At 42.5% G+C, this 144,179-nt stretch overlaps 1 protein-coding gene across 2 annotated transcripts; it reads right to left on the bottom strand.

The window, feature by feature from the left end:
- Positions 1-30,309: 30,309 nt before the first annotated feature.
- LOC107514066 (macrophage receptor MARCO-like) lies at positions 30,310-100,764 on the bottom strand. 2 transcript variants are annotated; one of them, XM_016151425.2, is made up of 15 exons: positions 100,505-100,764; positions 55,310-55,411; positions 54,209-54,430; positions 52,872-52,907; positions 46,940-46,984; positions 45,594-45,638; positions 45,205-45,312; positions 41,754-41,843; positions 41,614-41,649; positions 41,055-41,153; positions 40,899-40,961; positions 34,324-34,368; positions 32,715-32,759; positions 32,034-32,210; positions 30,310-30,582 (listed from the first exon to the last, which is right to left on the bottom strand). In XM_016151425.2, exons 1-15 carry the CDS (start codon positions 100,575-100,577, stop codon positions 30,452-30,454), a joined length of 1,317 nt encoding a protein of 438 aa, XP_016006911.2. In that variant the 5' UTR covers positions 100,578-100,764; the 3' UTR covers positions 30,310-30,451. The 2 variants fall into 2 exon arrangements, with proteins under 2 accessions (XP_016006911.2, XP_016006910.2); XM_016151424.2 differs by lacking the exon at positions 100,505-100,764 and adding an exon at positions 62,599-63,200.
- Positions 100,765-144,179: the final 43,415 nt, after the last annotated feature.

The raw sequence follows: 144,179 nt of genomic DNA, 5'->3' as shown, positions 1-144,179 counted from the left end.
AAATGTTCTTTAAGCAGTTATTGATAAGATTACATACATTTTTCTTTAGTGTATTGATACATTGGATTATGTTAATAAATTTCCAGACATTGAGCTATTCTGCATTCATTGAATAAGCCCTACTTGAGTATAGCATATTTTTCTTTTGAAACATCGTTAGAGTCTACTCACTAACAGTTTAGCTAGAATGTGCACATCTATAGACATATGCGAGATTGGCCCATACCTTTTTAAAATACTCTCATTTTCAGTTTTTGGCATTAGAGTTATACTGTCTTTATAAAATAAATCAAGAGACCTCTCCATCTCTTCATAGGGCCTAGAGTAGTTTATCTAACATTGGAATCATCTGGTCTTTAAATATTAGATAACCCCAACTGTAATCCCATAGGTCCCTAGTGGTTTACTAAATGGTAGCTCTCTAATCTCTTTCTTAATCCTTCCATAATAATTGCTGTTCAAGTAGCCTACTTCCTCTGGCGTCAATTTTGGTAATTTGTATTTGTGTTTGCTAGGAAATCATCCACTTCTTCTAAATTTAAAAATTATTGCCAAAAAGTTTGACATATTAATTTTTTATAAAAATTTTAATTTATTCTGTATTTTTTCTTTTTACATTACTAATTTATTTTTCTTTAATCAAGCTTATGAAGATATTTTTCATGTTATTGTTCTTTCCAAAATATCTGATTTTAAATTTATTGTTTCCTTTCTTTTATTTGAAATGTTTTCCTATTTCTTTAATTTCAATTTTTGTCTTTATGAGTTTCCTATTCCTAGATTTTTAAGTTATTATTTATTTATTTATCTTTGGTATTTTAATTTCTTTAAGTCTGAACCATCTTAATTTTAATTTTAAGTAATAAAGGCATAAGCCTGTTACTATTATTAGTCTGGATTTTTTTGACCCAAAGGTTATGTATAAAGTATTCTTTGCATTGATTTCTATAAAATTTGTAATGTCCCCCTCCCTGTTTTTTTTCTCAATGTAGACACCACTATCTGCATACATCTTTCCCCAAATGTTGTAGATGCTCCTTCTATGTACCTTTACAGCACCCTGAATCACCTTTATCTCAATGATTCATAATTGCTTGCTTGTTTCTGTCCCTTATGAAGTTAAAAGCTCTATGAGTCTAGATATCATGCCTTTAATGCCCATTATTATTTTTCTGGCATTAAGTATACTTCCCAGCACATAGTGCAGATGCTTCTTAAATATCTGTTGAATTAATTATATTAATATTTATAAGACACTTTCTACATGTCAGGCATTCTGCTAACATCTTTACATATTTTATCCTGTTTAATGATTATATGTGTATGTAAAGTTATTATCAATTATTTTATAGATGAAGAAATTGAGGACTAAAGTGGTCATACATCTCACCAATGTTAGAGCTGGAATATAAAGCCAAGAAGTCAGTCTCTATGGTTATAATGTCCCTTTTGATTTCTTTCTCAATTCTAGAATTTTCTAAGACTGTATATTTTAATTTTGATGTGGTTTAGATTTTGGTCATATTTTTATTATAAATTTCTAATTTTATTGGAATATGACCAGAGAATGTGGCCTTTATATCTATCTAATCTCTACTTTTCAGAATATTTAAAACATTTCTTTAGGGGAAAAAACATGATAATATTTTATATAGTTTTTGAAAATAGAATAATTATATATTTTATTCAAAGCAATTATAGATTTATATATAGTTAAGATAATTGATTTTTTAAATGTGTATATCCATATTGAATGTAATTTATTAGATATGAAATATTCTGATAGAAATATATGTAACCTTTATAATTTTAAAAATCAAGTTTTTCTTACTTTTCTAATAGCTTTAGCTTTGTATGTTTAGCTAATATGTTGTTTTGTGCATATAACTTATCAGTATTTTCTTCATAAATTATACCACTTGCATTATACAATCTCTCTTTTTTGTTCTTTTAGTGTTTAACCTTGAATTTTATTTTGTCTAATGTTAAATATTGCCATTCTTGCTTTTTATTTGTTTGCATTTGCCTGGTATTCCTCGTTTTGTCCCTTTAATTTGAATCTCTTATTATCAACTTCTTTTAACTGTATTTATTCGAAACTGTATGTAAATGTTTTTGGTTTTGAACCCTCTCTGACAACCTCTGTTTTCTAATGAGATAATTTAGTTTATTCACATTTGGTTTAATAACTGTAATATGCCTTTGTTTTCCCCCTCTCAAACTGCTTCATATTTATGATTTACCTTACATTATTATTATTTTCTTTTTTAAAATAAATTTATTTATTTAAATTAGTTTCAAGTATATAGTACATTGCTTAGACATCTATATTGTTCATAAAACAATTCCCCAATTGCTCCCTCTCTCCTCTGGCCCTCCGCTTAGCCATCATATTAATGCTAACTGCATTCCCTATGCTGTGTTCCCCATCCCCATGCCCAACTATCAACTACTACATTATTATTTTTGGCTTTTTCTTTATTTTCACTGATTTGATCAAATTGTTATTTATCTTTTTTTTCCTTTGTTAATTTGTATGTTCTAACAAAACTGTTGCATTATGTTAATGTTTTCCTTTACTTTTCTTGTACTCATAATCAAACACTTATTTCTCTATTATTGTTACTTGAGGCAAGATGTTAACCATTTCACCAAACAAGAGATTCTATTTTCACACCACCCCCCATTCTTACCATATAAGATGAAACCATTAGAATACCTTCATTTCTCCCTCCCTTGTTTCCCCTCTCCTTCATCCCTCCCCTCTCTCAGTCCTGCAAGAGATATTTGGAATGTCTCTCACTCCCCTCAACCCACTGCCCCTACTAACCTAGTGTTGTTGAAATAGTTCAGTAACTTTAGTTCTAGATTATTATTAGAATTTCCTCTGAAATGTCTCTCTTAAGTTTCCAGATTCTGTATTTAAAATTTATATTTCACATTTCCAGAGAATCCATTATTCTCCATTCAGAATTTTTCTCTGATTATATATTTATTACCTTTTTTTGCTATATAATCTATTTTTCCTTCTAGAATCCCACTACTCACATGTTAGGTTTCCTGGTTCCATCGTCCAACTCTCTTGTTTTTCTTTTTTTTTTCTTCACAATTTTAATCTTCTTATATTTTAACTCTGAAAACTATATGTGTTATTTCTATTAGACTTTGTAGGCCACTAAGTCAGATCTCAAGAGTAGCTTGTTATGCCCCAACTCGTATCTCCACGAACCACCAAGAAGCCGACACCGATGCAAGAGCAAGAGGGAGTTTATTTCAGACTCGAGTCCGGACCACAGTCCGCACACCGACGCAGCAGTGAGTAGGAGGCGGTCCCAAACATGGGGCTTCAGAGGTATTTGAAGAGAAAAATCGTAAGCATGGGGAGCGATGTCTTGGCATTACAGGATTGGTACAACGAGCTTGTCTCTTAGCAGGATTGGCTGGGTGATGGTGCCAAGGAACAAGGCGGGGAATTTGGAGAGTTACTTTCCATAGTTGCTCTGATTGGCTGAGTCTAGGGTTGGGTGATCGTCTTGCTATCTGCAGCTTTTCCGGGAACTGGCCTGTGCTTAAATGGAGTCTTATATTTAAGATGGAGTCACTTTGGTTATTCAGCTGTCTTTTCCTTTCCTTTATCTGCCATATTGTTTGGTTGGAAAATCCACATTTCAACTTTAGAAAGTCTTTGTGTGTGTGTTTGTTGCTTTTGATTATCAACATATGCTCTTTTCTATTTAGTGTCAAAGATAAGAAATTTGAAAGCAGACATAGCCACAATACAAGAGAAATGAAAATACTTATAAAAGAACAACTTTTGGGTAATAATTTAAAAATTTAGGAGAAATAGATTATTTTTTAGCAAATTAATTTTCAAAAATGACCCCAGAGAAGTGAAACACTTGAAAAGATCAATTATCATTGAAGAGAGAGGACATGATTAGAGATCTACAATTTAGTAAATAACTAGGGCCCAATGAGATATAGATGGATTTTATCTAACTTTGAAGTATTGAGAGAGAAGCTCTCCTTGACTAGGTATGCATTTTGTCTCACAGGTCATTTGTCTCTAGGCCCCTTGAATGGGCTTGCAGGTGGGGTTCCCCAGGAAGAAGAATAGTCTGGAGAAGGTTTATTAGAGATTTCTCCTGGGTCATCTCTGGTGGGGAGAGAAGGAAGTAGGACTGGGAAGAGGGAGAAGTTGGACTGTGAGAGGAGTCTCCATAAAACCTGACTATGAAGAGCTCTGAAGATGCTATGGTCTTTCAGGGGTATCCAAAGCCGAGGTAAGGGGGCTTGTCGGGGGCCATTTTGAGACATGGGAGCCATTATGAGACACTGAAGAAGTCATGTAGCTGATAGCCATGAAGTAGCTGCTGAGATTGCTTAAACAATGGTTCTAGGAAGCAGGGTGTGGAGTTAACGTTCCTGACCCTGGAAGGGAGGTTTGCCTCCTAAAGAAATCCTTTTAAAATAGTGAAATGTTTTACAGCCCAGAAAAGGATGTTTGTACCCTGAGGGAAAGATATTTAGGAACTTTATGTAAATGCCGGCATTCCTATGATATTGTACTCTGTGCTTTACTATTGTATCCAAAAACTTATATAAAGGCTATGTTAAATAAACTCAGGGCTGCAGCAGTGACTGTATGTATGCCCTCCTGAAGCGCTTTCCTGTCTTCTTTTTCTGAGGCTTCACCCCCCTCTTTTAGGTGCTGTTCAATCTCTGCGGGTGGGCTCCGGCAGGGGCTGGGCTTTTATACCCCTACACCAACCAGGTATTTGATGTTGTCACTCCTGGAAAGTATTTGATGTTGTCACTCCTGGAAAGTAGACATGACCATATATATGCAAAAGGCAATTCCCAAAAAGGGCTGGCTGGAAGGTGAGTGCTTTCTGCCAACTGTACCTCAGAGGCGTGGGGAAGGAGTAAGGGAGTAAGTCCTTTATTCCTGTAGGGAAGTCTGGGTGGCACATTACAGCACCCACTACAGATGGGCCATTATTTTCCTTCATGGCCCCTAAGTTTCTGGCTTGCTATGGAAATATTGCAAGAGGCAGCAGTTCCAAAATTGGAGAATGGCAGAGCAGGCCCTTCATCGTGGACTATTGCTGCAACAGCAGGGGGCGGTGGGGGGGGCATCTCTTAGAGATGTTGGAGAACATCTCCTTACCTCTCCTTTTCTCCCAGCCACCAGAGCACAGAGGACTCAGCTCACTTATTCAGTTATCTCTTGACCAGCCACATGGGAGCAGAGAAACAGGAGGATGGCATGTCCCCTGGGGTGAACACATTTCTGAGGCAAACCCCTTCCAGGACCTGCTGCTTTACCACGCTTGCCATCCTTGTTATCCTTCATCCTGGAGGAAAAGTCCTGCCTCAGTTTTCTTGACCTTGATCTTCAGGGCTTCACAAAAACCATCCACGGGCCCAGCGGCTATATGACTTGAGAGGGTCAAATTGTTTTGAGCTGATTGTAAAGAGGAAGGGAGCTGCCTTCTCACAATCCCTTCCTTGCTCACTTTCTCACCTTGCCCATGAGAACTATGTAAAAGTATCTTGTGAGTAGGGTGGCTGAAATCAACATGCTAATTTAGCAGTCAGTGGACCCAGTGGGAACTGGGCTAGAGGTAGAAAAGAGACAAATCTATTCCATTTGCAGGTGAGGAAGAAGTTTAATCAGTCACCAGACAGGACTTGGCTGTGATTGCAATCCCTGGGCTAGGACTAATGTAGAACTCTGAAAGGAACAAGCAATAGACTCCTGAAGACAGCATTCTCTGTGCGTGCTTCCATCCGAAAAGATCAATGTGTGTGTATTTAAGTAAAGTCTTATGTCGTATATATGAATGTGAGCAGATGAAAATGTTTACTCAGCCTGAATCCCTGGTTGTAGATCTTTCCCTATTTCCAGGTCCTTTAAAATTCAAATCCATTCATGAGGGCGAAACATAGAGGCTCTTGACTAAGGCAGAAGAGGCTGTCAAAAAAAAAAAAAAAAGGAAATAAAGCCCCTGTATATGTGCTTGGAAATAGACATGATAATTGAAATATCTCTATCATGGAGGAACAAGACATGGATGACCCCTGGAAGCGCTGCCCCAGCACATTCAACCAAGGGTCAAACCCCCTAGCAGTTCTGACTGACCCTAAGGAGGAAGAAACTGGAGAGGAGAAGCAGGGAAGGGAGGGCCGTGGGGTGCGCAGGGAGCTCTGTTTGAGTGCAGATGTTGGAAGGAGACATACAAAAGGCAGACTTGCAGCCAAGGACAAATGCTGAAGTACTACTGAAGAGTAGTGTCAGGGAAGATACGGTATTGAATGAGCTGAAGTTTGGAAGAAAAAGTCAAGGACAAGAGAAAATTAATTTCTTTTCCATCTTGTTTGGAGCAAGAAAACATGAATTTGGCCACTGTTTGGGGGATGCCGGAGTTCTTTGCTGCAGGTGACCAAGTACTTCTCTGGCCTACGGGGAGCCGGTGTTTAACAGGCTGCACTGTTCACAGGGTACAAAGGGAAACACAAGCATCCACACCTCTTTCATCGCTTTCCTCAGGAGTTTTCATACAACTAGGAAGGGTGAAGGGCTGATGTGGGAGGGGAAGCCCAAGAAAAGTCAGGACGTGGAGAGGACACACTCTATGAGGGAGGCACAGAAGGTCAAATGCTGGGCCCGCCACAAGCCAGCCCTGCCGGCAGCTTCACAGACATTTTTCTCATCTAAGTCCTGGGCTCACACAAATTGTGTTTCAAATATCAAAAGAACTCGATAATACGACCTCAAAGAACCCACTGTGTGGCATCTCTCAAGACTCAGAAAGGAAACGAAAGAGAGAATGCTTACACAAACAAATGCAGTGCTGACATTGAAAACTGAAAAACAAAGTCCATTTCCAAACAGGAAACTAAAGGCCGTTAACCTTAGCATTAATTCCTGGGAAAGCCTCCAAGTTCAACCGTTTTACAGTTTGTAAGGACGTAAGGAAGAAAGCATTTGGGCCAGTGAGGGCTTATGAAGAAAAGTATGCCACATGCAGGTGATTTTGATTTTAGTAGGGGGAACCTGGTTAATCATGATGGCTGTACTTCAGCAAAGCATTTCACAGTCTCTTAGCGTAGTCTGGTCCGCAAGACAGAAGCATGTGGGCACCATGCAGTAGGAGGCTTTGTGTGGGGTTGAAGAAGTGTCCCAGAAAAGTGCTGGTGAGTGGTGAGGTCTCTTGCAGTGAGCCAAAAGGATCTTTTTGTAGCTAGCTTCTGCTTTACTGAATAGGGAGACAGGGAAGCAAAGTGATTAAAAGCAATTTTTGATTTCAATGAACTTTCTACACAAATCTTGGCTCAGTCACTTAACAAATGTGGATCAAAAGAAAAAAAAGGAAAAAAACCCCACACTTTATTTCTGTGAGCCTTAGTTTCCTCATCTATAAAATGGAGATAATTTTAGTTCTATTCCTACTTATAAAATTATATACATACACAACACATGTGTGGATGTGTGTATGCATATGCATACATACATAAATATATATGTAAATATATATATATATATATATATATAGATATAGAGAGAGAGAGAGAGAGAGAGAGAGTACAAGACTAGCACAGGTGTGCAATGTTGTATATACCGAACCAGTTAGTGACAATTGGGTGGCAGTTGTTTATCTAAATGCGCTGTCACCTCTTCCTCCAAGAGGTAGGGGCAGGAGCTTATGTCCTCTGAAATGTGCCCTTTGGTGGCCCCCAGAGCATGAGTGTATGAGAACATCAAGGATTTCATGAAAGAGGAAAATTTAAGGTTGGAGTAAGTCTAAAAAGAAAACAATAAATTCTGAGCAGATTTGCTAAATGAGAATGGACTGTGGCACTTCGGCCAGAGGGAAATTTAGGAGTTAGTGCAGCAATTACAGCCCTCCCAGAGTTATAGGGCACACCAGAGAGTCTTTACCGGTGCCCTGCGGCTGGAAGAGTAATTCACCAGACTGGGTTATACTTTTAAAGAGAAGCACTGCTGGAGATCAAGTGGTTTTTTCTTCCAAATTAAAAAACAATTTACACCCCTAAATCACTAGCTGCCAAGTTCTCCCCCACACCACTATGCAAATCTTATTCTATAGGGAGATAGAGTGAGACAGCAGTAAAAAAAACAAACAACAGCAACAAAAAACCTCACTGCTGAACACATTTAAACCCCGTCTGCTGAGGACAGAGAGAGCATGTGCCCACCCCTACCCACATGACTTCCAGAGCCCAGCTGTATTTGCCTGTTCACTCAGTTCTTCATTTGTGAGCATCTACTGAGTGTGGGACAGAGCCCGGGCTCCCATCGGAACTGCCAGCTCAATACAGGAAGCAGAGACCTAACCAATTCCCAGGCGTCCAGCTGGATCTCATGGAAGAACCATGCAATATTAAAATCAAATGAAAGAAATTCATAGCTATCAAGTATCTAATGTGTATTATGGGTTAGTGGCAATTCTCATGGACAAAAACCCCAGTCAGCGTCATTATTCCCATTTTACCAGTGAAGATGCTGAGCATCGGTGAGATGAGAGTTCTTCCAGGTTCAAGTGACAGAAACCCAAAGGAAGGCGGGTTTAGAGGAATTGAGAAGGGAGGTTCACAAAGAGGCAGAAGAGCTGTGTGAGCCCTGGTGGCTTGAATGCCAGAGCTGGGCTGATGGAAGTGTGTTCCTTGGACACACCCTGCTCTCTTCCCACCCCTTCTGGCTTTCTCACTCCTTGGACACTTTCTTACTCTCCACCTTGCTGTTCTGGCTCTCTCTGCTCAGCTCTGATTCATCCAAGCTGGATTATGTGCTCACCCTCTGGGCCTCTAATGGTTGTGCCATAACTGGTAAGCTGATGGTACAACTGGAGTGAGGAAGAGCAGTTTTCCAGGGGGTGTATGCATTTGTGTGTGTGCACACGTGTGTGGTGGGGTTTGTCAGGAGAGAGAAGAGCTAGATCAATAGATAAAAGCCATGGACACCACTACATGTGTCTAAAGACACATGCAGTTGTCTAGAAAGACCCTGCCCCTCATATAGCAAAATGGGATCCCCGGGATTTGAGATGGGCTAATGCAATGTTTTTAATGTATGGTACACAGTGACCACTAATGTTGGAATAACGAGGGATGCTATATATCTCTTTGAACAAATCTATGCACAATTCTGATGGTCTCCTTAGGACAAAGTTCTATAAGGACAACTACACTGCCTAAAGATATTAAGGCTTTTATGACTCCTTACAAAACAGCTTTCAGAAAAGGCAGTGCCCAAGTACCTTGCTAAAACGCAGGTTCATGGCCTGACCTCAGGGTGTCAGGGCTCTGCCTGCTTAACAATCTCGGTAGGAGCAGCACAATTACTCGACAGTCCAAGCACAAAAGGCCTGAGACACATTTCACTCACATCTTTCTTATCATCCTAAGGGGTCTTTATGTGGATCAGAGACCTGTGGCTTTCAAACTGGACATCTTGAGGGTACCACAGGCCACTAAGAACATTCATTCTATACCTGTTGACCTCCTACTGCATTCCAGGCACTGTGCCAGGTGACACGAGATAAATGAAACATGGTTCTCGACTTCAGGGAGTTAGCAGAGGGCAAGAGTGATGTGCAAATATTTTTAATCTTCCCAGAGATCCTAATCACGTATTATTCACAGATCAAATGCTCAGTAATTGAGAATGAATGAAGTTTGTGGGACCACTAAGCTTTGAGTTACTACTCATAAAACACAAGTACACTATAAAGAATTTAAAGAGGAACCTAGAAAATTGTGGAAAACATTGGCACACTATAGGAATATGAGTAGAGTGACTTATCAGCTGTTTAAAGTTATTGTTTTGATTGCATGAGCATTTAGAGCTCATCTGAGGCAGCCAGATGCTGCTAAAAAATGGAGTCTGGCCAGCTGCTGAGCCTATAGGAGGACACAAAGAAGCACCCATTGTAGATGTTACTTTGGGGCTCTGGTCTATGTTATCAATAAAACCCATCTATTAGGTGCCCAATTGCCTGTTAAACAAGACATTTCATCCCTCTCTCTCTTGTTCACTTGCAACCTATAGCTCATCATGACATAGAAGAGAGGGCTTTAAAAACCCACACGTTTCATCACCCCCTTTATCTGTGAGCAAGCTGGGGCAGAGAAGGAGGGTAGTTGTCCCGTATCACCTGAGCAGGTATGAGGCCCCCTAGGAGTGGGACACAGTGCCTTCTTGTTCAGCTCTGCACACAGTACCCACTCCGTAGCAGGCGCTCCATAAATGTTGGTTGCAGGACATGGCTGTCAGTCCTGACAGCTGATCCCTGATGGGGCAGCCAACCTGCCCGGTCAGGCCAGACCTCCAGCTTGGAAACAGATCCCCTCCACCACGCCGCCCCCCCAACCCCACCATGTGGGTGCTCTGGTGCACCCAACACTGTGTGTCCCATCTGTCTTCCTGTCGCCCAGGTTCCCCCTGAGCTGCAGGAATTTGGCTGAGTCCTGGATAAGAAGGGTAAAGAGCCCTCAGCAGTGTCCTCTTCTCTGAGTCGAGCACCTCCTCTGAAGCATCCCAGCTTCGTGCCTGCTGCAGGGCCTTTGGCTATGCATCCCAGCCTCTGAGGTTCTCCCTGGCGGAAGTTGATTCTCACTAAATAGCCCAGTACCTGGTGGCCCACTCTTGCTAGTCCCTTTCCACATGATCACACAGTTCCTCAAGTAGTCTGGAAGGTGCTGCCCCCTCTAGGCTGCATTCAGGATCTTGTGCTTTCCCTCTGTGGCCTGAAGAACAGCCTTCACATGGGCCACCAGCTAGATGTCACCCATTTTCCTGAGTCCTGTTCTGTGCCAGGGGCGGCAGTTTCCAGAGAACAAGAAGACAGAAGTCCTCCCTTGAGGAGCTTGGAATCTTTTAGGGAGAAAATGTAGGCACGACCAAGCCATGGGAGCTCCGCAGATCAGTTTGGACTGCAAGGGGGCCCTCAGTTGGAGCACTCAGTCAGGGAAGACTCGTGGGAGGCTGGATGAGAGCTGGTGCCAACAGAAGAGAAAATTCCACAGGGAGGTGAGAGATGACGGAGCTTGGAGAAGGGGTGCTTGCAGGCTCAGGGAGGCCTGGGAAACATCACACTCCACAGCCTACACCTCTTCCTCAGACTGTGTATGGCCCCTAGTACTGCAGGGGTGGATTCCCATCCCCATGCCTTTACACATTTGTTTTCTCCTGTCCAAATCTCCTTTCCTCCCAGAATTTCTTCAGAACCCTGCGAGGCAGTCTTCTCACTGAGGCCCACAGACCAGGAGAGTGAATCACCCCGTCCTGTACCACCTCACTCTTTGCACCTCTGCCATTTGCTGCCTGAATTACATGGCCTCACTCAACCTGGTTCTCCCCTAGGGTAAGCAAACTCATCTCTGGCCCCCAGTGCCCAGCACAGGGCCTGGCAAACAGGAGGTGGGCAACGAATGCTGAGTGGATCCAACTGAGCTGCTGGTCACACTCTGCCCAACACCCTGTACCTGCAGTGCGTGTACTCATTCTGTCCCAGTGCTGGTCCTCTGCATCACTGCCCACATCTCTACTCCTCCCTTCCTCTCCTCAGACCCTGCCTGCTGGGATGCACTGGAAAAATGGGACACACCGGGCTTCAGAGTTGGGCCTGGCTCTGACACTTACACTCAGTGACACCTGGTTCACTTTCTTCAGCTTTGGGCCTCGGGTTCCCCCAGGTCGGTTGGTCACAATGAGATCTCACAGGATTGTTATGAAACTTACATAGCCCAATACCTGGCACCTTGGAGGCCCTCCAAAAGCATGCATTTCTCTCCCCAGTGTCTGGCTCCCTTCACTGGCCTCTGTCTCGCTCTTGCAGGCCCCATTCACCTCCTTCCGGCCTGTCTTCCCATCACTGACACATCTCCATGGCCCAGGTTAGCCTTCCAGGGCCTGGCTGGGTTGGCCTGGCCTGAACAGGCGAAGCTTCCTTAATAGGATGCTTCAGCCTGTTTGGTTAATCGGGGACAACAGAACCCCAGAAGTGAGAAGACTGGAATGTGCAAAATGAAGTCTCAGGAAGTTGTACCCCCAAAAAGGAAAAGACAAGCTCAGCAAGCTTCCACCATTTCAGGTGTGTTTGTTGTGACTGGAAGAAGAAGGTCCTGTCTTTTGGGGCCAGGGCAGGGGTGCTCAACCTGGTTGTGTATTGGGGCTACTTGATGATGCTCCCAGATCTATGCCAAACCAGTTAAATCAGAATCTCTGTGGGTTTCTGTGCTCAGGGAATGCATGAAGAGAAAAGATCAGAACAACAAGTGTTTGGGGGTCAGCAGGCCTTGAGTCCAATTCCTGATTCCTCCACCTATAAACTGTGTGACTTAGAACAGATTAACATCTCTGTGATTCAGTTTTATTTTCTTATTGGACTGTCGCAAGTTCAGTGATTGAGACTCAGAGGTCAGGCAGGTGGCTGTGTGAAATTGAGCAATTATCTAACCTCTCTTGAATCTTCGTTTCTTTGGTTTTTAAATAGGCATAATATTATTACCTCCCAGGACCGTGGAGGTAACAGCAGAAAGTATTCTAAATACCAAACTTAGTACCTTTAGTACCTAAAGGAGGGGATGATCCAAATCCCCATCCAGCTTTTGGCTGTCTCCACTGTGCCTTTCCTGTCCATCTCCTCCTCCCCACCCCGCCCCCACCTTGACAACACATCTCATCAATCTTTCTCTCCCCTAACTGCTCCAGTCATATTAATCTTCCTGTTCTTTCTTATCTCTGAGCCTTTGCTCCTGACAGGTGCAACCGAATGATCCCTACTAGCCTCTCTGCCAAACTGGATGAGCACCTCATTCATGCCTTTGTCAAATTAAAAATTTCTCCGTGGCAAAAAATACCAGGAACAAAGTAAAAGGGCAAACCAGGGAATATGTTTGCATAGTCATATTCATGCCCTGTGAAGAGCTCAAATTGGTGAAAAAGAATAATAACTCAATTGAAAAATATAAGAAATGAACAGATAGGCAGTTTATAAAAAAGGAAGTGCAAATGGTCAATAAACATATGAAAAGAAGCTCAGACTCACTCATTTAAAAAAAATGCACATCAAAACAAGGAAATGCCATTTTTCACAATTATATTGGCAAAATAATGATACACAGTCAGGCAAGGGGATGGAGAGGAAGAAGTGTATGTTGATGGGAGTGTTGGCTGGTGCCACATCTTTGGATGACAATTTCACAACTTTACCAATATTTTAAATGTTCATCCCCTTTGAGAGGGCAATGTCACTGCTAGGAATTATTTCACAGTTTGATCTCTGTTTATTCAATGAATCTGGAGTAAACTCCTACTGTATGCCCGTCAGTGTTCTTGGCGGTGGGATGCAACGAAGGGAGGGCAAAACGCAGCTATATGTGGATTAGTTTCCACATTGCAGCTGTAACAAATTACCATAAACAGAGTGTCTTAAAACAATACTGATTTATTATCTTACAGTTCTGGAGGTCAGAAGCCCCACAATAAAGTTGTCAGCAGGACCGAGTTCCTTCTGGAAGCTCTAGGGGAGGAGATATTTCCTTGTCTTTTCTAGTTTCTAGAGGCCACCTGTTTTCCTTGGTTCCTGCCCTCCCCTCCAATCCCCCTTCTCTGTCTCTGACCTTCCTGTCTTCCTCTTATAAAGACCTTGTGATTACGTTTAGGGCCCACCTAGATAATCCAGGATGATCTTCCCATCTCCAGGTTTTTCAATGAATCACATCTGCAAAGTCCCTTTGCCATCTAAGGTAAGTATTCACAGGTCCTGGGGATTAGGATGCAGACATCTTTGAGGATTGTTGTTTCGTCTACCACATAACCTCATGGAGTTAATGATATTCTAGTGCTGCTTATATGCAAAGATGCTCATCGCAACATTATTTGTAACAGCAAAGAACTCAAAAAGCCTAACTGTTTATTAATAGGAGATGAGTTAAATTGGTGGAATTCCAGGATGCAGAAGACCTGAACTCAGAGAACTGTGTGTAGCCTTAAGAATCCACCTCCCAGACACTCCAGTGAGTGGCAGATTGTCTGTAGAGTAGGATGAATAGTGAGCTGGCAATTGTGTGGGGGGAAAGCACATACTCCTCTGTTTGTATGGAATATATTTGGCACTATACTCAAGAAACTGTTTGACACTTGTTGTTTTATGAATTATTGATGATAGCCATTCTGACAGGTATGAGGTGATAGCTCATTGTGGTTTTAATTTGCATTTCTCTGATGGTTAGCATCTTTGAGCATCGTTTCATGTCTATAAGCCATCTGTATTTCCTCTTTAGAGAAGTATCTGTTCAGGTCTTCTGCCCTTTTTTAAAATAGGATTGCTTGTTTTTTTTTGTTGTTGAGTTGTATAAGTTCTTTATATATCAGATGTATCATTAGTGGATATCTTCTCTCAAACAGTTGGTCGTCTTTTTGTCTTGTTGATGGTTTCCTTTGCTGTACAAATATTACTCAGCCATTAAAAAAAATGAAATCCTACCATTTGCAATGACATGAATAGATGTAGAGGTTATTATGCTGAGTGAAATAAGTCAGAAAAAGATAAATACTATATGATTTCATTTATATGTGGAATTTAAGGAACAAAAAGAACTAATCAAAAATAGACTCACAAATATAGTGGACAATTTGGTGATGGACAGAGGTGGGGTGGGGGGGCTGGGAGAATGGGGTGAAGGGTTAAAGAAGTACAAATTAGTAGTTGATAGTTGGTCATGGGGATGGGGAGCACGGCGGAGGGAATGTAGTTAGCATATTTGAAACTAATTTAAATAATTTTTTTTTTTTTTTAAAAAGAAACTGTTCACAGAGATTGTGAAAGAAAACTAGGGTTTGAGTCATGGTGAGACTTACTCTTCATAATGCATCCTGTTGTATTGCTTTTATTTCTTACCATTTGCAAAAACAAAATTTCAATTTAAAAGATCTAGCCAAAAAAAAAGTAAAATGAGACTTTCAGTGTCTTAACTGCAAGCTCCTCACTCTGGATACTCATGGAGGATCCAGAGGATGGTGAAGCCGCAGTGATGAATGAGGTAGCCCAGGCAGCAGGGTTGACTCCCAGGAGGGACAGACCAGCAGCAGCAATGCTAGGAGGGCAGGGCCATGTGGGCGGGAGATGCATGTGTTCTTGTTTAGGTTACATCATTAGAAATAGCAGAGTCTTCTGAGACGTTTTCATTCAAGCTTTACTGAAAATTAAGAAAACACATACTTCACTTACTTTTTTCTCTCCTCTTCTTCGTCTGCTTTAGAGATGGCTTTGGGAGGAAGCAGATGGAGTTTGGGGGTAACCACCCCCTCAGACATCCCTTGGTGTCATCCCTGCTAGGAAACATGTGGATATAGAAGAAACAAGAGGGTGAATGTCAATTTCTAAGGTGTGGGTAGAGAGAAAGCAGCTGGGGAGGAAGGCTGAGGGCACATCAGGGGGACGAGTGGGGTAAGACTAAGAAAAGGTTGAGAAAATAAAGGGGAGAGAATGTTTCAAAAAGCACATAGTGAATTTTTAATTTAAGAAACAGTTTTTTGAAAGGAAGCTATGGTTAGCACTGTTAAATATTTCATCGACCTATCTATCATCTATCTATCAGCATCTATCAATATCTAATCAGTAAATACTTAAGACATTTCTGTCACCCAAGCACAAGGCATCATGTTAGAATCTGCAGGCGATGATGTTAATGCATCTTACACTCTAGTCAAGTAAAAACTGAAACTAGTTATAAAATATTTAAATAACAGCTTAACCCTGAAGCCAAAAGGAAAAGATTGATAAACCTGATTACACAAAAATTAAAAGCTTTAGTACAAAGGAAAAATATCTTCAGGACCACCTATGAAGGTATTTGTCATGCATATGACAGACAAAAGGACTAATTTCCTTAGTTAGCATTGAAAGAATCATTGAGAGAAAGACCCCAAATGAGCCAATGTGAACAGGAAGTTCTTAAAAATGAAAGCCAATATGAAAGATTCTCAACCTAACTCATAATTAAGAAAATGTAATTCAAAACAGCAATGAGACTTTAATAATCAGCTCAGATCAACATGAACAAACATCAGCAAAATGCTTGTTACTATCCAGTGCTGTCCAGGGTGGGGGGAAAGACACATCCTCTTATTCTTGGTGACAGTCCACTGGTGCAACCTATTTTAGGACTATGGTGGCATTTAAAATATATATTCCATTTGACCCAGCAACTAGGAATGAGCTCCACATGTGCATTGAAGAGGTCACCAAGTCGTACCAGAAGGGACACTCATGGCAGCACTGCTTGAAAGAACAAAGATTGCGAACTACGTAATAGCCGTCAATTAGGTAGTAATTATATGAGGTATACTGCATCTGTACTGAGGGATATCATTTGGAGGGATGAGGTATAAGTGGAACCAGCTCAGTAGAGAACAGTGTGTCCAGCATTATGTGTGTTGATAAAAAGCATGTATATGAATATGAATATATATATATATGAATTATACTGATTTTTTTGGAAGGATACATGTGAAACTAGGAAAAATGTCTATCTTGAGACATTATATGAGTGCTTGTTCCATTAAGTGAAATGGAAAATGCAGGAGCAGGTCTTTGGGTGGAGATTAAGAATCTGGCATTTGACTGTTGAGTTTAAAGTACATTTGGGAGGAAGACTGAGAGGGGCTCCCTGTAGAAAGGAAGGCTGCTATTTGTTTATTTCGTGTTTTCAAGTACAATTTGAATACGTGCATGTATTATTTTTATTTTATAATATATTTTAAAATAAAATTACATATTAAGACAATAACTGAGTAACCGGCCCAAGGCCACAAACAAGAAACACCAGTGACTTGTTCAGCCAGCAAGGGCCAGGACAGGAAGTGTCTCCGATCCCCCCTCTGCACCATGATGTTTCTCTGTCTTATGAAGTCCCTTTGTCACCGCATATTGTTCCTGGAGGTCTTTTGGAAAACGCCCTGCCAGGTGGCTGAGATGTACCCCACCCCGCCAGCCCCTTCTGTCTTGTCCCAAGATACAGCCGCAACAGGAGTTTTTTCTGAGCAATTTCCATTTCATTGTGATCCCCAAACACCAAAGTATTGCGATAGCCAAAGACAGAAAGAATCACTAATTTAGGCAAGTGTGTGTGTGTGTGCGTGTGTGTGTGTGTGTGTGTGTGTGTGTGTGTGTGTGTCCATCCCAGAGTGAGTGGCACAGCTTGATGAGTGGAAGGAACCCTGAATTAGGGACCAGGAGACCTAAGTTCTAATCTAGCTCAGCAGTCAACAACTGGGTTTCGGGGCCAGTCACATTGCCTCTCTGGATCTCCATCACTCATCTCAAAAATGAGGGAATCCAACGCAAGTCATGACTTCTAATGATTCTCACAGACCAGACATTCTGTTTTCTCTACATTTCTTTTTTAGACCCCAGCTCAAGCCTTAATTATATGTTCTTCTATTTCTCTGCTTTATCTGTAGAGCCTCTTTAGGGCTGAGTCTACAGAGAGCTGGAGTAAACGGCACTATGGGGTGGAGAGTCTAAGCCTTAGAGTCAAATACCCTTGGATTAAATCCCATTTTTGCTTCTCAGCAAGTGTGGCCTGGAATAAGCCAATTATCTTCTCTAAGCCTTGAATTCTCCCTTTATAGAGTACCTTCAAAGTGGTGGTAAAAATTAGAGATGTTTTATCTAAGGGTCCTGGCACATGGTAGGTATTCAATAAAAAGGGAAATTCTTATCATTGTGCCAGAAGGTAATCATAGAAGAGCACAGAATGCATACCCCCTCACCTCCTTCAGGTCTTCTCAAGGGCATTTATGTCACCACCCTTTTGCTTGTATGTGTCACACCCTATTGGAATTGTTTGTTGATGTCTCCATCTCTCCCATCATACTGTGAACTCTTTGGGGTCCTAGATCATGACTCCAATCATCCCCTAGTCTAGTCCCTGGTACCTGGCACAGTGCCTGGCACAGAGAAGTTGCTTGATATGCCTCTGTCAAGCATGTGTACCCATGTGGTTTTCTGCTATGGGTAGGCCTGAGAAACCTGCAGGCTTTGAAAAGTAATCCTGGCTCTGGCCCACACTATCTTCTGGCCCAGATGTCTTAGCTCTGACTGAGCTAACCCAGGAGGTTTCCCTATGAATGGGGGCAAGGATGTCTCTCTGGGAAAACTGATGTAAGCAGTGATGCCTCAGCCCTCTTGCCCAGTGGGGATTCAGCCATCATCAGCTGGGAGACTCTGGGAGAGGCAGCTCAATTCATCCAGGAGATAAATGTTACTTACCAGGGGAGGAGGCTCATTTTAAATTAATTGCAGCCTCTTTTATCAGTGACAGCAGGGGCCATGATATGTATCAGAGAATCACTTTAATTGCCATTGAGAACCCTTCACAATTTGGGTGCCATGGGGCAGCTGCCTCGGTAGACCCAGACATCCTCGATGGGTCCCTCCTAAACATGCCATTTAGACAGCTACTCCAGGGGTCCCACAGGTCAAATCCAAGCTCTTCTCTGCCCCAAAATGCCCTCCTCTTGGATTCTCTGTTTTGATGAATAGTGCAACTATGCTCCTAGGCACCCCAGCCAGGACTCGGCCTAGAGTCCACCCTGCTTTAGGGGTATTGAGGGCCCATCCCATGCCCCTTGCCCCTGTTCCAGCCTTGTCCTCTCTTAGCTGAGCTGTGTCTGTCTCTTCATTAGTGCTGGAGCCAGCCGGCCTAGGTCAAACAGCACCTGAGAAGGGGGAGTGAGGATTAACAAAAAGATCCAGACAAGAGATAGATTTGGGAAGGCTCACAGTCAATACTGCAGCAGCCCCAGAGTTTCTTTTGCACAGCATATTTATACCCTACTGAGTGCGTAAGAAGCAAAATACCTTTAAGTAACAAACAATCACTGAAATTTTGTAGCTATTTAAAGAACATTCAGTTTCCCTCCCCCATACCAGGTGCACCTCCACCTGAGTCAGCAGACTGCACAGCTGGCCAACTCTGCAAAAACATCCTGCTTAACAGTCTAGTTTTCCTCAGAATGGCTCCTGACACATTAGTCATGTTCCCTATATATCCAGCTCCCATACCCCATTCGTCCAGCTCCCTCTCTCTAGAGCATCTTCCCTTTGCCCTTACTTCCTTAGATGACTTAACTCATCCTCTCTGCTCAGATAGGACTCCCACAGGAAGCTGCCTATGACTTCCCTCACCCCCAGTGGGTTCGCCATTCTCCTCTGTGTCCCTAGACCCCGTATTAGGTCATCTAGTTGTCTGTTGATTATGTCTGTTTCCTCAACTGGACTAAGAGCTCTTGCAGCTCTTCACCAGGCCCAGCACCTGCTGCAGGGCCTGGCATGTAGAAATGCCTAGGTAGGGTTTGTTGGGATGGAATTAAATCCAAAATATTCATAAGGGAAAGAGTCCAAGGAGGGAGACATCTTCCAGCTAAGGAAGGGTGAGTTGTCAAATGCTGGGGAGCATCTCCTGATGCCAGAGGGCATGGGATATAACCAGGGAGGCCACTGAGACCATGAGTGAGCACCCACTGGTGAGGGCATTTGCTTCCCTGCTCCCCTGTCCTCTCAGACCAACTGGCCACCCTCTCAGGCAGGTCTGATGTAGGGGCACTTTTGGAGGCTCTGGTCCTCTGGTACCCAGTCCCCACTTCGCAGGTGGCATAGCCTTGAGACAGTTTGCATGAAAGTCCCTCTTGGGTCCCTTCTTCCTCACTGGTCAGCCCTTTGAGGAAGCCCCAGGTCAGGAGTCCTCAATGTCCAAACTTTTGGAGGTGCCGGGGAGCTTTGGAGTGACCTAGTTTCACCCCTTCTTATTCAAATGAGGAGTCAGGCTCTGGAGACTAAGTTCACAAGCCATATTTGACTGAGTAGGGCCTAGAACTCAGGTCCCCTGACTATGTTGGTGCTTGTCTGTTATAGAATTCTCTGTCTCGCTCTTCAAAAGTCCCTCCACCACATCTGCTGAAGTAGCCACCTCCTTCTGCCCAAGTTCTTTACCCTGGGATGTGAGCATAGGAAATGGGTGGTAGATATTGGGGAAGAGCATAAGCTTCTGGGTCAGCTTTGGATTTGGACAATTAGCTCTGGTGCATATCAGCTCACTGTGTGGCCCCAGGCAAATGACCTTACCTCTCTGAGCTATAACATCTCATGGGGTTGTCTGAGGAATCAATGTAAATAAGAACCTCACACAGTACCAGTTCACAGTCAAGGCTCAATAAATAGGAGTTTCCCTGCGTCTAAAGGGAACGTGCTTTTCCAAATGCGTTCTGTCCAGAGGCAGTAGTAAACGGGTTATTACCGGGATCAGAAGGCGAGTATGAGCAGGGCATTTAGTGGAGCCCTGCCTGGGCACCGTGGAGGGTAGGCTGGGTCTCAGCACCTGCCCTGGAGCCTTCTTGGATGTATAGCCTCTCCTGGTTGGGACATTGGCAGGGCCGGACAGAAACCAAGGCTGATGGCTGGCGGGCTGAGCAGGCCTGCAGCAGCCCCGTGTGACCAGAGACAGAAGGCAACCTTCCAAACCATGTCAGAGTCCACAGGTAGATGCAACCCCAGGACTTGTGTCCTGACGTTCCCTCCAGCAGTTAGGCTTGGAGAAGGAGGCATCTAGGGAATGTCTGTGGGCCGGGGAGCCCTGAAACCCACCCTCCCCCAGACCATTTCTCAATAGTAGCACTACCACCACCAGCAACAGTCAGTCACAGCCCAGTGTTTTCCAAGTTTTCTCTGTCTGCCAAGAGCTGCTATGTATCAAGCACCCACTATGCTCCATGGCACACCTGCTATGTTCTTTTCAGTCCCCACCAAATGGGGCAGAAGGCCAGAAAAGAGCTCTCCTCAGCTTATTATTGGAGGGCTGCACTTAGAATATCCAGAAAAATGCTGTTTTAACACACATTTTAAAAACATGCCAATTTCTTGTTTTATTTTTTGCATGATTTTGAGTTCACTCAATGTACTCATTAAGATTTTCCTGTATAAATTTGAGGAGCAGGGATGAGGAAAGGAATCTCAGTCTGGCCCTGAACTTGGTGGGGGTTCAGAGTGGAGACCCTGCTGGCCCCCGCATTCCTGGGCCAACCCAGCCCATCACTCTGTACTAAGACTGTGTTCGCTGTGGTTTTCCCACAGACCTTGAGCTCAGGGACCAGACTCTGGGTCTTTAATCTTTGCAGCAGTGAGGCACAGAGAAAGAACTAGACCAACAGGCGATCCATGGCATGAGGTGGTACCCAACTGGGCAGAATGGGAGCGGGGCGGGGGGGGGGTGGAGTGAAGGCTCAGCAAAGGCATCTTGAGTACAGCATATGGAGGGATGCTCCCCTCTGTCATCAGACACACCTAGCTTCAAATCTGGCCTCTGCCTCTTACTAGCTATGTGACCTTGAACACACAGCTCCTCATCTGTACAGTGGTCCATGAATTCCTACCTTGCAGATTGTTCTGACTACTCCTAACATTTTCAATAAAGGCGGTAGTGCAGACCTCCACACCCAGTGCTGGATCCTTTTTCCTTGACACCCCTTGTACCAGTTTCCCCTTCCCCCACTCAGCTGCTGACCTCAGCTCATGTCCTTTGAGAAAATACAGGCAATCAGATGAGAACTACCCCGTCCCTTATCTTCCCACCACCAAATCCACTGGTCTCTGCATCTTTATTCATATTTTCTCCTTTCTTCCTGCTATCAGGGAAGAACTGTTCCTGCTCTCACCAATTGCTCAGAATCCCTTGCCCTCTAGTTCTTGTAAGGACTTGGCTCCTGAAATTGTGCCCTCGCTCCTGAATTATTAATTTCTCCCTCTCTACTGGGTCATTCCCATCAGCATACAAACAGGTCTTATTATATCTTGTTATAAAATACAAAGTCCTTCCCTGAACCCCACCTGTCTCCCTCCAGAGGGGGCCTCATTTCTCTTTACAATCCATGTAGCAGAGGTGTTCTCAGAATCTATACTTTCTGTCCTCTGAGGTGCCTGCACATTAGCAACAAACAGGGGACTAGGACCGGAGGCCTGAGCTCAGGAGGGGGAAGATTCTGGGCTTTTTGATAAGGCATATTCTACTTTTATTGTTTACTTTAAATAACAATTTCTTTTCTGCTTATTAATATATACTCATGGTAGACAACCCTCAATCATGAAAAATATAAAATAATAAAATAAAAATCAATCATAATCTCCTGCCAAAGAGAGACATTTCGGTGTGTTTCCTTCAATTTTTTTCCCTAAACATATACATTTTCAAAAGTAACTTATTTATTAAAGATGTGTGTGTGTGTGTGTGTGTATTACATATGCTCAATAATGGGAGTGCAGCGAGACACAGTTCCTACCCTAAGAGCAGAGAGAGGCAATGAACAGTTCTCCTAAATTACACTAAGTACTGCCATGCTGGCTGAATTCAGGTGTGTGAAGCTCAGAGGAAATAAGTGGCAGGAAAGGTGTAGGAAAGGGGAAATGGATGAACACAACTGTTCTGAGGGACTGAATGAAATTCCTCAGGCTGGACAGTAAATTTGGGCTGGTGGCCAGTGGCAGTTCCAAAACTGAGAGGTTGGTAGGGGCTGGATGACCAAGGTTCCCTATACCATGGCTGGGAGTGGGGACCTTCTTGTAATGGCAGTAGGTGGTCTCGAAAGTGTTTGAAACAAGGAGAGAGACAAGATCTAAGACTACTCTGGCTGTTTTGGGTGAATGTCTAGGAAAAGGTAAGTCTGAAGAGGAGAGACCAGCTATGGGGCTGTTAACAATCATCTAGGCACTTACGGTGTGACGGGCCATGGTGGAGGTGGGGGCGGCAGGTGGAAAAATAGTGGATGCGCCCAAGAGGCATCTGAGGGGGAACTCACGCATCTTTAGCGCTCGATTGAATCTGGTGTGGGGTGGTGAGGAGAAGGAAGGAACCGTGTTTATTAAATTGTGGTCTTCTATTCATGCTGTTTTGTAACTTTTAAATATAACATGAACACTTTCCTAAATATTCTCTCTAATATGGTTTATAATGGTCGCATAGTCTGTAATTGCATGTTATGTACTGTCGTTTAGTTAACCAAAACTGTACCTTTGGATATTGGATATTTCCAATGTTTCTTTACAAGAGAAGAAAATCTCAGCTTGTAAGGTGAAAATCACATATAATTAAAATATCTTTGAAACCCTTTTAAATCAACCATGAAGTACAGTCTTCACTGTTTTATGTATGCAGCCATGTATAGTAATGTGTGTGTATAAATATATAATGTATAGCATCTAGTAAAGAAGATATGTGCAAATATAACTTTAGACCACTATTTAAATTGCCACTTTTCTTTTTACTTTTCTGAATTTACATACATTATCTGTGTGACTCCATACCGTTCTACATAATTCTTTGAAGAATGTCAATGAACTTCTGTGGGCTGGGAGATGCCTCACTGGTCCCAGTTCTGTACCCCTCCCTCACATGCCCTTTGCCCCTTTGCCATCCTCCCACTAGAGCTGTAGGGAACTTCCCTGCCCTATGACTTTGGGGCCAGCCATGTGACTTGCCTTGGCTAATGAAATGTGGGCAGAGGTGATGGTGTTATCTCTGAGCCTAGGCCTTGAGCGGCACTGGGTGTTCCTGCTCACCCGTTCAGGCTGCTGCCTTCACTGGGAGGCAAGTTCTAGAGATGACACAGGAGGAACAGCCTAAGCCTGACGCACAGCGAGGAACTGAACCCAATTGGAGCTGCAGTTTAAAGCAGAGCTGCCTAACTGAGCCCAGCAGATATCAGCCAGTTTCCAGCCGACCTGAAGATGCATCAACGAGCATAAATATTGTAACATACCAAGTCTTGGTCTGAATTGTTATGCAGCAGTAACCAATCAATGTGGTAGGCATTTCTGATTATAGTGGATCCTTGAATGGGAGTTAGGGGTGTTGACCCCCAACACATTTGCCAATCTCCATGTAATTTTTGACTCCCCCAAAACTTAACTACTAATAGCCTATTGTTGACTGGAAGCTTTACTGATAACATAAACCATCGAATAACCATATTTTGTATGTTATTTGTATTATATACTGCATTCTTACAGTGAAGTAAGCTAGAGAAAAGAAAATATTATTAAGAAAATCACAAGGAAAATACTTTTGAAAAAATTTGGATATAAGTGAGCCCATAAACTTCAAATTCATGTTGTTCAAGAGTCAACTATGGTTCCTTTTTCTGCTTCAAAAATCTCAGGTCAGATCTTGCCAAATCCCTACCACCCCCAGGAAATCTATCCATATTTCTATTCATAGTAAATTACAGAGCTTGATTCCCTCCCATATGACCAACATCGAGGATTTTTTTTTAATTGCCAATTTGACATGCAAATAAATTTTCTCGAGTTTTTGCAATTCTTTTGTTATAAGCGAGGATGAATATTTTTTAATATGTCTACTGGCCTATGATCTCCCTTTTGTGAATTGATTGTTTATATTCCTGGGACCTGATCTTACTCACCTCTGATTATCCTGCCACAGAGGAGTGTTTAAATGAATGAGTTCTGATCCCCTCTTCAGCCTCACAGACTTAGAACAGCCCTATCAGGTGAGTGCTGTTTGTGTACTATTTTAATAATGCAGATTCCTACGTTGCAACAATACATACTTTCTGAATGCTTCCTGAGTCCATCATGGTGCAAGTTAAAAAGTGTTGAGAACCAGAAGACCTGACGATGAGTCGTAATGACCAAAGGAAAGTCATTTTTTTTTTCTACCGGCCTCAGTTTTTTTCAGCTATGAAATGGGGATAATAATGGAACCTTTCATGCAATGTTGCTGTGGAGGACAAATAAGACTATGGCAAAGACTATAAAAAATATAATGTACCTAGCATTGTGCACACCACACAGTAAGCCCTTAAAAAATCTTGGATTCTGCAGTGAATTTTCTCTTCTTTACATGAATGGGCTATAGGGATTGAGGAAAAGGAAAGATTTCTCTGGAGCAAGAGCAGCCAAGAAAAGTTTTCTAAAAGAAGTACAATCTGAACTGTGCCTTGGTACGGAGACATGGTTAGAACAAGGCTTGGAGTCGGAAGCTGTTCTCATAGATGCTGCTGTTCTTCAGTCCCCAGTGTGTGCCAAGAGCACAGAAGTTAATCCTCATAAGCTAGTATTTTATCTTTATCATCATCCTCAACAGTATCATCCTCCTCATCATCACCATTATTTCTGCTTTACAGATGGGGAAGCAGAAACTTCTCCAAAGCCACACAAAAATTGGTCATTGGTGCTGGGATTTGAATCCCAAATCCCACCCTCTTTTCAGCAAACTATCTCTAGCAGACATGTAGGTGCTTCTGGGTCTCTGGCTTCAAGAGAGAACCTCCCATGTGGCTGTGGAAATGCAGGATCCACTTCCAATTGCAGGCCAAGGCCATGCATTTCCCAGGCAGCCCCCAGCCAGGGCACCAGTGGGAGGAAAGGGACTAGAGCTTGGCTATTCCTGCCCAACATGAGACTCTGCCGAGGGGCAATCTCTGCTCTGGATCTCCCTGTAGAGCTGGCTGAGACTTTGCCATGTCTGTGTGTTGGTCTGAGGCCCTCCTGCCCGATCCTGCTCCCTCAACCTTTTATTATTCACAGGCGTCACCCTCAATAAACCTCTCCCGGTCTCAATTTCCTCCATGTTGGCTTCTGGAGGACCCACAGACACACCTTCCTAGTCCGTCCTACCCCCAAGCCTGGTGCGGACGAAAGGGCCCTGAGAAGGCTTGTGCACTTGGTGCAGAGGGCTCAGTAGGGCAATGCTGGGGGGTGAGGAGTGGACTGTGAAGGGCCTTGAAGGATCACAATAACACACAGCATTTACCATGTGCCAGGCATTATTTTAAATATTTCCTTTTAACTTATCAGTTCAATTAATCCTCATAAGAACTCTAAGAGGGAAGAACTGTTACTATATTTTACAGACTAGGAAACCAGACCCAGATGGGTTCAATAACTTGGTTGTCAAGGTAAAGGCCTGGTACGTGGCAGTATTAGGATCCTAACCTGGGTAGTCTGGCTCCAGAACCTTCATTCTTACCTGTGTCTCTATAGTTGGATGCCAAAAGCTCTCTGAGCAGGGTAATGGGGGCTTGTGCACAGAGGGTTCTTTGAGGGCCCCACCCAGCCAGTCTGTTCGGTGCCGGTATCAGTCCTGCCCACCTCGTGCGGGTCACGGCGTTGCCAGGAAGGGGAAGGAGAAAAGAGAATTATTCCAAGTAGACAGCACAGCTAAGCTGTCAACAGCGGTGTCATGCAGAGGTAGGAGGCCATGCCCAACATTCAGCAGCCTCAGCCCCACCACAGCCTGCTTCCTGGTAATTGGGGCTGTTGTCATGTTAATTTTATTCAGTTCCTCTTCAGCCCCACATCAGTCACTGACCAGCCACAGAACAAGCCTACACTCTGGGGACATGTGCTGTGGCCTCCGTGGGTCTGAAAGGGGCGCTCCCTCAGCTTAGCGCTGCCTGAGAGCTTATCAGAGGAACTGACCAGCAGAGGTGAAGGTGGCAGCAACTCTTCTCTCTCCATTAATCTTACTGATATCAGACAGACCTGGGTTCGAATCCCTCTCTGCTGCTTACTAGCTCTGTGTCCTCAGTCAGATTAACTTTATCAGAACATCATTGCTGTATGACAAACCACCCACAACCATCTGTGACTATTCATTAGTTTATGGGTTGGTTGGGCAGGTAGTTCTCCTGATGTGGGCCCAGCTTGACTAGTCTCGGCTGTGTTGACTAATGCAACTGTGGTCAGCTGTAGGCCAGGTGCTCATATCCTCAGGGGCACCTGTGCTCTGCTCCACATGCTCACTCATTCTCCAGTGGGCCAGCCCAGGCTTGTTTCTATAATGTGGCAGAAATTCCAAGAGAGGGGGTGAAAAAATAAGAGACCTGGCTGGTGATGAGAAGAGCTGCAAAGTCACTCTGCAAAGGCCATAAATAGAAGGATGAGAATTGAAGCCAATGTTCCACATTACTTCTCCTCTTTGCAACTCAGTTTGCTCATTGATAAGATGGGAATAATCTCACTCGTATCATGTGCTGCTCTAGTGCTGTGTTCTTTTAGGGGATGGTCAGTCAGGTGCGGCCACAAGATGAGGCATGGGAGAGGCACAAGAAAACAAAATTGATTATATTTACAGGTCCTAGAGAGACTGGGTCACTGCAGGCCAAGAGGGGCCCATACAGAAAAAGTGCCAAGGGAGTGGGCTCAGCCACACAGACAGACCTGAGAGAGCAAGGTTTTGCGGAGAGGAACTTTACTGGGGCATGGCATCGGGTACACAAGCAAAGGGCACAAGGGGATTTCATTGGTGCCTTTGAATGTTGCTAGGTCACAGTCAAGGGAGGGTAGGAAGGGAAGCTGGTGGTAGGGGCCCACCTTCTCACCCTGGCATATCTGGTCACTTGGGCTGATGCTCATAGCCTGTTCATGGGGATGTTGAAGCAGTGGGAAAATATAAACTCAAAAAATACATATTTTCAAGAATATACCTAGTAAAACATGGCCCCAATGATTTTGTTTTAAAAACTAATGTTATAAAATGTAAAAAGCTGAGCATTAAATTTGCCTTCGAGAAAACCATTCCTTCGTATCTGGGGAACTATTTGAGTGGGGGTCTTTAGTCACAGTGGAGTATGATAGACGGCAAGAATGCGAATCCCGTCCGAGGAAAGCCTACGAAGCGATCCCAGTAAAGAGAAGCTAAGGGCTCTGCTTAGCGTTCCTTCATTCGTTCACTTATTTAAGGAGTCAGTCAGAAAATATTTATCAAGACCTGTCGTGTGAGAGACATCACATAGGAGAAACAATATAAACAGAACTAGAAATGAGAGAGAGGAACCGAAACACAAGGTTGCTGGAGTGCTGTGTGAGGTCAATTGTCAGGGTCACTTCCTCGTGAGCCACAGTGACGAATCTGGCTCACTGCCTAAGGAACTGGGGAGCCACTGAAAGCTTTAGGCAGGGAGTAGCATGCTTAGATCTGTCATTTCTAAAGAGCTCTCAGACTGCCATGTGGTGTATTAGTGGGTGACAGGTGGAGTGTGGTGGAGGGCAGCAGGCATCCAGGACAGCAGTGCTTTGGCCTGAGCCACTGTGGTAGCCAAGATGGCGAGAGCTGATGGACTGGAGAGATATCGAGGAGGTAGAATTAGTGGGACTTGGTGCCTGATGAATGAGGAGGTATTGGAGGGGAGGCATGGTGTCTGACACTCAGTTTTTCTCTTGGGCACTGGACAGAGGGAGCCACTGGCTGAGATGAGGAACACAGGAAGAGCAGAAGATGAGTCAGGCTTTAGCTTCCTGACTTTTGGGGTACCTGTGTGGAGGCAGTTGGTAGACCTATATATAAACGGAGCTCAGGAGACAGTTCTCCACCTTGTCAACAGCTCAGAGATGAAAACCAAAACTATGGAAAAGAAATGTTGGGTGTGGCTGAGCCACAGCCATGTCTCTGAGCTTCGTTGCTGTGATGGCATGGGTGGTCCATTCCCTGCAAGGATTTGACTATTCTGTACTATGAACTGTTGCCTCTTCCTATGGAAAGGTGTGTTTGTGTATGTGTGCATATGTAGGTATGTGTGTGTGTATGAGACAGAGAGAGAGAGAGAGAGAGAGAGAGAGAGAGACAGAGAAAGAGAGAGAGACAGAGACAGAGACAGAGACAGAGAGAGACAGCACACAAGTACCAATAGATCCCTAATATGGCAGAAGGGCAGAAGGGGTTCCCCAGGCAGGAACCAGTCCCATAGTCCATCATTTTTGGAAGAGGCAGATCTTAGTATAGAAAAGGAATATGGGGGAACTGGGGCTGAGACTGCCAGGAAGACCCCCACCCCTCTATTTCTATCTTCTCATTTTCTTTCCTTGCTATCTACTGGGCAAGGGGGTAGGTGGCTTTTACCTCATGCCCTTATTGTTTGCTCAGGTTAGAACTCTTTATTTAAAATGCTGTGATCGAGTCAGCCAGGCTTGGCTTTTGATAACCTAAATGGAAAAAACCAGAAAAGTACTTCTGCTTTCAGCTCTATTTTCAAGATGCTCATGTTTCTAAAGAGGCTCATGAAGCCAGCTTTGAGAGTCAGATGGCAGAAATGACATCTTTGTTTCAGTGAACAAGTGTGAGAAATAAGAAGTGCTGATAAGATCCTTTAGTTACACATTTGGAAAATATTATATCCCAGAACCCCCGATATGGCTTAAAATGTCTTCTTTCCTCCCTGACCCACCACTCCCCCATCCCAATATGCCAGAGAAAGGTGCATCATTCTAGAAGTTTCTGTCAAATTGAAACAGCCAGCTTTCAAGACCCCTTCCTATTGAGCCCCTGAAGCTCTGATGCTTGTTCTGGGATGGTGCAGCTGCAGCCTCTGAAAGTGCATTGGATTCTGGGTGGCTGGTTGAGAGCTCCGGAGGGAGACCCAAGGTGTCCCGCGGAGGCTGCTCTCGCACTGTGCCAGGGCTCGGCGGCGGCAGCAGAGCTTTGGCCACTCTGTCCCCCAGTCCTTCCATTGCTCCTCCTTAGGTGCCAACCTCGGCTTCACCATTTACAAATGAGTCAAATGTGAATGATGATACATCACAGTCATGTACACATGCATCTCACTCTCCCAAATTTAATATTCACTGAACTATTTACATTTACAACTGGGGGGGGGGGAGAGAGAGAGAGAGAGAGAGGGAGAGAGAGAGAGAGAGAGAGAGAGAGAGAATGTGATTGCACTCAGAAAGTATATATCCCAGGGAAAGACTGAAAAGGGAGAGAGAAGCAAATTCCTCAGAGAAGGTGAGCTGCTCTACCTTCTTAGTTTAATTCACTTTTTCATTCAGTAAATATTTACTGAGCCCTTTTAGGGATGAATGAAACAGACAAAAGTCCCTGCACTGATGGAGCTCACATTCCGAAGAGAACTAATTTTCATGCTTGAAGGTACAATTCCTATTCATCATGCAATATGGTGCCAACTACATGCCAACCTCTTCATTTGCTGGTGAGCAGCTCTGGTGCTGGAGGGAGAACTCATAAGAGAGGCCGCATCTCAGTGATCGAAGGGATGGTCATGACTAATTTTGACTATAGGTGATATTCACTTTCGGTGTTGCATTTAGATCCCCCTGTACCTTCACCCTCCCCCTGGCTATGAGTTGAGACTCTACTGTCCCTGTGCGCAGGGGAATGTGAGAACTCAGAGAAATTCTGTGTGCGCTGAGTGGGCACACCAAGAAGAGATGGTGGGTATGAACTAGTGACTTCAGCCATGGCCAGTGATTTTGCCAGGTTACAGCATTTTGAGCTTTATTAATGACCCCACCCCAGAGGCTGCTCAGCCACTTCCTGGAACCCCTCAGAGAGCTGAGTGTCTCTGCCTGCAGGCACCTTGGGGACAGAGCAGTACAAAGGCTGGGGAGGGTCAGCTGCAGTCTACGCCAGCATCCTCGTCGTGGTTGCAGTTGTGGGCGCCCCAGTTACTCCTGTTGCAGTTCCACAGTGTCGTCTCTGTCCCTCGACATGCAACATTATCCAGCCAGATGTTTCCAGTGCCTAGATTCAGAAAAAGAAAAGAGGGAAAGGAGAGTGGGATTAGGGTCCAAGCACAGCGGCCCATTTGTGCTCAGGGGCTCTCATGTGGGCTAGATGACATTTCTCTCACATCCACTCAAGCCCAAGGTGCTGACCACCTCTGTTCTGCTTTCTACCCTTTGAAAAAAGTCTCATCCAAGTATTTCATATTTAATCCATGTATGATTTGAAGTCTCCTCCTCGGGTTCTAGCATTCCTCTCCTCCCTGTGAATCCACTACAGCTGTATCCGTCTTCCTCAAATGCCTTTTTAGCCCAGTCATCCCCTGGCTCTAAAGCATTCACATTTTCCTCAAACCCCCTTCCTTCTGATACAATTGACTTCAGATGAAGAGTTCAGAGGAAAACAGTTGAATTATTTGATTACAGTGTTTGCACTATAGTGTGATAAGCTATATAGCCTTAATCTATAGAGGAAAATGTATATTTTAAAGGAGTTTGACAATACAACTGGACTCAGATTAAAACATAGGTGTGCACTTTGTGTAGAGTAGAGCAGAGAGTATATAGGGGTGGAAGCAGGAGAAAGTGGCCTAATGCAGGGGTCCCCAACACCTGAGCTGTGGACCAGCACTGGTCCGTGGCCTGTTAGGAACCGGGCTGCACAGCAGGAAGTGAGTGGTGGGCAAACAAGTGAAGCTTCATCTGTATTTGCAGCCACTCCCCAGCGCTAGAGCATCACCGCCTCAGCTCCACCTCAGATCATCAGGTATTAGATTCTCACAGGAGCACCGGTCCCTGGTGCCAAAAAGGTTGGGGACTGCTGGCCTAGTCTCCCTGTCAGGTCAGCTCCTGTAGCCAAGGAAATGGTCCCAGCCTTGGAACTTAACTCTTTTGTTGGAAGTTTGCACTTTATGCTGAAAGACACGGGCTGAGTCGCTAGCACCCGAGGACATCATTCCAAAACTGATTTTAAAAAGTCCCCTCTCTGATTTGCTTCCTCTTCCCTTCACATCTTCTTCTTAAAGGTGATTACGATGTGGGCAGGATCCAGGCTTCCAGGGTCCAGACAGTTGGAATGAACACCAATGTTTGCCTGCCCTGAGTCTCTGTTCTTCTGGCACTAGCACCTCAGCTGTCACCCGGAGAGCCATGCCTCATAAACACCCTCAGATGGGTGGTATTTTGGCTCCAGGGCTGGCTGGACATTGACCCAAGCCATGCCAGCCAGAACCCCAACCTCTCGCTGTCACTCTTGGGAAGAAAGGTCATTCTTTTCTTGGGGTTGCCGAGCTAGAAGGATGTAAGCCTCAGGCTCTGAGCTGCAGAACTTTTCAGTTGTTTGAACCATTTTTCTTTTAAGCCAAATCACACTGAGTCACTTGAAACCAAAGAAAGGGTGTCAACACCCCACCAGGGAGAGAAAGCCCACACTGGCCCCTCAAGAAAAGAGGGCGCTGACTGAGAACTCACCAGCTCCCACACGGTAAAGGGCTATTCCTTTAGAGTAGCCCAGCATGCGGCAGAAGACAGTGGCATCTGTATTGTCCCAGTCGTCATCGCAAATTGTCCCCCAGGCACCATTAAAGTAAACTTCAGCCCGGCCTCGGTTCACAGAGCCTGCAATCCTGGCAGGTGCTAGGGGTTCACCTGGGTGAAAAAAACATATGTAGGAGAGGCAAGGAAGGTAGCCTAGGACTTCGTGTGAATGCAGGCTCTGCCTTTTAACTTTTGTAAGTTCTATAGCTAGGTAAAAGATATCACTCTACTTAACTGTGGCCAGAGCTGGGAAGATCCCACATTATGGCACTAACACGCCTGACAAGCAGCCTCTGTGTCCCTGGACCTGCGGGCATGATGCCATAGGAGCAGGTTTCTCTATGGCTGGTCTTCCAGATCTGGATGACTGTATTTTGCCTTAGGTTGTAGAGAGGAAAAAAAGAAAGATCGAGACGAAAGGGAGGAAGGAAGGAAAGCTGTTGCACTGTGGCTACACATCGCGAGCAGGCTTATCTAAGGGAAGAGCCCATTAGCTTGTCCCTAAAATCGGTAACTTTTCTGAGCAGCAAGTCCTCTCTCCCTACCACACATACAATTTTCAAGAACAGAATTGACTCTAAAGCACAAATTAAAAAGAATAAAATTAATAATTACCTTTTTGACCTTTTTCTCCCTTTATTCCTTGTGACCCAGAAGATCCTGCCATGAAGAGGAAAAACACATGATTTCAAGAAAACCAGGCCAAGACCCCCTGGCCCTCCTTTGCCAGCAGTGGGGAGATGGGAGGTGGGGTGAGGAAGAGGTTGGGTTCTCTCCCCAGCTGTGCTGGTGACCTGGGCACCGACAATTGAGCATAAAGAAATGGGCCTAAGCCACAGCAGGAAGGATTTAAACTAGCTCAGCAAGAGACATTTAACAGGTAAGAGACATGGAGTGGGGAGCTTCTCCTTCATGGAAAGAATCAGTCATGGAAACTGTTTGGAGTGGCTGGGGCATGGCTGGGTGTGCTGCAAGCACATGCTCACATGTCTGCCTCTCTGAGCACCCATTTGTGCCTTATTCACATCTGTATGCTCAATGATGAGGCCCATCCCAGCTCAGAACTTATCCACTGGACCAACAGACCTCGACTCTTCTGATTCTGAAAACTCGCCAAACTCTTTACAACAGGGCCACTCCTTCAAACCCACAAAGGAGAAACAGGCCTTCCTTTCAGTCCTGGGTCTCCCTTTTGGACACCTGGTCCAGGGGTAACCTTAGGGCCTGCCAGGCCTGGGCTTCCCTCTTCACCCTTCACACCTGCAGAGCCTGAGGAGAGCATCTGTCAGATGCTCTGCTCGGCTTTCCAAGGGGCACTGAGGGCCTTGGTGTTTCATGAATGAGTTGTTCCTAACCAGCAGGTTCCAAGCCGTGGATGGGCTTTTTGGATGTTCAGCTGGTATCTTTAGTTCAATTGGGAAGGAGGGGTGCTGCTCTGATCTTCCAGCTCCCCTGTAAAGGCTGGTTGAGGATGCACAGATGAAAATTGCTGACAGGATTCCAGAGGTTGTTGGTCCTCATCAGAATACATAATTGCATAGAAGTTCTAGGCATTCTGGAGGAATTTGCTAGAATATTTCTAGGACTCAATTTCTCCTTGTTGAAGTTAAAATAGGAACAAAATATCCAGTTAATGAGGAAGAAAGACTGCTCAAGCTGTTTGTCTGAGAAGTGTTGCCTTAGCACTCATTAGGGTTGGGCTGTTAAGAAGACTAGGAACGGTGTGTGGAAAGTGCCAAGCTCGGGAACCAACTACAAACAAGGGCCCACTGAATGAGGGTGATGATAATAGTCTAGTGAGAAGAATGAGGAGGGGGGAGGGGCTTGAGGCGCCAACGGAAGATGGTGCTGGACCAGAACAGATATGGGGAAGCAGACAGAGACCTGGCAACCAACCTGGGACTAGAAAGGAAGGCCACACAGCCCCGTGGTGGCTGCACACCTGAAGCCACCACCTCACCCCTGGCTCTCCTGACATTTTTAACCTTCACCACCCAAAGCCCCGGCCCCTCTTCCTATAACCCTTGGTCACTGAGTTCCTGTCATTCCCCGGGTTTTCCAGGGGAAGAATCTGAGGCTTGATTGAGAGAGCCTAGAGATCTTAGGCCCAGGCCACTTTGAGAGAAGGTCACAGCAGTGTGTTCAAAGTCAACCAGACCAGTCATCTGAGCATGAGCCTTTCCAGGCATCATGGTGAGGAATTAAAATGAAGCCAGCCCTTTACCTGGAACTCCTGAATCTCCTTTTGTTCCTTTCTGTCCTTGAAGTCCTAAGGTCAAAATATGAAAAAGGGGAGAAGATAATAAAACTTGGATATTAAACACATTTAATCTTAGACAACCTCTACCTTTTGTCTGATTAATGTGGATGGAAAGATACATTGGTTCTTCATGATTATTTAAAGCCTCTCCAGCACAGCATAAAAGGATACAGACTGGAGATAAATGAAGACCTGTGTGTTGGAGTGAAATAGAAACATATTGCATGAAAGAAAGTCTGAGTTAGACAGACAGACCCTGGACTTACTGGCTGGCCTTCTTTGCCATTGATAGCCTGACTTGGTGTCTAAGTCTAATTCCATTCCTCCTTGCTGCATTTTATTGGAAAAGAATTTAGAGATATTTTGAAAAGAAAGTTATGGTTATTTCCAAAAGACTTGAGGGAACTCATTGGCCACCAGGAACTTTGGGGGTCCTCACCCACAGTAGATGTTTAATAACTTTGTTGGTTTATTTCATTGTGCCCCCCAGTGTGGCTAAAGATTCATGTGGCTAAAGGGTCTCATGTCCACAAAATAAAAAAATAATCACTGCAGTTATTGGTGATGATACTATTTGTAGTTCTAATGTGAAAGGCCCTTCCTTCCTTCCTTCCTTCCTTCCTTCCTTCCTTCCTTCCTTCCTTCCTTCCTTTCTTCCTCCCATTCATCCTTTCATTCACTAACTTCCATGAAAAGTCTACTGTTCCCAGAACCAGGCTTGGTCACTGAGGGACAATAATTTATTTGTTTAGCAACATCATGGTCTGTCGATTTTAAGTGCCAATATTGGTTTTAATTCAGAGAAACAGGACTCTCCAAGACTGTTACACAAACCTGAGGAAATAAAAGCTCATTATTAATGTGAAGTAACAGTTACTAGAAGGTAACATTAGGAATGCAAACAGTTATCTATGAGTGGCTGTGCTTATCACCATGCCCTTGACCGGTGTCCCTCCCATGGTGAAAGCCCAGCCTTAACCAAAGGCCTACCCCTTTGATGATCACTGGAAACCACAGTTATCCTCATCGCCAATTGCCTAGGGAAATTTCCTACCTGAAGAAGTTCCTGCTGCCCAGTTCCTGATTTTCCTGACTACCTACTGTGTGCTGGTCAATGGAGAACAGGTGAGAGGCCTGGCAGGTCTCTTTAGAATACTTTCTTGGAATAACGAGCAAGGGGAGTCCTGGCTCCTGGTAGCTTTCAGATGTCTTACCTGAGGCTGGGAGCTGCCTGGGGAGTAAAGAAAGAGGGCCAAGGAGCCATGAGCTGCCACTACACACCTCAGCACCAAGAGATGCAGGAAGCTCTGGAAGGATCTGAGAGGTCAACTGCTTTATTTTAGGGATGGGGACAGGATTAAGCCTCAGAGAGCTTTCTTCTAAGAGCTGTAGGTACCTGAGAAGCTAGACCCCGAAAGATAGTCCTCAGCTCACCCAGGGCCATTTTTTTGTGCTCTGGTCTCTCCGTCTAGAATGTCTCACCCCTTTGGTCCCCTGGAGACCTGCTAAAATATCAAATGTTACAGACTGTGAAGCCTTCTTAGGCCTCACTCACAGAAGGCATACTTTCTCCCAAGGCAGTAAAGTGCCCAGAGTCAGACACCCTGGGCTTGTGTCCATCTCTGTGAACTTTAGCAAGACGACCCCTTCTCTGAGCCTTCCTTTCCTCATCTGGGTCTCCTGGCTGCCCCAAGGGGCAGCTGTGAGACTTGAATAAAGTCCTCTCTGTCAACTGCTGAGCCTCGTGTCTGGCAAGTGCTCAATAAATGGTGCCCTGTGGAGCCTGTTTGAATGTGTCTGTCTCCCCTCCAGACAGGGAGCACCTCGGACGTGGGGTCCATAGCCTCCTCCTGAGCTCCGGACTTGCTGCCTCCTTGCAAGACCTCCTAACTGCCGTTGACTGGAGGCCAACCAGCAGAGGCGGCAGATGTCTCCTGTGCTTAGCTGCATCTGAATCACATGTGTCTAGGTTAGGGGGGTGGAACTACATTCGGAAACACATCTTTGGTTGTTATTAAATAGAAAAATTCTCCACAGCTAGATCCTTGGCCCTCTCTGTCTGTATCCTACAGGGTGCCTTATTTGCAGAAATCTCTCCTTTAAGAGCTTTTCCCTAGAAGCAAGTTTCAGGGACCCCAGGCACTGCGACCTTCCTTTATTGTCCCCCTCGCCTTCCTCCCAAAGAAGCACCCCTCTCCAGCTGTCTCCAAAGCATTGAATGACAAGCACTTTGTACAGACGGGAACCATAGGGAAGCCCCTATTCACTACGTCCATGGTCTTTGTGATCTTACCCTCCGCACTTCATTTCTTACACCTTACCTCCCAACCTCTCACCTCCTGGGGACTCAGCATCCGCTGATGCCTGCACTGTGCCAGGCACCATGCCAGGGGCTTTACCTACACTGCCTTTTTCCCATCTCTCAGTTGCCCTACAAGACAGGACAATTTCTTTTTTTATAGAGGAGGAAGCCAACACTCAAGAGATGTGAGAGGACTATCCAAGGTCACACAGAGAGTGGTGAAGATAGAGTTGAAACCCAGGTTTGGCCTCCACTGGGCCTCTCGCTGCCAGCTCCACTGCCAGCTCACTGCTTTCTTCCTGGAGTGTCACGCAGGCTGTCCACCTGATCCCAAAGACAGTTCCAGCCAGCCTTGGGCCACCCCCTTTTCCCAAACAAGTAATCAAACTGGAGTTTGCCTCAGAATAACCTGCATTGGGTTTGCGACAAAAACAACTTGCTAGACTCAACCCAGAGTAGAAGATTCAGTGCATCTGGGGTGGGGACTTGAGATTGCATTTCTAACAGGTTCTCAGGTGATGCTGATGCTGTTGGTCCAGAGACTACAAACATATCTCCTTCGGTCTTCAGGGAACAGTTCACAGCCAGCCTCCTGTGAGCTGCCTTCTGGTCTCTGAGAAACTCCCAGCCCCTCCCATGTCTAAGTGTTCCCAGAACCTTCTGGCCCTTGAGGAAATGCCCTCTGATATGTGTATAATGGATGACAGTTTTGTCTCCAAAACTCCCCTCTTCAAGTAGAGGAAAATGAAATTGAGTTTTGTGTGATTTCCCTCCAAGTCTCACTGGTCTCTAGAGGATGTTCTCTGAGTGGCTGTGCATTGACTATATTCAATCAAAGGGCTAATAATTGCACTATAAATCAAGGCAGTGTTCTGATTGGAGAGAGAGAATGGCTGAAAAATAGAATCTAGATGGGGATGTTGTAAAACTAAAAAGCAAACAAATGCTGAGTTTTCCTCTTAAAAACAAACAAACTGTTTATCTGGGTATCACAAACTTATCAAGCTGAGGGAGCCCAGAATATTTGCTTGCAAAGTGTTTACTTAGAGAAGAGATTTCTCCCACAAAAGCAGTTCATTTAGAGAGCACATGCCTTCCTATTGTTTAATGTTGAGCTAGTGTACTTCCTAAAATCTTAGCAGATTCCTGCTCTGACTAAAAATTGCCTATTACAAACTCAGAGTGTTAACAAGCTGGCAGGATCCCAGATATCATTCTAGATTATTCCTCTCACCCCACGGAGGAGGAAACTGAGGCTCAGGGAGGTCATGTACTGACCCACTAAGATCATTGGACTAACGTCCCAAGCACAGGGTCTGGCCCAGAGGCGTCATTAACAATAAACAGGCTTCTTCCTTTTTGTAATTAATGCATAATAGTGAGATCTTGCTGTTATCCAGGTCAAGCCAAGGCACTTTATCCAGTGTGGCTAGATAGTCTCTTGAGAGATTAATGATTTTATTTACAAAATGGGAAATAGATCAGTGTGAAAAACTGGCTTGATATAATCAAAACTGGAAAACACCGTAAAACCTCTAGTTTGGGGAATACCAATGTCCTGACGTTGGAGAGTATGCATTATCTCCCATGGCAAGATCTGGCTGCCACTCCGATCATCCTTCTTTCTCCCACTTCAAAAATCTAACCTCTCCCAAAGTTCATTAACCTTTGACTTAAGGATGATCTATAGACCTGCTTATGATGAGCCGGATTATAGTTCTATGCTAAATCCCTTCTGAGACGTTCATATGGACCATCGACTACTTGATCAAACCCAGAGTGTTAACAAGCTGGCAGGATCCCAGATATCATTCTAGATTACTCCTCTCACCCCACAGAGGAGGAAACTGAGGCTCAGCACAAGCATTTGGGTTTTTGTGGGGAATCTATGCAAGTTGTATTAAGTTGTAATTATCACATACCCCAAACTGAAAATGCAGTTCCCCGCCAGGTTTACTTGGGCAGCTAGAGTTAAGGAATCATCCTTATAATTTTCTTGGTTGCTATTTGCCACTAGGCCTGACTCGTGGAGATCCCCTTAAAGGTGCTCAACAGATAGACAGGGACTTGACGATGGGGTAAAAATGATGCCCAGACTGTGTGCTATAATGGCGGCGGGGTCTTGGATAAATGAGGAAAAGTCATAACAGGGCCTAAGAGCTCTGCGTTTCCTTTTAAGAGTGGAAGAAACAGCTTCAGTTTCTGTTCTCATCCTTCCTGCACTGGGATGGAGGGAGGGGTGTTGCTCATCAGTGCTCTGATGGGAACAGGGGAACTTTCAGGCTGCCTGGGGAGGAAGGTGGCCTGATGGGGTACAATGTATAAGGCCCAAGCTTTGGATTGCTCAGGCCTGGATCCGCACCTGGGCTCCATCTCTTACTGTGAGATAGCACTAACAAGAGTGCTTACTTAGCCCATTGGGTTGTCATGAAAATGCTCATTGTCAGGAGCTGCTCCTATTATAAAACCTTCCCAAGATGCAGCGTGGAGGGCAAGATTCCCTAACCTCAGACAGTGGGAGATACAAGCTGGGGACTGGGGAGTCAGCACAGTGCTCCTTTGGGTAAAATCATGTTTCACCCCTAATATTCTAGCTTAGTCTAGCAATGGTGGGGGGAGGGAATAGAGAAGAAGGGAACGTCACTGTTTATAACTGAGGGGGGAAAGTTGTCGTCTCCATGAAGCTAAGCAGGAAACTCAGGAGCAAGACAGCTTCAGGCCCCTAAATCAGACACCATAAGAATGGGGCCCAGGGAAAAAGGAGGTATAAGATGAGAAGAGGCAGCTGATAAGTTGGGGCCACCTGACCACAACACACAGGTGGAGTCTTTGTGGAAGGTGAGACCTTGCTGGTGGCCTTCAGGTGGTACCTATATGGCATCAGGTAGCAAAGTCCTTGCCTACACTGACACACAAGTTGTGAAAAAGAAATCAGCTCCAAGCCTGGACAAAACGGAAGAACAGTGGCTATAGGAGGTACCTGCACTACAGCTCCTGAAAACCTTCAGAAAAACCCGAAGGTCAAAGGTCCAGATTCCAAAGCTGGCTAGGAGGTGCCCCCACCCACTCCTCTGACCAGAGCTCCTGACTTCCCCACATCCCAACCCTAGACACCAACCAGGTGCCAGGAACACCAGCCTACAGAGTCCTCCCTCACTCCTCCGTGACTTCACCTGCTCTGTTCCCTCTTTCTAGACTTTCCTTTCCCTCTTGCATGTGGCCAAGCACTACTCATCCTCCAAGACGCAGCTCAAGCCCTTACATCACCCCTGCACTGGTCTGCCTTTTACTACCCCAAGTAGACCCAGGCCACTGCAAACCTGAAGTATTTAACAGGGTTAAGTCACATTTGTTTAAGAAATCAATCAGTCAACCACTTGTTCAATGACAACTGGGAGGACCTGCCTCTGGTGTGTGTCTGTAACACAGCTCTCAGGTGAGGGCATACAGGTTGGCTAACACCAGTATGACCTCTCCTCTGATAGTGGAAGAGGCTGTGGCACATTGCCCACTGACATCCCAGGCAGATACACAACCCTTTTCTCACAGTCCTGCATTGTCACAAGACCTTCTGGCCTGCACCTTGCTTTCTAAATGGCATGTGGCTATAAATGCCCACATCAGAGTGTGCCTGACAGTCTGGCAAAAGTCTACCTGCTTGTTTACTGCACCAACCTGTATGTCTGAGGGCAGAAACCAGATCTAGTGCATCATGAGGGCCCAGCACCCGCCATGGTAGCCCGGACTTTCTAGGCCACTACAGGTGCCCACACTTACGTAGTGACTAGATAAAATTGGTGTAGTCATTTATAAAGTATATCAAATCGAAATGACAGTTTATAATCTAGGCTGAGTTTGCACAGTGGTCTAGAAACTAGTCTCTGTGAGTTCAGTTGCTGCAGGTCACTCCTCCCAGGCTGAGCATCCTTGGAAAGCATGCAAGAAGGGGTTTCTCAACCCCTCTTCCCGAACCCAGAGCCCGGTCCTTTGAGGCCCCGCTGTAGGCCAGAAGAGTGTGGCCGAGGTGCCCTGCTCTTTTTGATGTTGGAGGTTTGGTCATGGTATTTGAAGCTTTTCAGGGACTCTGGGCAGAGGAAGAACAGCCCTAGGTCCTTAAGGGTCAGAGCACAGGAGACCCTCTGCCTTCTTCTGGTGGGGCCTCGGGGAGCCAGCCCTCTCCCTGTCCATCCTGGATGCCCAGCAACCCTGCCCACCACCTTCCAACACCCTCTGTTACCTGTGTCTCCCTTGCTTCCTTTCATGCCTGCAGCTCCTGGATCCCCGGGTCTCCCTGGTAGTCCTAGACAACAGGTACCATGGTGGGCATAAAGGCTGAACTAGTTGGATCTTCACGCATCACTCCCTCCACCCACCAAAGGATCAAGGACCTCACCTGTTGGTCCAGTGGCTCCAGTGCTTCCAGGCTCACCCTTGGCACCTGGGGATCCTGCCACTCCTGGAGGGCCTTGAAGACCCCTTTCTCCAGCTTGTCCTAAAAGTTAAGTTATGTCTGCAGGGCTGGGTGGTTGGCAGAGGGCCTGGCTGCCCCTCCCTCAGCACAGCTATGTTTTCAACATCTTAACATCTAAAGCTGCCTTGGGCAGCTTTAGAAACCATGAAGTAACCCTAATAGCAGGAAGAAAATGACAGTCTCAGCAATCTATCAGTCTTTTCTATTCACTGCTGCAGTTTGGGGCTTGTGAACTCAGGAAGAACTCTGGGTTGCAAATGTCCAGCTCCACCCCTGGGTGGCAGAGTGGGATAAAACTCTACAGAGAACTATCAGTTAAGCATCCTTCTCTGTTCCTCTTAGGAGGGGCCAAATTTTAGAGACCCCCAGATGTTCTAGATTAATCCTATAATGGAATGAGATAGTGGAGTCAGGTCCTGGACTTGACTTTGCTCAGGGGCAGTGGGAACTTGAATGATGTCCAGATTCCCACAGTTCTTACCTTGATTTCCTTTAATTCCAGGAATTCCAGCCATACCTAAAATGAAGAAGGACGTTTATAGATTTTTTGCCCCTCTAGCTCTGCCTGACAGAAGAGAAAGAATACCATAGGCCAGGAGACCTGACCATGCAGCCTCTTACCTGGGGGTCCTTGTATCCCCGAGTCACCTTTCCTCCCCTGGGCTCCAGGGGGTCCCATGAATCCCATTTCTCCTTTTACTCCCATGCTTCCTGAAAAACCAAGGAGTCACAGTCAGCCATGGGAGGGGGGAAAACTTGAGCACCAGGTCCCACTCTGACACTTCCCATTTCACCCGAATTCCAAACTCAAACTCCCTGAGTTCCTCCTTGGAGCCCAGAAATAGGAGATATGGTGGCTACCCTCAAGGAGCATACCACCCTGCCCCAGAGACAAGACAGAGACTCATGAAATGTGGATGAGGTGACCTGGCCTGGCCAATGGACAGTGTAAGACCTGGAAGCCAGACTCTCAGGGCCCAGGTTAGTGTCCTAGTCCCCTTGGGAGGGACCACAGCCCAGGCTTAATCAGTACTGGATCATTTTAGTGTCTGCATTTGGGGAATTATTTTTTAAGCATCCCAAATTGAAATCTGAATATTCCAGACAGCAGATCTCAAATACTGAGGAGAAGCTTTAAGGCATTGCTGAAGAGAAAAACACTGCAGCAGCTCATTTTCCTGCCAGCATTTCAGCCACAGGCTTTCTTGGTGCCCAAGGTTTCAAATTTTCCACTTGTCATCAGCATTCAAGGCTCATCCTGGCCTATCCACTCCTCAGTCGTCCTTTGGTTTCTCCTCTTTTCTGCCCCTGCTCAGTGCATATCTATTGAGGGCAGCTCCTCACAGGACAGGACTCACCAACCCCTTCACATATGGCTTTGGTTTGGTTTGGGAGTAAGTTGCATGGCCCTTCCCGGCTATACCATGTGGGGCCTTCTCACTGGCAGCCCACTGGCTACCTGATATTCAGGAAGCTGCTTAAGTCCCACCATCAGTAAAGACCCACCCTGAGCAACTTCCTTAGGCCCTGGGGCTGGCTCATTGGGGTGGAATTGGTTCAAAGTCTCCATTCTATTAATTTCCTGATAAAAGGCTGGGATGGATTCAGAAGGCCACCAACCTCTTCTTCAGTGAATGAGGAAAGGACCAAAAAATGGTCTGAAGAGGAGGGAGAGAAGTAACTGTCGTGCAAACCTATCCATGTCTAAGCTTTGAGGCAAAGCTTGGGAATTAGGTTCTTGGAGATGGTTTGGACACTCAGAGGATGATTATTCCTTGATGGAAAACAAAGCTACCATAAAGAACTTGGATACAGTTGAGATCTCTTACAATAGGTACAAACAGTATAGACAGCAGTCCTTAGTCATTCAGAGTGTTCATTTCAGCGGAAGAACCAAATGGCACTTGAAAGGACTAGGAATTATTGCCTGGAGGAATTCGTTGGTGCCTTACTGCTCTGGACCAGCCAGGGCCATCATGCTACAGCAGCTATGTGGCCATATGAGGTTTCTTGAACATGGCCTGGGCCTGAGTCTATGTTGTTATGACTTCTGTGTCTCCCTCAGGAGGGACAACCTTGGAAGCAGAGCAGTATCAGCGAAAAGATCAGAGTCTAGCACTAACCGAGGAATCATAGCTGTGTCTGACTTCAGAACTTTCCAATCAAAACTAAAGGTGGACTGTGTCCCTGGAAATTTCATTGCTGTGGCATTACCCACCTGCTGGGACAAAGAGCAGAAAACCTCAGTACTACAGGGGCGAGTTGCACTTGGTCAGTCAGCCAGCCCTGTCCGCCGGGTTGGGCAAGCAGTGGCTAAGACAGATTTTATGATTTGAGAGATCTTGGGAGAGAAAATTTGAGAAGAAGAGGGGGAAGGTTGGAGTCCTCATTTCTAAAGAATTGAAACTACTACATTTCCCCTCACTAACCACAGTGTTTCCGGGCCTGAGTCTGGGTGTGGATTCGACAACCTCCTATGTGGCAATGGGTGAGTGTGGGATAGAAAACAGCATGGCTCAGACTCCATGGGAAAGGACTAGAGGGCAAAGGCCTGGCCGTCGTTCCCTTCTCTGGGGCTGGCAGGGCCACCCTGAGAAAGTTTGGGCCTCCCTTTTCCATTGCAAAGAGAATCAGTGTTCCACTTTGGCAGTCGTCCTCAGAGGCCAACTGTCTGCCTGCTGCAAGGATGCCCCTTCAGTCCTACCTGGGAGGATTCTGCACCTTCTCTTCCCCTCCTCAGTAGTGAGCTGCTCCCTAAGATCTTCATCTGCCCATTTCACCATGGAGCAGTCTTAACTCGTTCTTCCTCCCTTACCACGGCACAATTGGTTCTCCTGAAATCGTTGTCTATTGGTCCTCATTCTTCTGCTGGGCACTACTAGAGCAAGTCTATTTTCTCTTCCACAAGTGCCTTTCTAATATCTGAGGATGGCTGACACTTCCCTGCTAAGGGCTGTCTTCCTAAAGGCAAGTGTACCTAGTTTCTTATAATGTAAATAATTTCAAATTGTAGGTACGGTATCATGCTGTTGTCTTATATTCCCATTACGGTTAACTCTCATTAAAGGTTGCTATTATTATCTTTCATCTATAGGTGAGTAAATTGAGGATCAGAGAGGTTAAGTCATTTGTCCAAGGCCACACAGTTAGTGAGCCACATTAGAACCCAATTCTGTCTGATCCAGGAACTGGAGTCCTTCACTTCCTACCTTACAGGATCACTAATACTACTATTAATAATGGTTGTCATTTATTTAGTGTCAACCAAGTGGCAGAGTTTGAAAACATGATCTCTAACTCTTATACTCTTATACATAATTTACTATTTTAGTTACTATTTTTTTCTGAAATGAAGAGCCCGAATCTTATCAAGCTAACTCATGTGCTAGTCACACAGGTGAACAGGTGCAGGGCAGGGATGGCAACCAAGCTTGCTAGCTCTGCAGCCCTCATTCCCCCTCTTGCACCCCAGAGCTACCCCAAGGGGCCACAACAGAGGCCAAGTGACAAAAAGCATGAACACACTCAGTCACAGCCAGAGATCTTAGGACAGTGTTCCTCAGAACAAGCTCCCTGGACTTCCAGCATCAGAATCACCAGGGTCTCTAAAACACAAACGTGCTTACTTTCATTTTGAACAAGCATCCCAAATAGCTTTTACCCATGGCCCCCAGCTTGAGAAGCACTGCTTTAGAGAGAGCATCTGCCATCGAGAGGGAGGTTCTGAAGCTCCCCTTCTGGAACCAACCCCTTCGCCTTCACTGCCAGTCAAGCTCCCCTTCTTCCTCAAGCCCACCTCAGACCCCTGCTTCAGCGCCTCACTTTCCTCTCCTCCGGTTGCCACCAGTTGTGCCTGGCATAACACTGTTGCCCCTCTTGCATTGCTCTTAGCTTTTGTATTCCTGCCCTTTTCTCGTCTGAACAGAAGGGATCACATCTATACTCCTGGGATGCCAGTCAGCAGAGCACATCCCAACTCCTCAGTGGGTATTGAACAGACACAGTTGCCCAGAGTGGAGGCCCAGCCCTGCAGGCCTCCCAGCAAACACTGACACCCCAAAACAGTCCTTACCTGGGAGGCCCAAGTCTCCTTTGTCTCCCTTCGCACCAGTTTCCCCTTTGGGGCCAATGAGACCCCCATCGCCTTTGCTGCCCTTCTCTCCTTGAGGTCCTGGGGTGCCTGAGAAGGGGATGGCTGGTGAGGTGGGCTCCCACCATCTTCTTGGAGACAAGCTCCTAGATAATGGGGGCACTCTGGGGAGAAAGGAAAGGGGTCCCCAGAGGAAGTCTTGGGGTGTGTTTCCTCATTTCTTGGTTGATCTGACAAGGTACAGTAAGACTCAAGAGAAGAGGACCGTATGAGGACATTAATCCTCTGGGATGGGGTGGGGGACACGGGACAGCTGGCACGGTGCCTGGGCCATTGCATCACCGATCCCAAGCAGAGGAAACGCAAACTACCAGTGGCTCCTTGTTTCCCTGGAGCACCCTTGGGTCCCTGGAGGCCTGAAAAAAAGGAAAGAAGAGCTCAGTCACTCCATGGCCTCAGCTTCAATCATCTGACATTCTAGAGCTCCTTCTGTGGGAAAGGCATCCTGCAAGAGATTTCTTCTCCTCTCTCTCTCTCTCTCTCTCTCTCTCTCTCTCTCTCTCTCTCTCTCTCACACACACACACACACACACACACACACACACATGCACACACGCACAAACAAGGGGAGTATGAGTGTAGGTGTGTATGTGCACATGTGAGCATGAGCACGAGTGTGATAATGTGTGGGAGAGTGTTGCATAATGTGTGTGTACACATGCACATGTATGAGCACGTGGGTGTGCAAGTGTCTGTGGAGGTCCTGCTCTGCACTATAAACTCTCTTCCTATTGTTTTCCCAGCCTCCTCATTGAAAATCCCCCTGGAAAAACCCCTGCTGAAGACTTAGAACAAGACACTCTTTGGGATCCCTTCTATTAAATTCCTCCCCAAAGTAGTTCCTCCAAAAAGATTTTCCCTGCTACCAAGATTCCCTTTCATAACTGCTGGTGTTTTCTTTCTGCCTCAGTGGCCCAGAGGCTTAGAGACTGTTGGTTTGTTTATTTGCTCCTTTCTCATAAATCCTCTCATTCTGCTCTTTCTCTAGGATCACCTTGTCCTTACATTGTTACATCTCAGTAGCTTCAGCCCCAACAGGGATCTGGAGGCTGGAGTATCTAAGTGGAGAGTGGACTGGACTTAACAGTCATGGGCTCTGACATTTGGGTCTCCCCACTCCCCTGGGGGTTGCAGCTGAGCCTGCACATTCTCTGCCATAGCCATGCTGTAGCCATTTGTAAGATGGCTGGGCAGGTTTAGGCTACAGCCTGAAAGAAACAATCACGGGCTTTCCATCATTATTGCTAATTCCCCGGTGACCCTCTGCAGCATTCTTATTCCCATTTTGTAGACAAAGAAACTAAGGTTCAGAAAGGTAAAGGAATGTTACCAAGGTCAAGGGCCATGATGAAGGCAGATGGGTCAAACCCTAAAGTCCCTGCTGTACCCATGAGCTTGACTCTCCTAAGTGATGCTCACAGGCTTGGACTCCTGAACCCAAAAGAGTAGATTAAAGCATCCAAACCCTTCTGGTGATGCAGGGTGCCTCCCTGAATTCCCAGCCCATCTAAAGCTTCACACCAAGCTGACCTCCCTCATACCCAGACCTCACTGGGTATTTAGACACTGAAGTGGGTCGTCTGTGTCTACAGCCCTCTGAAGCCTCTCTGAGAAAGCCTGCTATGCATGTCAGTCCACATACCCGGCCCCCACTTACCTGCTTCTCCCTTGATTCCTGGCAGCCCTTGGCGTCCTGGGGGGCCTAGAAAGGAAAGAGAATTCAGAACATAACCCTTACAAGGAAGAGAAAGAGGATTGCACGGCAAGTAGACGAGTAGGAGGTATTATGGCTCCACTGTGTCCATTGGCCTCCTTCTCAGCAGGGATATCAGGCCCCTTTTGACCTGGAAGACCTGAGGAAGAGGAGCAGACACACCAATGAGCCAACCGACAAGGAGGGGTGACAATGCCTCTCACTCACACCGCTGTTCATTTAACAAACCGTCACTGACTATCAAGGACCATCCAAACTGTGTGGAAGGACAGAAGAAAAAAGAAGGAAAAGGAAAAAAAGAAAGACAGAGCTCCTTCCTACAAGAAGATCATGGCCTAGCAGGCAAGACACACTATATAGATGATGTCTTCTGAGATAGACTGAGTCAGACAGACCTACCCCTTTAGTTGCAAGTCAATTCATTTTGAGCCTCAGCTTCCTCGTCAGTAAAGTGAGATTGATACACCAGTTATTCAGGGCAATCCTGAGGTGGCCACGTGGAAAACATGTGGCAGTCTCTAAATAAATGGCACCTATTATTGCTGCCACTCGCATGCATTGCTCTGCTTTTCCACGGGCTGCTCTGCTATGCAGACTCGAGTCTCACAATGGCTTGGGTGGGCAGGAAAGGACTCCTTGCCCTGTCTCAGTATGCGCTGGCTGCTGTAACAAACACTATACACTGGGTGCCTTATAAACAACAGAAATTTATTTCTCACAGTTCTGGAGTTTGGAAGTCCAAGATCAGGGTGTCAGCATGGTCAGGTTCTGGTGGCAGCCCTCTTCAGGGTTGTAGATGGCTGACTTCCTGCTGCGCCCTCACATAGGAGAAGGAATTAGGGAGCTCTGTGGGGTCTCTCTCACTCTTTTTTTAGATTTATTTTTAATTAATTTTTTTTTTTGGTGACTTTGGTTAACAAAATGCAGTAAGTTTCAGGTGTATAATTTTACAGTAAAGCATATATATTGCATTTCGTGTTCCCTTCCCATAGTTAGATTTCTTTCTGTCACCACATATTTGACCCCTTTTAACCCACCTATCCTCCCTCCTCCCCTTCCCTCTGCTAACCACGTCTATTCTCCATATCCATGAGTCTCCATTTGTTTGTCCTGTTCATTTGTTGCTTTTAGGTTTATATCCCATATATAAATGATATCATGTGGTTTTCAACTTTTTCTGCCTGGCTTATTTCACTTAGCATGATTATCTCGAGGTCCATCCATGTTGTCACAAATGGCAGTATTTCATCTCTTCTTAAGGCTGGATAATATTCCACTGTATCTATATACCACAGTCTCTTTATCTAGTCATCTATTGTAGCACACTTTGGTTGCGTCCATGTCCTGGCCACCGTGAATAATGCTGCTATGAACATCGGTGTGTAAATATCTTTTTGGATATGTGTTTTCAAGTCTTTGGGGATAAATACCCAGCAGAGAGATTGCTAGATCATATGACAGATCAATTATCAGTTTTCTGAGGAACCTCCACACTGTTTTCCATAGAGGCTGTACCACTTTGCAGTCCCACCAGCAGTATCTGAGGGTTTCTTTTTCTCTGCATCCTCTCCAACCTTGTTATTACTTGTTATTACTTGTCCTGTTGATAGTAAGTGTGAGATGATATCTCATTGTGGTTTTGATTTGCATTACCCTAACAGCTAGCAATGTCGAGTATCTTTTCATCTTTGTTGGCCATTTGTATATCTACTCATTTTTTTGATTGGATCATTTTTGCTGCTGTTGTTCTTAGTGAGTTGTATGAATTCTTTGTATATTTTGGATATTAGGCCCTTTTTGGAGGCATTGCTTGCAAATATATTCTACCATTTGGATGGTTGTCTCATTACCTTGTTGATGGTTTCTTTTGCTGAGCAGAAGCTTTTTATTTTGATGTAGTCCCATTCATCTAGTTTTGCTTTTACTTCCCTTGCTTTTGAGGTCAAATTCATAAAATCTTCTTTGAGTCCAAGGTTCATGAGTTTAGTTCCTATGTTTTCTTCTATGCAATTTATTATTTCAAGTCTTATGTTTAAGTCCTTAATTCATTTTGAGTTAATTTTGGTGTGTGGTGATAGATAACAGTCAAGAGTTATTCTTTTGCAGGCGACTTTCCAGTTTTCCCAGCACCATTTATTGAAGAGGTTTTCCTTTCTCCACTGTACATTTTCGGCTTTTTTTTTTGTCGAAAATTGTTTGCCCACATAAATATGGGTTTATTTCTGGACTCTTGATTCTGTTCCACTGGTCTGTGTGTCTGTTTTTCTGCCAATACAATGAAGTTTTGATTACTGTTGCTTTGTAGTATAATTTGAAGTCTGGCAAAGTGATGCCTCCAGCCTCGTTCTTTTTTCTCAGGATGGCTTTGGCAATTCAGGGTCTTTTGTGCTTCCATACAAATCTGGTGATTTTTTGTTCTATTTCTTTAAAAAAATATCAACAGGAGTTTGAAGGGATTGCATTAAATCTGTATAATGCTTAAGGTAATAAGGTCATTTTAACTATGTTGATTCTTCCAATCCAAGAACACAGAATATCTTTCCATTTATTTGTATCTTCTTCAATTTCTTTTAATATGGTCTTGTTGTTTTCATTATATAGGTCTTTCACATGTTTTGTTAGATTTATTCATAGGTATTTTATTCTTTCTGTAATTACAGAAAGAATTATTTTTCCATTTCTTCTTCTGATACTTCATTATTAGAGTATAGGAACACTATGGATTTTTGAACATTGATTTTTTTTTATTCAGAGACTTTCTTGTATTTGCTTATTGTTTCTAGTAGTGTTCTTGTGAAGTCTTTAGGGTTTTCTATATAGAGAATCATGTCATCTGCAAATAGTGACAGTTTGACTTCTTCTTTTCCTATTTGGATGCCATTTATATCTTTCTCTTGCCTGATTGCATTCACTAGGACCTCCAATGTTATATTGAATAACAGTGATAATAGTGGACAGCCTTGCTTTGTTCCTGATCTTAGAGGGAAGGATTTTAGTTTTTCTCTAGTAAGCATAATGTTGGTTGAGGGTTTGTCATAGATGGCCTTTATTATGTTAAGGTACTTTCCTTCTATACCGATTTTATTAAGCATTTTGATCATAAATGGATGCTGTATCTTGTTGAAGGCTTTTTCTGCATCTATTGATAGGATCATGATTCTTATTTTTTAATTTGTTTATGTGATACATCACATTATTTGATTTACATATGTTGAACCATTCCTGTGCCTCTGGGATAAAGCCCACTTGATCATGGTGTATAATCTTTTTAAAATGTTGCTGTATTCAGTTTGCTAGTATTATTTAGGATTTTTGCATCTGTGTTTATGAGAGGTATTGGTCTGTAGTTTTCTTTTTTTGTGTTATCTTTACCAAGTTTTGATTTCAGAGTAGTATTGGCCTTATAAAATGTGTTGGGAAGTACTGCATTCTCTTCAATTTTTTGGAAGAATTTGAGGAGAATAGGTATTAAATCTTCTTTGAATATTTGGTAGAATTCACTATTAAAGACATCTGGTCCTGGACTTTTACTTTTGGGGAGGTTTTTGATGATTGTTTCACTTTTCATACTGCTGATTGGTCTATTTAGATTTTCCAGTTCTTCCTGATTCAGTCTAGGAAGGTTGTATTTTTCTAAATACTGGTCCATTTCTTCTAGGTTATTAAATGTGGCGTTATAGAATTTTTCATAGTATTCTTGCATGATCCTTTGTATTTCTGTAATGTCAGTTGTAATTTCCCCTCTTTCATCCCTGATTTTGTTTATTTGTGTTCTTTCTCTTTATTCTTTAGTGAGTCAGTCTAGCCAGAGGTTTGTCAATTTTATTAACTTTCTCAAAGAACCAGCTCTTTGTTGCATTTATTTTTTCTATCTTTTTTTTCTTCAATTTTATTTATTTCTGCTCTAATTTTGATTATTTTTTTCCTTCTGTCGATGTTAGGCCTTATTTGTTTTTCCTTTTCTAGTTTTTTAAGATGAAGTGTTAGATCGTTGATTTGGGCTCATTCTTGTTTTTGGATATAGGCCTGTAATGATATGAACTTCCCTCTTATGGCCACTTTTGTCATGTCCCAAAAGTTTTGATATGTTGTACTATCATTATCATTCGTATCTACGTATCTCTTGATCTCTCTTTTTATTTCCATGTGACCCAGTTATTCTTCAGTAGTATGTTGTTTAATCTCCGTGTATTTGTGATTCTTCCCGCTTTCATTTTGCAGTGATTTCTAGTTTCAAAGTATTATGATCAGAGAATATGGTTGGTATGATTTCAACCCTCTTATATTTGTTGAAGCTATCTCGTGTGGTCAATCCTTGAGAATGTTCCATGTGCACTAGAGAAGAATGTATAAGCAGCTGTTTGGGGATGGAAGGCTCTGTAAATGTCAGTTATGTCTAGATGGTCAGATGTGTCATTTAAAGATGTTATTTCCTTATTGATTTTCTGTTTGGATGATCTGTCCATACCTGACAGTGGGGTATTTAGGTCTGTTTTTTGTCTGTTTCTCCCTTTAGTTCTGTTAGTAATTGCTTTACATATTTCAGGGCTCCCTGATTGGGAGCATAGATATTAATTAATAAGTGTAATGTCTTCTTGGTGCATGATTCTTTTTACCATTATGAAGTGTCTCTCAGTATCTTTACCTTTTTTATTTTGAAGTCTATTTTGTCCTATATTGATTCCTCCTTTCTCTGAATGCCATTTGCTTGAAATATCATTTTCCACCTTTTCATTTTGAGTCTATATTTGTCTTTGGAACTGAGATGTGTCTCCTGGAGGCAGCATATGGTTGGCTTTTGGTTTTTGATCAATCTGCAGTCTTATGCCTTTCTATTGGTGAGTTCAGTCCATTTACATTTAGAGTGATTATTGAAATATGGGGTTTTCCTATAACCATTTTATCTTTTGCTTTCTGGTAGCTCTGTGTTTCCATTGATTCTTTTTCCGTGTGTGTGTGTGGTGTGTGTGTGTGTGTGTGTGTGTGTGTGTGTGTGTATGTGTGTGTTTCTATTTTGGTTGGGTTTTGTGAGCATGGGGTCTCTTGTATAGGAGAACAAATCCCATTAATTAGGGCTGCACTCTGAAGACCTACTCACGTTCCACAGGCCCTACCTCCTAATACCATAACCTTGGAAGTTAGGAATTCAACACATGAATTTGGGTTAGTGGGGGTGGGGTCACAGACATTCAGATCATAGCATCTCCTCACATCAGCATGGAGAAAAGTGACTTTCTGGGAGGCATAGGCCTTGCCTGAGGTGACACATTTGGAGAGAGGTCAACAGATTCTGGATCTCCCATTGGCAAAGCCTGCACCTGTGCCAGGGTATCAGGTGGAGAAGTTTTCTATGGTCATTCCTCAGTGTCTGATGAGGATTGGTTCCAAGACTCCATGGATACCAAAATCCAAGGATGCTTAAGTCCCTTATATAAAATGGCATAGCACTTTGAATATAGCCTACACACATCCTCCAGTATATTTTAAATCATCTCTAGACTACCTGTAATACCTAACAGAATGTAAATGCTATGTAGATAGTTGTTATACTGTATTGTTTAGTAATCAACTTTTTGAAATCTTTGATCCACAGTTGGTTGGATCTGTGGATGAAGAACTGTGGACACGGAGGGCTAACTATATTTCAGAGTAGAAATGAAGTCTTTATATACACAAGAATGGGGACCAGACTGATGGAAATAGAACTGGGTATTGGAACCCCATACTTCAGCACGAGGTCTCAGAAAAGGTCACTGTTGAGACTCAGTTCAGGATTTGATAGCTGGGTGTCCCTGATCCCTGTGTGACCTGAATAAGGGCCCATGGGAGAAGACTGTGGGAAGGACAGCATGAGTCATCATGGAAATGAACCCACCTGGAGCACCACGTTCGCCTCTGATCCGGAACAGCTCTGCAAGGGAAGGAGAGAGGGTTTGCAGGCTGAGCTGTGGTCAGACACACCCAGAGCCCAGCTTGGCCCAGAGAGGCAGCAACTCCAGGATGAAATTGGACAATGGGAGCCAAACACCTGGGCACATTTTAGGAACGAGCCAGATGTTTAGTTGTAACTAGTCATCTATATCCATGAGTGGTAGATCCCTGGGAGCCCCAGAAGTGTGAAAAGGGGATTGAGACCCTGGATAGCACTTCACGATGTCAGAAGACTATGAAACCAAATCAGCTGGGCAAGCACCTCAGATTAAAGGAAGGGCTCTCGTGTTGATCAAAACCAGCTCCCTCACCTCTCAGAGGAATGAGTAACACTCCTACTGTCTAACTGTCTGAGCCTGGACTCTGCCTATCTGCCACACTCTCCCCTCTCTCTGAATCCAGACTCGGCCTTCATCTGTGCTCATTGGGGAGGTGTCAGCCTCTGGTGGGACCTGCCCTCTTGGAGCCTGTGTCCAGCATATGCTTCCCTGGGCACAGCACCCTGGCTATAACCTCATCCTCCTAAGCCTCAGTTCACCCCAGACACAGGGGTCAGAGCTAGAACCCCAGGCTCCATATAACAGTGTGAACCCTGCAAAAGTCAGGCCACACCTAGGAGCTGGTATTACCCAAATTATCATTCTTGTCTGGGACAGCCTGAGAGTGGTGGGCACAAGACCCAGAGGGGACCGAGAGAAGGAAGAACCCTGGTATCTTCGCCTTTGGCTCCTTTTCTTCTGCTTGCAGCCGTATCATCTAAGCCACCACGTTTCCCCATCAGGCCCAGCTGTCCTCTCCTCTCACAGTTCCCACATCTTCTGAACTAGCTTGGTGCTCATCATGAATCTCTCCTAGTCATGGACCAATGTTATTTGGCTGCATGGTTGTGGTCCTCAGAATTGCCCCAGGTTCTGCATCTTATCCACTCTCCTAAACGTTCTGGATCAGTCTGAGAGCTTTGTGTCTCAGACCTGGCCTTGGGCTCATTGCTCCAGTTCCTGGCTCTTGAGGTCACACACACATGCATGCAACCCACACTTCCCTCTCCTCTTCCTCTGCTGCTTGGACAGAGCTCTGTCTGTAGGCACCCATGGAACATGTAACCTCATGCCCACCCCACATGGCTCATGTCCTGTGTCTTGGCCCCAGGGTCCCATACTGCGCCAGGGTTTTGGAAGCCCCCCTTGCCCAAGACCCGAAGACCCCATTGCCCCTAAAAAAGCAGCTCTTCCTCTCCCATCCTCCTCTGAGGAGCCCCAATCCGAGGTGAGGGGGCCAAACCTTGATTCTTAGTGAAGTTGTCCACCTGTTGCAGCAAGTGCTCCTGCCTATTGTGGACCTGGGTCAGCTGGGCCTGCAGGACTTTCAGCCTTGGTGCACCTGCAGCCAAGTGAGGGCGGTACTCTGACTGGAGTAAGGAGTAGGATGGATGGTCCTCAGCGGCCAGTGTCTCATCATTGAAGTTAATCTCTAGGGTCCAGAGCCGCTTCTGCAGATTCAGAACTGGACACCCCAGCCCACCCAAAACATCCTTTTAGGGAGCTCATTAAAGCCCAAGACATTTGAGCACCTCCTTGACTTTTTTTGTGTCAAATGTTCATAACTTCTGTGGGTCCTGAATATATAAACACAGCTCAGGTGCTGTGAGGACCTATTGTGAGTACAGAGCTCTTCCTATATCTTGCAAATGTGTACTTCACACTCAAGCATAACATTACATGTCCACAGAATATTCCTGCGTGGCCTAGAGATATGCTCACTGTGTCACAACCAAACACCAACTTTCATACAGTTAAGACTGTGCATGCTTTGGGCGTGAATGCATGACAACTAATGTGCTGGTCTGACTTATTCACGTGTGACCTTAATAAGCACATGACATATGTTTATGACAGCTGGGCACATGTTCTTGAGTGACTTCAGTGTCTGCTGATGGAATTGCTTCATGACCTTCACATTTGGACTGGGAACACTTTGAAAAGTAAAGTCATGTTAAAATGAACACTGATCAAAAATGCCCTTTCCCATTCAGAGGCTGATGTAAGTAAGATGCTCATGGCATACTCATGTGAAATAATGCTTTATATACACATAGGCTCAAATATGCATTCTCTCTCTCTCTCTCTCTCTCTCTCTCTCTCTCTCTCTCTCTCTCTCTCTCACACACACACACACACACACACACACACACACACACAAACATGCATGCAATCCACACTTCCCTCTCCACGCGCATCACTGTGGCCACCAAGGGACTGAGAACTCCCTCTCAGCAGGTAGGCATCAGGGGCCCCAGGGCTCTCCACTCAGTCTGAGCCCTATGCCATTCAGGGCCATGTTCAGACACCTCAGAGGGACCAGACAGGCCCAAGACTGCTTTACCTTCCATCACCAGCAACCCAGCGCCTATGGAGAGCAGAATCAGGTAGATGATCACCATGGCCATGAAGCTCTTCACCCCATTTCTATTCTTGGGCTCTGTACCTGAAATATGACCCAGGTAGAAGGTGGTTACTGTCAAAAGTGGGGAGCAAGGGGCCCCAACCTGGGCAGGAATCCCCTCTGTGTGAGCAAAGGATGCCCTGTGAAGTCAAGCAGAGAAGATACCAAAAGCTCAGTACCACTAAATCTTCCTCCAATGATCTATCTTATCACAGAGCAAGAAGTGTCATTGTGGCTCATTCTTTTGTGTGGCCAGGCAAACAAACAATTCTGCCACATATCATAGTTGGGAGGATGTGGTTCTTAAGGCAGGTGTCAAGGCCAAAGCCACAGCACAGTGCTTCACCATGGAGGCCTCTCAGTAGATGGTTAGTTAATTGATGTGTTTGTTTCAAAACTCTAAGAGGAGGATGAGTGTTCCCATTTTATAAACAAGGACAAGGGTTTGGAGAAGTTAAAAAACCTATTAAGTTATAAGACACAGATCTGGAATTCACGTCCAAGTCTTTGTTTACTTTGTCTTCAGATTTTTAAATTATAATAGTAAAAGATGCTTAATATAATTAAACAATATAGAGAACATTGCAAGAGTTAATGATCTTCCCTCAACCCCCTGAGGTCCTAACCCAGGAGGAACATTTGCTCATCCCCCTTGCTCTCAGAAACTTAGTACTCATGTAGTACTGGGTTGACTTGTTTTGCCTTTTAATTTTGCATAAATAATGTCATATTACATATAATACATCACCTTTATTTCACAATGAATGATTTTCCATGGACATTTCTTTAGTTTTCTTTGTGGAAAAAGATTTAATGATTCTTTTCAATAGTAGTCTAACAGTCCTTAAAGACAAAAGCCACGATTCACACAAATATTTCCCTGTTGATGAGCTGTTTCCAGTATGGAGTGTTACGAAATGGCTGCAACAGTTCCACTCCAGTCTGTCCCCCACACCAGCTGTTTCCCTGTTTGGAGACATCCAAAGGCAGGGACCTGGCCTGCAGAAGGTCCTGCAGTTCCCACCACTCTCATTATTGAGCGCCTACCCTGCTCCAGGCATTGACCAACGTTATCTCTAATGCTTCCAGCAATCCTGCAAGGTAGGTGTGATCACCCCCTTTTATAAAGGACAGGCCTGGGGTTCAAAAAGGTGATACAGTGGGCCTAAGGCCATCTAACTCCCAGGCCTGAGCTCACCTCACTAGTCTACACTGACTGCTGCCCCTGGGAAAATACATTTGAAATAAGCTCCAGGGCAGCCCTGAGGGGAAAAGAGATCAGAAGTGAACAACCCAGGGGACAGGGGATGCATCGTGAGCACTATTTTGGTTAGGGGTAAGTGAGGGTGGGTTTTCAGTTGACTATTGCAATAGAGGTTTATGATCTTAGGTCTTTTTCCATCACCTGTGGGACCTGTGCTATCCCACTGACATTCTTTCCAGAACGGATTCCCTGCTCGTGCATCTAATACACGGTGGTTCAGAGATGGCTCTGGCAGCACCAAAAAGAGTAGGGTTTTTTATTGGGTAGATTATTAGTTAGTAGCACTTGTTTATGCTCAACTTAGCACAGAGTGTTCCTCCACCATACCACCTGAATGAGCTTTCTAATGCACAACCTGGTTGAGTCACTCCCCTACCTCAGCCCTTCAAGGCTATTCACTGCCCTCAGGACAAACAGCTCCTTAGCTAGTATTAGAAGTCCTCCTGCCCCCCAGCTCTCCTATGGCTGCACCTCCTGTCACACCTTCACATAGACCCTGACCCACACTGAAGCCAACCAGGTCAGACCACTTGTGTTTACCTCCTTCATGCTTTAGGCAATGTACCTCTTCTGAATACAGATCCCTCCCTCCTCCTTTTGGCATGACTCATCCTAGTCATCTTTTGGGAGCACCATGGAGCTTCTCCTACTCCAAGATACATTCTCCGGCTCCCCCGGGCTGTAGAGGACCCTGCTCTGCTGTCTCACTTCACTCTGTATTTCTACCTGTCATGGCACTGATCAACCTGAACTGTGTCTCTTTATGTCTCAGTTTTCCCAAATGGCCTGGAAGGTTCTTGGCCTATATTCCAGTACCAGCATGTGTTGGAAAAATGGAAGCTGAATAGATGAAGGGGTGAATAAGTGGCTGCAGATGTTTGGGTGCTGAGCATGTGTGAAGTTGGACTCTGCCAGTGTAGAAGTGTTGGAAAAACATTGAGAATGAAAGTTAGGACCTCAGGTATCCATACAACCAAAGTGACGAGGATGAGCAACATACAAGAGAAACCTTACATTTTAGAGAAGATGGTGGACAGTGAATACAATCTCACAGACAGCATTAAACTTCATAAAAACATAGCATGGGATGGGAATGAAAGACAAACTGTGCTTCAGAGACACATGTATTATAGAGGTCAGAGGTAGGGATGAGGGCCAACATGGAAGATATAAATATGTTCAAACTAGATGGTAGGGGCATGGTGGAAGGCATTTGAGTAAAAATAATGAGAGGAAAACAGACATGGTAGTCTTATAGGAGTAGTTAGTTCATGGATGTCCACTGAAGCCCAGAATGCTTTTTTTAAGTCCAAGCAATCACCGGGCATACAGGCAAGATAGTTTAGAATCTGGGAGTTTTAAATCTGTGGGCATTATTTAACTCACTCTGTATAAAATAGAGAATCTGATAAACTCTTTGCTCTCTATTCTGATCATCTAGATGGTAGAAGAAACTGTAAAAAAATATCTGCTCTGGATTGAATTTGACCATTAAGAATTATTGCTTGAGACGAGAGAATGAAGATGAACAAAAATGTGCTTCCCTGAAGTAAACTATGATGAATCTCAGTGAAGATTTTCAGGAAGTGGTTTTCAGAAATTTGACAGTTCTGTGGTTTGACTTGCAATGAAAATTATGTCTCCAGAGGAAAATAAAATTTCAGTTAAACAGAGGGGAGGGGGAGGGAGAAGAAAGGCAAATAGTGGGAAAATTAAAAACATTTCTTCAATTAAAATAATTAATTAATTAATTAATTAATTAAAAAAATTTATTTCAATTAAAAAGATCTCAGTGAAAAAAAAGGCTGCACACAAACTCTAGATTCCCAGGCCTGCTATCTCAACAGAATTAAATAATTTTGCCTTGCAAAAGACTCTGTTTAAGAGAATAAAAAAACAAATTACAGACAGAGAGAATATTTGCAAACCACATATCCAGTAAAGGACTTGTATTTTGAATATATAAAGGACTTCCAAAAATACAGTAAAAAAACCCAAACAAACAAAAAACAACAACCAAAAAAAAAAAAAACAAACCCCAAGCAATCCAATTAAAACGTTGGCAAAAGACAGGAAGAGACAATTCACTGAAGAGAATGTACAAATGGCAAATAAGCACATAAACAGGTATTCAACATTATTAACCTTAGGAAAATACAAATTAAAATTACAGTGAGATATCACTATTATATACCTATCGGGTTGGCTAAAATAAAAATAGTAATAATACTAATTACTGATAAGGATACAAAAAAACCTGGACAGTTGTCCACTGCAGGTGAGAATGAAAAATGATACATTCACACTGGAAAAATAGATCAGCTGCTTCTTATAACACCAAACATATACTTAGAATCCAGCAATTGTACTTGTGGGCATTTATCCCAGAGAACTGAAAACTTATGCTTACACAAAAGCTTTTATATAAACGGTCATAGCACCTTTATTTGCAATGTCCCCAAGCTGGAAACAACCCAAATATCTTTCAGTGGGTGAATGGTTAAATGAACTGTGCTACATTCATGACATGGAATAATATTAATAAAAAGAACCAACTACTGATATACACAACAGCTTGGATGGATCTCAAGGAAATTATGCTATGTGGAGAAAAAGACAATCCTACAAAGTTGCATAGCATGTAATTCTATCTACATAACATTCTTTAAATAACAAAATTATAGAAATGGGGAACCAATTAGTAGTTATCAGGGCATAGTGATTGCTGGTGGAGGAGTGAGGAGTATGTGTGGCTATAAAGGAATAGCATGAAAGAAATTTTCGTGGCGATGGAACACACATTCTGTATCTCGATTTTGGTGGCGGTCACACAAATATATACGTATGATAAAATTGTAGAGAACTATGTTCACGCACACAAGGGAATGAATGTAAAACTAATGAAATCTAAATGATAAGCTTTGTGGGTTGTACCCACATCAATCAATTTCCTGGTTGTAATATTGTACCATACCTATGTAAGATGTCATTACTGGGGGAAACTGGGTATGGGTAACAGAGACTTCCCTGTACATTTTTTTTTTGCAACTTTCTGTGAATCTATAATTATTACAAAATAAAAAGAAAAAAAAAACCTTCTAGGGTAAAGCCAGATATCTAAAAGATGTCGAGAAATAGTGATGTGACAAAGAACAAAGTCAGAAATGTGACATGAAATGATAGTAGTCATGTCGGCAAAGCTGACCTTGAATGGACTCCAGGGTTAAAGTCTGTTGTGAAATGTTTAAAATTATCTTTAGATCAGGAAAAAAGAGACAGTTAAGCTCACTACTGGGAGACAATGTTTAATGTTAATTAAAACAACTAAACTCATAACTTCGCCATCTATATCTTTGGGATTTTTCTTTGTCAAGAAGAATGTTTTCAGACTAAAATTAATGAGAAGAAATGTCGTGAAGAAAGATATGAAGCCTAAAATAGTTGAGGGCATAGAGTGAGAGAACAGACAGATGATATTCCACAAATCTTCAAGAATTTGCTGATGTGGAAGCAGAACTACTTCTCGAGAAACCAAATATATCAGGGGAGTGACAGGAAGACTTGAGGTAGACAAATGTTCAAATTTTTCAAAAAAGTTAGAAGAGGGTATCCCAGAAAGCTATTGTCAACAAGAACAAATGTAGTCTCTTGTTCAAATTCAAATGCTCCATCATTGATGTGGGAGATGGAGCTGATAGCAGTTCATGAGGAAAGACCTGGGGTTTTGTTGGACCTTAAAGGCTCAAATGTCTTCAGAAAACTAAAGCAAATCTTCCCAGACATAAATCAATACATAAAGATGCCTGGAACTATTTAATGTTGAAGAAAGTAGTTTCATTCCTCTCAGCAAACTCTAAGGGGATCATTATATCATAGAGACTTACAGGGTTTACTGTCTATAATGGCACTCATCTAGAAAGTTTCATTTGTTCCATGATCTTTGTATGAGAAGAGTGGAAGTTATAAGTGCATTTAGGGAGATACTCCTTCCATTCAAACTGGAGTGATTTTGTTTCGTGGTTAGATATTTAGAGGCATCCATAACCCAAATCAGAAATCTGAAATTCACTCTCGATGCTTGCATCTCCACTTGCCAAGTCTCACCATTATAGTCTTACTGATTTGACTTTTATTCCTTCTAATTCCCTGCCCCCTACTCCTTCCACCCCTGACCTAAGGATGTTGCCATCTCTCTTTTTTTGAGAAATGGATCTCTGAAGGTGGGGTGTCTCTTCCCACACACTTGCCACACTCCCCCAGGGCCTGGCACACTTGGGTATGGTCCGTGGCTCCACTTGAGGCTTGAACCCAGGAAGTTCTGAGTGTAAAGCAGATGTGCTAACCACTACTCTATGGAGCCACCCCCCTGATTTGATTTTCACTATTTCTCCAAACCGTTCTCCTTTTTCTTCTTTATAACCACTGCCTCTCTTCATCTCTGCCATGCTCCTCTCTGTCCCAGCATTACTCTTTCCAGCTTGTCCTCCATCTATGGTAGTGAGTAATCTTAAATGCAAACCCATGCCTCCCAGTCCAACTATGATGCCTTTAAAGCTCCCTATCACTCTCGGGATAAAATTAATTGGTCATAGTTTCAACTCTATTGAGCTAACCCAACCAATTTTGGCCCAATAATGTGGAGATGTTTATAGTTCTCTGAATATTCTTTGTGAATATATCGTAAACATATTGTCTCCTACCCTACACCAGCCACTGTTTCCTTTCTCTAACTAATCCCTTTTATCCATTAAATTTTAGAAGAGGTCTCAGCTCCGACCTTCCGGGCCCCACGCCAGATTCGTCTATAATGTCCTGTGCAAATATCAGTCATAGCCGATGATGAATTATACAGAAATAGTCAGGTGATGGGTGGGCTCAGTCTGTCATTCTTCTGCCACCACCTGACTGTAGGCTCTCTGAGGCTAGAGGCCATGTTTATTTTTATTTGTTTCCTCTGTGCATGTAGCAGGTGCTGAATATGTTTGATCGGGTAATTTCGCTTGAACATTTTGGTATCTTAAAAAGTCACATATCCAGAATGCTACATTCCCTAAAGTTCCAAATAGCCAACAATTATTAAAGTCATTTGTGTGCATGCCTTCTCTGTTACCACACTATAAATGTCTGAAGGAACCACACTGGTCCCTTCATTTTCATACCCCCATAAATTTCAACCAGTGATCTGTACAAACAGATGCTGAATGAGAAGAGGGGAACTCAGGCCAGCATACAGAGCTGTAGTAATTCCTGAACATACATCTTCTAGAAAAGACTGGGAGTGGGAATGACTAATCAACTTTGGAAGACAATTCCCAGAGGGTATTCTAGAATGGGAAATCAAAGCACTCACTGGTGATGTTAAATGCTACAAATTCTAGATTTTAAAAATGCATCACTTGTATAATGCTAAGTGAAAAAAATAAAGACAACAGAGTTGACTGAATTTTAAAAACCTGAGTTTAACCTAAAAAAATTAATAATGAAGCTATGAATATATCTTAGCCAACGGGAAGTAGGAAAAGCATCCCCTGATCAACGCATCAGTTTTAACAGAAGTCACCTTAAAGAATTTTAAAGGAATTACATTATTAAACAAATATGTGGCATTTGGCTTCACTTTTGTAGAACTTTTTCATTCCTCTTGTTTTGCATTGCTATTTCATTACACAATTTGTATGTCAGAATAAGACTCTAATAAAAAGGAGGGGCATATAATAAGCATTAGCATTAATCTAAGGGAAAATATTTAAATACAATTGAAATTGTGAAGCTAAAAAAAAAAGATATACTAAAGATACATTATCTAGAAAGAGCACTACACAAATTCCACATTGAAGCATTCCAGAAATGTATTAGCAAGAACCTATGTTGCAAACCTAGACTTTCTATTGAGTTTTCCAGTTTTCTGTTGCCAACAGAAAGGCTACTTCACCAAGCAATGGCATTATTGGGGGTAATACTTTACCACTGATTTCAAAGGTCTCCATTGTAGAAAACATGGTTTGGTCAAGAGTGGCTCTTTCTCCAGTGCTAGATAAGAATTCTTCCTCCTCAAGAATTTCCTTATTTCTCATCGCTAAGCTTTATAGATGGCCAAAGCCCTGAAGCCAGCAGAAATGCTTCCCTTACAAGGAACCAGTCAGGGAAAGATTGTTCCCATTTAACTACTGTAGTTAGTTGTATACCACAAAGCACTTCCCTTTGGCTCTGATTTCTGAATTTCCAAAATTTTCCTGCCATGATCAGGACTAGACATTTCTCAAAAATGAGCTATTCACGTGTGGAGCTCTTGCTTAGTGCAGCTGCTTGTTAAGGGTGATTGAGGCGGATTTGAGTACAAGTCCTTGAAACCACCCCTGTTCCCAGGCCCCTGAGAGCAGAAAGCTGGAATACCCGTGGAAGGATGTTTCTGTCTATCACCTCTGCTACCCAAACCCTGCCATCGCCCCAGACCCAGCTCACTGCCCCAGGACATCTCCAGCCCACATGGAAATCTCCATCCTCTGACCTTCGTCTGTTTGTGGGGTTCATCCTTGCTACTCAAAGTGTGGACCATAGATCAGTAGCATGAGCATTACCTGTGAATTTACTAAATAGAATCTCAGGTCACGCTCCACACAGACTGAACCCAAACGAATGGTTTAACAAGATCCCCAGGTGATATATGTACACATTACTATTGGAGAAGCCTGCTCTATACCACCCATTTTAGCAATTAATTATATTTCCCCTTATAGTTTTCTCATGTTCCGTGTGTGCTGTGTGTGTGCTCTGGCCTCAGTAAGATCTCAGTAACTTGAAGTGAGAAACCTTTTCTCTATGTCTTCCAGGCTGGTGCACCCTACCAGGGAGGTTGTATGGCACAGTGGTTAAGACATGGAGCTCAAACACCTGGATTCAAAGTTTACCTCTTCCACATAGCAGCTATGTAACTGTGGGTAAGTGACTTAAGCTTTAAGTGCCTTACTCTACTCATTTGTAAAATAGGAGAGAAGTTAATAATTGTTAGGTGTATTAAATGAATTAAATTATGCACGGTGGCACCCTAGTGGGCAATGAGCACTATCATTAGCTAATGTTTTCACTGGGGATATTGTAAATCTGCTGAGTGCCTGGAGGCTGGGGGCGGGGATGGCAATACCACAGGGATGGGAATACTACCATCAGATCCGAATTTAAAGAGATGAGCACAGGTTTATCGGGAGAGTAAGACAAGGCAAGGGCCTCCATGTAAGAAAATATGGCAAATGTAGCCTCACAGACGCGGGATGGATTGGGAGCAGGGAACCAAAGACTTCTGGGCCATTCGGAATGTAAGAGGTGAAGAAAGGTGGCAGGCAATGATGCTAAGCTGGCTAAGTCACTTTATTTACCCTGCGGCATAGCAGAAAGAAAAAGGGAAAAGAAACTCAGGAAAGTGAGTTACTGGCAGTGTCCCATGAGACAGAGGTCTCCAAGGGCACCCACAATTTCAACATTCAGGAAGTCTCTGGTTTTGGCTAAGGACTACGAGAAGAAGCCAGGACAGAAAAGGTTAAAAGAAAAGAACTAGAAGTAAGAAAATAGAGGCAGCTGGTAGCTCTGGTGGACCACGTAAGATAATGGGAGGTTTCAGCGGGCTTCTCCCGCAGGAGGAAAATCCCTCAAACAAAGGAACACACTCACTTAGGCAACACGCTGTCTCTTCTCTCTGCCTGGTCAGCTCTGACTGGGGGTATTCTCATTTGTAGGGGTGGGGAAGGGGCTGAATGGAAAATACTGTGCGCTAATTACCTAGTGCCACCATCCTTGGAGAAAACATTTAGTGGATGTCAAGTGTAATTGTTTTGGTTCTGGCTGTGGGGCCAGACAGACCTGGGACCCAACCCCAGATCTTTTATTAGCTTTCTGTGTGACCCTGGGTAACTTACTTAACTTCTCTGAACCTCAATATACAGTAATAGTTCATAGAACCATTAACTGTTATCCAGGGTTTATTAGGTGCCAGACACTGTACTAGACATTTCTATACATTACTCAACACTCACAGCAACTTGTGACTTGCCTTAGATCTTGTGGTTAGAAAGTGCCAGAATTCAAATCCAGAATCCCCTGCCCCTACCCCCAGTTAAATCCAGGAGCTATAATCCAGAGGTTCACACCAGTGGAGCTTTTTGAAAACACACATGCCAGTCCCTGCCTCCAACCTGAGGCTCTGGGTTTAATAGCAGCCCCATGGCTGGTTCTGATGCACAGCCAGGCTGAGGACTCCTGTGCAGAATAATGAAGTGGTCACAAGTAGCACGGAGACCCATGTGGGCGCTCAGGACTCCATCCTGGGAGGATCCATTAGGTTGAAGCATAGGAAATTATTGACATTCATCCCTTTCGACCTGTGATAAATGACACTTCATAGGAGTCAAGCTAATAATTCAGCCTATAGGCCATGACTAGAAAAAAAGCAATTAAGGCACTAGCCTGAGGTGCATAAGATTCAGTAAACAAGATAAATAACATTTTAACACAATATTTAAAAATTGAAAGTTAATGCAAAAAGTCCATCATGAATAAACCATCAACATTTTAAGTAAAGACAGGATCCCACACTATACTTGCAATGACTGGTCATTTGCTCACCCTGGTCCCAGCCCTGCTCATTCCTCTGTGTTTTAGTATCCCTGTTTGCAAAATGGGATAACAATAGTTGCCTCATCTGCTCATAAGGTGGATGTAAAGATCAAATGAAATAAGAAAAGGCTAAGGGTGTTTGTAAATGAAAGGGCTCTTTGTAGAATAGCATCTTCTATCAAGCCAGCATGTTATATCATGTGAAACTCCTGCATTGTCAATATTACCCTTAAAAACCCCTTAAATCTTCCTTAAAGTACAAAACACACAATTTGGGAAAATTGTGGTCTCTTCCTAAGGCCCAGTCAGACACTTTTATCTTTGAGAACACAGATCTGGCTGTTACTTCCCTCGAGCCTCAGATGAAGTGGTCAACTCTCATTTGGGAGATCATGTTGTTCAAAAAATGCAGGGCTTAGCTTTATTTTTCTAACAGGCTGCATATAATTGGGATGGAGAATTTAAGGTGTGTTCAGCGTGGCTCTGATGAAGCATATCAAGTTCTGATGTTCTTCAAAGTGACAGTAAGTGATCGCTGTACATTATTAGACAGGGGTAATGGGGCTGGAGTCCTAGACAAATGTGACCCCACTCTGGTAGCCTCTGCAAAGCTTGCCTCTATGAATTAGTGAGCCCCAAACTAGTTTAGTTCATCTGCCATCTGACAGATCACCAAGAACTCCTGAGTAACCCCATTCCAGCTTAAAATTGGGGCAACCACATTAATACTGATATAAAAACCACTGACACAAACTCAAATGTTCAAAATAAACAGAATCCCACAGCAAGCAGGCAAGTCAAGTTTCTGTGGCTATCCCATCGCACTTCACTGGCTGTCTAGCCATTTGTCCTGCCATCTACCTGAGCTTGCCCACAGAGATGATGCAAAGAATCTGGGCTAAATACAATATATGGGGGATAAATGTTCAGAATTCTATCTATCAACTCTATGTTTCCTGCCAGTTGTGAATGACAATGGTGGTCAGTATCTCCAGGCCTAACTCAGTGCCTGGTACTAAATGAAGCTTAACTACTGGTTTATTTTTAAAATTGAAAAAAAAAAGCCAACAACACAAATGGCCATTAACAAGTGAGCAGAGGTAAATAAATTGTGGTATGTCCCTATAATGGGATACTAATCAGCATAAAAAAAGCAATAATATGGATGAATCTCGAAAGCCATTGTATTGAATGAAAGAAGCTAGACCCTAAAGAGGACATATTGTATGATTCCATTCATATAATATTTCAGAATAAGCAAACCTTATCTCTAGTATCAGAAGATAGGGCCATGGTTTTCTGTGGTGGGGGTAGGGGAGAATTGAGTACAGGGAAATTTCTGGAGCGATAGCAATGTTCTATACCTTGATTGGGGTGTTGAAAACTTATTGAACTTGAAATGTGTATATGGTGTATACAGCTTGTAGATTATACTTCAATAAAACTAATTAAATATAGTGCATTAATTATACTTTGATAAAGTTAAAACAGAAATTAAAGGGGAAAAATGACAGAATCATTACTGTTGGACCTTGGCCCAACTCACAGGCATCCATCCTTTTAGAGCCATTGGAGAGTGATGGTGCCAGCCTCCCAGAAATAAGTATAGATGGGGAGGTGTTCCCCCAGGTGCAGGGCATGTGAGGCATCTCTCACCCTCTCCTCTCTGTACTGGGGTCCTTACTCACTTTGGGATTTCCCTGTCAGAACTGCAGCCTGTGTTCTCATAACAGAGGAAGAAAGGGAAGCAGACTGGTCTTTGGCAAGACTTTCCCGCTGACCCAATAACCCCACCCATGCCTATCCAGGGCAAAGACTGGCAAGGCAGCTGTGCCTTACTGGTCTGATTTCGCGAATAGAAATTCTGACCCTAGACACCATTTTCTGCCTTCCTGAAATTGGTCATGTTTCCACAGGGCCCAAACCTTTTATTCCTCTAAATAAAATGTATCCTTTCTTTAGAGAGAAAACAGTGAGTTATTTACTCTAAAGTAAAATGAACAATATTATTCCTTTCCCAGAGCAGGTTTGGGGTGTTGGAGGAGATGCAGGAAACAGTGGGACCACCTGGGACCCTAGATGTCTCAGCATATGAAGGTGTTAAATATGCACTGAAAGAAAAGCAAGAGCCACTATTAGAAATTTTGTAGGTTCGCAGTTGTGCCAAGGATCACCTAAGCTAATTCTCTTTAATCTAAAACAATTTTGCCTGAGCAATCCTGAGATAAGAGAAAATGGGATGGAACAGAGAAGACAGGAAACTAATCAAATTTACTAAGAAGGTAGTTGTCAATTATTCCCGCATATTCAATAGATGTTTATTGAATGCCTACTGTGTCTCAAGCTCTGAGTTGGCAAGAGAAGTAAACAAACCATTATTCTGTGAATGAGCTTGTTATTCACCCTCCCTTAGTCATGTGTTCTCAGGGTCATTCCCTACCTTGTTATTTTTAGTAATCGTAAACTCTTCATAATCGCTCATCCACTCTCTGGATAGACCTCCTATCTTTCCAGATCAATTCTTTATTGTAACACCTCCAGCAATCCTTTGCATCTAAGACTTCTGATCTATTTTTCTGCTATTCTTCAAATTTCCATTACTCATTTCATGTCCTCTCCTATTTAATCATCTTTAACTTATGGTTATTCATTAGAATCACCTCTTTGCTCACATCCTCAACTTTCTTGCCTCTCTTTTGCTTCATTATACTCACCTGACAAAAACTGCAATACGAGGTAGATCCAACCCTCAATGCAACTGAACATAACTGGAGAAAAACAATTCAGATGGGAACCAGCTGTCCCCCAATTTCTCTCCCTCTCTTCAGGCCTCCCTATTCCCTGAGACAGAAAAATTGAAAGTTATTTTAATTAATAACCTTAGTATAGTCTCTAAGTCTTCAAGTGAAAGAACAAGTCACTAACCTCTCACTTTAAATCAAAAGCTAGAAATGATTAGGTTAGTGAGGAAGACATGTGAAAAACCAAGACAGGCTACAAACTAGGCCTCTTGCACCAGTTAACTAAATGGTGAATGCTAAGGCAAAGTTTTTAAAAGAAATTGAAAGTGCTACTCTAGTGAACATGCAAATAATAAAGCAAACCGCTTTATTGTTGATATGGAGAAAGTTTTAGTGGTCTGAATAGACCATCAAACTGGCTACAGTATTTCCTTAAGCCAAAGCCTAATCTAGAGCAAGGCCCTAACTCTCTTCAATTCTATAAAGGCTGAGAGAGGTGAGAAAGCTGTAGAAGAAAAGTTTGAAGGTAGCAGGGGTTGGTTCATAAGGTTTAATAAAAGAAGGCATCTTCATAACATAAAAGTACAAGGTGAAGCAGCAAGTGCTGATGTAGAATTTGCAGCAAGTTACACACAAGATCTAGCTAAGATAAAAATTAATGAAGGTGGCTACACTAACGAACACATTTTCAATGTGTACAGAACAACCTTATAATGGAAGAAGATGTCATCTAGGACTTTCACAGGTAGAGAGGAGAATGTCTTCAAAGTTTCAAAGGCCAGGCTAACTCCCTTATTAGGGGCTAATACAGCTCATAACTTTAAGTTAAATCCAATGCTCATTTACAATTGCAGAAATGCTAGGGTCCTCTGCCTGTGCTCTATAAGTGACAACAAAAATGGGATGACAGCATATCTACTTACATCATAGTTTACTAAATATTTTAAGCCCAATTTTATGATCTACTACTCAGGAAAAAAAAATTCTTTAAAAATATTGCCGATATTGACAACATACTGGGTTACCCCAGAGCTCTGATGGGTCCGTATACTGAGATTAATGTTGTTTTCCTACCTGATAACCCACATCCATCCTGCAGCCCAAAGACCAAGGAGTTATTTCAACTTTCAAGTCTTATTATTGAAGAAATACATTTTGTAAGGGTATAGCTGCCACAGGTAGCGATTCCTCTGACGGATATGGACAAAATAAATTAAAAATCTTCTGAAAAGGATTCACCATACTAAATGCCATTTGAAATATTTGTGATTCACGAGAAGAGGTCAAAATATCAACATTAACAGGAGTTTAAAAGAAGTTGATTCTAATCCAATTAGATGACTTTGAGAGGTTCAAGACTTTAGTGGACAAAGCAATTGCAAATGTGGTGGAAATAGGAAGAAAACTAGAATTAGAAGTAGCATCTGAAGATGTGACTGAATTACTGCAATCTTATGATAAAACTTTAATAGGTAAGGAGTTGCTTCTTATGGATAAACAAAGAAAGTGTTTTTTTTTTTGAGATGGAAGCTGCTCCTGGTGAGGATACTATGAAGATTGTTGAAATGACAACAAAGGATTTAGAATGTTACATAAACTTAGTTGACAAAGAAGCAACAGACAGGGCTTAGAGGATTGACTCCAATTTTAAAAGCTCTCCTGTGGGTAATATGCTATCACACAGCATCACGTGCTAGAGAGTCATTCATGAGAAAAAGAGTCAATTGATGTGGCAAAGTTCATTGTCATCTTAAGAAATTGTCACAGTCACTCCAACCTTCAGCAGCCATCATACTGTAGCAAGACCTTCCACCAGCAAAAAAATTACAACTCACCGAAGACTCAGATGATGGTTAGCAATTTTTAGCAATAAAATGTTTTTAATTAAGGTATGCTGTTTCTTAGACATGATGCTACTGCACATTTAATAGGCTGCCATACAGTGTAAACATAACTTAAATGCACTAGGAAACAAAAAAATTCATGCGACTTGCTTTATTGTGATATTTGCTTTATTGCAGTGGCCTGGAACCGAACATGTAATATCTTCAAGGTGTGCCTGTAGACATCTAAGGCTCTGTGCTAAAACTGAACTCCTGACATTTCCTCCATCTTAGTTGATGGTAACTTCATCCGTCCAGTTATATCAATCAAAGATCGTGACATTAACCTTGACTCCTTTATCTCTTTCGTTCTCTTTATCTCCCCATGTTCAATCTATTAGGAAATCCTTTGGCTTTACTTTCTAAATTTATACAGAATTTGAAAGTTATCATCATCTCCCTGTTACAATTCTGATGCAAGTCACCACGCAAGTCTCCCACCTGCATTCATAACTTTCTAATTGGTGTTCATACTTCCATTCTATCTACCATATACTCCACATTCAATATAGCAACCAGAGCTATTCTTTTAAAGTATAAGTCAGGAGTGATGTCAAGGAAGACGGTAGAGTAAGAAGCAACAGGAATCTATCTCTCCAGTTAGACAATAATTATACTGGCAGAAACGGTCTAAAGTGACTACTGTTTTTTGTAATGCTGGAGTTTATTTGAACATTTGCAGCTCCCAGGAAACAGCTTTGACAGGGTCAGTAGATAGGTAGATATGGGCCAGAGGGAAAAGGATAATGAATGATGAACAAGGCCTAGAGACCAGCTCAGCAAAAGAAAATATACAACCAGGGGTCTGGCAGGCTTGTGCGGCCTCCCTCAGTCCCCCAGGGTCAGAAGCCAGACAGGCAGGCAAGAGACCTCACAGTGCCTGGTGCCTTCCTCACTCCCCTTTTCCCACACACCCGTTTCTCTTCTCCTGGTCCCCGTTAGTTAACTGCAAATGGCCATTATATGACCTTCTCTGGGAGCACTCAACTAATATGGGGAAAATTAGGTAACTGGGAATAGGCCTACCCTCAGAATTCCCTCCTCACAGGTGTTATGACTTCCCATCTGCAGGCACACACTTTGTATGTCCCAGCTCAGAGTAGGAGCGTCTGAAGGAGGAGCAAGGAATTCACACCATTTGAGATGGGAGGGACAGAAGGAGAACAAAAAACCCTATGGCCCATATAAACCCTGACCTTCAACTTCTTGGGGCCCTCAATCCTCTACTGAGGTTTGAGGTAATTTGTCATGTGGGCCCTCTTCTCTACTGAGATCCTGACTTCCACAACACAGACACTTCATTGCCCATAACAGCTTGGCTGATAAATTACAGTTAATTTCTAACAATTACAACCATCAGCTTAGTTGCAGCTACCCATCCTCTACCTGTCATGAGCCCCATAGCAGGCATTTGTGGGGACAGCAAACCACACACTTCTGACATGACTTTCTAGAGCCAGAGTGGGTAATATGGACATTGTTCTCTAAATGTTAGGGTTCTGTGTTTGACTATGGATTTCTGCTTCATATTACTGAAGGAAAGGCAGGAAGGCTGAATGTCATTGTTTCAACCCTAACCAGAAAAATTAGTTACAAGAGATTTAAAAGAGCAGTATCTGTTGTTTTGGACATTCAAAAACAATCTGATATATGGTGGCATTTAGAAAGCATATGCCCAGGGAGAGGGGAAAAAAATGGCGTAGATGATAGAAGCTCTGTTCATTCCTCTGGCGACCAAATCAATGATGGAAACAAGGAGCAGCAGCAAGGAAAAATCACCCGGGATCTAGAGGAACAAGCCATACAACTAGGGAGAAATGTAAGAAATCACCCTGCAACAGCAGAAGGTAGAAGGTAAGGATGCAAGGGCTGCCGGGTCTCTAGAGGCTGAGTGGGATGGAGGCTACAGCAGTGGCAGAGGCCTCTTAAAGGGGCCACATCCCCAAGTGGATTTTCGAGATGATGGACTTGCTTGCTCTGAGCACCAATGCCGATTCGGCTGTGTGCAGGGGGCACCAGGGACTTACAGGGAGACATTGTCGGAATGAGGGCCGAGGCGAGACTTGCTCTGTATAAAAGTGCCAGCACTATCCATTGTTCCCCGTTGAGCCCTCCCCTCTCCCAGCGCAGGGACACAGCTCCGCCAAAGCCCTGACTTCATCAAACTGGATAACAGAGGTCGCTCCGTCCAGAGGATTCCCTGAAACCCTGCCTCCTCCAACTTGTGGCCCCACCCAAGCCATATCCAGGTGTGTCCTCAGGTGCTCCTTTCTAAATAGCGCCTAGACTCAACACTGGAGGCAGCTGGCCTCGGTTTCTGGTGTGGCCTTTTGAGGCAACCATAAGCACAGCATCTGTGGATTGCTTGCTGACTCTTAACAGGTGACCCCAGAGGGGCACAGGCTGGGGCTAAATTTGACCTGCAGTTAGTTGAACCCCTCTCAGGACTGTGCCACTGGATACCTACTTCACAAATCCACACTAATAAGATCTGGAGACTTAGGAGTTTTGCTTAGTACATAGAAAGAGACATGAAAAGTCAGCCAAAATGGGAAGACAAAGAAGCAGAAGCCATATGAGAGAACAGAACAGAGATCCAGATATAATGGAGTCAAGTAACCTAACAGATGCAGAGTTCAAAATACTGGTTATAAAGATGCTCAATGAGAACCCTCATACACTGCTGGTGGGACTTCAAATTGGTACTATTACACTATGGAAAACAGGGTGGAGGTTCCTCAAAAAACTAAGAATTGATCTACTATATGATCCAGCAATCCCTTTACTGGGTATTTACCCAAAAGATTTAAAAACCCATATCCAAAAAGATATTTGCACATCGATGTTCATAGCAACATTATTCACAGTGGCCAGGACATGGAAGCAACCGAAGTGTGTCCTACGATAGATGATTGGCTAAAGAAGCTGTGGTACATATATACAATGGAATATTAGCCATAAGAAGAGATGAAAGCACTCTTGGCAGGACTGTGAGCATCTTGGGTCTGTGACTATTGGGTCACAGCATAGCATCAAGCATGTTGCATGGTGGGAAAGACTTGGGCTTGATGGAAAGATACTTCTCTAAGGATCAGCCAAGCCTCTCTTAGTGAGATGTGGAGGTCCAGAAGGACTGCTTGACCTGGAGATGCGCTAGCGGTGCTTTCCTCAGTACTGAGTTCAGGGTGGGGAAAAGCATGGGGACCAAGGACCTGATTTCTCTAGATAGAACAGAGGCCAATGTTATAAGGCCTCTCCCTGAGGGGGCTCTGAACATCTGGCTGCCTCTGAAGCTTTATACGAAGAGAATGTCACCTCTCCCAGACTCCCCTGAAAGCAGGACCCTGCCCTCTAAGTTGTCTGCATGGCCTTTGTTTGCTCTCCCATTCATACCCTGAGGACTGGGCCACCCCTCTGGCCTCCACTTCCCAGTGACCCCTACTGCCTGAGGTGCTCTCTTCCCACTGAAACTCTCCTTTCCTGGCGTGGATAATGATGTAATGCCACCATTTGGGGGCTCACTTTACAATTGCATGTATATTTTCAATTTTCCTCACAAGAATCATTGAGATGGGTGTTGGAAAATCCTTTTGCTTTATAGTTGAGGAAACTGAGGCCCAAATAGGTTGGGTAACTTGCCCGAGGTCACACAGTGGTTATGGGTGGGATTTGAATGGGATCTGATTCCAAAACTCATTCCAGAATTATCCATTCAATAAAAGTTTACCAAGGGCCTATTGTGTTCCCATTTTAGAGCCTTAAGATCTAACAGTGGACAATGCAAAGCCCTGCCCTCACAGGCTTCTATTTTAGAGAAAAAAGTGGGTGACAGTGAGTAAAAAATGTGGATCCATGAAGTAAGGCCAAATGGTGATAAACACTATGAAGATATTAAGAAAAGGAAAGGGGAGAGAGGGCACGCCTTTTCAGAGAGGGTGGTCCAGGAGGCCTCTCAGAGGAGCTCTCATCTGGACTGTATTATAGACTGTATTCTCCCAAGTCTCACATGTTGAAACTTAACCTCCAATGTGATGGAGTTAGGAGGCTATTGAGAGGTGATTAGGCTGAGGGTGGAGTCCTCACGAACAGATTGCTGACCTTAGAAAAGAGACTTTAGAGAGCTTCCTCAGCTCTTCCACCACATTAGGATATAATGAGAAGATGGCCATCTACGCATCAGGAAGAGGCCCCTCACCAGGTACTGAATCTGCTGATGCTTTGATTTGGGACTTCCTAGTCTCCAGAGCTATAAGAAATAAATGTCTGTCATTTAAGCCACCCAGACTACAGTATTCTGTTGCAGTAGCAACAAAAGACTAATAGTGTCTGAGATAAGGGAGGGAATGAGCCCTGCAGATATCTGAAAGAAGAGTGTTCCGGAAAGACATAAGCCAGTAGGAAGGCCAGACTGGGGCAGGCTGGTGTTCCTGGTGAGTCAGATGACCATGTAGCCATAGCAGAGCAAACAAAGAGCAAAGTGCTAAGAGGTGCATATGAGCACGACAGACTGGACGGTGTGGGCCTCCAGCCACAGTGAGAAGCAAGGTCTTCCTCTGAGAGGGATGAGGGGTCAGGGATAATCTCCAGCAGGGGCTGTATAAACTGTGTAAGTTTGAGGAGCTTCACTCTGGCTGCTCCGGGTAAAGATGGGAGAGGCGATGGCCATGGTCCAGCAGAGTGCTTGAACTAAGACTGTGGTGATGCCAGTGATGAGAATGGTAAGATTGAAGATGAACCTGAAATGTGAGGCCAGCAGAATTTGCTGATGGATTAGATGTGAAATGTGCAACAAAAGTGTCAGGTTTAGACCTGATCGAGATGGATGAGGTTGCTTGGGGGAAAAGGTCTGATGGGGGTGAGGATCACTGTTGGGTACAGGACATGTCATGCTCAGGAGGAGCCTATTAGAGGGGAAGCACAGGTGCAGTGTAAGCCACTGGACATAGGGCCTTGAGCTCAGGGGAGAAGTAGGGGCTGGAGACCTGGCTGAGGGGTCTCCAGCATCTTGATGGCTTTCACAGCCATAGGTGGGGACAAAATCCCAGCAAGTGTGAATGGAGAAGAAGAGGAGCAAGAGTTGAGCCCTGGGCCTTAGACAAGTGGGGCCTGGAGAGTTGGAGGGCTGGGCATCTGAGACTGAGAAGAAATAGTGAGCCAGAAGGACACCAGAGAGAGCGGTGTCTGGGGGCCTGTGCTGTGCATCAGGGAGCACTGGGTGGCCCAGTCACAGACTTTCCACTATCCATGGCTGCCCTGTGCCCCTCAAGACCTCCGTGTGTGCCCTAGACTCCACCTCCTCTCACAGACTCATAAAGCTCACCACTGAGATCTCCCCTCTCTCCTGTACCAACAAATTGTCTCCCTCTGGAGGATCACCTAAACTTAAAGAAAAACTTCTCCTGACACTGTCTCCCTCAACCTCCCATTCCTTTTCTCTACCCCCCTTTAGAGAAAAACTCCTTTAAAAATGTCCATACTTGCTATTGTTTCAAATACTTCTCTTTCAGTGAAATAAGCTGAATTGAAGCCTTCCTTGGAATACCAGTGCCTGGAGAGAAGGAAGTGGGAGAAGGAATTGAGTAGAGAGATAGTGTGTTTGCTGGATAGTGTGTTTGCTGGATAGTGTGTTTGGGTTTGTGATCATGGCACCAAGGTGGGACCAGTCAGGATGAGTGTGTGTGAGTGTGTGCGTGTGTGAGTGGGGTGCATTTCCAGCTATGGTCAGCTGTTTGACTTCAGGTATACAGGAGGGAAGAGAGCTGTATTTATTTATCCATGCCCGGGCCATTAGGGGAGAAGGAGAAATGGTTAGAGAGGTCATCTATTCACTCAACTAAAAAAACAGCTGGAGATACAGCAAAAACAAAAGAGCTGAAAGTTTTGGTCCCCCTAGAATTTACAATCTGAGGAAGGAATACAGACAATAAAAATGAGAAGTAAATAAGCTATGTAGTATGCTAGACAGTGCTAAGACAAATTAAAGGCAAAGAACAAAGGACAGGGACTGTGGGTAGGAGTTGTAGAGTCACAAAGAAGAGAGCATTTAATAGGACCTGAGGAAGGCAACGGAGGGAAGTATGTAGATGTCTGGGGAAGAACATTCCAGACAGAGAGAAGAGCAAATGCGAAGGCCCTGGGGTGGGAGTAACCCAGTATATTTACAGAGCAAACAGAGACCAGTATGGCAGAGTGAAGTGAGCATGGCGAGCTGTAGAAGACACAGAGAATTAACAGAGACCATATCATGAGGGTCTTGAATGCACTGTCCACGCTCAGCACTTACTCTGAGCTGCAAATGTGCCATAGGAAGGATTCTGAGCACATGTTGACAGGATTATCCTGGCTGCTGTGCAGAGGAAGAAGACGAGCTGGGGGCTCATGGTAAAGTCCAGAGGAAAGTGAATGGACTTCAGTGGAAGAGATGGGAAATGGTGGGATTTGAATATATTTTCTAGGGATTGCTGACAGGTGTTGGGGACATATGAGGGACCGTAACACTGGACTCTGGAATCTAAGATGTACAGGGGAGGAAGTGAGGAAATGCAGGGTGGGAGACAGTGGGAAGTGGTCAGGTCACTGAATCTGAGGTACCCCTGAGGAACTGCCAGAGTGGAGATGTGAAGTCAGTGCGGGCGTGTCCTAGAAATGGTGGAGGTGGTCAGAGAGCAGGATGATCGAAATGAAGACCGTGGAAGTCACGGGTAACATCCTGTTCTAGTGTATGACTGCAGGAATTGGTGGTTGGTGGCAAACGGAAGAACTGAGATAAGTTCACTGTATGTCTTGACAGCACAGGATGATGATGGAGAGAGATGGTACAGACGATGTCTCAAGAAGAACAACACAATGTGTGCTTTCGGAAGGAAGGTACTTTTAGGTGAAAGGAGTAACAAACACTGTCTTAGAAGTGGCCACCATCTCCACTTTGTGCTCCTGACAGGTCCCAACTAACCCTTTTAGCAACATTTTTTTCTAGACACCTGCATCTCACATGTTAAATAAATAACCTCCCTAAGACTGAAGTCATCTATTAAACAGTCACTCCACAGGGGCACCCTGAGCTTCCAATGATATTAATGGCTGTCATTTATTAAGTCCCTGGTATGCAGCAGGCCTTTGTAGAGTCCCAGGGACACAGAGGTAAAGCCGGCATCCTATGTGTGTGTTGCATGTATGCGTGTGTGCATGCATCTGTGCGTGTGTGTGTATGTATGTGTGTACATTCCTGCCTGTGCATGCATGCATGTGCATGTGTGCTCACATCTGTGGTTCAAGCATACACCACTTGACACCTGTGAAGCCAGGGTCACAATGATATGCCCTCCGTGGGCCCTGCTCTTCAGCTGGATCATGTACATTAATCCCTACCACCTCTCTGGAGGACTTAATTCACTTAAACAATCATATAATTGCATTTTCAGCATAATTAGGTACCTAATTACATGACTAAATGTCCTCGATCAGGCTGCATGTGTAAATAATGATGATTTAGTTAGCCATGCTTTGTTATTAGGTTTCCAGAAGGCTCATCAGTTGGCAAACAGGAGGCAGAAAATGTTTTTCTCCTTCCTTCATTGGGTTTGACAGGCAGAAACTGCAGAGTCCCATGTCCTGTTGGGAAAGCCAGCAGGATGGTGAGGACAGCAGGAGGTGGCAGGGGACTTGTGTAGCCTCAGATACCAGTTCAAAGCCTCAGGTAGAGCTTGTCAGGTAAGGACATTTAGTGCTTGCATTCTAAAGACAGACAGAAGTACTTCCCCACAGGACATACTAAGGGGAGGCCAGAGTGACCCAGAGACAACAAAACCTCCAGTTTAGGGATGGAAAAGGCAAAGATGCCGTGAAGGATTCTTGCAGGACGGAGCACCACAGGAGCAGGAAGCACGTGTCCTTCCTCCTCTTCCCAGCCAGTGCGGAGCCACACCAGGTGCTGTCTTCTCCCGCCCTGGGTGGAGAGTGCTGAGCCTCACTATTCCTATGTGTGCAATGGGACCATGAGAGAACCCACCTCACAGGGCGATTGTGAGGATGACATGAGATGATACGTATAGTCTGTGTGGTGTGAGTTCATACACAACACACGTTAGATGATATTGTGAGGGATACCACTGTAATTTTGTTTTCTGCTGGAGCTGTGGTCGAAAAGCGTGCTAGGAAAAAGAGGGGTCATTTTGATTTACGTATTGGGAGAAAACTGCTGAGGCAGTAGTGACAGTAGGGCAGAAGTACATCAATAAACTGCTCTTTACAGAAATCGTCTTAAAGTGCTTCCAGAGGAATCCTGATACACCACGTGGGAAGTCTGGGTTGTGATGCCAGAAATGCAGTGTAAGCCTCGACTCCCTGAGACCCTCTCTAACCCTCAGTTCACTCATCTGTAGAGAGGATGCACCTGTATGGCTCCCAGGGGGCAGTGCCTAATGCACAGAAGCTCCTCCTATCATTCTCATTTATTTAAGAATAGCTCCTACACACACACACACACCACCCCCTTACCCCACACACAGAGCACCTCTGGATGCAAGGTCCCTGGTGGGAAGGCTCAGAGGACCAGTTTCTGTGACTTGGGGAGAGAAAGTGCTTGTTTATCTTCTGGAACAGTTGGGCTTCCTAAGCACTTCCCTCTGTGCTGTTAACCCTCCTTTCTCCTCGGGGTTTCAGGGCAGGAAAGGGGCTTCAGGAAGTCATCAATTCACCTCATTTTGCAGCAGGCAACAGAGCCAGGAAGTTGCTCACTCCTGGTTCAAGCCCTTGTGCTGTCTTTGTGCTTGGAGAGGAAAGCCATTTTCTTCACTAGTTCCCCGCACCCTCAACCCCTTCACTCCACCCTCCCCTGTTTTTGTGGTTGATGGAGATACTCTATATAAGTCCCAATACATCATCTTAGCGCACTGCTGCTCCATCTCCCGAGCCCCCGACCAGTTTAGGTTTTGTGATTGATATTTCCTCAATGTTAATATTTCAAAAGCAAAGAAGCCATAAACACATGCATAACTCTTCAGTCAGTTGAAATCCCATGACACAAATCAACTGTTATCTAAATTAAATGTTACTTTCGTAGAAAGTGATAAATGGCCTGAAGACTAATTAAAGAAAGCCAACAAACTTAGCAACTTGTTTCACTTTAGAATTTTGTAGGTTGCCTGGTTAAAGTCTGACAACTGGTTAGTGTTTAATGACCAACAGGAATGGTGAAATGGCACATTCCTGCCCAAACGGGATGCTTTGCCTGTCTTCCTTATCAGTGATCTTAGCACTTCAAAAGCGGATTTGAAATCTAACATATGATTTTAGGGGAAGAAGAGTAAGTACAAACACAACTTTTTATTCTGTTAGACTGGTATACTAAGTTCTTAAGCAAACTAAGTAACAGAATGAAAACAGAGTTAACAAAAAAGACATTCACCAGCTGTAAGGTTGCATCCATTTGAGTGATCAGGATGAAGGACTCTCAGATAAGCCAGATGGTCTAACAAATTTCAAATAATTTTATTCTTTTCAGTATGGATAATTTTATATTGAAACAAATGAAGTTTTTTTTAAAAAAATTACACCTTTAAAATAACTATTTCGAATTGTGTTTAGGAACATATAAAAGCTATGGTTTTAGAAGAAAGAAAAAATGAGTAACTAAATTCAGTACATACCTCGAATATGTACTGAATTTGTTTTTTGAGTTTGTTTATTCTCCTCTCTTTATTTTCCTTGTTTTATTACTTCTTTTACCATCTCTATCACATTTAATATCACTTTATTATTCATCCACTTGGTGAGTAACGGGCAATTAAGTGTCTTAAAGATTAGGTTAGAGAAGATGAGTTTTGTCTTGTGAGCATTGAGCAGGTAAGAGATTACAGAAAAAGAGATTCTCCAGAAACTCTGAAATAATACAGGGATGAAGAGAAGGCGAGGCTTCTCTCTTCCAAGTTTAGGAGAGCATTTGGGAGGTACCGAGAAAGGATCAACATGACACAATGAGAGACCCATCGGGCTGAGAGTATTGGACATGCAGAAGGAGGTATGTGTGTGAGGTGGGAGCCCCAGGAACTCAACAGACAAGGCTAGGAGTCTTGAGGGTTAGAGAATTTGAGTTTCTGGCAAGAGTGTAATCAGAAGTTGATGAAGGAGACATCAGTGTGATGGGAGTGACAGGAGAGTTATGAATGATGATTTATTATTTTGTATTGAAATATACCCAATTATCGAATCACTTCCACAATTACATTATTTAAGGTAATTTTAAAACTTTAAACATTAAGATGTGTTTCAGCTTTTAAAATGTACATAGAAAAATAGGTTTTCCACCATTGTGGAAGGCATCCATGCAATGGGTGGAAAGGATGAGTGAGAAGGAAATCTTGAAAGCTTTTCTGAAGATTTTTAAGGCTAGGAATGCTCCATCTGTTCAGAAGTCTTTGCAGTTGGGGACCTGGCCTGGGACTTGAGTGGGTGGGCTCACTCATGGCAGCAGCAGGAGCCTCTTGCTCATGGTTCTCAGCACTGGCTGTACATTAGAATCACTTGATACCCAGATTCCATCCTTCTAGGGTTGCCAGATAAAATGTAGGACACCAGTTATAGCTGAATTTTAGATTAAAAACTTTTTTTTTTAAGTATGCTGGCTCCACAGACTGTTCAGTTTTTTGTCAGCTCACCAGACAGACTGAGAGTTTCCTCTCCGTCTATGCGGGGACATTTCCAGAGGACAGCACTGGGGTTTCCCAGACCTAGGCCAAAGCCACAGGCACAGACAGCCTGAATTCCACATTTCATCTCACATGTTCATTCCACATTTCATCTCAACATGTTCATAACCTTCTGTCCCATGGGAGCCCCTAGTAGGTCATGTGGACTCCAACTCTATTTCACATTCTCCAGTTCTGGCTCATGCTGTTCTTTTTGCCTGAAATATTCACTCCTGGCCTGTCTGGTGAATGTCTACACATCAGTCCACATTGGCCTAACTCTACCCACAAGGGATGTCTGTTCTAACCTCCCAGGAGGAGTGACCTCCTGTCACTGCAGACAGACTCATAAAACATGTCAGAATGGCTCTGGGGTGCAGGAGAGGTGGTATCATCTTCCTCCTGGCGTTCCAGCATTTTGCAAGGTGGCCAGCACACAGTAGGTGATGTGGGCCTCTTTGGGTTCATCTTTTTAGGGGCTCTCTGAGCTTCCTGGGGTTATATGTCTATTTCCTTCACTAGATGAGAGAAACGTTCCAACATTATTTCTTCAACTAGCTTTTCAATGTCTTGTTTTCCTATATTTACCCCCACGACATGGATATTATTTTTACATTTAATAGTGTCCCATAAGCTCCTTAATTTATTATTATGGTCTTGGCTTCTTTTTTCCTGCTATTCTGATTGAGGGTCCTTGGCTTCCCCATTCTCTATATCAGTGGTTCAATTCTCTTCTTTATCCACTCCATTTATCCCATCTAATATATTCTTCAGCTCAGATAATGTGTTCTTCATTTCTGACTGGTTTCCTTTAATAATTTCCACTTCCATTTTTGTGTTTTTTATCTCTGTGTTGAAGTTCTCATTGAATGCATCTACACTTCCCCTGGGAAATAGACATACAACCCCAGGAAGCTTAGAGAATCCCAAAAAAGATGAACCTGAAGAAGCCCACACCAAGACACATCATAATTTAAATGCCAAAGATTAAATACAAAGAGAGAATCTTAAAAACAGCAAGAGAAAGCAGTTAGTTACCTACAAGGGAGCACCCATAAGACTGACAGCTGATTTCTCAAAAGAAACTATGCACAACAGAAGGGCTTGGCACAAAATATTCAATGTGATGAAGACCCAGGACCTACTACCAAGAATAATTTATCTAGCAAAGCTATCATTTAGAGTTGAAGGACAGATAAAGAGCTTCCCAGACAAAAATAAGCTCAAGGAATTTATCACCACCAAGCCAGTATTACAGGAAATGTTGGAGGGACTCCTTTAAGAAGAAAAAACATGTATCAAAAACAGGAATAAAGAATGGTAATAACTACATTCCTATCAATAAATACCTCAAATTGAAAAGAATTAAGTGCTCCAACCAAAAGCTAGGGAGGCTGAATAGATAAGAAAACAAGACCCTTACATATGCTGTCTATAAGAGACTCACTTTAGATAAAAAGATGCTCAGACTAAAAGGAAGGGGATGGAAAAAGATATTGCCTTGGTGGACCTAGAGGGTATTGCTCTGAATGAAATGGTCAGACAGAGAAAAACAAATATCACATGCTTTCACATATATATGGAAACTAAAGAACAAAATAAACAATAACAAAAAAAAAGTGGAAATTAACTCAAAGATACAGAGAATATTTTGAGGGCTACTAGATAGGAGGGAGTTTGGGGGATGGCAAAAAAGACAAAGGGATTAAGAGGTACAAATGGATAGTTGCAGAATAGACATAGAGATGTAGAGTGTAGCATGGGGAAGGTGGTTAATAGTGTAATAAATATGTAAGGGGGAAGAGGGGTACTAGATTTAGTGGGGTTATCACTTTGTGAGTTACGTGGATCTCTTTTCACTATGTTGTAAAACTGAAACTGGTAGTTATTGTACGTCAACTATATTTGACAAAAAAAAAAAAACTCATTGAATTGTTCAATGGCCAGTAAAATACAGCAGAAAAAATCAGATGAGTAGTTACGAAAGCAGGCATTTCTAGTCATTGCTAAACCAACTGACTTGAGCACTTACAAAGTGCTAGGTAATAAAACCCACCTCCTTCATTTATCTCCCCACACTGCTGAGAATTGTCACATATATAAGTCTTGTGACTCTAATGATGACCGTGATGCTGACTGATTCCAGGCAAGGGATATGAGAAGCCTCCCTCGTGCCTTCCCCAGACACCAATTCACCTGAGCAGTCACCCTGGCTGGCCCTCCTGCCCTTCCCTTCGGTCTGCCCTTTCTCTGGCTTCAGCGTTTATCTGCCTTGGTGTCTGAAAGAGGCTCCTTTCTCGATATTTCAGGATATTCCAGTTGTAATCCGAGGCCTGGAGCTCATTCCCCATCTCAGGGCAGACCATCTGCACCACCCTACTTGGGTATTTGAGTCAGGAGCTGCTCTCTCTGTCCTTGTCACCAGGCTTAGCATAATGTCTGCTCTGAGAAGCTACTTTGGCCCTCCTGCAGGTCCTTTGAAGGTGGGCCTCACTCCTCAGCACCCTTCTTGCAGGCCATCTCATGGTGGCAGCATCTCTGGGGAGGCTCCTGTCACTGAGCCAGGGTGCCCCACGGCACTGCCTGACCCACCCGATGGGGACGCTGCTGTCTCGGCCTCGTCTGGAGGGCCCTTGCCCTCTATGAATCTGAGTGCCTAAGTCCTTGGGTGGAGGGCAGTCAGGAAGTCACCAGGCTCATGCTGGCTGGTTTTTACAGGTCTGCTCCATGTTGGGGCTTTCCCTGCATCTTTTCACACTGATGATGCTTCTCATCAAAACTAGTTCTCATGGGACAGCCACACATCTGTCATACCTCTCACTAGTTTAAATCCCCAAACAACCCTTCCAGCAGGACTTCCCTCCCTGCTTTTATATAGGAAAAAATTCAGCCTCAGAGATATCATTACTTGCTAAGGACATAGTCAGGATTCACATCCAGACCTGGATCCAAAGGCCCACTGATGTCTCACTGCTGCCCCTGGCCCTAACCTGCCTCTTAGGGTGGGGCTGAGCTGGTGACAGAGTCCTGGTGGCCAGCAGCGGTGATGTGCTCTCCACATGTGGAGTCCTGTGGTTCCTTGGGGGCACTGGGCACAGCAGCTCTGTGAGGCAGAGACGACCAGCCCATTTTACAGACTGGATAACTAAGGGAAGAGAGGCAAGGTCACTTGCTCAAAAACAGAGACTGTTAACCTGGTCTGTCCTACCCTAAAGATAGAAAGTTTAACAGTGACCTAAGCTGAAAATAAAAGGAGTTAACTTTTGAAGGCAGAATTTCTGTCTTTAAATGGGGTGTGCGTGTGCGTGTGCATGTGCGTGTGTGGTGTTATGAATGTGTGTGTGCACGTGTGTGTGCATGTGTGTGTGCATGCATGCGCATGTGCGTGTGCGTGTGCGTGTGCGTGTGTGTGTGTGTGTGTGTGTGTGTGAGCTTTTTGATCTTCCAGTCAGAGCTCTCAGGAGGGAGGAAGGCAGCTGTGCTTTGGCGGCCGGCAAACTTGGCTTCAAACCTGATTACACATTAGACAAAACCCCTTAACACCTTCCCTTTCCGAGTCTCAGTGTCCTACTCATAAAATGGGATCAGTACTGCAAGCCTCACAGGGAATTTTGGGCAGGCTCAAATGACACACATAGTCCTGATACATCCGTGGGAAGCACAGTTTCCACTGCCATGTCCAGAGTCCTACGGCTTCTCTAGAGTCCTCTTCTCCATCAACTATCCTTGTCAAATCTTTGTTCCCAGGTCCAATTGCTGGTAGCCACCAGAAACCCACTTTGGTGTGTATGAAAGAAAAGAAGCTCCTTGTATCTCATTGCCCCTATTCTGGAGGTTGGGCCCTGGGGACAGGTCTGAGAAAGCAGCTGGTGAGCGGCTGGGCCCAGGCCCATTTTATCAGCACAAAGCCCACCCAGGATGAGCACCAGGTCTGCCTGCAACTGCCTGATAAGGGGCTCAGCAATTCTTGGGAGACTGATCAGAAGCAAGCCTGGGTGAAGGAGCCATTTCCATCAGTGTGAATGAGGGGGAGGTTAAAAGGGTTTCTGGGAGAAGTATAATGCCCTTGCACTCAGACACAGCCAAGCTGGCCACCTGCCTGTGAGGCAAATATCTGCACACAGCTGGTGCAGACAGGGCTCAGGACAAGGCACCTATGCATCCCCCTCAGGAGCAAATGGAGACCCCCAGATATGAGTCTGAAGCTCACAAAGGCCTGAGCTGAAATCAGGCCAGTTCTCTAAGGGCACTGACATTCCAGTCTCTTCGACATGTGCATGTGGTGTTGGTGGGGGTGGGGGTGGGTGGGGCAGGCAGTGTTTAAGCATGAAGCCATTTGTCTCCTTAAAACTGTAGCACATAAAGCACATGGCATCAAGAGGAGGGCACTAGCTGTCTGTAGGTGAGCCTGTGGGGCACAGAGGCTGTGGAATCAAAAGACGCCTGAATTGCAGTGCTGACTCTGCTATTTGCTATTGGTGTGGCCTTGGGACAGTTACCTATACCTTTCCCAGGAACACTCAGGACACCCAGCTGTAGGAGGGCCCAGACCCTCTTCTCAACAGGTGTACAATAGCACGCTCCTCCTGGTGGGCTGCACGGAGGACCAAGTGAGATCAGAAGTGTAAATGTGAGTGAGGCACTCCAAGTACAAACAGATGCCCGGGCAGCTAGACTTCCAGCAGGGCCTTCGAGTGGAGGTGACAAGTCATTCACTTAAGTAGCAACTGGAATCCCACACTGGGATCATGTTATCTGCAGGGAGGAGACACTCAGGATGAGCTGCTGTGCTGTGTTTAAGTGGCTTTGGATTTCCTCAGACTAAGCATAATGGTATGCAAATATGAAACAGGTGAAAACACCTTCCTGACACCCTTTTGTCTGATGAACTTATCAATTGTCACCTCTGATACGGGCGGGTTGGGGAGAGACTGAAGTGATAGCATCCTGGGTTCTAACCTGATCTGTAGGAGCCTGGGCTGGTCTCATCACCCTCTGATTTTGGGAGATGCCTATATTTCTAGGCTGTGCTTTCATTCTGCGAGGGAAGCCTGGGTGAAGCTGAGCATGGTGCAGAGACTTCCCTCTCTTGGCAGATGGCAGCTTGGATCTCAGAAGCAGCAGCAGCTCAAGACCACCTACGTCCACACCCTTTCCAGGTTCTCTTCTCCATGCCTGCTGGGCCAGCCCCTGCACTCAGGGGGAGAAGGCCTCTGCTCTGGGCTCTCTGCTGGGCTAGCACCCCCACCTTACATGGGTCCAGAATATGGGTGAAGGACCAATGCACATTCCTCCAGCCCTTGTGGGCTTGCTCATGTGTCCTCATCACACTCCTAGCTGCTCCCCGAGGGTCCTGAGTGTCCTGAAGACTACAGGTTCTGGGGGCCAGGGGCACTGCATGCACACTCATTCCCTGTAGAGCCAAGCACTGTCCTGCAGAAAAGCTTCACTCAGAGGTACAATTAGCAATATGAGAGAGGCTTCTGAAAGCCAGCCTGAGTGTGTGTGTGTGTGCACAAAACTAAAGCATCTTTCAGGAGCATCGAGAATAAACTGGGCCATTGGCGAAGTCCTTCCTGCCCCTCTCCTGTGTTTCAGGCACTCCTCAGGAGCTTCCACCATCTCCTTCCTTCCCTCTCAGCTCCCACCACAAGCCACACTGTCCCAGGGCCCTCCTCTCAGCCCCTTGCTAGAGATGCTGAGATGCTGAAAAATTCTCCTCTCAGGGTCATGAGCATCCTAGCAGGGGGCTTGGAGGCCCCAGGACTCAGGAGAATGGTGGAATTCCAGCATCTAAAACAGGTGCTGAGAGATAGTCTCGTTGTCTTCTGGAACTTCATCTCCTAGTTTACCTTTCCAACACTTCTCTCCCAGCCACACTGGCCTCCTGGCTATTCCTGATCAGCTGAGTCTCCTCCTGCTTCAGAGCCTTTGAACTTGCTATGTGCTCTGTCTTCTACATATTCTCTTAGATATTCCTGTGTTTCCTTTAGGTCTTTGGGTTTCCTTTAGGTCTTTCTCCAACATCATCTCCCCCAGTGGAGACTTCTCTGGCCATGCTCTTTAAATGGCACCCCTTCTTACCCCTTGACCTTCTCTATTTCTCATCCTGGCTTGAATGTCTACCATAGCATTTAGCACTGTCTGACAATTGAGCATTTTACTCATGTGTCTCATGTTCATTTGTCCATCCCCATTGGAATGTAAGCTCTCCTTTCAGATTTTGCTGTTGGTTTGTCTACTGTCACATCCTCAGGGCCTCTGCCAGGGCCTGACACACAGTAGGTGTTCAATACCTGTACATGGAATGTGACTCCCAGACTACAAGCTTGCTAAATCCACCATTTTATAACTAGCCAAATGGAACACACTTCTTCTCCAGAATCTTCATTTCCAAACCTGAGAAGAGAGGAGAGGCCTCAACAGGTCAGGTGCAGTACACCTGGCCTGACGCTGCGTGTGGAGTGGTGTGTCCCTTGGCTTGGGCTCTGAGTGAGAAGCGCTGTTCTTTGAAGGCAGGGGTGAACTGGCTGGCCTTCCAGCTGTAGGTTCAAGGAGAATCTGTCTAAGGTGTAGCTGTTCTTTCTACCCCTGTCCTGTTGAGGTAAGGACTGTCTGCTGGGAAGCAGCAGGACCCCGAGAGTGTATATTTACAGAGGGAGTGATGAGAGGACAAGAGAAGGAAAAGACTACAAAGGGGACCCTCCCTTTGTAGCCTGGGAAGTTCAGGTCACAAGAATCAAGGCACTTCATGTGTGCTCCAGTTAGCCAGGTCTGGTCCGAGCGGGTCTCACTGGCTGCTGCATAGTCCCTCATCTTGGCTACAGGTCTTTCTTCCATGGCTTCTTGTCCATCCATGAAACTGTGGTGTCCCCAGAGAGAGGTGCAATGGAGGCCTGGTGGACCCTAAGCCTAGATGTTAAGCCATGAGAGATTTACCTGTTGATTTAAGTCAGAAGTTGGCAAACTTTTTTGATAAAGGGCCACATAGTAAATAGTTCAGGCTTTGTGGGCCATGTGGTCTTTGCTACAACTCTGCCACTGCTGCACAAAAGCAGCCATGGACACATGCAAACAAATGGGTGCAGCTGTATCGCAACAAAACTTTATTCATGAAAGCAAGCTGCAGGTTAAATTGGGCCTGTAGGCCTTAGTTTGCAGGTCTTGGTTTAAGTCTCTGTGTCACTTAGTCTCTCTCTTCCCTTTCAGACTAATATTTGCTGAGTGCCTGCCCCATGCTTGGCCTGGGACTTCATCTACACGTCTCTCACTCAAGGTGCCTGTGGGGTCAGAGCCACTGAGTGACCTATCTGCACCTTGAACATAGCTGTCACACCTGAAACCTGTACTTTCAATCCATGTGATGCTCAGCTGTTGGAACACAGACACACTGTCCATGGCCGTGACCTCCTCTACGGATTATAGAACCTGGCTGTACCCAAGCCCACTGCATCCTGAACGCCTTGTGAGGTTGTGAGGACATAGGCACCAGGGTCATGGAGGTCAACATGGCTGAAATCACTATCCTGAGGTCACCCTCACTGGTTAGCAGTGGAGTCAACACAGCAGGTGGTGAGGTGGCCTGGGTGAGTCCTGCCTCTGATTTAAACCTTATGCGGGGTTGAGGCCATCTCTGTCAGTGAAGGCTGTGACCTGGACCTCTTTTACTTTTCTGGCTGTTCAAACTGATGAGTGAGGACCTGTCACAGAGGGATTCTCCAGGAAATCCTGAGCTCTGGGATGTCAGGTCCATGAACAGAACAAGTGGCCTACCCAAGTGTCCATAGCCCGGTTATCCTGAAGGCTTGGTTCAGGAAGGCTGGGGGAGATCTGAGCAGCATCCTGAGGCAGTGCGAGGGTCGCTGAGTGATGATTGTTGGCTCAGAAAAGACATCCTGAGTTGAGGCTGAGGAGAATGCTACCCTATGCTCATTTCTTTTGGGGACGGCCCCAATCACAGGAACTCAAAGAACCACCAGGACCCAAGGGACATGGAGGGCAAGACATGGCCAGGAACTCAGATAATTGTGCCTCTGGGCAGTGCAACCTCAGAGGCTTTTACCAAAGGCACCACCCTGGAAACAGAGGGAGAGAAGGACAGTGAAAAATTGGGTGGCAGAGATCAAAGCATCAGGAAATGAATGGCCCAGAAGTATTCCTGAGTGGGAAACACAGCCTCATAGGGCATCTGAACTTTGAAGGAAACCACGGATTTCATCTGCCTTTGACTACAATGTCCTCAAAGATATATTTCGATTTTCTCCAGCATTGTTTGTTTTCTAGAGGAGTGACAAACATTATTTCACTCAAATGAGTTGTTTTAAAATAGCATGTTCCAGATGTCTTTTCAGAAACTCCATGATTCTTAAATAGGAAATGACCTAGGGCTAATTACCAAAGCCTGTGATAATAAATACAGTTAAAAAGCCTATTGGAACCAATTTTCTTTCACTGCTCTTGTGAAAGAAAACTTCGTTTTCCTTTGAAACTCCCCATTTCCTGTGCGTATGAAAAGTGAGGATGTGAGAGGTTAAAAGATGGCCAAAGGGTTGGACCACTTGGGTTCAAATCACAGCCCTGCAACTCACAACCAAATCCTGTGTGCTAAAGGTGGAGGTGCAACCTGAAGACTTACCTCACAGTGACAGAGGACAGCTAGTGTGAATGACTGCTGCTGGCTAGCTAACATTTCCTTGGCACATGTGACAGGCCAAACCATCCCTGTACATAGTGGGTCCCTGTACAGGTATGCTACTCTGTTTTTATACCCTTCCTTGCAACTTGTCCCTTCTTAAGTCATTCCCAGATTCTCGAAAATTGGCATTGATCACTGACAACTTCATCACAAAATCTTAGTTCAGCAAGATAAAACTACAGTTAAGCAGAAATTTACCATAAATTTAATATTAGCTATCAATATTAGCTAATTTATACTTGGGGGTTATACCTGAAGTTATTCTTTAAAGATTTGGATATTGATTTAGCTATTACAGTGAATACTCACAAGACACAACAATTTGATCTGAAACCTTAAATCTTTTGACAAGAAATTTCTCACTACGAGGACTGAGTACTTTTTTTTTCCTGTCATGGTGTGTATTCTGCTGTCTCAAGAGCCCACCAATGCTTTGAGGGTGGGAATCTTGTATATGTTGCTTGTCTCCTCTTCAATTCCTAGAGCAGAGGACAGGATATGGACATTTCTATTGATGAACCAGGGATGGGATGTATATGATGGTTAGTAAACATTTGTGGATAAACTGGTTTCGGAATTTTCCATCCAGTTTCCTTTCCAATATTTCAGATTTTTTTCATGGAATCTGAATGTTCCAAAGTTTGATAAGAACTTTTCTCATGGAATTAACTGGTAAAGTGATTGACACCTGGGTGTACATCGCAGTCCGGCTATAGGCAAACATTTAACAGCACTGAGAGCATTTGATGGCTTCATGTGATGTAAATGTCTGGTATGGAAAGATCTTCTGAGATCTAAGCCCTAGTGTGCATCAGTGGCAACAAAACAAAATATGATTGGGCATCAGTTAACCATTCCAGAAGGTGCCAAATAGAAGTTTGCAAACTTGGTTACATGAAGCCTTCAGCATCCAGAGATGTCTTGAGAGTGAATCATCAAACGGGTACCTTAGAGTGTGGTCACCAGGCCTCTTATCTCTAGCACAACTGCAGCCGATGGGCTCTATCTCTTACATATTCAGACTTCATCTAAGAATTTATTTTGTAGAAATGTCATTTCTGATAAAAATAATAGCAGTGAAAATTTGTAGCTGTGAGATTTTTGTGTATGCCTTCCAGGGTGGGAACCCTAGGTGGGAAGCCACTTCTTATGGAGGTTCATGGATACATGGCCTTCATTCTAGAGGGGACCAGAACCATTTCCTGTATCTAAGCCAAGTGTAGCTGTTGGCCTGGGGGGCCCAATGGCTCTGAATGGTGTTTTAACTATTTTCGCCCTCTCGGGTGTTACCCCACTCCCCAATAAGCCTGAAGACCCATTGAAGACAAGGTCTCTGTCCCCTGTCTACTGTGCAGCCCTTGCACAAAGGAGGGGCTCTCTGGATTAAAATCAAAGTGCATAACTTGTTCATGGTAATCCAAATGTGGCACTCTGAACAGAAAGCTGAAGGCTTGTGGCTTGTGTCACATGCTACCCAAAGGGTCGCTGAAGACATGACACTTATTAAAGGACCTCAGTTCATGTAACAGGCTGGGAGTGAAGAGGGGTGCATATAGATTTGAATCTGGGAACTGGCCCAGATTTGATTCCTGGTACATGATTGTGCGGCTCAGATAACCTACCTGAGGGAAGATTTCCTTTATTAATAGATTCATTAAAAGATTCCTGTCTTTGTTAATAGACTTGGACTTAGTTCAAGAAGAGAAAGCATGGGAGAAGCAGTGCTGAACTCAACCCCAAAAAACCCTAAACCACCTTGCTGAATTCTCCAAAACTGTGCCTCTGTTTGCCATGTGGGATTTAAAGGGTCTGGCCTGAACACCATGCTGACCTCAGGGGAGATCATCGACAGAGGGGCTTTGAGAAGCAGAACACAGTGCGATAGCTGGGTGCACTGCAGCCATTCCAGACTGAGGCACAGAGATGGGAAAGGTGTTTGAAAAATGATGGTGTAAAAAACAGTTTTAAAAGCACACCCAAGGCCAAAGATGCTGTAGGCAACAGTTTTTCCATATGTTTTCAGTTATCTCTGGGGAGTCAGAAGAACCCATGGATCTGTTTGCCCTGCCCCAGATTGAACCAGCCCCCTGAGAGTGCCCCTCTGCCTTGAACCTGGGGGGAGACACCAGTCTGTTGCTGAGAAATGCAAGGAAGTAGTGTGGGGGGGGGGCAGAGAGGGGAGAGCAAGCTACAGGGTAAGGTAGGGTCAGCATCGACAGTTTCTTCCTTTTGGTAACGATGCAGTCTCAGCATCCTCAACATCACACACATCCTCACCACCACCCCTCCTTAAGAACATGGTGAATGAGTTTCTGTAGTGCAAACAGTGAGCTTTACGAGGTTGACACATGTACTAGTCTTGTTCCATCTCCTACACCTGGCTGTGTGAAATCTCTCAAGTCACTTAACTTCTCTGAGCTTCACTTTATTTCCCTGTCAAAGAGGAGGAGTAGTATCTCTTGAAGAAGAAAGGATACAGATTCGAAAGTGCCTAGCAAAGTATAACATACATTGCAGTAATAGTCCCACGGCTTGTGATATTTCAACAAAAGACAAAGCCTCCAGCCGAGGGGTGGCTCTGTGATGGAGGCATTCTAGGAATTGGTGGGGGCATTATTCTCTCCTAGTGCCCTTGTAGTGACCTTGAAAGGCAGCTGCCCACTGCTTCCCAGGGAGAGTGGGATCTATACGTGGGTTGGGCTCAGCTGGCAAGACTCTCACAGTCACAACCGGGTCCTTGTGTGCCACTATGAGTGTTTCATTAGCAGCTGCTGGGCTACCAGGTGGGGGCTGGCAGAAGAGGGCTGAGCCAAGACAAGTGGCCTGGGGTAAGGGTGGATAAAGAAAAGCCTTCTCTCCTGAGGCAGGGTGAGTGACCTCAGGGCTACATGGAGCTGGGCACACAGGCAAGGCGGCATGGGCAAGCCTCTCCCAATATGGTGGCTGCTGGAAACAAACATTTTTATGGGTCTCTAAAAGCACTGCGGACCCTAAGCACTGCGTCTAATGTGCAAGTTGAGCCTGGCTGAGCCCTTCCTAGAAAAACCTGCTGTATGCGAGTATGGGCATGAGGGGTTGACCATGGCTCTCAGCAAGTCGCATTACCTCTCAAGCTTTGGAATCAGCACATGCGAAATGGAGATAAAAAGGCCTCCCACAGGGCTGCTGGGGGTGAAATGAAATAACTTATTCCAGGTGAAGCTTTGAGTCAGTGAGAGAGTCACCATAAGAGGAGAATGGGTCAGGATAATTTATAGAATTTGTAGAAAAGGAAAAAAAGAGATCGTGAAATTAACAACAACAACAACAGAAGGACCATTCCATATTTCCAGCCATAGATGAGAACTTAAGGAGGGCAATTCAGTGACAAGTTAGTCTCAGGACACGATCACAAAAAGCATGGCCCAGATTCCCCAAAGGAGCTTGGGCATGCAGTGCAGGCTGGGAATGGGGGAAAGGTACCCCTTCCAGGAGGGGGTGACTGCATTAAAGAGCTGCTGAGAGTATCCCTGCTATAAACTCTGTCAATGGCAACACCAAGGAAAAGAAAGACGTAACTGTGAGAGAAGACGTTGAAAGGTAGAGCATGTGAGGAGCCAGGTGAGAAGGGAATGGGGCTTCATATGGGCACAGGTTAGGGTGCACAAGGAGTGCTGGGCAGGGACTGGTCAGTGGGATAAGCCAAGGGGAATCCAGACCACTGCAGGCCACTGAGGGGTGAGTCTTTCACTGGACTGGGAAGGGATGCTGGTGAATTTGGGACCCACAGTGCTCTGTGTAGATCGGGATTTGTCTACACTGGTTAGAACTTCAAATTCATTGCTTCTTCCTTCCTTCCTTCCTTCCTTCCTTCCTTCCTTCCTTCCTTCCTTCCTTCCTCTCTCTCTCTCTCTCTCTCTCTCTCTCTCTCTCTCTCCCTCCCTCCCTTCCTTCTCTTCCTTCACTTAATGTTTTTAAAGAGCCTTCTCTTCTCCATGGAGAACGAGGCAGTGAGATCCCTTTTGCTAAGGGGCTGGTATTCAGGTGAGGCTGGAGAGCAAGGAAGGCCCTCCCATGATACCACATAATAAAACTGAGCTGCTGGGCCCTCACGTGTTTTCTGGGCTGCTCTCCACAACCTGATAGAAGCACAAAGGAGCAGACATGTTTGAGGCAGCTCTCACAGCTAAGGAGGGAGCAGCTTCCCACAGCTAATGAGGGGCAGCTGCCCCCTGGGTCAGAGGGCCTTTCTTGGGCTCTAGGACCTGGATAGACTGTGCCATCCTGTCTGTGGGTATTATTTTCCGTGGTAAATGGACAAACAGATAAGACCTGGGAACAAGGAGGAGCTAGACAGTGGGCGGGAGCCAGCATTCATTTTAGACACATTCAAGACTAATTGAGTAGCAGTAATGAATGTATACCAGACACTATGCTAGGAACTTTATCTATAACACATTTAATTTTGAGATCAAATCCTGAGGTAGAAATAATCACCATCTCCATTTACCTGATCAAGACCAGCTTTAGAATTTGTGTGGGCCAGTGCAAAATGAAAATGTAGGGTCCTGTATTCAAAATTAAGAATTTCAAGATGGCAGCAGTGGAGCATTGAACATAGTGAACATGGGCCGTCTCAGGGCAGGGCCCTGTGTACCTGCACATGTTGCATGCCCAGGAAACCAGCCTTGCCCTGGATGTGAACTGAGACACACAGAGGCTGGGCAGCATGTGTTCAAGGCCATAGCCAGGTCTGAGCTGGTCCATGCTTAAACTCAAATCTTTGAACTCCAAAGCTGGTGTTCGAACCTCCTCATCACTAGCAAATCAATGCAAAATGTATTTGGGTTAAATGGTTAAAAAAAAAAGTACAGAAGAGGGACCTAAACTTGAAGCCTCTACTTGTTAGAGGCTGTGTGTAAAGTTCTAGAGAGAGTGTTTGCTGAGCACCACAAGAGAAAGTGTCATTCGACAGCCAGTGGACTTTGTTGTCCAGTGAACACAGAAGCCACAGACTGGGGCTTAATACAAAAGGCAGGCATGAATGCTTTATCTGGTTTTAATATGGCAAATCATACTTTCCTTCTTTTTAAGACTCTGCTGAGAATGCGTGTGCCTACAGCTGTTAAAATGTGAAGAGTCTCCTTTCCAGAGTCCAAGGGGGAAAACATGGGTCAGCAGGTAGTTGCACAATTGAAGCCCCCATAAAATGTGCATTGCATGCAAAAGTGGGGCAAGACAGCTATGCTCTCTACAAGTGATGCGCCAGGCAGTAGACCACATTTAAAATTGAGATAAAATGCCTACATCAGAATGTGACAGGTGCAGTGAGATAACAGGGCAGCCTTGCCCAGGGCTCGCCCCACACAAGTGCCCGGAAATTCCAGCTCCCTTCAGCCCTACATAGTATGTTGGCCACAATGTTTTGGCAATAAGAGAAGGGAGGTGTGGCCTTAATTACAGAAGGATTTTGCTAAAGAAACAAGAGAGAATGTAACAAAGTGTCATAAGGAGAATAGTTGTTTTAAATTCTGTCCAATAATTCCAACATTCCCGCCATGTCTGCTTCTGAGCCTTGTTCTGTCTCTTCAAGTTATGTTTTTTTTTCGCCTTTGGTATGCCTTGAAAATTTTATTGACAGCCAGAGATGATGTACTGGGTAAAAGGAACTGTTGTGATGTGGTGGAGAGGTGGGGAAGGGAACGTACTCAACAGTCCTGTGATCAGGTCTCTCTCTGTCACAGTGTTTCTCAGTTTTTGTCTCTCCCTTTATGTGGGGCAGATGGCTAGAGGGGGCTGGAGTTGGGTGTTTCTCTTCCCCAGGTCTGTTAGGCTCTGATAACACCACACCCTAGCAGGTTAGGCTCTGGCAACTAGTTTTCCTGAGGGCAGGATTTGTTAAGAACAGCTGTCCTGGTGTAATTCCAAATGGTTCCTTTCCCCATCCACTGCTGGTAACTGCAGGGTGTGGAGAGGAGAGCTTTCTGTGATATTTACCATGGGGACCTGGTTGGGTTCCAGGAGGTAAATCTCACAATATTGTGGAGCCCCCATGACGGGGTCCCCTGGAGTTTTAACTCTCAGAGTCGTCTACACTGAGCATCCTGCAATGTATCAATCTTAAAAGAGTCATTAATGAGAACTACTGAAGATGTCTGTCCAGAGGAAGGGCAGGGCTTCAGAGCTAGGCAGGTGGCAGTGAGTCCTGCTCAGCTGCTGTCCCCAGGCAGGGCAGACCCATCTGTCGGGGCCCAGTGGCTCATCTGTGAGGTGGTGATAACCACATAGGCTCTCTGTGGCTGCAAGCGCGGGTGAGCGGAGCTGTGTACAGGCCTTGCTGAACCCGCCTGGCCTGTGACGGACCCAGTGTCCTGGGCAGGAGAGGAAACTGGCTTCTGTCAGCATCTGCTATGCTAAGATTTTGCACATTGACATTTCTTCAGGAAGAATTTATGGAAGTTAAAATTTATAGTAACTAAGGGCGAAAGCCAGCATTCCCTCAGAAGTTCAGATTACGCAAAGATCTGAAGAAAACCTTAGGCAAAGAGGGGGCTGGTGGGGAGGCAGGGAGAGGAAGGGGAGGGAGGGAGAATATAAAATGGGACTCAATGCTGAGTGGGAAGGAAAACTAGGTGCTGACTGCTGGAGCCCATCAGTTGTGTTCCCAGAATCTGTTTTGGTATGACTTTCTGTCTGTTTTAATTTATTATTTACTGCCATCCATGTATACGCCAAGTTCTGAATGAGGAGCTATTGAGCATACGACTTTTTAAAAGGCACTTTTGGCCTTTGTAATGGACATAAGCTTGGGAACACTGGCCTTTGGGTCATGTGTGCAGTCATCCATTCATTTCTGAGTCACTTCCTGGGCACCTCTCTGTGCCAGGCCCCAGGAGCGGACTAGGTAGGGTCATGGAGACCTTCGGGGGGTCAGAAGTCCATAAGGGAAGCAAATGCAGTAATCTGTTGGGGCTGAGAAGTGTCCCCAGGGCCATGGTGGGTGTTTTTCTAGTGTCAGGAGGATCCTGGGAGGTGGCAGTGCATAAACTAGGCCTAAACTGACAAGCAGGTGTGAGCCAGTCAGACAGTGCATGTGTGCATCTGCGTGCACACGCGCACGTGTTTGTGTGTGTGTGTGTGTGTGTGTGTGTGTGTGTGTGTGTCTTTGGAGGGGAGGGTGTTATCCAGAGAGTCCAGAGGGTGAAGCTGGATAGGCAGAGTGGTCTGGACATGAGGAGGGGCCGTGAGAGGAGGCTCTAGGGCAGCCTGAGATGGCTGTGGAAGGCAGCATGGGCAGAAGCAGCTGGCCCAGTGTGGGTTAGGTCTGACCACAGAAAAGGGAGTGATGGCAGGCAGTGGTGGACCGAAGTTGGACCTCAGGCCTGGCTTAAAAGCCATGGGTTTGGGGGCAGGTTCTAAGTGTCTATGCCACACGCAGTCCCTCTATGTGCAAAACCACAGCACCGACTTCCCAGTCAGCTCCCACGGTGGGAGGGCAACAGAGCTCAGCAATAGCAGGCCCGCACGCACCCTAACGTCTCCCTCAGGGTGGCCTTTGTAGCTCTGGGGTCTGCAGCCTGTGTCCACAGCCTGGTTGTGGCCTCAGTCCTTGGTAGCTCTGGGGTAGGTCATCGCCCTGAGCCTCCAGCATTTCATCTCTGTAACGGGTAAGAAACAGCCTGTGAGCGCAGGCTGCGAAGGGTGGCCTGTGCGAGGCCCACCACAGCGCTGGGCATACAGGTGCTGCTATTGGTGCCGTTACATTATCTGAAGCCAAACTGCAGCTGTCTGCAAGGGAAACTTGGGAGATTACCAGCACCTGCAGGCCAGGTTTGCGCTGATACAGCTACAGCAGCCATAGATACCGCTACTGCTGGGCATGGTGCCAAACCTTTATTCTCTTGTTCATCATGTGATTCCCATGAAGTAGCTGTTATCACTCCTATGTACAGATGAGAAAACTGAGGCTCATAGGTATTACCTCTCCAAAGCCAGTAAACGTTGGAGGTGGCATCAACCCCAGGGCTGACTCCACAGCATGTGTGGGACTCCGGTTCCCGCTCTGCCTCTAGCTTGCCACGAAAGGGAGGGATGCCGGACTTGGATCCCACGCGACCAAGGTGCACCAAGATGTGGGACTGTGCTGGTGTCCTGGCCTGAGCCCGGCATACCCCGGTCCACAGAGGTAGGGTACGGCCAGAGCCCGGTAGCCTGGGGTAAGGGTGAATAAAGAAAGGCCTTTTCTATTGAGGCAGGGTGAGTGATCTCAGGGCTTCATGGAGCTGGGCACACAGGCAAGGGGGCATGACCAAGCCTCTCCTAGCACGGTGGGTCCCAGAGATGGAGGGACACACCTGGCTCAAGGCTGAACAGTGCCAGTGATACACAGTGAGGCTCTGGGGAAACAACCCCTTTGAACCTCAGTTTCCATATTTCTAAACTGGCATTAATCATATCACATCCATGTGACATCTTCAGGATTAAATGAGGTACCATGTATATCCCTACTGTGTGTGGAGTAGCACAGAGTGAGTGCTCGCCAAGTGCTATTCACCACCCTGCCCCTTCGTGCCTGTGCTAAGATCCACATCATGGCCTCTGTGCCCCAATCCAGAGTGATCAGTGCAACTCCAGCAGGCTCTTCACAGCTCCTTGTGGGTCCATTCAAGGAGGAAAAAAAATAACCAATTCATTTGTATATTCATAAATCCAAACTATGCCCTGAGAAGAAGTTACTCTACATATGGTGGTAAGGTATAATCTTTAAGATATATTCTTAAGAAAAAAGTAGGATGGAGTAGAAGACATAAAAGTTTCATTTTGTAAAATAAAAAGAATTGTGTATACCAACAATACTTGTAGAAAGATTCTCATAAATCAATAAAGTACTTGCCCTTGAGGTAGGTGGAAGGTGTCTTCCTCTTTCCTATTATTAATTCTTCAATCAGTGTTCAAATTTATTTATTTTGTTTTAAGCTTGTGTTTGTTGGGCCCATTGAGTTTGCTCAGTCTCTAGAAGATGTTTTGGTTGAGGCTCGAGAATGGCATTTGCCATCCAAAGAGGCAAAACAGACTTTACTTGCCAACCTCCTCCCGCTGGTGACGGCCTCTCCCTACTTATTGCAGATGGACTGATGTGCTCCCACTGAAAATACAAGATGCCTCTTACCCCACAGGACTCTTTCACAGGGTGTTCTACAAGTCCCCAGAAATAAATGCCCAGCCATAGCACCTTAAACAGGCCCAGTCACTGACTAGAACTCCCTTCTCGACCGATATCTGGAGAGGTTTAGCAATGGCTCAGATGTAATTTCTTTTGGCACTGGATGCAATTCTTTCTGCTCTGCCAGAGGTGATGAATTCTATACAAAGCTGCCAGACCTGGCCATCTCCTCACTGAGTGTTGACCTCTTCCATCCAAGGGCAAGGCAATGGATTTCTGCACATGATTCATTCGAAATAACTGGCATTAGGGCTTATGGGAGTTGGCTGAGCCCAGCTGGGTAGGGCAGGCCTGGCAGGGAGTGTAATAGCAGTTCCTCTCCATTCTAACCTCTGGTTCTGAGGAATAGTGATGTAAACTGAGAGACATCCTGCCTGAGTTAGCAGCAAGAAATAGGGCCCCATGGTTCTCCCATAGCAGAGATCCTGCCATAAATCAAGTCCTAAGGGTAATCTCGAATGGTATGTAAGTAATGGCTGCATCTTGTCAGTTCCAGAGAGCTGTGTTTGCAGTCATTGGTCAAGATCTGAAACTTGAACCCAGAGAACTGTGGTGTGGCTGGAAAGGAAGGGGCAGGGACAAGGCTCTGAGGCTGACAAGCCTGGCCTCTCCAGAATGAGAATGGCTACAGGCCTGTACTTTCTAAGTACCTGAACTGCAATGATTACAGTGGATCTGTCCTTTCAACCTTGGCCCTATACACAAACACATACCCCACCCCACCCCTACACACACATGAGCTCACTAGTGTCTTGATTCACACATACAGATGCACACATGTAAACACACCAACCATATAAGCTAACAGAGCCACAGTCTCACGTAAAATGAACAAAGATGCCTGACATTTATCTAGTACTTAGTATGTGTCGATCTCTGTGCTGAGCCATTTACACACACTTAGTTCTCACAACCCAAGGAGGAATATCCTACTATTACCTTTTGCTGATGATGAAACTGCAGTTAATAGAGGTTGGCTTGCCTCAGGGCCTTGGCTAAGAAGAGGTATACATGATCCCAGTGTGGGCAGCGTGGCCCTCACTCTGACTCCTGTCTGTGCACACTCAGATCCGGCTGAGCCATGTGCACACAGGCACACAATATACTGATCCAGACCTGGCCACACTCACTCGATTTCACCCCTAAGGCCTCACAACCACCTGGATTTTAAAGACTAATATAAAATGACCGGGTGTCTCCATACCCATATCATTACCATATTAATTGTTTAACATGATTAGATTACAGGCTCAGAATGTCTCCTCTCTCACGGTTTCTAACGACTTAGCCAGTGTGGGGATAAGAGGAATAAACATTCATTTTTTAAAAAATAAATTTTAGTTTTTGATTGCAAAGCCCAACAAGGGCGAAGGGGTGGGGGCAGGGCAGCAATGTTTCTGAACATCCTCCCAACGAATCTCAGGGTTGTATGTTTTTAAAGAGCCTTCTCTTCTCCATGGAGAACGAGGCAGTGAGATCCCTTTTGCTAAGGGGCTGGTATTCAGGTGAGGCTGGAGAGCAAGGAAGGCCCTCCCATGGTACCACGTAATAAAACTGAGCTGCTGGGCCCTCACGTGTTTTCTGGGCTGCTCTCCACAACCTGATAGAAGCACAAAGGGGCAGACATGTTTGAGGCAGCTCTCACAGCTAAGGAGGGAGCAGCTTCCCACAGCTAATGAGGGGCAGCTGCCCCCTGGGTCAGAGGGCCTTTCTTGGGCTCTAGGACCTGGATAGACTGTGCCATCCTGTCTGTGGGTATTATTTTCCGTGGCAAATGGGCAAACGGATAAGACCTGGGAACAAGGAGGAGCTAGACAGTGGGCGAGCAGCGCGGGGTCCTTCCAAAGCCAGAGTGGCATCCCGCGCGACCGAGGTGCACCAAGATGTGGGACAGTGTTGGTGTACCGTTCTGAGCCCGGCATACCCCGGTTCACAGAGCCAGGGCACGGCCAGAGCTCGGCGGCTCGGCTAGGCGGTGGCTCAGCACCTGTGCCCCTGTTCGGCCCCGTCTAGAGTTGGTCCCCCAACCCCGCGGACTCCTCCCCAGCGAGTACTCACGGTGGGGGGTTGGCGACCTTGCGGAGAGGTTGCGCATTGCCGACGGTCCCGGGTTCTGCCAAGCAGTGGGCATCGCACGGGCCTGCTCCTGACCCTCACCAGCTGGAGGAAGAGGTCCCTGGGTCACACTCCTCTGCGCGGGGCGAAGGGAGGTGCTCTAGCACCAGATAGGCAGACTTCATTTATCTTTTTTTCTGCAGACTTGACTGGTGGGGTTTCCACCCCTTTTCCTTCTTTTTTTTTAAAAAAATATGTCCACCCACTTCTAAACTCTTTTATGCTCCAACTTCCCTGCACAAGAATCACATTTTTCTAACTGTGTTTTTGTGTCCGTCTGCGGCTACCAGATACAGAGGGTGTGCCTGAGAATTCCCCTGTGTGTGGACTGAGAAACTGCCAGATATGACATGACGGCCTGCCAAGGCAGTGTCCGGGACTGTGACCAAGTAGGGACAGACCTGCGTTTGAATCTTGTCTGGCTGCTCTGCCACTCAAGTGGTGTGGCCTCTCACAACCAAGGGCATTCGTGGCCCCCGAAGGCGCTCCTGCCTTGCTGGTCCCTTGGTGAGGGGAAGTGGGGGAAGGCACTGTCCCAATTTATGGGTTAATGATTAGGAAGATTCTTAGAAGAAAGGATTGCTGGACAAAGGCCATGTGAGGTATTTGGATCACTTTTGTCTGAGACTTCCAGACTTCCAGACTTCCAGACTTCCTTTCCCTCATTAAGGCTGCTCTGCTGCAACCCTGGGGCACTTTTGCTGCTGTTTTCCATAAGGTGTATGTGGATGGCAGTACCATCCACATTTAACACAGTCTGAGACTGTCCCTGGAGGTGTGCAGTGTGGACGCCCTCCCTCCCCAGCTCCTCCTGGGCTGGATGAACTCCAGGCATATCATTATTAGGACTGCTTGTCTGACACGATGGGAAAGTGCTCTTAATTTTCTTTAGTTAGAGAATGGAGAGCCTCACGTTGCTTATAAATATTTAGGAAAACTTCCATATTGACTATATATATATAGACTTCGAGTGAACTATTTACAGAATGTCTTTGGCCGGGTGTAGACACTTTTGAGTCTTGATTTTCTCATCCATATTATGGAGACAAAAACACTTATATCCCAGAGTTTTTACAGAGGCAATGTGTCTAAAGTAACAGTGGGCAGAAAAACCATTTACTAGAAGCTAGCAATGATTACTGTAACAGTTCAATGTTTTATTTTGTAATACATGTAAGTCTGTGTTAGATAACAGTATTCTGTGTCAGAGTTTATAAATTAAACAACTTCGATTCTCTGAAATATAGCTGTGGAGCTAAAAGGAAGCCAAAAGACCCACCAGGTGAGCAAAGGACAAGTTCCCAGGTCATCTCACCTCACTTATGGGAGGACTTTTCAGAGGCTCACTTATAGCCTTTAGACATAATCACAAGACATTTGCTTACTTAATTTCTCAGGTTAGAATAAGTTAAAAGCACTGAAATATAACAAGAATTCCTTAGAGGAATCAAAAAACAAATTAACTAAAGAACCAAGGTAGAAAGCTCAACAAACTTTAAAGGTCAACTATAAGAGTAAAAGTAGCGTTTATTATATAACCAAAGCATCTGGGTTCCAGCTAGGAGTGGGGGCTGTGAGAGCACCAGGGTAGTCAAAGAACCAAGGCTCTAGGGCTCCATCTGTGTTTGCTTGCATCTTCACTGTTTTCTAGCTGGGGAACTTTTAGCATTTTACTTAACTTTTCTGAGCTACGAAATTGGAGCAATCTTCAAAATTTTATTGTTGCGAGTAATACATTAAATAGTTAATAATTAATGGGATAACACCCAACACATCAGAGTTAATGATATCATATCAGTTCCTTTTCTCCTCAGCGGCACTCTTGGTTCATAGTAAGCACTCCAAGCCATTCAGAAAAGAAGACAAGTAATGTTTAATAAAATAATGAGTAGTTATTTAATTAGCAAGGAAACATTTGATGTATTTTAGAAGATTTAAGCATGGAGATATCTAATTTTAAGGAAACGAACCTTTAAGGAATCTTCTTATTTTAAGAAGGTAAAATAATTACATGAAAAATTAGATTATATTTTTCTGATATTAACTTACAGGAATGCATTATTGGTGTTTCTATGTGTTGGATATTTATGAATGGAGTAGAAAGAACTCAGGTATATTTTACAATAAAACTGTTATCTCATTTAATTCTCATAAATATCTTCAAAGAGGATATTTTCAAGGACCCATTTTAAAAGTGAGGAAACCGAGGGTGGGAGCACTGACGAGAACTTGTCCAAGGGAGTACAGCCAGGATTGAGACTCGGTTCTGACAGGCTGTGTGGTGCCTGTAGGAGGCAGCTGATATAAGCTGCTGAGCCCTCCATGGGATGAGAAGTGTGATGGAGTCCTGTAGGGGAACTTTCTCCTTTTTAGCACTGTATAGGGCGGGAGTTACCCATGGGACGGGACCCCTACCTTTCTTGTCTCTACTCCAAACTAACACATTTAGTGCTGCCCCCTTTTTGGGAGGGGGCTCAGAGGTCCCCCTGCTCCAGTCTCTCTATATTCTGGCTGTGAGTTTTTATACGCTGAGGTGGACACATTTTACTTGGGTCCTCTAAAATTTCTTATTAAAAGTTTTGCCCTTTAGGCTTCCAGTCAAGATGGAGGTAAACACTGTGCCTGTCTCCTCTCATGTACATAAGTAAATCACAACTAAACTACAGAACAGCCATCGTGGAGAATCACCTGAAGTCTAGCTGAACAGAAGCCCTACAACTGGGGACACACAGAAGAGGCCACCTGGAGACTGGTAGAAGGGGTGGAGACGCAGGATGGGCTGGTTCTCCAACTGCGCATGGCACTTGAGAATCAGGAGGAAATCCTGGCTACGGAGATCCTTCTGGAGGAGCTAGAGGTTCCTATCCCACACCAGGCTCCCCAGCCCAGAATCTAGTGCAGAGTGGAGAAGTCCTTACAACAGCTGGCTGTGAAAAACTAGAAGTGGAGATGTTGGCTGAGTGAGATGCAGGGCTGCCTCTTTAGGGGCCATGCTCTGACGTAGTCACTGAGCTCTGCACTGGGGCAGCAGCTTGAAAGGTGCCAGGGACATATGGGGAGGAACTGAGTTGTCTAGCTTTAGGGCGAGGGCTGGAGGAGCAGCTATCTCCCAGACAGAAGTGCTGGCAGAAGCCATTGTTCCTTTGTTAATACCGTCCCTCTTCTCAGTGAATAGATGCAAGAAGCCACCATATCCAAGTCTCCATCAACCTGGCTAACACAGTTTGCTCTGCCCAAGTGATTCCCTGAGACCCTGCCCCAAGTTTCAGGCCCACCCAAGCTGCCTCCAGTGGCTTTTCTATACAAATGGCCTTTCTCGGCTGATGCCGCAGACTTTCCTAAAATCTCTCAAAGGCTCACAAAACCCAAGAAAGCAGCATCTGGCCTCAGTGTGCCCGTATGTCTTGCTGAGCATCCTCAAGTCTGGTTCTAACAAAAGCAGCCCTCAGTTTGTGGTTTGGCTTCTTGAGGCACATCAAAGCCCAGCGCAGGTGGCAGCCATCTGCGGATTGCTTGGTGGTTCATGCCAGGTGGGCCTGGGCAGGGCAGTCTATGGCTGAACTTGGCTTGCAGCAGTGCACCTCCCAGGAGGCTCAGGCCTGCATATCTAGTGGCTGGCTTCAGTCTCAGCTGGAGCATCACCAGGGCCACATCTGAAGATAACGTGCCCAAAGGGCACACTGGGCAGGCATAAGAGCCCTGCTGAAGCAAATCCTACTCCACAGCGTCAGCCCCTGAACAATAGCTTCTCCACATGTAGTCATGGCCAGTCCTCTCAACCAAACAGCCTGAGGGTCAATCCCTCCCACTGACACGCAAACAGCAACCATTGCTCAAATATAATAGCAGGACACACACAATCCATAAAAGGGACACACCTGGAGCACCTGGCTCAAGTGACCAGGGACACTCTGTCACTGGGCCCCACAGGATACCTACTACATAAGGCCACTTTACTAAGACTGGGAGACATCACAACTCTACCTAATTCATAGAAGCAAACATACAGAGGCAGCCATAGTGGGGAAACAAAGAAACGTGTCCAAAATGAAAGAACAGAACAAAGCTCCAGAAAAATAACAAAATATCAGATGTAGAGCTCAAAACGCTGGTTATATGATGCTTAATGAACTTATGGGAAGAGTAGATGAACTCAGTGAGAACTTTTACAAAACGATAGAAAACATAAAAAAGAACCAGTGAGAAATGAAGAATACAATAATTGAAGAATACTTTAAGAGCAATCAACAGTAGATTAGATGAAGCAGAGGCTAGAATTAGCGATTTAGAAGATAAGGCAGCAGAAAACATCTAACCAGAGCAGCAACAAGAAAAAAAATCCTCCCTCCCCCCAAATGAGGACAGTTTAAGGGGCCGTTGGGACAACATCAAGAGTACCAACATTCACATCATAGGGGTACCAGAGGGAGAAGAGAAAAGACAAGGAATTGAAAACTTATTTGAAGAAATAATGATGGAAATCTTCCCTAATCTGGTGAAGGAAATATGACCCCAGGAAGGGAAGACAGTCCCAAATAAGATGAACCCAAAAAAGTCCACACTAAGACACATCATAATTAAAATGCCAAAGGTTAAAGACAAAGAGAGAATCTTAAAAGCAGCAAGAGTAAAAGCAGTTAGTTACCTACAAAGGAGCTCCCATAATACTGTCAGCTGATTTCTCAACAGAAAATTTGCAGGCTAGAAGGGCTTGGCATGAAATACTCAAAGTAGTGAAAAGTAAAGACCTGCAATACAACCAAGATTACTCTCCCCAGCAAAGCTATCATTTAGAATCAAAGGAGAAAAAAAGAGCTTCCCAGACAAGAAAAAACTAAAGGAATTCATCACCATCAAGCCAGTATTATAGGAAATGTTGAAGGGAGTTCTTTGAGAAGAAATAGAAAAAATAAAAAATAAAAAAATATAAATAATGAAATGGCAGTAATACATATTTATCAACAATTACTGTACATGTAGATGGATTAAATGCTCTAGTCAAAAGACAGAGTGGCTGAACAAATAAGAAAACGAGAACCTATAAGAGACTATAAGAGACTCACTTTAGTTTGAAAGACAGACTGAAGATGAAGGGATGGAAAAAGATATTTCAATAAAATGGAAACAAACAAATAAAAAAGCTGTGATAGCAATACTTATACTAGACAAAATGGACTTTAAAATAGAGGCTATAGCAAGAGACAAAGAAGGACCCAGTAATCCTGCTTCTGGGTATTTAACTGAAGAAGCCCAAAATACTGCTTTGAAAGAACATGTACATCCATATGTTCATTGCAGTATTATTTAGAATAGCCAAGATATGGAGGCAACCTGGGTGTTCGTCAATTGATAAATGGATAAAGAAGAGGTGGTACATATATACAATGGACTATTACTCAGCCATAAAAAAGAATTAAATCTTGCTATTTGCAACAACATTGTTGGACCTCAAGAGTATTGTGCTGAGTCGAGTAGGTCAGAGAAAGACAAATATCATATGATTTCATTTACACGTAGAATCTAAAGAACAAAACAAACAACAAACAAAACAAACAAACAAATACATGGATACAGACAACATTTTGATGGTTGCCAGATGGGTAAGGGGTTCGGGGGTGAGTGAAAAAGAATGGATTAAGAAGTACAGATTGGTAGTTACACAGTGGTTATGGGGATGTAAAGTATAGCACAAGGAATATAGTTAATAATATTGTAATAACTATGTATGGTGTCAGACAGGTACTATATTTATCAGAGTGATCACTTTGTCTAATCATTATGTTGCACTCTTGAAAATAATATATTGTATGCCAACTACAATTAAAAATTTTTTAATTATTTTAAAAATAAATAAAAATATAAATATAAAAACATAGGGATGAATAGGGAAGTTTTTTCCTTTATAAAGTAATAAATGCTCTTTGTGTAAAAAAAGAAAATTAAGTGGAAAGAAAAAACTTAAACCCTAACAATTGCTTATAATCTCTAGTGCATTAAGGTACATATTTATTTCTAGTTTGTTTTATGCATTTTGGACATTTGCGTTATACTATTGATATTTAACTAAATGTGTGATTTTGAGTGGTGAGTTTTTGCTGTCAAATATTATGGCACAATTATTTCCCCATATAAAAGTAAAAGCTTTTTAATTTGATTTAATTACTGTTGTTTTTCTATTCTTTGCTAATTAATTAGCGCTGTAATAAACCTTGTGAACATAATTATCTACATTTTATACTTTTTTCTTAGCTTGTGTTCCAGCAATAGAATTACTGAATCAAAGGTTAGGAGTGTGTTTAAGGCTTGGATAGATTCCTCAGTTGTGGCTGCAACAATCTATATTCTCTCCAATCAATGGTGAATTGTATCAGTGCTCAAGTCAGAGCTCTTGCTAGAATCAAGCATTAAAGTTTAAATTAATAATAATTTTGTAGATGATAAACATTTGTAGTTATTTGAGTTTTCAGTTTCTTGATTACTAGTGAGGTTGAATATACTGTTATATACTTATTTATAAATTTTGCATTTTTTTAGGTGGATATTTTGTTCATGCTATTTCCTCATTTAGAGAGGTGGTTAATGTTTTTCTTATTGATTTACTCAAACTCTTTATACACAAAAGACAACACTTTTTAATGTGTATTGCAAATATAGTCTCCTTAGATCTTTTTCTCATTCTTATGCATTAGCACAGAAACATAGTTTGACTTATCTTGTTTGCAAGTTGGCAGCTTTTAAGAAAACCAAACCGTGGCTATGCATAATTTAAGAGGAGTGGGGAGAAGAAACAGGCTGTCACAAGCTGCGAGCGAAGAGGCCAGGGTGAGGAGTGGGGAAGATGGTGTCCAGAGAAGTACGGAGAGATCTATGGCATGGGCTCTGCATTCCTGGCCAAGAAGAACCTCTCTCCTTTCCCTCAGCGCACAGGTCTTTCTAAGGAGAATCTATAAGTGAGGAGGTTTGAAGGCTGAGAGGCAGAAGACCTACTGTTGCGTTCTAGGACTGAGCTACTAGGCCCTCTTCCACCTAGAATTTGCTACAGGCTGGCTCTTAGCATGCCAGGCACATGGGAAGGCACCCAAAGTTGATGATGCTGTGAGAACCAGAGGTACAGCCTGGGCATCTAACTTACAAAGGCACCTTGCCCATGGGTAGATCTATAACAATCCAGAATGTCCTGCCTAAGAAATTCCCTAACCAACTGTATCCCTAAGGGAAGAGGAACAGCATAGAAACCCAGCAGGAGCAGGTGGTCTGGGATAGTTTGAAGTGACCCTAGGTAAAATCTCATGTGTTGTTGACAGTTCCAAAAGCCAACATGTTATGGACTAGAGTAGAGAAAAGTAAGGATGCTTCAGACAGGGGAAAAGAAGAAGGAAAGGAAAGGAAAGGAAAGGAAAGGAAAGGAAAGGAAAGGAAAGGAAAAGGAAAGGAAGGAAAGAAAGGAAAGAACGGAAAGAAAGGACGACAGGAAAGGACACGGAAGGACAGGGAAGTAAGTTAAGTGCTTATTCCTTTCCTATCCTTTCCTGTCCTCTCCTTCTACCTAACCTCCCACCCCCTCCCCATCCCTCCCCCCCGTCCCTCCCTCCCTCCCTCCCTCCCTCCCTCCCCCCTCCACTCCATCCCTCCCGTCCTCCTCCCCCTTCCCTTCCCCCTTCCCTTCCCTTCTTCCCTCCCTCCCTTCCCTTCCCCCTTCCCTTCCCTTCCCTTCCCGTCCCTTCCCTTCCCCTCCTCCCTCCCTCCCTCCTCCTTCCTTCCCTTCGTTCTTTGCCCCTTATTTCTGGGGCTGGCTTGAATCTCAGGCAGATGCATGAGGAGTCAGTCAGGAAAATGGGAACAGCCATATTGTTCAGCCTGGGTGGTTCTGACACTCTAGGAGATGTATGATTTTCCAGAGGAACATGCCCCAGCAGGTGTTGGATTATACAGACAGTGACAATTTCTTGAGCAACTGGAATGTGTGCTCTGCTGGCTTTCTTACATGTTGTTATTACTGATGCCATAACATTACATTACAGAGTAGATATTCTTTTTTGGTTTTGTTTTTCTTTTCCCTCTTCTTCATTTTATAAAAAAGGAAACTGAGGAAGAGAGAAGAGAAATAATTGCTCATGCTCACATGGCTACACAGTGACAGCTAGAATCTGAACCAGGTTTGTCCAACCCTAAAATAATGTTAGGAAGTGCTACCAGTTCACTCTGCTTAGCACCCCTCCTGTACAACTTGATGGCTCTGGTGGAGTCTTATGTCCCTGGAATATCCTGGTGTTCTTGGTGGATCCAAGTATCCCTGCTATATATAGGTGTCCTTGGTGGACCTCAGTGTCCCTGGTGGACCCAATGTTCCTGGAGGACTTTCTAGAGTTACTGCTAAGATTGATGGGGCTATGCATGCAAGAGGCCCTGAGACACAAGAAAGGGTGGCAAGGGGTTGCTGAGAAAGTTTCAGTGTTCCCATCAGAACATGTAGAAATGGTATTCTCTCAGCAATTAAAGAGTGGATTAATAACTTCCAGGCAGCCTTTGTTGGGTCACAGCTCTTTCCCTTTGCCGGTGTGAAACCGAACTAAAATTTGCATCTCCAGCTGCTCCCAACTGAGCTCTGAGCCCTCCAAGGAAACAGGCAGCTTCCTCCTTCTACCTTCTGTTGTGAGTTTTATCCTCTTTCCAAGAGGAAGGAAGAAGTCAGGATATGTATCACTGTTACAAAGAAGAGGGAAGTGGAATGGTAATTATGTTTGCCAAACTTCTGCTGTGAGCTCCACATATTTGATCTCATTTAGTCCCCCAAACAATCTCATGAACAAGAAAAGGAGGAATTAGAGTGTGGCAAAATTTTCTCATGTGCAAAATGGGGTTAATGACATTTATATCCGATGCGCTCTGCAGGGGTTGATAAACACAAAGGCTTCATAGCCCTGTAGAAATATGTGAAAATATGTGAAACACATGCATATGTGATCACGACTAGATGTAACTATGTCCACCTATAGATAGGAATGATCATGCCAAGGCCACGGAGACATGGATGACTATCTACTTCTCTCATCTATAAGTTTCTTTAAGGATATGGCCGAAGACAATAGTGTTAGCATATTTCGTATTCTCTGCTTTTCGATAACCCGTCGTAATTATGTTAAAGGGATATATACTAAAAGAAATAAGCTCTCAAAGTGAAGAGACTCTCAGGGGATATTTTAAAATGTGTGAGATTTTAAGGATTCTGGGTAGTTGAATGGATTGTGGAGCATGTGGAGGGTAAGAAACAGAGAGATGGAGGTTCCAGCCTTGAGGAAGCCCAGTGGAGGCTATAGGGTAGCCGTGGTGGGTGTGTGTATGTGTGCGTAGGGGGTGGTAAGCCTGTCAGAACCACAAGGGTATGGGCTCAGAGAAGGCAGGTTGTAGGGGATGGTTGTGCATGTGGTGTGGAGTTGCTGCTTCCCATTTCCCGACCTTTGGGTATGAGATGTCAAGTAAGCCACAGAAGTCTGCTCCTAGGGACAAAAACAAGTGGATGTTCCTTACAAAACTGTGTAAGAGAATCAAGGCTGCTAATGCTGGAAGGATCCTCTTGTTTCTGGGCTTTGGGGCTCATAGCCTATCAGGAAGCTTTTCTTCCACTCACACTAAAGCAGAGACCATATAATCTGGAAACACAGATCTCTCAGCTGAGTTTTTTCTCCAAGAAGAAAGGCCGATTAGGAAACAGATGGATTCAGGCAATAGAAGAGGAATCTCTCACAATCCTTTGGAATAATCAGTCTTGTATTTCATTTTTAAAAATTGATAGACAGCTATATATGACAACCAAGTCACATACAAGAAAGAGAACATGGAAGAAAAGAGCTAAGTTGAACAAAAGGACAAACTAACCTCAGTAAAAGAAACAGAGATAGTTAAGAAGAAAACTTAAAGGAACTTTAATATGCTAAAAGATGTGAGAAAATATTAAAACCATAAAATGAGAGTAGTGAGCGATGATAAAGAAAAACAAATGATAAGAAAGAATTTCTGAAATGGTGCAATGGCCAAAATGAAAATTCGATTAAAGAGTTGAAAGTTAAAGCTAAAGAAATTCTCCTAGACTGAGAGCAAAACAAGAGAAAATGGAGAGAAAAAAGTGAGAGCTGATAGAGAAGGTCAAACTAATATGAATTTCTCAAAGAGTGAAGAGAAAAAAATAGAAGAGAGAAAATTGAATAGAAATTATATGAAGAAGACAAAGAATAAAAAAGAAGAGAAGGAGGAGGAAACAACTAAAGAAGAATGCAGGTCTTCGTCAGACTAAAAGGGCTGAATTTAAAAATATGTATACCTCTATATTGTGTAATTTCAGAACAACAGTAATAAAGAGAAGACTTTTTAAAAAGCTTCCAGACACTGGTGGGTGGGGAGAGGGTGGCAGGGTGACTTCTGCAGAAGGACAAAGTCAGACTGGCATCAGCACTTGCATCACTTGTACAAAGGCTGAGACGAGAGTGGTGCTTTCTAAGTCCAGGGCGTGCAGGTGGCTTTGAACTTTAAATCATGCCTGACTAAAAGATCGATTGGCTATGAGAGAAAATAAAGACATCTTTAGGTATGTAAAGACTCAAAAAGTTTCTTCTTACACAGAAGAAAGCTGTTGGAGAATAAAATCTGTCAGAACAAAGGAGAATGCCTAGCCAGAGGAGACCCACAATCCAGGGACTGTGGGTGTGGCTGGAGGAGGGCAGGGCAGGGAGGTTCCAGGGCCTTCCTTTAGTTCTGGAGGACAATGAACTTCAGGAGACAAGACAGCTGAGCCAATGGATACACTTGCAAATGTGTTGAGAAAAAATGTTGGCTAAAAACCCAGAAAAACAAACAAAAAGCTATACAAATGAGTTATGGTTCTAACATGAAGCTAACTAAAATATGACATTATTTTGGGCCATCGATGAAGTATGTGAAAAGATCATTCATTTTGCAAGTATGGCAGCACTTTCCTTAGGTCAATGGAGGCCCCAAGAACAGGAAACGCAAACTTCCCACACCACTGGGCTCTGCAGTGGAAATAGTTCCACAGTGATCACATACAATCACTGTTAATTGGTATTTGGGTTCAAATTAAGCCTATGGAAAACAACCAAACCCAGACAATATTAATCGGGGTCACTGAGCAGACTGTAGGTTTTGACAACATTGATATTTTGCAAGTCCAGGTTCATGGGTGACAGTGGGGAATGGGGAAGGTGTGGGGAGGAGGAATGTGGAAGGAAGGGGAAGACTGTTGATATTCTCATTTCACACAGAGGGCATTGAGATGCATATAGCATCAAGTTACAAGGACAATCAACCAAGAGAAGAACCAAATATAGTAACAACTCTACCACATTTGGAGAAAGGAGGAGGGAAGTAGAAGTGCCAAATGCTAACATACCATTATTTCTTGTGAGGGTGAATCAGTCAGGATCCTGGAGTGACAATGATGAACCCATCACAGGGGATGAAGTACAGAGAGTTTTGAGGGGCTGGGGCCTTGTGTCCCAGAATGAGCATTCGGATCTCAAAGGGTGGCGGGGAACAGTGTTGTGAGAGCTGGGTCTGGGCAGGGCCTCGTGTGGGTGCCTCCCAAGAGTTGTTGCTTTAGAGAAGCCACTGACCAGAGCTAGGAAGGGAGGCTGGAAGCAGGGTGGGCCATGGAGTTGTTACCCGACTTCTCGCTCCACTTGTCTTATGCCGAGGCCTTTTTTGACCTAACCTAACTGGATGCTCTGCTGATGAAACTCTTACCAGATGGGGTAAATGAAGAGCACCTGGCAGGGGAAGTCAATACACATTGTCTAAAGTTGACAAGTCAAAACTAAAATATCAAAAAGACTTGGCTGAGGAAATGGACTTGACTTAGCAAGATAAATTTAGCAGCAATTCATTTAAGTCCCTGACATTGTTTCAAGAAAAGGACACCTCGAAACAACAATAACAACAACAAAAGATACCCCATCTTCTCCCAATATACCACACAGAATACTATCACTGTGCTTTCCTTTCACTTGAGTCACTACCCAGAGTTCAAGCTTCCTAGTCCCTTCACACACCCAGCTCTTAAGTCCTTAATGGGAGTCTATCACCCATTCCTTCCCACTCTCCAAACCCTCTGCAGGTGCTCCAAAACTCACGATGTTTCCAGAAAATTTCTCTGTATTCTACTTAATAGGTTATTGTATTTTTATTTCTGGAATGTTCATATAATTTTTTATAGTTTCCTGAGAAAATTCTCCAATTTGTCAGCTAATTCCTTGGATATATTTTTATGGAGTTCATGTCTAATCAATCCAATACCTGAATTTTCTGTGGGTCTGTTTGTGTTGTCTTATATGCTATTTTTAAAATGTTTAGCTAGATTATAACTAATATACAGAAAAATGCACAAATCTTAAACGTACAACTCTATGGGTATATAGACATAATAGTTATCAATAATATATAAAGAGTTCTGACAAATTAATAAGAACAGAGACACTCACCATAAAGGAAAATGGACAAAGGATCTAAACATGCAATTCACAAAGAGAACACAAACATGCTATACAAAAATAGATCTGATAGATGTACAGGCTCACCTTTAACCAAGCTTTCTCAAATGTAATGTGGGCATATCAACTCTCACCTTACAGATTTGTGATGAAAATTAAAAACATTATATATAAAGTGGCTGGAACATTGGAGGTACTCAATAAGTGGTGAAACTAAGACTTTCATATATACAGAAGTGGGAATGAAAATTGTCAATCGGCGGGTATCTATCTCTCTGTTCTAAATTTATCTGCACTTGGATTTAGCAATTCCAGTGTTAAGATTCTGTCATTTAGAAATTTTCATAAAAGCAAAGATATCTTATATCAGCTAATAATGTTAACATTTGCCAACAATTCACTATTTGCAGATACTGCTCTTAGTGCCTTATGTGTATGAACTCAAATAATTCTAAAAATGGCATTGAATCAATGGCAATCTGAATGGTAGTCAAAGTAGGAAATGAAACCTAAAAAACAAACATAATGTGCTTGTTTTGCCTCAAATAATAGGTGGAAGAGGCATTTTCAATGGCTGAATGGAGGAGAACAGGCATAGATCACATAGTGTTATCCAGGTGGGTGAAGGGGTTATGACATGGAACTAGGTGCATAAAGCCATAAGGCTGGTCAGGCCAGGCCCCTAAAATCTGATAACCATGGGAGAAGATTTCGCTAACTCCATGCCACAAATGGTACTCATTTTCTTATTATCTTTACCTATCAAGGGTTAACTTCTGAGGGTTAACTTTTGAATGATCCCTGTGATAACTTGTATTATCATCCAACAAATGCTTACCCTTCCCTTCACCAGCTGAAGAACAGTGTACGGTCCTGCCTTGTGAATTCCAGGCTTGAACATAAGATTTGTTTTGGCCAATGGAATGTGAGTGGACATGACCTCATCCCCATCCCAACAGAAGCTTGGAATGTGCTAGCATGGTTTGGCTTGGCCTCTTGGACTCCAGCCCTCCACTACGGGAAGACCATGCCCCAGGGAGCCGCTGCTTCTTTAACTGAGCCACACTGCTGGAAGCCTCATTGGCTCTTACTGTTCCATCTTGATGCCTTGATTCAGCTGTGTATGACTACACTGAGAACTGCCGGCCATGACAATCTGTAACATATTAGGATTTCAGTGAACCTGGAAATGATAAAAAATAAAAAATAATAAACATGAAATAGATTTTATTTGGAGATAAGACTTAATATGACAGTGAACAGATACTCTACATTTATCTCTGAAGCTGTTAGTGTTTGTTTTCTCAGAAATACGAAACAATAATTACAAAAGATCTTTCTGCTTTGAAAAGAGAAAAAGCAGCTAGAGAAAACAGCATCATTTAAGTTATAGTTTTCCCTGCACTGGTGGAGTTTAAAGGGTGGAAATAAATTCCACAAAATTGGAATCTTGAAGGATGGAAATAAGCTATATCGGAATATAAATATTTACAGGACAGTAAACTTTAGACCTTATCTAGTACAATCCTTATCTACATATAAGGAAAGGGTTAATACTAGATATGAGGCATTTACTTACTCTTCCGTCTGCCCATTCACTAGCCTATTTATTTACCCATCCATGGATCCAGTCATTCATCTATTTAATAACCACTCACTAGCTGTCCAGTGTAAGCCAGACATTGTGTGAGGTATAGAGGATACATAGGTGAGTCAGATATAAATTTGTCATCAGGAAGAGCAGAGACAAGCAAGGGAGAGAAACACTTGACAGAAAATCCCTACATAGTCCTGGAGATGCTACCTCTATTTCTGGGCAGGGCTCCTATTCTGGAAGCCTGAGGCACAGTGCACAGTGTTCCCACATGATGTCTAGATGATGAGAGACAAAGACTAAGTCTTGTAGTTCTTACTTCAGCCCATAGCAGTTGGCACAGTGGAGCACATAGAGATGGCAGGTGATTGAAGATTGTGGCATGGAGTTAGCAAAATCTTCTCCCATGGCTATCAAATTTTAGGGGCCTGGCCTGACCAGCCTTGTGGCTTTATGCACTTGGTTCCATGTCATAACCCCTTGACCCACCTGGATAACACTATCTGATCTATGCCTGTTGTCCTCCATTCAGCCATTAAAAATGCCTCTTCCACCTATTATTTGAGGAAAAGCAAGCACATTATGTTCATTTTTTAGCTTTCGTTTCCTACTTTGACTACCATTCAGATTGCTATGTCTATGATTCAATGTCATTTTTAGAATTATTTGAGTTCATACACATAAGGCACTAAGAGCAGTATCTGCAAATAGTGAGGTGTCAGCAAATGTTAACATTATTAGCTGATATAAGATATCTTTGCTTTTATGAAAATTTCTGAATGACAGAATCTTAACAATGGAATTGCTAAATCAAAGTGCAGATAAATTTAAAACAGAGAGATGAACTATTTTCATTCCCACTTCTGTAGATACGAAAGTCTTAGTTTCACCACCATAAATCAATGATACATTGTATTAATCTGTAACTTTTAATGAAATGTATGAAAAATAGTATCTTTATCACTATTTTAATTTGAACTTTCTTGGTTAAAGGTGAGCCTGTACATCTATCAGATCTATTTTTGTATAGCATGTTTGTGTTCTCTTTGTGAATTGCATGTTTAGATCCTTTGTCCATTTTCCTTTATGGTGAGTGTCTCTGTTCTTATTAATTTGTCAGAACTCTTTATATATTATTGATAACTATTATGTCTATATACCCATAGAGTTGTACGTTTAAGATTTGTGCATTTTTCTGTATATTAGTTATAATCTAGCTAAACATTTTAAAAATAGCATATAAGACAACACAAACAGACCCACAGAAAATTCAGGTATTGGATTGATTAGACATGAACTCCATAAAAATATATCCAAGGAATTAGCTGACAAATTGGAGAATTTTCTCAGGAAACTATAAAAAATTATATGAACATTCCAGAAATAAAAATACAATAACCTATTAAGTACTGAATAGATAAGTTTCACAGCAGACTAGACAAACTTACAGCAGAATTAGTAAGCTGAAAATCAGGTCAGTAGAAAATGAATAGACTGAAGCATGGAGTGAAAAAAGGATACAAACTACAGCAAAAGAATATGAGATATATGAAGCATGGTGATAATAGATAACAAAGAGTTATAATTGGAGTCCTGAGGAAGAAGAGATTTGAATGGGGCAAAAGGTATACTTGAAAAAATCATGGCTCATAATTTTTCCAAAATGACAAAAGACAGTAAGTCACTATTGCAAGAAATGCTTTAAACCTTAAGCAAAATAAATGCTATAAATAACCTATCTCTAAACATATCACAGGAAAACTGGTAAGAAAAAAAGAGAAAATCCTAAAGGCAGTTAGAGAAAATGTGTCACCTTCAATGGAGCAGTGATTAGATTGAAAGCCGAACATTTTTTTTTTTTTTTGGCAATGGGATCAAACTGGATTTCTTTCTGGCTGTATACATTTTAAATGATAATCAGAAAATAATATAAAGTTATTTCTATTTAGGGGGAAATCCAGATATAGAGGTTACAAGTATATCCTAGTGATGTGGCCCCTCTTTGAAATGATTTTCCATCTAACCTCAACTTGAAAAATTGTAGGTTTAATTTATAGGCCACATAAGAAAATCAGTCTTTTTTTTTTTTAAATACAATCAGCCATGCTATTGTTAGTTTTGGCTTAGATAAACTGGCAGTTGCTCTTCAAAGTCAAATTCGCTCACAACAAGATGTGCTAATGCCACGAGTTGTCAAAGGATGCCCTGTAAGTCTGACAGCAGCTTATGCTAACACGGCTAGAACAAGGGTCAAGCTTCCAAGGCAAGTATTTTAAAGGAAAAAATAACTTACTTGGCTATATATATTATAAAGGGTGAGATGAGGAAAGTGATTTTAAAAATAATATATTTTTTAGAGCAGCTATAGATTCACAAAAAATTAAGTAGATAGTACAGTGAGTTCATACTTCTCCTTATATGCACAATTTCCCTTATTATTAAATTTTCTATTAGTGTGGTACATTTGTTTCAACATTAACCAATATTGATACATTACTAACTAAATTCCATAGTTTACATAAAGATTCACTCATTGTGTTTGACAGTTCTATGGGTTTTGACAAATGATGAATAATGTTATATACCTACCATTACATCATCATACAGAATAGTTTCACTGTCTTAAAAATCCCCTATAGTCTACCCATTTATTATCCTTAAACTCTTTAAAACCATAGATCTTTTATGTCTGTATAGTTTTGTCTTTTCCAGAATGCCCTATAGGTGGAATCATATAGTATATAGCCTTCTCAGATTGGCTTTTCTTACTTTGTAATATGTATTGAAGCTCCCACCATGTCTTTTCATGGTTCAATAGCTCATTTCTTTTTATCGTTGAATAATATTCCATTGTCTGGATGTACCAAGATTTGTTTGTCCATTCACCTATTAAAGAGATATTAGTTACTTCTAGTTTTTGGAAATTATGAATAAAGTTTCAATAAACATTCATGTGCAAAGTCTGTGTGGGTATGGGTTTTTCAACTCAAATTATAAACACCTAGGAGAGCTGTATAATATAGTAAGACTATGAAACTGCCATACTGTTTTCAAAAATGGCTTTATGATTCTGCATTCCCAGTAGCAATAAATGAGTCCCTTCGTGCTACATTTTTTGCCAGCATTTGATACTGTCATTTTTTATTAGCAATTCAAATAGGTGTGCAGTGGTATTTCATTATTGTTTTAATTTACAATTCACTAATTACATTTGATGTTGAGCATCTATTCACATGCATATATGCTATCTAAATACTTTGTTTGGTGAGAGGTCTGTCTAGACTATTCGCGTAATTTTTAATTGAGTTTCTTTGCTATTGTTAAGTTTTCAAAGTTCTTTGTATTTTGGATACAAGTTATTATTAGATGTGTTTTGCAAATATTTTCTCCCAGTTTGTGGCTTATCTTTTTGTTCTTTTATTAGTGTCTTTCACAGAACAGAAGTTTTCAATTTTAATAAAATCTAACTTAGCATTTTTTTCTTTCATGTGTCATGACTTGGGTGTTGTATCTAGAAATCCATTGCTAAACCAAGGGCACTTTGAATTTCTATGTTACCTTCTAGAAGTTTTATGGTTTTGCATAAAAATTAGGTCTATGATCCATTTTGAGTTAACTTTTGTGAAAGGTGTAAGGCCTGGATCTAGATTTTTCTTTTTAAAATATGGATGTTTAATTGTTCAGCATCATTTGTTGAAGAGACAATGCTTTCTACTTTGAACTGTCTTTGCTCCTTTGTCAAAGATTGGTTGACTATATTTGCATGGCTCTATTTCTGGGCTCCCCATTTTGTCCCACACATCTATTTGACTATTTTTCACTAATTCACACTTTCTTACTGTAGCTTTATAGTAAGTCTTGAAGTTGATTAATATCAGTTCTCTAAATTCGTTCTTCTTCAGTAAGTATTACGTTGACTATTCTGGGTCTTTTATCTCTCCGTATAAATTTTAGAATCATGTTGTCGATATCTACAAAATAACTTGCAGGGATATTTATTGGGTATGCATTGATTTTATAGATTAAATTGTGAAGAATTAACATCCTAATAATATCAAGTCTTCCTATTCATGAACATGGACTATCTCTCCTTTTATGTAGATTTTACTTAATTTCTTTTATCATCTTGTATTTTTTTCATATAGATTCTGTATATACCTTTTTTCCTACATTTATACTTCAATATTTTATTTTTAGAGGCTAATATAAGTGGTATCGTATTTTTAATTTCAAATACCAATTGTACAATGTTGGCATATAGGAAAAACAGTTGACTTTTAAATATTAACCATGTATTTTGCAAACTTGCTATATTCACACATTAACTTCAGGAGTTCTGGTTGATTTTTGAGATTTTCTACATAAATTATGATGTCATCTACAAACAAAGCAGTCTTCTTTTTTTCTTTTCAATCTTTATACCTTTAATTTCCTTCTCTTGTCTTATTGCATTAGCTACCAGTGCAATATTTAATAGGAGGTGTGAGAGAGGCTATCCTTGTCTTATTCCCAGTTTTAGAGGAAAAGTAACTAGCTTCTCAAAATCAAGTATGATGTTATGAGTTGATTATTTGTAGATTTCTTTATGATATTGAAGAAATTCCCCCTATTCTTCCTGTGCCGAAAAGTTTTGTTTATTTTTATCATGAAAATGTTTTGCATTTTTAAAAATTTTAGAATACTTTTTCTGCTTCTGTTGATATGATCATAAATTTTTTTTTAGCCTATTGAAGTGATGGATTACATTTGTTTATTTTTTTTAATGTTGAACCACTCTTCTATACACAGATAAATCCTACCTGGTTGTGTGTATAATTTTCTTTATACATTGTTAAATTTGATTCGCTAATATTTTGAGGGTTTTTTTTTTACAGCTATGTTTATGAGAGATATTGGCCTATATTTCCCTTCTTTGTTACATCTCTATCCAGTTTCAGCATTAGGGTAATGGCCTCATAGCTTCTTGTTTCTGAAAGATATTATAGAGGATTTGTAACATTTTCCTTAAATATTTGGTAGAATTCACCCATGAGACCATTTGGGCTTGGTACTTTCTTTTTTGGAAGTATTGATTCAGTTTCTTTAATAGATGCAAGTTTATTCAAGTTGCTTGTTTTTTCTGCATTGAGTACAAGTAGATTGTATTTTTTCAAGGAATTGGTCCATTTCTTTGAACATTTGTAGTCAAGAGTTGTTGATAATGTTCCTTTATTATCTTTTTTTTGTATGAACCAGTTTAATCACAACTAATTTATCCCATTAAAATTACTCTCGATATATTTACAATATATGTACTGCTCATACATTTTTCAGAAGAACAGGAATCATAAAGGTTGTAAATCATAAATGACAAATAATTTCTTTAATAAATGAAGCTAATAGTTGCTGATGGATTTTATATGATTGATCTCTTTGCTTCTAAACATGAGAAGAGTGGCCTTGAATAAATTCAAATTGCTCTAGGAAAGTGTTCTTTAGGAGCTGTGACCTAAGCACTTTCAACTTTGATCTGGTTAAAAATGCTTTTGTATATTTGTTTTATTTTTATGTAACTAGAAAAGGAATATGTCCCATATGTTTGGTGATTAGGCCTTTGAATATTAATACCTATCACATATAATCACATAAACACAGGCATTCTCTGGGCCTCAAACTATGTGTCTAGTCCCACGTTTACCAGTGATTCACTATATAATATAAAGTACTATGTTGTTTTTGAACATTCTACCTTTTTTTAAATTAATTAACTTATTTTAACTAGTTTCAAGAAAACAGTACATTGGTTAGACATTTATATAGTTTATAAAACAATCCCCCTATTTGTTCCTTCTCTTCTCTGGTTTGTTACCTAGCCAACATAGGTACATGCATTCCCTATGCAGTGCTCCCCATCCCCATAACCATCTATCAACTACTAATTTGCACTTCTTTAACCCTTCACCCCATTTCCAAGCCCCACAACCTCCCTCCCTTCTGTCTGTCACCAATTGTCCACTATATTTGTGAGTCTATTTTTGATTAGTTTGTTCTTTTTGTTCCTCAGATTCCACATATAAATGAGATCATGTGGTATTTATCTTTCTCTGTTTGACTTATTTCACTCAGCATAATAACCTCTAGGTTCATCCATGTTGTAAATGGTAGGATTTAATTTTTTAAATGGCTGAGTAATATTCCATTGTATATATGAACCATAATTTCTTTATCCAATCATGTGTTGATAGGCATTAAGGTTGCTTCCATATCTTGGCTATTTTAAATTGTGCTTCCATGAATATTGGGGTGCATAGTTCTTTATGAATTATTGTGTTTTTTTTTGGATAAATACCCAGAAGTGCAAAAGATATATCCATTTTTAACTTTTTTGAGAAACCTCCATGCTGTTTTCCATAGCAGTTGTACCAATTTGCAATCCCACCAACAATGTATGAGGGTTTCCTTTTTTCTGCATCCTTGCAAACACTTGCTGTTTTTTGCTTTATTAATGATAGCCATTCTGATAAGTGTGAGGTGATATCTCATTGTGGATTAGCAGTTGGTTTATCTTTTTGTTTTGTTGGTTTCCTTTGCTGTACAAAAACTTTTTAGCTTGATGTAGTCCCATTTGTTAATTTTTTTCTTTTGTCTCCCTTGCCCAAGGAAATATATTTGAAAAAAAAAATTCCTGTTAGTAATATCAGAGAGTTACTGCCTATGTTTTCTTCTAAAAGTTTTATGATTTTGGGTTTTACATTTAAGTCTTTAGTCCATTTTCAGTCTATTCTTGTGGACGGTGTAAGAAGATGATCTAGCTTCTTTTCCTTCTTCTTCTTCTTCTTCTTTTTTTTTGCATGTATCTGTCCAATTTTCCCAGCACCATTTATTGAAGAGACTATTTTTACCCCATTGCATACTCTTACCTCCTTTGTCATAAATTAAGTGAGTGTATAGGCGTGGATTTATTTCTGGGCTCTCTATTCTGTTCCATTGATCAAGGTATCTGTTTTTATGCCAGTATCATGCTGTTTTGATTACTATAGCCTTGTTGTATAGTTTGATATCAGGTAGCATGAAACCTCCAACTTTGTTCTTCTTTCTCAAGATTACTGTGGCTCTTCGGGCTTTTTAAGACTCCATATAAATTTCAGGATTATTTGTTCTAGCTCTCTGAAAAATGTCATTGGTATCTTGATAGGGATTGCATTGAATTTATAAATTGCTTTGGGTAATATGGCCATTTTAACAATGTTGATTCTTCCTACCCATGAACAGGGTATATGCTTCCCATTTATTTATATTCAATTTATTTTTCAATGACTTATAAGTTTTTGAAAACAGGTCTTCTACTTTCTTGATTAATTTGATTCCCAGGTATTTTGTAGCTTTTGAGGCAATTGTAAATGGGATTGTTTTCTAAATTTCTCTTTCTGAAAGTTCATCTTTGGTGTGTAAAAATGCCACTGACTTCTGAAAATTTATTTTGTAACCTGCTACTTTACTGAATTTATTGATCAGTTCTAACAGTCTTTTGGTGGAATCTTTACAATTCTCTCTATGTAGTATCATGTCATTGGCAAACAATGAGTTTTACTTTTTCCTTTCCAATTTGGATGCTTTTTATTTCTCTTTCTTGTCTTATTGCTATGGCTAAGACTTTCAATACAATGTTGAAGAGGAGTGGGCATCCTTGTCTTGTTCCTGATCTTAAGGAAAATGCTTTTAGTCTTTTCCCTTTGAGTATGATGTTAGCTGTAGATTTGTCATATATAGCTTTTATTTGTTGAGGTGTGTTCCCTTTATTACCACTTTGCTGAGAGTTTTTATCATAAATGGATGCTGGATTTTGTTGAATGCTTTTTCTGCATCTATTGATATGATCATATGGTTTTTATCTTTTGATTTGTTAATGTGGTGTATCACATTAAATGACTTGTGGGTATTGTAACAAACTTGCATCTCAGGAATAAATCCAACTTGATCATGGTGTACAATATTTTTAATGTATTGCCGACTTCGATCTGGTAATATTTTGTTGAGGATTTTTGCATCAATGTTTGTAAGAGATATCAGTTTATAGTTTTCTTTTCTTTCTTTCTTTTTTTTTGTAATGCCTTTGCCTGGTTTTAGAATCAAGGTAATGGTGGCCTCATAAAAGAAGTTAAGGAGCCTTCCATCTTCTTGATTTTTTTGGAATAGTTTGAGAAGAATAGGTATTAATTCTTTCAATGTTTGGTAAAATTTGCCTGTGAAGCCATTTGGTCCAGGACTTTTGTTTTTTAAGAGGTTTTTATTACTGATTCCATCTTGTTGGTGGTAATCAGTCGGTTCAGATTTTCTGTTTCTTCTTGACTCAGTCTTGAGAAGTTGTACGTTTCTAGGAACGTGTCCATTTCTTCCAAATTGTCCAATTTGTTGGCATATAATTGCTCATAGTATTTTCTTATGATCCTTTGTATTTCTGTGGAGTCCATAGTTATTTCTCGTTTTTAATTTCCGATTTTATTTATTTGAGTCATTTCTCTTTTTAACTTGATGAGTCTGGTTAAGAGTTTGTCAATTTTGTTTATCCTTTCAAAAAAAGCAGCTCTTGGTTTCATTAACCTTTTTTATTGTTTTTCTAGTCTCTATTTTGTTTATTTCCACTCTGATCTTTATTATTTCCTTTTTTCGATTGACTTTGGGCTTTGCTTGCTGTTCTTTTTCTAGTTCTTTTAAGTGTAAGGTTAGATTGTTTATTTGAGCTTTTTCTTTTTCTTTTCTTTTTTTTTTTTTTTTTTGAGATAGGCCTGCATTGCTGTGAATTTCCCTCTTATGACAGCTTTCACTGTGTCCCATAGTTGTATTTTTATTTTCATTTCTCTCTAGGTATCTTTTAAGTTCTTCTTTGATGTCATTAATAACCCATTCATTGTTTACTAGAATGTTATTTAGTCTCCATGTGTTTGTGTATTTTACAGTTTTTTTCTTGTAGTTGATTTCTAGTTTCATACCATTGTGATCGGAGAAGATAGTTGCTATGATTTCAATCTTCTTAAATTAATTGAGATTTGTTTTGTGGCCTAACATGTGGTCTATCCTAGAAAATGTTCCATGTGCACTTGAGAAGGATGTATATTTTGCTGCTTTGGGGTAAAATGCTCTGAAAATATCTATTAAATCCATCTGGTCTAGTGTGTCTTTTAGGCCCATTTGCTTCTTTGTTGATTCTTTGCATGGAAGATCTGTCCTTTAGTGTCAATGGGGTGTTAAAGTCTCTTACTATGAATGTATTACTATTGATCTTTCCTTTTATGTCATCAATAATTGCTTTATGTATTTAGGTGCTCCTGTGTTGGGTGCATATTTGTTTACTAGGGTTATGGCCTCTTGATGTATCGATCCTTTTATCATTATGTAACGCCTTTCTTTTCTCTTATGATAGCCTTTGTTTTAAGTTTATTTTATCTGATATAAGTATCACTACCCTGGGTTTTTTCATTTCCATTTGCATAAAATATTTTTTTCCATCTCTTTACTTTCAGTCGGTGAGTGTCATTTGATCTGAAGTGAGTCTCTTGTAGACAGCATATGCATGGGTCTTGTTTTTCATTTATTTGGCTACCCTATGTCTTTGGATTGGAGCATTTAATCCATTTACATTTAAAGTGATTACTGATAGGTACATAATTACTACCATTTTATTATTCGTATTTGTTATATCTATTTTCTTTTTTACCCTTTCTCTTTTTATAGAATTTCCTTTAACATTTCTTGTAATACTGGCTTATTGGTGATGAACTCCTTAAGCTTTTTCCTGTCTGGGTATCTCTTTATCACTTTCCATTTTAATCAAAAGCCTTGTTGGGTAGATTATTTGAAGTTGTAGATTCTTTGGTTTTCATAACTTTTAATATTTCTTGTCATTCCCTTCTGGATGGCGAAGTATCCATTGAAAATTCAGCAGACATTTTTAGGGGGGTACCTTTGTAAGTAACTAGCTGCCTTTCTCTTGTTCCTTTAAGATTCTCTCTTTGTCTTTGACTTTTAGCACTTTAATTATGATGTGCCTTGTTGTGGTTCTGTTTGAATTACTGTTGTTTGGGACTCATTGTGCTTCCTGAACTTGTATGTCTAATTCTTTTGCCAGGTTGGGAAAGTTTTCTGTCATTATTTTTTCAAATAGATTCTCAATCTCTTGCTCTCTCTCTTCCCCTTCGGGTAGGTACTCTTATGATCTGGATATTATTATACTTCATGTTGTCCCAGATGTCTCTTTAACTATCCTCATTGTTAAATATTATTTTTTCTTTTTGTTGTTCTGATTGGGTGTCTTCTGCTATCTTGCTTTCTAGTTCGCCAATTTAATTTTCTGCTTCATCCAATCTACTGTTGAATCCTTCTAGTGTATTCTTTATTTCAGTTATTATATTTGCCATTTCTGTCTGGTTCTTTTTTATGGTTTGTCCTTTTTTTAATGCTTACTATCTCTCTGTTGATGTTCTCATTGTGCTCATCCATTCTCCCCATAAGTTCATCGAGCATCCTTATAACTATTATTTTGAGCTCTGTCTCTAGTAGGTTGCTTGTATCCATTGCAGCCTTTTGTACTTGTTGCAACCACTCTTTGTGTGTACTGCTGGTGGGACTAGGCAGGAGTTGCTCTTTTGTGGTCCGATGCCAGCCTCCAGATCTGTTGTTTTTGTGGCCCCTTGGGAGGGTCTCCCCCCATAGGCCAAGGTCAGCCACTGCTTTTGACTGCTCAGGGCTACCCAGTGAGAACTACAAAGCGATCCACCGATGGTTGTTGCCTATGCTGGATCTATAGATAAGTGGAAGAGACAATGCTGTAGGTAGCGTTTGGTTATCCCCAGTCCCTGACCTATGGTAGTTTAGCAGAGGGATTAGTGCTCTTCCAGGTCTGACACTGCCTGTCAGTTGCTGTAAGTCTCTGAAACTGGAATAGACTCTGGGTGATATGTGTATTGGGTGGCGTAGGGATCCCAGGAGTCTCCTGGGTCTATTGAGTAAATTTCCCCTGACACTGCAGTGTCAGTTTACATGCCAGTGCTGTCTCTGTGGCTTCCTGTACAAGTTTCAAATCATAGCAGTTTCAGCTGCTGTCTACCTCAGGCCTGAATGTGCTACCTCAGATCAGGGGCAGCTGCCTATCAATGTGAGACTGTGAGACAGGCACTTTATGTATTGAATGGGGTAGCAGCTCAGGGAGTCAAGATCCATCAAGCCAATATAGCCTCAGTTTTGCTGCAACTTCTATGCCCAGGCATTCCTGCTATAGTCACATGTCACAGACTAGCTACCATCTGGGGCAGTCCCATAGACCCCTGCGCTCCCCAGATGCAATATTGCAACTTTTACAGACAGCAGAGGTCTGCCTGCTGCTGATTTCTGTGCAGTGCCCACTTGGAAGAGGGGTTGAGGGCAGGGCCTGGGGCAATTTGTTGGTAGGGTGGGGCGGGGTCTCAGGGAGACAGTGGCAGTCAGATCAATACAGCCTCAGTCTTACTGCAACTTTGGTAACCGTTAGACCAGCTGCTGTCTGGGACTGACCCAAAGATGCCTGAGACCTGCCCAAGATCGTGTTGGCAACAATGATCTGCCTGACTCTATCTTGGAAATGCTTGCTCACGCTGCTGGCTGCCAGCTGGAATGCTTGGCCCTGAACTGGTGCAGGGAGTGACAGCCATCTAGCAACAAAAGTCCTGGGCAATCTGCAGGTTGGGTGGGGAGGGCTGATCTCCTCAGGCTAGCAACTTCCTAATGGCCTAGTAGGAGGGGTCTGCACAGTCAAGCTATAGATTGGCAGGTAGCGGGGCTGAACTAAGGCACAATGATGGCTGCCCTTCCAGCCCTTGTTCTGGCACCAGGTAATGCAGAATTTCTTGGGATGGATTCCATGAGAGCCTCTGAGCCACTGCCAGTGTCCTGGGTGAGTGTCTGCAGGTCAGAAAGCCTGCGTGCAGGTCCTTCAAAGGGGCATCTAGGGATACAGTCTCCTTTTGTCTCACCCGGATAGCCGGAATTCCCTCTGGTTTCTACAGTCAGAGTTATTGGAATCTCCTCTTCCCTGGGCTGAGACCCTAGGCTAGGGATCCCCCAAATGAGATCAGGACCCCCACTCCTTCAGGAGAGCCTCTGCAGCCTCGCTCTCCTGGTGATCCTCCACTATCTGAGGGTGCAGATCCAGCTCGGTTTGCAACTTTGCCCCTTCTACCGGCTTCGATGTGGCTCCTTTTTATTATCAGATGTAGGTATTATGATCAGCTGGACTTCAGGTGATTTTCCATATTGATTATTTTATAATTTGGCTATAATTTCAATGCGGACCTGGGAGGAGACAAACCCTGCTTTTACTTAGTCTGCCATCTTCCTTCCTCTCTCTTTTATTATCCTTTTAATGTCCATGAAATCAGTAATAATAGTCCCTCTTTGATCTGTGTTATTACTGATTTTTCTGTTCTCTCTCTCTTTTAAATTAGCATGATTAGAGGTTTATCAATTTTGTTGAAAAAACAGATATTTTTATTTCTTTGGTTTTCTCTATTATTTTTTGTTCTTAATTACATTGATTTCTGCCCTAGTTATTTTATTTATTTTCTTCTCTTGCTTTAGGCTTTATTGCTCTTTTTTCTCTAGTTCTATAATGTGGAAGAACTGATAATTGATTTTAGGTATCTAATTTTTTCTGATATATGCATTCAGTACTATAATTTTTCCTCTAAGCACTGCTTTCCACAAATTTTGATAAGTTGTATTTTTGTTTTTATGTAGTTCAAAATGTTTTAACTTTTCTTGAGACTTTAATTGATGCATAATTTAGAGGTATATTGTTTAATCTCTAAGTATTTTGAGATTTTCCAGCTATCTAATGTCATTTATTTCTAATTTCATTCCATTAACGTCTGAGAGTGAACATTGCATGATTTCTATTCTTTTAATTTGTTAAGATGTGTTTTATAATCCAAACTGTGATCTCTCTTGGCGAATGTTTCATTAGAGCTTTAGAAGAATTTATATTCTGCTGTCGTTGGATGAAATATTATATAAATGTTAATTAAATCTAGTAGATGGATGATGTTGTTCAGTTCAACTATATTCTTACTGATTTTCTGCCTGCTGGATCTGTCAGTTAATGATGGAGGGATGTCGAAGTCTTAAAATACGGTAGTGAAAATTTCTATTTATCTTTGTAGTTCTATCAGTTTTTGCTGCACATATTTGATTCTGTATTGTCAGGTGTATATCTGCTAAGGATTGTTATGTGTTCTTGGAGAATTAACCTTCTTATCATTATGTACTGCTTCTCTTTATCCATGATACTTTTCTGTTTTGAAGTCTGCCTTACGTGAAATTAATATAGCTACTCTAGAATTTTTATGATTAGTTTTAGCTTGGTACATTTGTCCCTATCCTTTTACTTTTAATCTACCTATGTCTTTATATTTAAAATGTGTTTCTTGTAGACAACATATAGTTGCTTTTATTTTTTTTTATTTTAAAGAAATTCTCTCTGAAAGTCTCCATCTTTTAATCTGTGTATTCAGGCCATTTATATTTAGAGTGATTATTGACATATTTGGATTCATGTCTACCATGTTTGTAACTGTTTCCTACTCATTGCCATGGTTCTTTGTTTCTATTATTGTCCTTCACTATTTTTTCTACCTTGTCTGGTTTTAACTGAGTTTTTTTTATATTATTCCATTTTTTCTTCTTTTACCATATAAATTATACCTCTTTTAAAAAAAATTTCAGTGGTTTCCCTAAGGTTTGTAATTAGACTGACAACTAATTCAAGTCCACTTTCAAATAACACTATATGGCTTCATGGATAGCGCAGGTACCTCATAATAGAGTATTCCTAATCCCTCTTGCCCTTCCTTTATAACATTGTCATCATTCACTTCACTTATTCACAATCTACAATACCCAATACGTTGTTGCTATTATTTTGATGATCCGTTATCCACTAGATCATTCAAGAATAAGAAAAATAAAATATTTCATTTTCATCACCTTTCCTTATTCCTTCTCTAATATGTTTCTTTTCTGTATGTAGACCCACATTTCTGACCTATACCATTTTCCTTCTCTCTAAATAACTTTTAACATTTTTTTTTCAAGGCAGGACTACTGGTGGCATATTGTCCCTGTTTTTATTTTTCTGAGAGAATATTTATTCTTTACATTTCAAGAATAATTTCACTAGATTCAGAATTCTAGGTTGGTAGTTTTCTCCCTTTAATACTTCAAATATTATATTGCATTCTCATCTTGCTTGCATGGTTTCTGAAGAGAAGTCTGATGTAATTCTTGTTCTTGGTCCTCTAAAGGTAATGTGTTTGCCCCCACATCCCCTGCTGCTGGCTTCTTTTAAGATTTTCTCTTTGTCTTGATTCTCTGCAGTTGGAATATAATGGCCTAGGTGTGTTTGTTCTCTGAGCTTCCTGGATGTGTGGTTCCCTGTCTGTTATTAATTTGAAAAATACTCTGCCAGCATTACTTCAAACATTTCTTCTGCTGATTTCTCTCTTTCTTCTGCTTCTGGTATCCCTATTACACATATATCACATCTTTTGTCATTGTCTCACTGTTCTTGGATATTCTGACTTTTTCCCACTCTCTTAAAAAAATCTTTGCACATATGTTTAAGAAGTTCCTTTGACATATCTTCAAGTTCACTCATCCCTTCCTCAGCCCTGTGGAGTCTACTGGTCATAACATCCAAGTTGTTCCAATTGGAGCTTTTCTTTTTAGAGAATGCTGTGTTGGTACCATGAGATAATAGGCAATGCTGAACTGGTAATATAGAAATGTCATATCACCACACTCCATCGGGCAAGTTGGGCAGGAGAGAGCACCTGTATGCATAAAGGGAGACTGAGGCAGTTTTGAAAACTCAAGTCGAGGCAGAAGAAGAGAATTAATATACATCAGGACCATTACTGCCACCTTAAGGGAGCCAGTCATAAAGGAGATCCAGCCTCACAACAAAATCAACACACCAAGAATAGAAAACAATAAGATGGAAAAAAATTGGCTCCTTGTAGACACCTCTGAGATGGCCAATTAATTCTGGAGCTTATGCTATCAGTGGACTTCCTGTTTTATAAGCTAATAAATTTCTTTATTCAATAAAATGTTGGGTGTTCCTATTACTTAGAGACTATAGCATTATAACTGATATTATTCAAAGAGAGTAATTTTCAATATATGTGAACATTTTATTGAATAAAAGCATTTTTCCTTCCAGACACTTGATGAGGAAATTTACTCTATCCTGAGAGACCACTTTTGGTTGTCTCTGAAGTACAGGTAATCCAGAGGATTTCAGCTGGCCACTTAAGCTTTATCCTGACATCTAGACCCCTATTTGGGCCATTCTTTACTCCTGACTTCTCCATCCTGTGAAATTCTGCTCCTCCCTCAGAGCCTCAGTCAAGTTCTTCCTCCTTTTAAAATTTTTCCTTATGACTCCACGTGACAACAAATTGTTCTAATAAAGTAACTGGCAAAATTGTGGTAGGCAAAGTAACCTCAATTATTAAACTTGGACATCATTTTCTCATGGTTTTATGCATATGTTTTCTGTTTTCAAGGCTGTCTGTACTCAAAATACTCTCAGCTGCAAGTAATGTAATATATAACTAATTCATAAAGATGTTTATTCTCCATTTAACAAAAAGTCTGAAGGTAGTTAGGTGAGTGTAAGCATCTCATAACAGCATATAAAATCCAAGCTTTTTTTTTCCTTTTTGTTCCACTATCCTTTACATTTTTGCTTTTTGTTTTCATGCTTATCTCCTTGGCTCCAGATAATCCCATACTTCTCTCATTAAGTTCAAAAGAAGGGTAGTTCTGGGTTGGTTAATTTAATCACAAACCCAAGTTCTGCCCTTCTCTCTCCTCTGCCTTTTCAGTATTTGACCTTAAGCTTGTCTCCTCATGGCTGAAAGATGTTTGCAGCAGTTCCAAGATTCTCAGGTCAAATATAAGTTTTCAGAGGCAAAAAAAAAAAAAAAAAAAAAATCCTTCCCTACTCCCCTTTTAGAACATGGAAAACTTCCCTAGAAGCTCTACACAGGTTTTTCTTTTTATACCTTTGGCTAGACATTCTTAACCAATCACTGATAAAAGGAATGAAATTACAAAGATTGGATCAGATTAATAAACTATTACTTCTAGCTGGAAAAGGAATCTAACCTTCTTTGAAGTGGATGGCCCTGTTGGGATAAGGAAAGGAGTAGGCCAAAAAAAAAAAAGTTTACCATAGAAAACTTTCATTACTGAACAAGGAGGGACATTGAAGTTACATATGTTTAATGTTTAAAAAAATGGAAATAGTCAAACAAACATTAAAAATACTTTATAGTAAACACCTGAATATCCACCATGTAAAATGTACCTTTAACAATTTACTATACTTGTTTTATTACAATCTAATCATCTTTCTATCCATCATTCCATTTCAGCTTTTTGATATGTTTCAAAGTAAATTGCAGACAATAATACACTTCATCCTAAATACTTCACCATGTATATCATTAAAGTTCAAGATTTATAGTTATTTTTTTTTTGATACACAACTCATATCCAATGAACTGCATATATCTTGAGTGTACATTCACTGACTTTTGGAAAACACATATACACATAACCTGTGTAACCCAAACACCTATTGAAATATGGAACATTATAAAAGATTTTTTTTGTAAGCCTTCTAAGTTTATCCCACCTCCAGTCTTCCAGAAGAAACCTTGTACCATTGTTCTAATTTTTTTCCCACAGAGATTAGATTTTTCTATTCTAGAACTTCATATGACTAAAATAACATATTTCCTCTTTTGTGTAAAGTTACTTACATGCAGCACAGTGTTTTTAATATTTTTCCAGGTCATTATATATAGCAGTTCATTCATTTTTAATCATGAATAATAATATGTTGTGTGAATATACTACATGTTTCTAATCTTCTATCAATGGATACATGAAGTGCTTCTAGTTTTTGAAAACTATAAATAAAGCTATTGTGAACATTTTTATTCGATTCGTTGGAATTGGTATACCAAGAATTGGACGTGGTGAGTCATAGGATAAGAATATGTTTAGTTTTAGAAGAAATGATTGAAACTTTTTCCAGATTGGTTTTATGTTTTACATTTCTGCTAATGACATAACAGTTCCAGGTTTTTGACACTGTTGTAGAAAATCAGATATCCTTGTATATGAGAGTCTATTTCTGGTACTGTATTTTGTTTCATTGATCTATTTGTCAATCCCTATGCAAATACTACACTTTCCTGAATACTTTTTTTAAAAATAGAAAGTCTTAAAATCAAGGAATATTAATCTTCTGATTTGTTTTTTCTTTTTCAATATTGTTTTGGATATTCTAGGTTCTTTACATTTAGAATCAGCTTATGAATTTCTTCGGTCTGTTAGCATTTTTATTTGAATTTCTTTTTATATTTAGATCAATTTGAGGGGAATTAAATTTAAAAATATTGAATTCTTTAATCTATTAAAACAGTACATCTCTCCATTTATTTAGTCAGTCTTTATATCTCTCAGGACTGTTTTGCAGTTTCAGTTTAGATGTCTTAAACATCTTTTATTAACTTTATATCTAAGTATGTTATTAATTTCATTGCTATTATAAAGGGAGTTTAAAAAATTTTTCATTTCTAATTGTTTATTGCTAATATAGAAAATCAAATTATTTTTGTGTATGACCTTTTATCCTGCGGCCTTGATAAATTCATTTAGTAGGTATGTATATTAATTATAATATTTTTTTGTGTATGAGGTTTCATTAGGGTTTTCTACATAAGCAATCACATTGTCTATAAATAAGGGCTTATATATAAAAAGATAAATAAAGAAAAGCCCTGTGTAGAGCTTCTAGGGAAACATTCCATATTCCAAAAGGAAAACAGGGGAGGAACATTCTTTTCTTTTCTTTCTTTTCCAATTATATGGCTTTTATTTATTTTTATTGCCTCTTTCACTGGCTAAGATCTCCAGTAAAATGTTAAATAAAGAGATGAAAGCTAACATTGTTGCTTTATTCCTGATGTTAGGTAAAGCATTGAGCCTTTCAGAATGATGTTAGCTCTAGGTTTTTAGTGTTCTCGATTAGGTATAGAAGTTCCCTTTTATTTATAGTTTTCTGAGTTTTTCCCAGCAAAGGAAGTTGAGTTCGGTCAATTTTTTTTCTATATCTATTGAAACAGTCGGAGATTTTCTCACTTTATTTCATTATTCTTGTTCCTCATGGCAATCTTGGTCTCAGGTACCTTCAGGTTTCTACTCACAAGAAGGGGACCAAATACACAGAAGTTGCTAGCAATGAAATAGTAAACACCCATTGAATATTGGTGAGCACTTGATTATATACCCTCACCCAGATATAAGAGGGTCTGGGAAAAGTGATCCTTTGCTAGATGGCCATATATCCAACTATAATTCAGGGAACAAGAAGGGAGAGCAGTGTTGCTAGATAAGAGGCAAGAAATCATCCCACTTCTGTTTGAATCTCTCCAGTGATGGGAAACTCACTAATGACCAAAGCAGCTTACTTCCTCTTTGCAAAGTTCTGAAATTGAAGCTTGCCCTTTGGGTAGGCATCTCCCAATTTTTCAGAAATTTATATCACAGATATAACATAGTTTTGTTATTTACATCAAATAGGTTTTAAATTATTTCATTCTAAAGCAAGTGACGTTGTCGGTCCACCACTTGCAATACCCCTAGAACCCTGTATTGCCTATCTAAGTTTGCCTAAACCCTTTGACTTGGGATCAGTGGTCTCCACATGAGGAGAAGAATCCACAGAGCAAAGCACTCTATGACATTGTGTTATTCCAAGAGCAGGTGTAAAGACCTCACAATGTAGCAGTGAACTTGGCTACTGACCAGGGTCTATGTCCTAAGGTTGCACCTATCTTGGTAGGTTCTACCTTCCTTGGTACATCAGCTTTGTCCTTAGGCTGCTTTACAGTTGATTAATCCCAGGATGGATGCAGTAGTTCCAATACAAACAAATAGGAGATCTTCCACCCAACAATATTTCTTTTGTCATTTTCCCTTGTTTCTTGAAATGCTGTTATTCACCTTTCATTCCTTTAGATAAAGGCATGTCTTCCTCCTAACATGCAAATCAAAATTTAGATGGGACTGATAAATCTTCACATTGATTAATTAGCTGGAGGAATTGCAGACAAGCATGACAATATTAGGTAATTTTCAGTAATTATAGCCTCAGTGTGATTCATTTTCTTTAAAAGAGAAAAGTGAGGTTTAGTGAAATTAAGTGAGATTTGATTAATGCCACTCGGCAATTTGATAATCAGTACCTCTTAACTTTAAGTACTTTGTGTATGTATGTGTGTTATCTCATTTGTGTTTTCATTTAGGTATGTGGTTAATTTTATAGCTTGATAAAGTGCTAAAAACAGACCACACAAACATCTTTATAATGATACAGGGAGCTCCATGTGGCTAAAACAGTGATTTAAAGTTTGGTATGGAGCTATGAGGTCAGGCATACTTCAAGTCAAATCTTGTTTCCTTTGTTTACTGATTTTTGGGAAGTGGTTAAGTCTCTCTGGGCTTTGGTGTCTTTTTCTGGAAACCAAGGATACATCACTGTAAGATAGATTTTCTCAATATTGACAGTATTGGCATTTTGGTCTAGATAATTCTTTGCTGTCGAGAGACTGTCCTGTGTAGAATGTTTAGCAGCATCTCTGGTCTCTTCCAATTAGATGCCAGTAGCACCCTCCCCACAAATTGTGACAACCAAAAAATTCTCCAGGCATTGCTGAATGTTCTCTGTAATGTAATATCACCCCAGTTGAGAACTGTTGGTAAGCATTAAGTAACATTTGCTCAAAGTCTTCACTAGTGCCTGGCTCAGTGAAACTGTTCTATGGCATTGTATTGCTACCTCTTCTCAAGCCCCCACTCCCTCTAACCCCAGGATCAATTCTATTTACCGTTACTCCTTCATTTTGACAGATTTTCTAGGTTTGGAACAGACCATGTATCGGCTCCTTGATTTTTCTCCTTATTCACCCAAATGGGTTTAAAGTAAAAAACAAATTTGATGTTATCATTTTCAAAGCTGCCCCCAATATTGCATTTTTCTTCACATTTTCAATGAATTCATTTACAAATTATAGGCTCACCTAAAAAATAACATGTAATAGGCCTGATAGCTGTAATGTTATTTGTGGGGGAAGGTGCTCATTTTTTTTTTTTAACCCAGAAGCAAATATATGTTTAAAATATAAATTTCAGCTGCAATCTGCAGATTTGGGGTATTTTGCAGAGAAAACTGAGCCAGTATAGGGCAACTGATTGCTGAGCGTGGAACAAGGAACCAAATGTGGAAGGATTTCAGAACTCCTGATGAATGTAACCTCTATGAAGTGGGGAAAGTGAAAGATGAATTTTCAGACACAGTCACTGGTCCTGGGTTTCAGTAGTAGTGGTGGAAGACCCATGCTTAGGGGTGACTGGACGGAGGGTGCCAGGAGAAGTGAATCGTATGTTATGGCCAGAGCCACCATGGTTCAGAGGAAAGTTCTGGGGGCCTGGAAAAACCAGACCAACCAAACACACTGGCCTGGTGCTTTTGCTTGGAAGGAGGTCTGGCCCTTGCCTCCAGCATTAAATCGATTCCCTTCACCTATGATGTTCATCTGGCTGGTTTATACACTGCTCCCAAACTTGCAAATCATTGCCAGCGTTGTCCTCAGAGCTGTCAAACCTGCTTATCTGAAGGAGCCAGGCCATAAAATTAAGTGAAATTACTGCAGAAACTAGGGTGTTAGTGACAATAAGGTAGAATTATAACTTGGAGAATGGCAAGGGAGGTTTAGGATGCCCCAATGCCTTTAAGGTCATTATTCAAAGTCTCCTTTTTCCCTAATGTCCAGGCTCAGTGTCATCCTCTGCCAGCTTTAGGAGGGCTAACTGGCCTCTCCATAGTGTTCTTCACAGGTCAACAGAATTTGAACATTGGGAGGGTCTTAGATTCAGCTAGCTCAACTCTGTCCTTTTATGGATTGGAAGGATGAGATTCAGAGAAGTGTTGAAGCCTCCTCACTGTCACTGAATGTGTTAGTGACAGAACCAATATTCATACTCAGATCCCTTGGCTCATAGAGTAGTGCCCGTTTTCTTATCACTTTGGAACATTTTTTAAGATTAAAAAAGTTGTATCCACATAGCACTCTAAATTAGCATTTGAACACAGACAAAGCTAAATGATAAGAGAGAGAAGAGAGACAGGGAGAGATCAGGACTCCAACGAAATGAGATTTTAACCATTTTTACTGTCACCTTCTCTCCCTCTGCAAGAAACTCCAAGCCTCGCTAGACTCAGAAAACCCGCTCTCACTACCCAAATCCCACAACAATAAACACTTTTTATTCTGGCACCAACTTTTTGCTGGATCTTCCAAGAACACAGAAAGCACATATCATATTGCCTCTCTATCAGTGAGTTCAGAGTCTGTTGGGGAAATGGGCAACTCCGTGAATTATCCCTGAAACCAATGCTTTGTACAAAGACAGAAATGTATATAGAACTGGAGGACAGAAATGCTCACAAGAGTGGTTGTTATCTGCAGCTATCAGTTAAGGATTCCCGGAAGAAGTGTTGTCTGATAAAGAGCTCATTCCAGCCTGGTGTGACAGACAGCTCATTGTCTTGAACCGCACTTTTTCTTTCAAAGTGTGTTGCTCCTCTCCTTGGTTTGATTACCTGTGTCTTGAGGAGTAGAAAAATACCTTCTCTTGTACCTGTTTGGGTCTTCTTCAATGTGCAGCTCAGGTTCATACACCTCATAGGTGCACAAGATGGATAGATCAGTTGTGCATCATTGTTAGAACAGGAATATGAGCTGTATTCTCATCATGTGTGAAACAGCGATGACCATGCTTACCTTGAAGGGTCATTGTAAACTATACTAACCTCCTAGAAAGTTCTTGGCATGGACAAGCTAAGCATTTTGAACGCTCCTTTTGTGTCAGACACTGTTGCAAGTATAACTTCATTTAACGGCAGCAGGCATTCTGTTAGTTACCTTACCTGAAACCCATATTTCCTGACAGGGCTTCTCAAACAGTATTTTTATTTTTCTTTCAAGAAACAACAAGCTTGGTATCATTCTTAAAGAGCTGTCCTGAACCAATGGAAACAGCTTGGCGAGAAGCTGCCCATTTGGCTGTCCCCATTGGCACTTGGCACAGAGGAGGTGGAAGAGTAGCCTCTGTCCTTCTAGGGGGCAATGAATCCTGCTTGCAGGACCAAGCGCAATTAATCCCCATTGGGCTTTCTAGTCTCACCACATGGAAATAGAGATATTTGGGACAATTCTTTGATTTTCAGACCCCTCATCTACAAAGTTAGGATATAAACATTGTATAATCAATGCGAGGATTATACGAGATCGTGTATATACTGGGCTCATGACACTATTGGCCCCACTTCCCGTGTCCTCACATGAAAGCCTCAGGGCAAGCTGGTGCTGACTGAGCTTGTCTCTTCTAAAGCTTGTCATTTCTTTGTACCATTAATGATCAATCTATCTACAGGCTGGCTAACCTAGGACTCTCCAGGAGCCTCTCCTGTGCCTTGGATATGCTCTGATCCAGAGCTGCAGTGAGAGCATAGGGAGGGAGTCTGTGCCTGGTTTTGTAAACCCTGTCAGTCTTCTCCACACAGATTAAGGGAGTTGGACTCCAAAAGTGCTCCTGGCTGTTCAGATGTGTACAGACAAACCAACATCTGCACGCTGTTTAAGTTTCTTTCAGTGGACATACACTGTTAACAAGGGGAAACTTTTCAGGCAATGTCATTGTTAGTTTTGAAAATGATTAGGCCATTCTATTGCAAGAAATAAAAAGATAACTAAAACCCAAAACATAAAAATCTCCTCACCCTCTTAATTTTGTGGGCACCTTGGCCTTTGGGATCCAGGATGAATAGTTGTCATGCCTTCACCCAGCTCTCCTCCGAGTTCAAGAAACCCTTTAATAATCATCTGTTTTTCCCAGGGATTCTTCTCATCATTCTTTGAACCTACCGTCAAGGGGTTATGGTGCCGAGAGGGAGACAGTGTGATCTGAGCTGTGACAGAAAAAGGCACCGGTCAGGGTAGCCTCTACTTTAGAGACAGGATCATCACTGCTGAAACAAACAGAAAACAACCAGAGAATTACTAAATTATTCATCTGAACACCTTGGAGATGACTTTATGTGGCATTCTGACCCAGTTTTTCAGGCCAAAAACAGTACTACAGACAGATAGTGACCATGTGAATGAGAATAAATATATGCCTCCAATATAGCAGTCCCTTCTCCTCCAAGTCCCAGGTGACACAAGAGCCCTCATCTCACAGAGCTTGTGTTTTACAAGTGGCATTTTTAGATTTCAAGTTTCACTGCTGAAGTTGTGACTATGAATGATTTTTAAAAACTTTAAGGGAGAGAAAAAGAGAATCAGCTATCAGCAAGTTTCTTAAGGATGGTTGTGCGTTGGAGCAGGAATAATTCTATTTGGGAATTATGTTACAAGGATAGCAGTCCTGGTTCTGCCTTCTAGCTGGAGAAACTAGACATCTTCAAACTTTTCTGGGCTTCACATTCTACACATAGGAACGAAGACAGTTTTTACCTAGCCAAATAGCATAGGGATTTTCCTATATCAGTACGTTGTCTACCTTACTCATTTCAAAGACTATGTAATGTACTTTCAAGTGTTGATGTATCATAATTTATTTAGCATTTCTCATATTGATGGCTGTTTCTCATTTTTTCTCCCTATCTAAATGCTGCAATGAACTAGTTTGTCTATAAATCTATGTAAAGTTTGGAGAGCATTTCTTCCAGAATAGATTTGAAGTAATCGAATTGCTGGTTCAATAACAAGAACATTTAATATTTTAATAGCTTCTGTAAATTGTCCACCAAAAATGCTCTAATTTATGCTTCCTCTGCCTCTCTAGTTCAATTCTCCACAGCACTGCAAGTTATACCTCACCATGTATGTTTGAAAGATGAGGAGCCAGTCAGATGTTAGGTAAGTTTCCCAAAGTCGCACAAGTATTAAATAATCCAGTAGAGATCTTATTGAGATCAACTTGTGTTTGTTTCTCTATCTGTGTGGTGCGGCTCTTCTCCAGGTCCCCTGGTTTTCCTGACTCATGGAATGAGAGAAGACAAAAGGGATCCCAGAGAAAACAGCTTAGGATTGGGGCAGTGACATCAGGGAGTACAAGTAAGGCCATGCCTAGGCAAGTCTTTTTAAAAATTAAATATTAGATGCAAAATAATATTTGTGAAATATGCATAAGAAATATAAAATAATAATGCAATAAATGCCAACGTACCCCTTCATGGTTTAAGAAAGAAACATTACCATAGTCTTTGAAAGCCAGGTATTCCTCTCCCTCATCCCATCTTCTTCCTTTCCCCAGAGGTACCCCTACTGAAATTGTACCTGTCATTTTCTTGCATTTCTTCCTAGTGTTTACGAGGATGGCAGTCCATAACAGGGTCACTGTATAATGCTTCAGAAAATGTGTACTGTACGCAGCAGAGAGTCAGCGTGGTTCTGACTTGCAGCTCCCCCAAAACATATAGTGCTTAGTGTTGTGAATTTTAAACTTAATTTAAATGGAATTGCACCATATGTACTTATCTGCAATTTGCTTTATATTGCTCAACATACCTCCCGAGAGGGAGTCACCATATGCTTGTGGCTGTAGTTCACTTATTTTCACTGCTGTACAGTGTTGCATGGTACCAATGTTCCAGTCTTTATGCATCTTCCTGTTGTTGGGTGTTTGGCATGTTTCTGAAGCTTTATTGTTATAAGCAGTGCTATTGTGAACATTTTGTTGATACCACCTGGAGCACATGTGCACAAGTATGCCTGTACTTCATATTCTGCTGGTATTGTGAGAATGCACAACTTTAGTTTTACTAGTTAATGCCAGAAGTTACTTTACAGCAATAGATGGGTTGTCCCGAACATCTAAAATGTGATGTGGTCAGACTGAAAATTCTGCCTATCTGATGGGTTTAAAAAGGCTTTTAATTGTGATTTTAATTTGAATTTTCTTGATTAATAATGAGTTGAGCATCTTTTCATACTTTTATTATCCATTAACGTTTCTTTGTGAAGTATTACTTCAATTCTCTTGCACATTTTTCTTTTGAATTATCTTTTTTTTCCTATTGATTTATAGTAGTTAAGTATTTTGTATTTTAATTCTTTTCCAGTTATATACATTGCAATTATATTTTCCCAATTCATGGATTATATTCATTTCTACAATGGTTTCTCATGACAAAGAAAAGTTCTTAGTTTTAATGTTTACATTTATTTTTTCTTTATTATTTGCATTTTTCAATCTTAGAAATCCATTCTTATTTTGCAATCATGAAGATATTCTGCCATATGGTATTCTAAGATGTTTATAGTTTTGTTATTCATTTAAATCTTTTCTTTCTTTTTTTCCCCCGTCTTTATTGAAAATGGACAATTAGTTGTTCGTATTTACATTGTACAATTCAATGAGTTTTTTTTTCAATTATATTTGGCATACAATAATATACCAGTTTCAGTGTATAGCTAAGTGATCAGAGATCCACATGACTCGCAAAGTAATCACCCCGGTCTTCCCTCTTACATATTTATTACAACATTATTAACCATCTTCCAAATGCTACATTCTACATCTCCATGTCTATTCGGCAACTATCCATTTGTATCTCATAATTCTTTTTCCTTTTTTTGTCTCCCCAAACCCCCATCCCATCTAGTATCACCCTAAATAGTCTATGTATTTGTGAGTTTATTTCCACTTTGTTGTTGTTGTTGATTTTGTTCTTTAGATTCCACATATATGTAAAATCATGCAATATTTGTCTTTCTCTATCTGACCCATTTTATTCAGCGCAATACCCTCTAGGTCCATCAAGGCAATATCTTTTACCATCCCCTTCCTTTAGTCTGTGTGTGTCTTTTAATCTGAAGTGAGTCTCTTTTAGGCAGCGAATACAGGAATCTTGTTTTCTTATCCATTCAGCCTCCCTAGCTTTTGGTTGAAGCACTTAATTCTTTTCCATTTGAGGTACTTGTTGATAGGAATATAATTATTACTATTTCTTATTCCTTTTTTTTTAAATTAGGCTGCATATTACTTCTAGGACATTTTATATTGCATTTTTCTAGCTTGGGGAATTTTGCTGTCCCCCACCCTACTATCCTGACACATTTTTTTTTTTACTTTCTTGTCTCTTTTTTTAAAAAAAATTAATTAAGTTTATTGGGGTAACTGGTTAATACAATTATATAATTTTCAGGTGTACATTATCATTTGTGTGTGTACCACCCAAAGTCCAGTTTCCTTCAGCTACCATATATTTGACCCACTTTATCCACTTCACCCTCCCCCTAAACCCTATATTTGTCCCCCTTTACCCCATACCTTCATCCTCCTCTCCCACTTTACTAGTAACCACTAGTCTATAGTCCTCTGGTAAGAACTAGCCTATAGTCCATGTTCATGAGTCTCTGTCCTGCTCATTTATTGCTTTTAGGTTTATATCTCATATATAGGTGATATCATATGATTTTCAACTTTTTCTGTCTGGTTTATTTCGCTTAGCATGATTATCTCGAGGTCCATCCAGGTTGTCGCAAATGGCAGTATTTCATCTCTTCTTATGGCTGAGTAATATTCCATTGTATATATGTACCATAGCTCCTTTAGCCAATCATCTATCGTAGGACACTTTGATTCCTTCCACGTCCTGGCCATTTTGAATAATGCTGCTATGAACATCGGTGCGCAAATATCTTTTTGGATATGGGTTTTCAAGTCTTTGGGGTAAATACCCAGTAGAGGGATTGCTGGATCATATGGTAGATCAATTCTCAGTTTTTTGAGGAACTTCCATACTGTTTTCTATTGCGCCTGTACCAATTGGCAGTCCCACCAGCTGCGTATGAGGGTTCCTTTTTCCCCACATCCTCTCCAGCATTTGTTATTACTTATTCTGTTGATTACAGCTATTTTAACAGGTGTAAGAGAACATCTCATTGTGGTTTTGATTTGCATATCGCTAATAGCTAGTGATGCTAAGCATCTTTTCATATATTTGTTGGCCATTTGTTTGTCCTCTAGAGAGAAGTGTCAATTCAGGTCCTCTGCTCATTTTTCGATTGGATCATTATGTTGTTGTTGTTGTTATTGAGTTGTATATGTTCCTTGTATATTTCGGATATTAGGCCCTTATTGGAGGTGATGCTTGCAAATATATTTTACCATTCGGATGTTTGTCTCTTTCCCTTCATGATGATTTCTTCTACTGAGCAGAAGCTTTTTAGTTTGATGTAGTGCCGTTAATTTATTTCAGCTTTTACTTTCCTTGCTTTTGAGGTCAAATTCTTAAAATCCTCTTTAAGCCCAAGGTCCTTGAGTTTAGTTCCTATGTTTTCTTCTATACATTTTATTGTTTCAGGTCTTACATTTAGGTCCTTAATCTATTTTGAGTTAATTTTGGTGTGTGGTAATAGACAACAATCTAGTTTCATTCTTTGGCAGGTGCTTTTTCAGTTTTCCCAGCACCATTTATTGAAGAGGTTTTCCTTTCTCCACTGTATGTTTCTGGTTTCTTTGTCAAAAATTATTTGCCCATATAAATATGAGTTTACTTCTGGACTCTCGATTCTGTTCCACTGGTCCATGTGTCTGTTTTGCTGCTAATACCATGCCGTTTTGATTACTGTCACTTTGTGGTATAATTTGAAGTCAGGCATAGTGATACATCCAGCCTCGTTCTTTGTTCTCAGGATGTCTTTGGCAATTTGGGGTCTTTTGTGCTTCCTTACAAATCTGATGATTTTTTGTTCTATTCTTTAAAAAATGCCAATGAGATTTGGATGGGGATTGCATTAAATCTGTATAATGCTTTAGGTAATATGGTCATTTTAACTATGTTGATTCTTCCAATCCAAGAACACAAAATATCTTTCCATTTTTTTGTATCTTCTTCGATTTCTTTTAATAGGGTCTTATAGTTTTTATTATACAGGTCCTTCGCATGTTTCATTATATTTATTCCTAGATATTTTATTATTTTTGTTGCAATTGTAAAGGAATTATTTTTTCCACTTCTTTTTCTGACTCTTCATTATTAGAGTATAGAAATGCTATGGATTTTTGAATGTTGATTTTGTTTTTATCCAGAGACTTTACCGTATTTGCTTATTGTTTCTAGTAGTGTTCTTGTGGAGTCCTTAGGGTTTTCTTTATAAAGAATCATGTCCTCTGCAAATAGTGACAGTTTGCCTTCTTTGTTTCCTATTTGGATGCCTTTAATATTTTTCTACTGTTTGATTGCATTTGCTAAGCCCTCCAATGTTATTTTGAATGAGTGGCAATAGTGGACAGCCTTGCCTTGTTCCTGATCTTAGAGAAAAGGCTTTTAGTTTTTCACCATTAAGCATAATCTTGGTTGAGGGTTTGACATAAATGGCATTTATTATGTTAAAGTACTTTCCTTCTGTACTGTTTCTGTTAAGTATTTTGATCATAAATAATGCTGTATATTGTCAAAGGCTTTTTCTGCATCTACTGATATAATCATATGATTATAATTTTTTAATTTGTGTGGTGTATCACTTGAATTAATTTGCTTATGTTGAACCATCTCTGTGCCTCTGGGATGAAGCCCACTTGATCATGGTGTATAATCTTTTTAATATGTTGCTATACTCACTTTGTCAGTATCTTATTTAGGATTTTTGCACCTGTGTTCATGAGAGATATTGGTCTATAGTAGTTTTTTTTTTTCTGTATTACCTTTACTACATTTTGATATCAGAGTAACATTGGCCTTATAAAATGAGCTTGAATGTACTGCCTCCTCTTTGATTTTTGGAAGAGTTTGAGGAGAATAGGTATTAAATCTTCTTTGAATATTTGGTAGAATTCACTAGTGAAGTCATCTGGTCATGGACTTCTACTTTTTGGTGGGTTTTGGGTGATTGTTTCAATTTTCATACTGCTGATTGATCTATTTAGATTTTCCAGTTCTTGATTCTGTCTAGGAAGATTATATTTTTCTAAGTGCTGGTCCATTTTTTCTAGGTTATTAAATTTGGTATTACATCCTTTTTCATAGTATTTTTGTATCAGTGTTTGTATTTCTGCGGTTAGTCATAATTTCCCTCTTTCATTTTTGATTTTGTTTATTTGTGTCCTTGCTCTTTTTTCTTTAGTGAGTCTAGCCAGGAGTTTTTCAATTTTATTAAACTTCTCAAGGAACTACCTCCTTGTTTCAATTATTTTTTTCTTTTTTTTTCTTTTTGTTTTCAATTTCATTTCTTTCTGCTCTAATTTTGATTATTTCTTTCCTTCTGTTGATTTTAGGGTTGATTTGCTCTTCCTTTTCTAATTTTTTTAAGATGAAGTATTAGGTTGTTTATTTGGGCTCATTCTTGTTTTTAGAGATAGGCCTGTA

The sequence above is a fragment of the Rousettus aegyptiacus genome, unplaced genomic scaffold, assembly GCF_014176215.1.
Source record: "Rousettus aegyptiacus isolate mRouAeg1 unplaced genomic scaffold, mRouAeg1.p scaffold_m13_p_2, whole genome shotgun sequence".
NCBI classification, from domain to species: Eukaryota; Metazoa; Chordata; class Mammalia; order Chiroptera; family Pteropodidae; genus Rousettus; species Rousettus aegyptiacus.
This window is presented reverse-complemented; position numbering and strand designations above follow the sequence as displayed.

What these genes read in the sequence shown, in the direction of transcription:
- LOC107514066 (XM_016151424.2), bottom strand. Translation starts at nt 62,707, where the DNA reads ATGAGAAATAAGGAAATTCTTGAGGAGGAAGAATTCTTATCTAGCACT. An exon ending in GGAGACCTTTGAAATCAGTG is followed by an intron (nt 55,412 to 62,598) that starts GTAAAGTATTAC and finishes GTCATATTTCAG; the next exon opens with GTACAGAGCCCAAGAATAGA. An exon ending in AGGAATCAAGGGAGAAGCAG is followed by an intron (nt 45,639 to 46,939) that starts GTAAGTGGGGGC and finishes CCTTTTTTTCAG; the next exon opens with GCCTCCAGGGACCCAAGGGT.